General features: G+C 39.7%; 4 protein-coding genes across 4 annotated transcripts; 2 read left to right on the top strand and 2 right to left on the bottom strand.

Annotated features, from left to right (window-relative positions):
* Nucleotides 1-47,360: 47,360 nt before the first annotated feature.
* Nucleotides 47,361-89,921, top strand: KIAA0319 (KIAA0319 ortholog). Its single transcript, XM_041475415.1, has 20 exons — nucleotides 47,361-47,427; nucleotides 55,799-56,568; nucleotides 63,880-64,063; nucleotides 66,374-66,472; nucleotides 67,144-67,241; nucleotides 67,622-67,709; nucleotides 68,258-68,350; nucleotides 68,965-69,097; nucleotides 70,741-70,969; nucleotides 73,307-73,430; nucleotides 74,807-74,939; nucleotides 75,872-76,020; nucleotides 77,917-78,068; nucleotides 79,141-79,279; nucleotides 80,481-80,640; nucleotides 81,945-82,087; nucleotides 83,035-83,157; nucleotides 84,127-84,217; nucleotides 88,803-88,894; nucleotides 89,743-89,921. Exons 1-20 carry the CDS (start codon nucleotides 47,379-47,381, stop codon nucleotides 89,919-89,921), a joined length of 3,228 nt encoding a protein of 1,075 aa, XP_041331349.1. The 5' UTR covers nucleotides 47,361-47,378.
* A 6,480-nt stretch (nucleotides 89,922-96,401) lies between these two features.
* On the bottom strand, nucleotides 96,402-106,112 carry ALDH5A1 (aldehyde dehydrogenase 5 family member A1). The gene is made up of 10 exons (XM_041475423.1): nucleotides 105,852-106,112; nucleotides 105,635-105,718; nucleotides 104,314-104,484; nucleotides 104,063-104,179; nucleotides 103,509-103,652; nucleotides 102,505-102,648; nucleotides 101,661-101,819; nucleotides 100,173-100,342; nucleotides 99,370-99,428; nucleotides 96,402-99,217 (listed from the first exon to the last, which is right to left on the bottom strand). The coding sequence occupies exons 1-10, from the start codon at nucleotides 106,095-106,097 to the stop codon at nucleotides 99,012-99,014; spliced, it is 1,500 nt and encodes a 499-aa protein (XP_041331357.1). The 5' UTR covers nucleotides 106,098-106,112; the 3' UTR covers nucleotides 96,402-99,011.
* A 1,197-nt stretch (nucleotides 106,113-107,309) lies between these two features.
* GPLD1 (glycosylphosphatidylinositol specific phospholipase D1) lies at nucleotides 107,310-128,550 on the top strand. Its single transcript, XM_041475414.1, has 26 exons — nucleotides 107,310-107,406; nucleotides 110,093-110,167; nucleotides 110,269-110,324; nucleotides 110,813-110,891; nucleotides 113,459-113,556; nucleotides 114,371-114,481; nucleotides 114,739-114,787; nucleotides 115,269-115,323; nucleotides 115,954-116,061; nucleotides 116,747-116,774; nucleotides 116,855-116,994; nucleotides 117,958-118,023; nucleotides 118,266-118,389; nucleotides 118,897-119,033; nucleotides 120,052-120,238; nucleotides 121,209-121,319; nucleotides 122,309-122,383; nucleotides 122,842-122,998; nucleotides 124,704-124,845; nucleotides 125,395-125,494; nucleotides 125,601-125,694; nucleotides 126,278-126,454; nucleotides 126,748-126,908; nucleotides 127,156-127,182; nucleotides 127,272-127,322; nucleotides 128,473-128,550. The coding sequence occupies exons 1-26, from the start codon at nucleotides 107,310-107,312 to the stop codon at nucleotides 128,548-128,550; spliced, it is 2,583 nt and encodes an 860-aa protein (XP_041331348.1).
* A 609-nt stretch (nucleotides 128,551-129,159) lies between these two features.
* Nucleotides 129,160-143,216, bottom strand: MRS2 (magnesium transporter MRS2). Its single transcript, XM_041475352.1, has 12 exons — nucleotides 142,877-143,216; nucleotides 142,241-142,510; nucleotides 141,913-141,986; nucleotides 140,369-140,405; nucleotides 139,663-139,775; nucleotides 139,077-139,250; nucleotides 138,293-138,423; nucleotides 137,499-137,615; nucleotides 134,709-134,861; nucleotides 133,515-133,632; nucleotides 132,626-132,739; nucleotides 129,160-131,676 (listed from the first exon to the last, which is right to left on the bottom strand). The coding sequence occupies exons 1-12, from the start codon at nucleotides 143,214-143,216 to the stop codon at nucleotides 131,566-131,568; spliced, it is 1,752 nt and encodes a 583-aa protein (XP_041331286.1). The 3' UTR covers nucleotides 129,160-131,565.
* Nucleotides 143,217-144,179: the final 963 nt, after the last annotated feature.

The following is a 144,179-nucleotide window of genomic DNA, read 5'->3' as shown; positions in this document are numbered from 1 at the left end:
AGGAGCCACTAAAGACAGATAATTATGGCTCTTCACTACCATAATAAAACCTCTGTACTCTGTTTATTGAAAAAAAGATTGAAAAGCCTTTGAAAATACCAGTAAACCCTCAGAAAGTAGAAACAACTAGAATATAACCTCAGCTATGAACTCATGCCCCAGTATTTCAGACTGGGCTTTGCACGTCTGTCTTTTGTTCAAAGAGTTCTTTCTGAGATACCATGGAGAGAGTAAAGAAGTGACTCTTGAAAATCAGGAAGCACTCTCAAAATGTTTTACTCACTTTGTCATGTACCCCACTTATTTTAATGTCTTTAAACATGCTGTGAAATACAGTCTGTCACATGTCACGTTTAAGTCTCAGACAAAATCCAACACCCCTGTTTGTCCAGTGCCCCAGAACAACAACCCAGCCCTCAGTACCAGGGTTACAGAAATAACAAAAACCTTTTAAAATATCACTCTTCCTCCAGGTCCAGAGTATCCTTCAACTTCTCAAGCTACACATTTCCACAACCAGCATGTCCTGCAGCTATTACTTTGGTATTCTTTTATGTCATCACCATTTTAAAGTATTCTTGAGTAATGCAGCAGTTTTTAAGACGCATATGTCATTTCAATGGTTTGTGGCAAGGGAGTCAGGAACCACTGTAAGTCCTGGGAAAAATGATATGGATATTCCTCTCCACTGTCTTCCATCGCACATACATTCTGTCCCACCCCCTAGACCCTTCAGCCACCACCCCAGGCACAGAGCAGACTGGCTGGATCTCACCAGGGAAACTGTCTGGGCCACTGTGGCAAGAGTAGACCCTGCAGTTCACTCTTCCCTGCTGGCTACGGATACCAGTCCTCTTCTAGTGGTAGGGATGGCTGTATCCATACAACACCTTCTGGGAAAAATAAACCAAAAGCCTGGTTTACAGAGCATTAAACACCAGCAAAGGTTCCCTGCATTTCCTCAGCAGCAAAGAAGGGTGGGCCACTGGCCACACAACACTCAGACAAGAAATTTTCATGAGGGTTTATGCATCTGTGATCAAAAAGCACCATAAAACTGGTGCATGGGGTAACCAAAATGTTACCAGTGAAATAATCAGACTTAGATGTTTAGGCAGTCTGCGATTTTGTAAGTTACCAGTAAGGGGCTTGTCCTGCTTCTGCAGCACTTGCAGTGACAGGAAGTTCCTCTGCAGTCCTTAATGGTCCAATACTTGGGTGATAGAACATGTTTCATAACTGCAGAGATCTTCTGACCTACCCTGAGGCTGTTTTTCAGGAATAGGTCATTTGTGACTACATGAGTTGGCATTGGCCATCTGTTATTGCTGTGCATGATTCTAGGTCTTTTCTTTAAACACAGTATCAATTTGTTAACTGAGAAGAAACTTTGTGAGAGGAGGACATCTAGTGATGTGATATATATTTACATGCTTAGCTGTTCTCATGCACAGATGAGCCGGAGCACCAGTGAGTTATAGAGGGTGATAGGAGTTTTAAGTGTGCAAGTGTGCAGCTGACAGTGCTAGAAAATAGTAGACCTGGGGATTTAACAGGACAGAATCCAAAACAACCAAACATCCAAAATAATAGCGACAGAAATTCTACCACATAATTCTGAAATCAACCTTTGTGAAATTAAATGTTGCAAAGACTTAGTGATATTGCCATATTTCTCACCATTAATGATCTCATCTCCAAATTTGGATTTATACGGGCAATAATCACAACAGACTCATGCAGAATGACCCTAAAAATAATGATACTCTTAGCAACAAAGGTTTCCCATTGCACTTCAAAGATGCTCAGCAGCAACTCTGAAATATAATGATTCTTTTCAATTCTTTTCTTAAACACTTTTTTAAATTCTCCCAAAAGCAATAACGTCTCAAACTGATAAAAATCAAAGCTGTTATTCTGCATTGTAACTCGCTTCAACTATGTTTCATCAGTAAAGCACAAGAAATTCAAAACTATAGACAAACAAATACAGTAGCAATCATAATAGTCACCACTAGTATCTGCTATTAAATTTAATATTACGTGGGGAAAACATGCTGTATATCATCAATACAAAACAAGTATCTGTATCAAATGCATGCAACACCATTCACATCTGCATTTATACAATTTCCAAACACAATACCAAAATATCCTTTTTCACATTTTTCAGAATAAAACAAAGCCATTATGGTAAAATAATAGAAAATGAAGTAAAAGAGACAGGTAAAGATTTTCAAGGAAAAATATGTTATCAAATATGTTTGTTAAATAAGGACCAGTATCTCTTTAAAGCCATAGAAAAACTTGAGAAGGAAAAATGTTTGCTTTTTTTTGTTGTTGTTGTTTGTTGTTGTCTTGTTTTTTCAGACCTAAAACTAGTTGCACCAGTAAATTTACAGATACATATTGAACAGGCTGGTTTTCCTACTGTACTGTAATGGTATGACTAGCATGTCCCATAAAATTCTCTTTGATACAGAAGGATACAGAAAGATTCCTTTTGAAAGATATTGCCAAAAATGAACTTGCATTTTAAAGAAAAACAGAGTTGTTCATGGAGATTGTTCCCTTCAGTGAGATGTATAACAAAGAAAACACCCACAGATGAGATGGCTTCTGGTTTCAGTTTTTATACATATATACATGGAAAAATTCCTCCATAATTCATATTGTGAGAATTCCAGAAATAAATTATGTCACAGGGTACATCCAGAAGGATTAAAACATTTGTGCAAATTATATTAATTAATCATATCCCTTTGGACTGTAATCCAACAGTTTGTACTGGTATTTGAAATTAGTTTTTTTGTAAGAATAGTTTACATTGGCAAGTCCTATGCAGTACAAACACTGTAAAACAAGATATTGATGGAATTTATCATAAGTAATAAAAAGTGGCACCAAGACAAGAATTTACCTGCTATTTACTTTGATAGTTAGCTGACTATTGCTATAGCTACAGACATCCATGAAAGATAATTCTCAGTATTTCAGTGCCAACTTAACCCTACTGAGAAGTAAGACATGCTGGGAGCACTGCTTCAGTCCTCTTCATAAGAACCATAAGCTAGGGGAATATTCCTCAGGTTTTTTCCAACATCTTAGAAAATTTGAGTATTAATCACAGTACTGAAATTACTGTGTTTTTATATAAAAATAATAATTCTATATTGCCTGATGGAGCTACGGAAAGTTCTTTTATTTATCAAACTAGGAAAAAAACCCCAAACACACAAACAAACTGTCTTGGTTTAGGGCAAGTTTGGGAGATAACCCCCAACAAACTTTATTAATTTCATTTATTTGTCTTGCTTCCTCTATTTCAATTATTTACACAATTCAGACATCTTTCTTTAAGGATCTGAAGGTGCTGACTCAGAACTGAGAGTAGAGGATTTGAGGGAAGGCAAGTTCTAGCAGAGCTGAGCTGGTTGGGTCGAGCAGGGCAGGACACAGAAGAGCACAAACCTGATGCTGAACAGGATTGTCAGTAGTGCTGTTGATTATGACAATATGGTAGTGCTCATGACTGAATTTCTGTATCAGCTTGTATTGCAATAGAGTGAATAAATACAAAGCTGTTCACGTTTCAACATACTGTTTATCAAATTTTTGTTGTTTTTAATTACTGTTTTTATATTCAGAGTGTCTGCTACTTACAATAGCAAAAATTTAACTGGAAGATAAATGTTTTTTATACTTTATTTCAAGTCATACACTGAAAGAATAAGAAAACTTATATTCAGTAGAAATTAGGTCAGGAAAAAAAATCAAACACCACCTTCTTTTATCACATTGCAGAGCCCAAATAATGTATTTTTCTATATTTATGCTACTGGAATTTATAAACCTGGAGACTGTCTGAAGACATTCTTTAGGAAATCAATTGAATTCTCTACTATTGTCTATTGTTGCATTTCCCCAGTAATTAACATGGGAATACAAAGTATATAACGGTTTCATATAGAGAGAAAATTCCTCTAAATTTAATCTAAACAACTAAAATTCTTTCATTTCAGCTGCTATAGTCCACTGGAGTTGTCAGCATCCAGAATACTGAGCAACTTTTTAAGGAAAAGTAACGCTAGGTGCCTTGCAGTCTTGTTACCATAAATTACTCTTATACTCCATTGATTATTAAAATAACACCCCGTTTCCCTTAAACATTGACAACTTCTTTCAGGAAGAAGGAAAGTTTCTCTGTCATGCAGAAAATTTTCATTCCAAAGTTTTCTAAACAAAATTGGCATTGACATTGCTGTGATTATTACAGTCAAGCTTCTGATTTTTTAATATTTTCAACCTGACAGATTTATTTCTTCTCAAATAAAAAAAAAATCCTTCTTAGAATAAAAATATATAGCTTCCTTATATTTTCTGATTCTGAAAATTACCAGATGCCAAGCTGTGAACATAAGGAAATTGAAGACCCTTGAGGGTGACCTTAAGAACCACAAAGGTGGGGAATTGTGATATAGTGGTTTAGGCAATTTCATTGCAGCTGCTTGGTGCTTGAAAAATGAGAAATGGGTTTTCTATTACTAAATATAATGAATTCCCTTTCTGTCCTGTCACAAATTGTCAAACTTCATTAATGAGAAGAAAAATGTGGCACATACATATATAAAAAGTAATATGAATATACATATTTAAAATGGAGAAATGCTGCATAGTGCTGCAGGAGGATTCTAACTCTGCATCAGATATTGCATAAATCTTTGTAAATAAGACATTTCAAAATTAGCCAACATTGCAATATAATGTCACTTCAATACCTTCAGAGCAATTTGCTATTATTTGCAAAAGAAATGCCTACATGCTTTTCAGGTGCATAGATGCAGCTCAGTGGCTGTATTTCAGATAATACTTAAATCACATTTACCTTTAAAGCTGTGAATATCCAATGGAACAAGGCACCTGGTTTTATATATTGTTTTAAATATTTTACGGAATGGGGGTGTAAAATATACCATCATTTAATAAAATTATTGGCACTTTTGTCTTTTCCACTGCATTCAATTCATTGTGGCTCATTTTGATTTTGAGGACAGCAGTACTGTCCTTTGAGAACAGTAATAGCTGACTTTTATTCTCCTACGCTATATATGAGTGAATGTACTCTCAATAGGAAATGCTCAGATTTTGTTTGATAATCACTGTAAAATACTTGCCATTTAATTTGGAGTTACAGCAATAATAAAACTGAAGGAATCCACTTCATGCAAATTTCCATTTAACCCCAGCCTTAAGCCTAGCCTTTGGTAGTTAGACTGCTCTGGGAATGAAGGGGATGACTGGAATCATGCAGGGTCCCTACATCTGCTTACAGATCAATGAACCCAGCAGATACCCTCAAGGACAAAACGAGATCGCTTATTTTACAGGTAGGATGAGTTACCCTGTGACCCACAACCCTTTCTGGCACAGGTCTAAACTTATATTTCTCCACTCTACTGAGAACTAATTAGATCTAAAGTTTCCAGAACGTAGAAATAGTATTTTGGCAATTAGTAGTAGGAAGATTTCTACAACTACAGAAATTAAATGTGTCATATATTTCTATGATCCCTGTTGACACGTAAAACACAGCAGATTTCCTCTATATAAAACTGTACCCAAAAAAAAAAGAAAAAAAAAAAGATGCTGAGAGTCATTGAGTAACTTGGATGTATCTAATTTCATAGCAGAAAAAAATGCTGCACAGTAATTCAAAATATCCTGCTGATAGGAAACCTGAAACTGCAAGCTCTGAACGAGAGGCAGCAGAGAAGTCTGACCATCTGTAAAAGAGTTTTCTCTTTGCTGGAGTAGACTAATACAGCTTATTTGCAGTATGTGCTCCAAAACCCTGCAGTCTCAGGTCTTGTGTCACCGTATTCCGGTCACGTCCTCTACTCCGATAGACCCTGCTCACAGAGCACCAGCTCTTGAGGCTCGCTGAAAGTATCTGAAAGCGAGGACTTGTTTCTTTCCAAGCTGTTCTGCAATCACAGACTCCACAGGAGGTTGTGTCCCTGTATCTAACCTCTTTACTCACTACCCAAATCCTCCACAACATTAATTAGATTGATGCTGTATTAGAAAGGATTTTTCTTCTTGCCTTCTCTGCAGTTGCCTCAGAAGTGTCAAATCTATATCAAACCTGATCACTGGATGTGCTCCATGGCCTCCCTCAGGGCTCCTGAGGTCCATCTGTCCTCAGCCTACACATCCAACCTTCCTTCCAGTGGAAACCAAGGCAGAACAGGCACAGCAGGGAGTTGTTCAAATGCACCCAGCTGTTAGTTGTGTGCAAAGTCAGCGCAGCAGCCTTACCATTTAAACATAGCCAAAGGGTCTTTGCAAATTACTTATCCCTGAGAAATTTTGCTCTAGTACTTCTCCCTCTGTTATATGCTTAGAGTATTACTCTGTCCTATTTATGCAGGGCATGCTCTTTTCTGCTGCTTACTTAGCAAGCCTGAATTTGAGACAGTTTAGAAAATCTGGTAAAGTTGTCATTTCTGGAAATTAAAACTGAAACAGAATATTTGCATGTAGTAATAAACGGGAAATCCAAATTTCAGTTCTGAAGAAAAAGATTATTCCATCTTCCTAAAGTATGCAGCAGTCTACTGCCCATACTCAACCTTACAATGCTCATTTAAACAAAGCAGGCTTTATCTAAATAAATGTAAATTTTGGTGGTGCGTTTACTGTTAGTTATTTTTCACAGATGGCTAGCCATATTGGAGACGTCACACAAATGACTGCAATTACAGAGATCTGAGAAAGGAAGAACCAGTAAATCCAGGTCAAGTCACCAGTAACTCTGCTAAAATTAACAGAATTAAAAAGTAGTGATTTTGGGATCTATTAAGAGTAAAGGATTTTTTCTTAGGGTGAATATCCTTATGAAACCAAAGAGGACTCACTATTAATTTTTAAAACTCTCTATTATTTGGTCCTTCTGGTTTTCTTGTACTTATGAAACTGGAATCAGTCCTTTTAACTGAAGACACCAGCTGAGAGCCTCACCTGGTGCAATATCACAGAAGACAATCAGTCAAACGCTATCACCTAACAATACTGGGGGAATCGGATCTACTTACATTATGACTATAAAGTGTCTGTACAGCGTCTGTCTTGCGAGCAGTTGTCTGCACAGAAACAGCGACATCAGCAGCCCTGTCCGTGGCAAAGAGATTTTCAGGTTTCTCAGCGTTATCTGCAGAGACCTCTAGTGGGAAAGAGCAGCAAGGTTTCCCTTTCTTCCCAGACCACAAAATCCCACTTCGTTTTTCTACCTATCCTGCTAATCCATCTGCGCCCTGAACTAACCTCTGTTTTTGGCATATCGAATTCAAATACGAGTGAAAAAGAAGCACCAGGCGATGAGCAGAAGCCGAGGCTTACTTACCAGGATGGAGATGACCTGGTGGTACACAGGTGGATCTCCCCAGCTGGGACTCTCCCAGTAACCCAGCCCACCGTGTTCTCACCTTCAGAGTCACCCACAGACCCAAACCATTTCAGCTACTCCCTGTCTGGTCACGCTTGCCCTGCGGTAATGCACACACATTTATTTACACACCTGGTGCTCAGTCCAGCCACTGGCACCAGGGTCACACATCCCTGTGGCCCATGGTCCTATTCCAGGGGCTGGCACTGATTCTCAGTCACTCTGGTACCTCCAGTGCCTGGCACAAAGACACAGGGGAAATCCTGACCCATGATGTGACTCCAGTCACTGCCATCCAGACCCTCCCAAGCCCCACTCTCTCATACCAGATGGAGAATCCCTCATGCAGGAAAAGGGTTAGAAAGGCTTTTAGTAAGAAGACAGACTGACAAGGAGCAGGTCATGGCCAGAAAAGTGCACATACAACCAGACCTCTTATTCCCTCCTGCTTTCCCCACTCTCATTTCTCCGAAAATCATCTAAATCTCTCTTTTCTCACCTTTGGTTTCTCCCCTAAGCATCCCATAATAAATAAGTCCTGTGCAGTCCCAAAATGCACTGACTTGTTTCCCATAATATGCCCTGTTTTCCTAGACAATAGCTCAAAAGGTGCACCAGAACCAACTCATCACAACGTGTGTCATCCTAGCACAGTGGGGTTGAGGCCAGGCAGGGTGTCCCCTACTCTGAACCCACAGTTTGGAATCCTGTCTGCCTTTGAGTATCTGTGTGCTCCTCTGGGCTTGTGGAGACCGGCCCTTGATGGGCTGATGGCTCCTGTGACGGCCTGGGAGCAAGCTGGCAGGGTAATTTTTGGAATCCCCTCCACCCACCTCTTTCTGCTCCTTTGTGGGTAAGCACAAGGAGTTTCTATCACATAACCTAAAGAACAATACATTTGAAATGTGATTATATTTATAATGATTTCTAAATTGTTATGCACTACACTCCCATGCACTACACTCCCATGAACAGCTCAAAGGTCCTCTCTAAATGATTTTATACTCTACATCTTCCACTTGGCAGCCAAAGTACAGTGAGAAATAACATCACTTTACTGTAAAGAGAAGAGAACATGTTGAGACAGCCTGAAGCAATAAATTCCCTTGCTCTACATAAAAAACAATGGTGCCAACAAAGTTATAACTGGTAAAAACATTAGCAAAAACATTGACATGAGAATGTATAGAGTAGTTTTGCATAAGATTCAAAGATAATAAGTCAATAAAAAAATAAATTACACTGCCGTACTTATTTAAATTGTATTTCATGTTTCCTACAGGCATGGACATAGCTTGGGTAACACTGGCTAACAGAAGACAGGTTGTCTCCCTAGAATTAGGAAAACAATCTTCTACAAAATACTGTTTACTACAGAAAAAGTAATGCTTGAGCTAAAAGCTGATGGTCACTTTTTCTTTTTGTCAAATTTCTCAGGTTTAAAAATCCCAGTCAAATACAGCTAAAAATAAAGCAAGTAGTGCAAATGCAGAATTATAAATATGAAATATTTTTTTTATTAGGTAGTATGCTAAAAGGAAAGTACAGAAGACTGACCCTGTTTTCTGCAGATTTCCATGGCAATAAAAGAAAAAAATAAGCTATTTTTGTCAAAGTACAACATAGGCTTGGGGTATCATGAATAAGAGTTCTATAAAATATAAACTGCACCGTATAACCAATAAACTATCTCAGAACTACCAGGCTGTATTTTAGCTGTTATGATAAGGAGATATGTAGGCACACAGTTGGTGGTGATTGGGAGTGGGGCCGCAGCCGAGCGCTAATCTGCATTAGGCCCCATCCCTAATGGGCTGCAGCTGTGCAGGACAGGTGACCAGCATTGAAGGCAATGAGACATGGAGTGCCCAGGTGCACTGACCAATCACAAAGGGGTACAGAGGGCACACAGGGGTAAGGCATGTCAGATGAAGGGTATAAAAGGTTGTACTGAAGAACTATAGAGTGCTGATGCTTGAAGCTTTCTGTTGTGTCAGTTGTACCTTCACCTCTGTCATCTGGTGACCCTGATGTCATCCTGAGGTGATTTCAGTTGATGACCGTGGACATAAGAGCAGTAAGATGGTGGGACACAGCAGAACTGAGCCAGGCAAGAGCCTGAGGAACTGAGTGGGCAACGTTCAAGGAAGTGCATCTCCCCCAGGTGAGCAGCTGGGAGCTTAGAAATGGGGGTTCATCTATCGGCAGAGGCAGAGTCCATCTTGGACATCCTGCTGCAAATTTTACAGAGGAAAGGAAAAAAGTGTAAGCAACTGTGCATTTTGTTTATTTGGTGTGGGTGAAATGGTGTAAGTATAAATGTACAGGCTGCCTGTTTTGTTGAAACATGGGCAGAAGCAGGGCATGCACTGTGGGACACAGCTACATTGGGGGATGAGACAGCTGCAGAGTGGCTTACAATGTGGTGTGTAGTTTTGGATACCCTGTTACAAATACAGGATGATAAAAAAAGTGGTAGTTGCTGCTGTTGCTCCCCCAGCTCCCGTCACAGCTGATGCTCCAGCAGCTGACTCCTCTGCTGCAGCCATGTCCCCTTTGTCTTTTCCTCTCTAAAGAACTGCTCCTTCTGTGAAGGGTCCTATCCTGACATTATCACCTGAGAATTGCCCTCTTCCCCCAGACACCGATGATTTAATTCCAAGGTCTCGGGACGCAGCTCCAGCCCAGCCATGGTGAAGCTGCTGTGATGGTGGCAGCCACAGAGGTTTGGGGTGGCAGCCAGGAGCTTGTGTGGGCCTTTCAGAAAGGGCTGCCGTGGCTCCCCTTGGCAAACAGGCACCTCTGCCACCACACGGACAGTGCGGAGATAACCAAGAGCCGCTTTTGTGCGCTGCTGCCGCAGACAGACAGCATTGACACTCTGCATTTCTGACATTTTTGGTGGACCTATTTTTTCTAATAAATCCCAATCCCCCACTTCAGCTGCCTTCTTTTCAACATGCTCCCAAAATTGCAAAGGGTGTCGGGCAGTTATAGTCACTTGATAGGGGGGTAAAGTCCAGGGAGCAGCAGTCTTAAATCTATTATGGGGTTTGCAACAGACAGATTCATGCACCGGTTCAACTTTCCTTGTCATTGGCATTTCATCATCCTCACTATCAGGTAAAGGAGGATATGGTGTTGATGTATCATTTGTTAGTGCAGGTTGGGGGAAGGCGGAGGGGCAGACAGTTCAGTTTGCTGCTCTTTTAAAGTCATTCCAGCTAACCGCTCTGCAGGAGTAGCATATTTTGACTTAGCACTTAAGTCAGCTAACTTTTGTGCAGGGGAGGGATGCACAGGCTTAACATTGTTTTATTTTCACTCCAACTCTCCTCCCCACTCCCTGCTCTCTCCTGTCCTGCTCCATTCTCCACTCTTTCCAAGTCTCATAGAGCAGTCTCCAGGTGGTAGCCAGCTCAGCAGCTGTCTTGTTCCCCTCTGACACCACATTCCACAGTCTGTCCCCAGCTTCTTTCTACACTCTCACACTAAAAGCCATGCTTATATCAGTTTCAAAATCTTGAGACCTGGTCCACAGTAGTATACCATGAAGAGCATAATCAGTAGTCTCAATATCTTTTCTCTTCAACAAAGCCTTCCAAATAGACAAAACAGTCTGTTCTTCAAAGGTAGGTGAAGAATATAGGGAACAGGTTATTCCCCATAATGTCCCCAGCGGCTCACCTGTATCCCAGGTGTTAAAATCAGTCTGGTCTGGACTAACAGCATCCCTGCTGCTGCTCTCAAAGCTATGCTGGGCCCTGTCTCCTGCTGTGGACCCCACAGCTCAATTGCATTTATGTCAGGATCACCAGATGTCACTGTTGAGATGGTCATGACACACAGAAGAACACCATGCATTTCAGAAGGCTTCTCTGTTTATTTTAACAACATGCTGTCTTTTATACCTTTCCAGAAAGTTTATACTTACTCATTGGTCACAAAAAATCAACACAGTGCTCATTGGCACAGAGCAGTCTCCACCACTGTTTTCAGCTAAAGTCCAACTGCAGGCCCTCTCGTTTATCTTTTCTTCTTCTTGGTTTCCATGTCAATGACCTTGGTAGAATTTCTTTCAGGGATAAACACAACTCTTATCCTCTTGTCCAACCAACTCTTCCGAGCTTACAGACCATCTGTCAGCCCCTTCCACACAGTACCTCTGAGTCTTGTTAATCCTGGTGGGTAGGTAGGTACAATCTGTCCTTATGCAACCTCAGTACCATTAGATTTGAGGGGATATGATTGTTTGACTCCATGGTGTACAGCAACATGCTCCCTGGAAGTCTTTGGGAATGGAAATCTGAAACCAAAGTGTTGAACTGCAGATGGTGACTATTCTGCATTTTTTACAAACATTGACTGACTTGCAAAAATTGCTAAGTACAATTAATTGGATCAGGCCATTATGGGAATTACTGGATGTGCTGTCGGCACCACATTTTGATGTATTAAAGGTGATGCCTCCTTATTATCTTCCAGGAGCTTATCCCCAGGAGCGCTTGATGCTTTAGAGCAGGTAGAATTAGCAATGCAAGGTAGACAGCAGAAACATGTGGGTGATGGGAACATATAAACTCTATCTTATCTTTGCATGTTACTTTATGAAGTTGTATGTGATTAAAATTGTGTAGCTATTGATAGAACTATATAGCTGTTGATTTTTTTTATTATCCTGATATATGGCCTTTAGCTTATTCTTGTGTGTTTTTTTATAAAGTTGTACAGTAATTAACCTTGTCAATATTCTATAAGTATAGAGATTTTGATAGTGGGTGGGAGAAAGTAACAGCTTTCCTCAGCTGTCCCACCTCAGCATAGGGGACTTCTTCAAGACCTGGGTTATTTCAGCTGACCCAACAGGTAGATACACTTGTCTGCACCAAGAGCACAATTTCATTTCTACAAGTTAGAGGCAATGAGAGGGCAGAAGTAGTTTCTTATAGGAATAGTCAGGCACTGGAGAAACAAGACTGATGGCAAGTATTAAAAGTGAAGATAAACCCAAGGCAAGGTGCCAAGCATTACACAATTTGCATTTGGTAGCCCTGTTCCAAAGGCCATCCCAGTTCCCATATATCCTGCTGTGCTGTGGCTAGTCAGATGGCAGTTTTTCTCTTACCACACACACACAGTAGGTAGAGTTTTGACCAGGCAATATTTTGTTTGTTTGCATGTGTTGTTAAAAAAAAAAACCCCAAGAGGCAAATCAAAACTTTTGATTGTAAAGCATCCAACCTGAAGCACAGATAAAAAAAAAACAAAAAAAAAAAAAAAAAAAAAAAAAAAAAAAAAAAAAAAAAAACTAAGAAACTGGCAAAGCTGATGAAAACATTCCAGGTTTATCTATGTCTCAGGCTAATGTTTAAGAAAGTGGGCACAAGTGTTGATGCACTTCAAGACCAGGTATATGCATTAAACATCTTATTCTAGTAGGTGGCTGTGCAGGACCTTTAGGTGATGCAAGATATGTAGTTTGCTTTTAAAAGTGAGTTTTATGCCTTCTAAGGAGAACTAAGGGTTCTTATTGTATTTATTTTTTGAGGTCCTGAAATATTACCTGTCCCTAATAACCCTGGTGCTACGCAACATCTTTATACTTGCCTCCTGATAGTGAATCATGCTCACCTGAGGAGACAAAAAAGAATTCTTTGTTGTTGTTCATAACAATCAGTCATACTTTTCTTGCTGGTTATCAAATTCATATGTTCTCTCTTCGCAACTAATTTACAGGATAAACCAGGATTCCTGCACACGGAATGCACAGCAAGGATAAAAGAAAATGAGCAAATGAATCATCCTGTCGTTCTATTTGGAGCCCTTCACAAAGCAGAAAAAGGCTGAAGTGTGCAATAAAGCTATTACAACATGCATCACACACACATCTACTTAATTATATGTTTGCATTATCATAGTCCTTCAGTAAAGCCTAGCCATGAACCATAAGAAGCACTTCAATCAGAGTGATGTAAATGAAAAAAAAAATTACTCTTCTCCAAGGCAATTACTCTGAGAAATATCTCAGATGTAGAGTGCAACAAGTGCTTACAAGCAGCTTCCCCACAGTTCAAATTACAGGAGCACAATTTTGCTGTATTTACAGAATGATGTTAACACACTGTTTAGAAGTCAATTATGTGAATGGTGGGGAATTGGATTATGGTATTGACAGAAAGCCATGTGCCACTGAGCCAACCCTCAATAATTTCTGATCATTCTATATCTAAAAAGCTAAGTCTCTTCTGGTCTTACAAGTTAAATTGTTTGTGTAGAAGTGGAATGTCTTTGTCTCATATCCCAGAAGATGGCAGCAGTCCCACAGTATTTTATTTATTTAGAGATGCAGTTGCTCCCAAGACTTTCTTACAGTTTTCTCTATTTAACCACTAAAGAAGTAAATATTACTAATCATCATTTTGCTGTTAATGTGGAGTTTGTACCTTGCATTTTACCACCTATTCCTGGCAGGGGCTTAAAAATTATTTTAAATGAGACTAAAATGAAACTAAACTCACTTGTATTAAAACACTTATTTACAAGCTTCTACAAAGACATGTGTAAGGGCTTAAAGAACACATTGCCTGCCTCAAGCACTGTTAAGGCCACAGAAAGACTTTGCCAGGAGATAAGTGACTGTAGGGCACTAACCCCAGTCCTGGCAGACGTGAGATCTGGCTAATGCATCCAGGCAGAAATTCCCACTGCAGACAGGTATATAAAGAAGTGCTCATATGCATATCAGCAGTAAAAAAATTATCTGTAGCATAGATGGCATCCGTGAGCTCTGAAGCCCCTCCCCAAATTTGCCTTTGTGGATACCTGGAACTTGGTCTGAAGTTAAGCCACCATGATGGGATAAGAGATCTTTGAGATAAGATAAAGGTGGTCCAGGTGTCATCTCAGACCTATGGGGGGTTAACAAAGCTGGGGGAGAGAAACAAAGCTGGGGAAGCAGAATGTATCACTGAAAATGGATGCAGACATTACAGAACTTATGGGCCACAAGAAAAGGCTACCCAGAAACTGTGCTGAAATCAGCTCAAACTGGGTAAAATGCAATTCTGGCAGAGAGAGATTACAAGCACTGACTCACAACCCATCAACTCAAAAAGTCAAAAGAAAAGACTGCACATGGGACTAATCAGCATTAGAAGTGAGCAACTTATTTAACCAATACAATAAGAGAACTGTGTAGTCAATGAGCATTAAATCCTTTGTTAGCTAAAATGTGTAAGTAGTAAAAAGCTTTTAACAACTTGGGGACCCCCCGAGAAGACAAGGGTGAGAAAGGACCAATGGGATGCAGTTCGGCCCATGGGTGTTGACTATCTTCTGCTTCTTTTTCTCTCTCTCCCCTTCCTGTCTTTTCTATTTCTTTCTATCTCACTATCTCACACTTACTTTTAAATAAAATATGTATTATTGGCTTGGACACATGGCCTTGTCTGAACCTTAATTCAGGCAGATACATTTCTCACTAATTGGATCATAACAACATACAACACTATTTATTTAGTGTTTAGTGAAACTGAGGAGATATTAATAATCCTAAAAATTCTGTGCTTATCTTCAGTATTACAGTCTGTTACTCCAGCTCTTCCATACAGGTTTAACAAAAGCCTGAAAGAATTTTGAACAGTTAATCTAAAATACACACAACAAATAAACCTATAATATATTTTCTCAGATTTGCAGTGAAGGTTCATCAATTCATTCAACAAAGCTGGTTGTTTATTTTTGTTTAAAAAGGAGCAATTTAGCCAATAGCTATACCGAAGCACTTTTCATCAATTCAATTAATGCTTCTCATTGCCTGAAAGAAAGAAAAAAGGTGTTCATACCATATATAACCTGTAACTAATTATGACACTGAATTTCATCAGTGCTAAATGACACATACTCAATGCTACAGAAGGAAAGTGAGATCTCAAGACAGTCTTGAGTACTGAAATATCTTGCTAACAGGCCACACTGGCAACAGAATCTGATGAAGCCCAGGACTACAAATGAATTTAATGTTAGAGACTAGAACTGCAATTGCTAACTTTATAGTATTTTCATGAAATTTAGACCTATATTTTAGGATCTCTTTGAGAATCGCTTTCTTTTGAGAATCTTTTGTAAGGAATCCTCAGAACACCTTGGAATTTTCAAGGCACAAATACTAGACTGAGGAAGACTCCTAGCCTACTCTGAAAATTATCTGCAAGAACTGAATATAACTGACAAAATGAAGATAAAGGTGGAAACTGATAACTTAAATGACTGAAAACTCAGTCCTTACAAACTACCAACTATTGAAAAGTTAGATAGTAATACTTGCCATTCTAAGTGCGCAAAAATGTTGTCTTGCAATGTTTCCCTTATGGAAACCAAATATTTTGGCGCTTAGATTTACAGGTTTCAAATATATTTCAATTATTTAAGGAAACTCCTGGTCTAAATAAGGGTAGAGAAATGTTTGGAAAATACGTGCCAAACAGAGTTTTAAAAAATGATCCAAGACAATCTTTGTAATGTTCTGGCATGACAGAATTTTTAGGCCACTTGTTACATTGGATACTCACTGGCAGTTTTGAAAAGCTCCAACTTGGCAATGAACTAAGCAACCTGACTTCTTTTTTAGGACTGAATCCAGAACTATGAGTTTTATGGTATTTATCTCAGTCTTCCTTGACTTTTCTTCATTTTGAGAACTTGAAGTGACTGCAAAACAACCAATCAGAATCTAACGCACCGTAATGTTTGCTTCCAGTTTCTCCCTTTATTTCACAACTTCCCATAAGACTTTCTAGCATGCCTTTTGGAATCCCGGTTCCTAAAATCTTACTTTTAATTTTTTTTAATGCATTTCATATTAACTTTAGGAATTTTCCTTTCACCCCTAATCACTGCTGAGTTACTAAGGCAAATGCAAAAGATGAGTGAGAAGAAGAAAAGGAGATCATCTCCTATTAATTGCTGAGATGGGTACAACTGTGTTAATAGAAGTTATTAATGTTTATTGGCAAAATACATGACAGCTATCTTCAAGTTATTTCATGTACAATATATAAATATTTTGATACTTTGCAATCAAACAGAAAATTTTCTGAAACTCCCTGTGAAATCATCTAGCATTAGAGAAATATTATTCTCAACACAGAGAAATATTTGGCAGTCAGACCATAACAATCTTCCTCATCCCTTAGAAATGTTGACATCCTGTTACATTAAAGTTTTACTTCACTATTCAGGATGATTAAAATATCATAATAAGGAGGCTTAATATGAAATATCTCTATGAGCTAAATTAACCATGCATTATCAAACTAAAAGTCACACAAAAGGACTTATTCTGTCCTAATTACACTAATTCTATAATAAAGGCACCTTGCTCTCGGGATGTCCTCTGGTCAAGATGACCCTGAGATATATTAAAAGTCTTCTTTTCCCAACCCAGCTGTCGAAGTAGGAGTCAGAAGTCTTCGCCTGTAGATCTCAAGGTTGTTTATTATTTCTTATCTAAAACATTTTCTGTCTGGCCTGCCGAGATCTGTTCTGCAGGTCAGTCTGAGGCACGCTGCCTGCCCATGGGCTAGTGTTGTCTTTTATACTGTAAACTACATATTCGATATTTACAGTTATGTTCCAATACCTATCACCTATGTTAGACAGTGACTTTCTACTCTACACCAATCCCAAAGCGCCACCATCACAAAGAAGATGGAGGCTAGGAAGAAGAAGGAAGACAAACAGGACAAGGCCCAAATTCCTCCATCTTGCCTCCTAGACCCCTATAGTAAAAATCTTCAAAATTCCACTTTTCACCCTATAACTACTACTATTATGCTATCTAAACTTTTGTGACCTTTAATTCTTTGTACAAAGGTGGTAATTTGTTCCATGGGTCGAACTCAAAGCTGCAGGGGTCTTTGGCTGCATGCCAGGGTCTCCGACCCACCTGCCAGGGCTTCAAAGCCCCCTGGCTGGGGCACGGATCATCCAGGACCATCAGAGAGGTGTCCTGAGCTCAACACCTTGCAAGTGATTTATCTACAAGATAATAGGGTAATGCTTCTATTTTGAATCATAAGGACATGATAGGGACGAAGATCAATTTTAATAGTTAAAATATTAATTTTAACACATGAAGGTCATTATATTATAAACAATCACAGGTGTTATGAGACTAATGGGCAGAATATGTTTAAAATTATGAAATACATAGAACTGTGTTTTTATAATGTTACCCTTGGTAGCAAAGCCAGCATATGCAGTTCCTTCTTCTCAGTCCTCTCAGCCCTGTCTCTTCTGACTCCTTCATAAATTCTATTTACCAGATGTGCTGGTACAACATTTATGGAGCACTTCATCATCACAAAGATCTCCATTAAAATAGTCAGTTCTCACAAGCAAAAGTGTTACTTTAAGCTGATAAATTTAATTGGTCTTTTATATTAAAAAACAGGAAGACTGGTGCAAGTGAGGGAGAGCAAGAGACAGCAAACAAGTAGGTAACACAGGAAAATTTTTAGAGGTGACTCTAAAAAATGGCTATACTGCAAAGAAAAGCATGCCATGTGGCTCAATCTAATAGGTCATATTACCTTAGCAGTGAGAAACAAAAACAGCTTTCATCATCTGTTTTCTCAGGGAATAGCTCCAATGAAGCCAACATAGTTGAACTGCTATGAACATGGAGCTATTTAAAAATCACGTAATAATAACTGTACACAGGCAAAACCTGGTCCTCTGAGAGATGTACAAGGAAATTCTGGCCCTGTGTGCCTGTGGGTCAACAGGACAGGTTCTGCCACCCACTGATGCCACCTGGAACAGCTGCACGGCTGCAAACAGGGGAGCAGTTGTGATGGTTCTCCAAGAAGTAGGTTTCTAGATACTGAAGACACCTCTATACCTTGCTAGCGTCCCGTGAAGAACTGGGTTGGCAGATACCTCTGTAGTGTCCTATTCCGCTCACACTCCAGACTGAATGCATGATCGTGACTTTGCTTTCAAGTGCAAGTCAAGTTAGTACTGCATGCATCTATTCCAGCCTTTACTCCCACAAGTAAATAAAAAATTTTAAACCATCCTGAATTGATTGGCAGAGAACAACCCACTGCCCCTCTTTATTTTAGTTGTTGATAGGCTGCATTCCATGGCACATGCAGAAATAGAGAACTGTTCTGAATACATGGTCTCTTCATAACCTAAATATCCCAAAATTAAACAGTCCATATTTCAGCATAACTGCAAAGTTCACCACTTATGTTAGACTTTTTTCCCAAACACTGATAACACTGAAAACCATTAAGCAGCAGAAGTCAACAGAACTGATATCTGCAGGGTGTCGTGAGAAACACACTCACTCAGTAATTTCTTATTTATAATTACTATTGGGAATTGTCACTTTATCAGCCCTAAATTCATTAGTGCCAAGTTGATTATCATGCTGGATAATCTATCAAGATGCCATACAGCACTAAGTTAAATGCCTCACAAGAAAAAGTCTGCTACATCAAAAATATTACCTTTATCAACCAAACTTGCAGCCTCATCAAGAAGTAGCTCCACAAGCATCTATTCTATCATTTTGCCAGGATCAATATCATAGCTGATGGATCAATCACTTTTTTTATTATCTTATTCACTCTTATTGACTCTGGTGCAGTGCTAGCTCCCTGCCAGCTCAGGTTGCTTCTTGGCCAGCTGGTGGATGAAGCTCTTCTGGACTGCTGGCTTAAACTCTGTCTTTATTCATCTCCCTGTTCTGAACAGTAGCTGAGTTACAACATGTTTACTTGTCATTCTTCAAAAGAAATACATCTTCTTTTTGCTTTTTCCTAACTGCAGAACATAAACATAAACCAATGGAAAATCCAAACTTTTGACTTGTTCCTGTAAACACAATACCTACCTAAAAATGAGCCAATACTACTGGTACATCACACTCTTCTTTATCCTTAAACATTTCTGTGCATTGTCTGTAGTACTTCTGAAATGTGTTTTTTGCTTATTGGTGCATTTTGAAGCAAGGGGAACTGTTACTCAGTCTGCACTCCAATTTGCCATGAAGGTTTGTGCCACACAAATGCCAAACATGGTGGCAGTGCCTGGAGATGAACCAAGGGTACACCACGGCTGTGCCAGTATAGAAAAGCAGCTGAATGTCTGCTCTGCTCCCACCAGGTACACAATACTTTATGTGTGTGCATACAACCAATACACACGTGCCTCAGGGCTGAACTGTCCTGGCTTCTGTGCATTGAATTTTAGATAACTTTGTTCTGGAAACTGTATGTATTTGCAGAAATGAGCACTGAAATTCTGACCCCAGGACAGCATTTCTCCAGACTGTTGTACCCTGTACCAGCTGTTACTAATCTCACTGTTTCTGCCCCTGAATTTAATTGCTTATTTACATCAATGGTTTTAGTGTTGATTTAATCTATACTGAATTTTAAATAATTCCTTCATTTGCCCCTCCTCCTCCCCAATTTTTTAAGTCAAAGCACTAAAGAAAGTTCTAAAAGGCTAAGAAGAAATGTTTTATTACTGGCAGCACTATTTTTTATGAGAACATGTGAATCTGCTTGCAGAATGTGTTTCAGGCAAGCAAAACCCTCCTCCATGGGGGCTCTTGAGAAAAATGGCAAGTTGTCAGTGATGACTGAGGAGCAGAGCTCAGACACAAAATCTAGAATTGTTAGTGTATATATTCATTCATGCACATGAAGTGCCCCACCCAAACTGGGACAGCCCAAGTCTGGACTGACCCAGGTTTCTGATAGTTTCTTTACAGTCTTATTGAATTATTCAGGTGTAACACAATTTGAGTCATCAATAATTCCCCTATTATGAATCACCGGTTGCAGAAAAACTTTGCAAAGCAACAGCATTTCTGCAGCATTCTTGCTGCCTGTTGATCCAGATGCTCCTGGAGTCAGTCTTGAGACAGACAGGTCCTTATGATGCCAGATGACACTAGGAGGGTTTCAGAGATGTGCTAGAGGAGCTAGGACGCTGGCATGTCTTTTCTCATTCACGGACAGCTCTAAGCTTCTAGGCCAAGTCCTTCTTTCCAGGACTGCCCTTTAGCTTTACTTCAGCATAAAAAATATTAAACTCTCATGTAAAATTCCATTACCTTTTTCCATTACAAAGTACAATGTTACCTAATGAATATGACTAGCAGCAAGGAGGTTTTCAAAAAAGCAAATTTTTTTTTACTACTAATGAAATGTTTGCCATTTTGCTTCAGATGATTGAAAATACTCATCTAATGAATACTGCCCAAGAGCTGTAAACACAAAGTTCTGTTGTACTCCTTGCATGGCAGACACTCTTTTCAACAGTAATAAACATACAACAAGCTACAAGGAAAAATTATTGAATAATCTGTGTAGTTATCCAAATAGTTTTCTATATTAGTAATGTTGACATACGTCTTAAAATTCAACTGACCTTCTCTTGAACTTATTAAAACTTTTGGCCCCACTATATCCCTGACTATATTTCACAATGTAAAATTACTTCCTTAAAATAAAATAGAATAAAGAAGAATGGGTGGAAGAAATGGGGATAAAGAATCTGTTCCCCTGCCAGTGTTCTCAGCTGCTCACCCATTTTTCCTTGGAACTCAGTTTTTTAGTTTATCTGCCTTAGTCCGTCCTCTTCAGCTTTGTTCATCAGAAGTTTGTAGTTTCCTACATTAGTAGGTAAATTTATATCTTTTATTTCATAGAGCTTTGCTAGTCTTTAAATAGTCTTTGAATTATAGAAATAATTAAAATATTGTAACAAATGTATTTGCTTAATAATTTTGGCATCTAACTATGGAAATATTATTCATCAGATATTTACCCTTTTTAAAATAAAAATTAAAATTATTGCTCAGTAAAAAATAGATGAAAGTCACACCATAGAGTAGACTTATAAAACCTCTCCCTCTGATTCTTTTCCAAGCTTCCCAAATCAATCACATAGCACTGCCTTTCATTCCATCTGGTTTGCCAAGCACTCTGTGAATGATAATACAGACTTTAGTAATTACATATTAAGAAAGGCTTTTTTCTCCACTTCTACCTGAAAGTAAAAAAAGATGTTTCAATACTCTTTGAGGAAGTAAACACTTTTCAAAAGAGTATTAAAAGAAAGCTGCAACAAACTCATGTAAACACAGCTAATAAATGAGCACAGCACGTACAATCACTTACAAGTGGGTGGTGACCAAAGACAGACCAAAGATTGGACTTGATGACCTTGGAGATTTTTTCAACCTTAATGCTTCCATGATTCTATGATATCATGGCCAAAGAAAATATGTAAAGTGTACAAATAAACAGGCAAGTAGTGTTCAGGTTGCATTTAAGGAATCTGGAGGTGTAACACAGGGTCCTTCTCATCCCAGAGGCAACTTTACTGCTGGCAATAAAAAGGAGGTTTAGCTAGCATGTACTTTTGCTGCCTTTTTTTCTCCCAGTACCTACATGTGAACTAGAAGAAAAGGAAAGCACAGAGAATTTATTTCACTAACACCAACACAGCTAAAATAAGCCTGCCATTTCATTCTCAAATTAGAGCATTTACAGGAATTCCTTTGCACCCCAGAAAGGAGGTAAACTTCCCATTACAATTAAACATTAATTCACAAGTTCAGAAATCTCAGGGGTAGCATTTTGCTACTTTGCACATAAAAAATGCTTTTGACACAGTCTTCTCAATTCTTATAAATACAGGGAACTTCCCTATGCAGCAATAGAAGAGTCATTCTTGGTTGAAAAGAGAAGCACAGCAGTTTGTATCAGTTGACAGTGACAACTGATGGATCAGAGGATCTGAGTAGGGATTCCCACTTTGTTACAGGCTTGTTTTGCACTGGAAGCATGAGAAATTCCCTAAGTATTACATTGAAATTCCCTCAGTATTACATTAAGTAGTCTTGGGCAAGTATTAAATTTGTCAGCATCACAATTCCTTGATCATAAAATTGAAAAAGATGAAGCAATGTTTGGGTAAATCAAAGAAAAATTACAGATTTCATTTAGAATGAGGTAATTAATATTCAATGTTCATTTAGTTATTAAATAGTGTATTGATCCTGATTTTCAAATAAATTACTAGTTTGCACACAGTGCTCTAATAATTTGGACTAGTTATTGCATTCTGTGTACTATATAAATTATTTGTTTCAATTATTTGCTGAAAGCAAAGGAGTCCTTTCAGATTTTTTGAAAGGGAAAGAAAAATTAAAATCTAGTTGTTATTAGAGATTTTTGCTTTTCTGGAAGATAATATTTAGCTATTATACTATATCTATGCACTTTTAAGTTCTTAGTGCCATGAAGTACTAAATCAGAAAATCTCTCAAACCACCTCTAATGAAATAGTAATGTTGGATGTTTCACAAAACAACCATTGGTGCAATTTATTATCATGCCTAAATTAATAAAGTCTCCAAGGAGAGATTAAATAGCTTATATTTTTTACAATTACAAGGTCACATACAAACCATTATTCCAGAGCAGCCATTTATAATCACACTTTTCCAAGAGTAGTCTGGGTATCTGCCATAGTCTTACCACATTAGCTTCAGTAAATATCTCCTAAATGGCTTAGAAGTTCAGTTTTCAATCTTTGATGTAGTAATTCTTTTATACACCCATCCTAGCACTATTTTTTTTTGTTCCTTCTGCTAACATGAATTGTTTCTCCAGCCAGTTTCTCCAGACTCTCATTTTCAGGAGCAATCCTTTTGTATGGCTGTGCTTTGGGAGTTTTCAAATGTCCATGTAAGTTCCTAGTAAGAAAGGGTATCCAAAAAACCCCTTCACCTTCAGCCTAGGAATAATAAACCTGTTATTTCTCTGTTGTTAGGCAAAGTAATCATATTTCTCTGCTGAGGTGCATATCCCCCCCCCCCCCCCGCCCCCCAACTCCTCGGGCTGCTTTACAATTTCACGAATGCTTGCTAGGTCCAAGCCTTGATTAATGCCTCTTATGCAGTTAAGTTCCCTTTGAGATCATTGGAAACACTATCTGCTCCCAGGAGTTTCTGTTGTCTAATGAGGTTCTGTTTCCCAACAAAGAGTATCCCTGGTCTTCATGTAAACCATTCTAGACTGATTCTAACCTGATTTTACTTTGTGAACCTTATCACCAAGCTTTGTGCTTTTGCAAACTTATATTAAACCTGCTTTTGTCAACATTTTGGTCAGTGTTTCTCTATGCGACTTAGACCACTCATTCACAACGCTCTCTCTTACCTTTCACTTTTCAGACATTTCTTTCAACTTGCTAATGACCTTCATTTTTGCTTTCCCATTGTCACCTATTTAATTGAAAGTCTTTTTTAGCAGTTAATTTTGCTTTAGATATCTCAGTATCTGATTTCTTGTCATAAAAGTCCCTGAATGTAATTACCTTTCTGTCCTTTGATTAAAGCAGCTTTCATACCCTAAATCAGTGCTGGTGACTTTTCCTGCAATAAGCTCAACGACATCATGTATAATGGTCGTTTACTACAACACCTCCTCCTTTCCCTGCAATTACATTCCAAGGTTCTCTTACTGAGTATCTTCTTCTGTTGGCATCTTTCCTTTTCCCTGATTTAGATACATTCTCTGGGCTGCTTCCTAACAGCCTGAGATGAGCCTGGAGCAGTAAGTTAGCATGAATACATCTTCTACTGCTCTTATGCTTCCCTTTTGAATGCAGTAGCAGGCCACTATGAGGCAAAAACAGTTTCATAGATATAAAACTTCAGCTGCAAGGGTAATAATCTCACTGAAGTACCCTCACTGCCCTCTACTTTGACCCTGCAATGTTCTTCCACCAGGCTCAGCAGTAAGGACTCCAGACCCACACAAAAGATGCAGCATGAGAATTCAAGGGGAAAAAATAAAGGATCAAGCCTCCTGCACCGAGTCTTAGATCTCCTCTCCTCCATGCCAGTTTCTTCTCAAAGGATGCTGTGCTGTTCCTAGATAAAGTACGCTGTAAAAACTCTTTTATTTAGCAGGGCTTACACTGACTTGCTTCTTACAGCAGTTCTCTGAATACAGCTGAAGCCAGTTACAGTTTTCTATTGCAGCTCTAGAGAGCAGTCAAGACCAGACAGATCAGTCTTTTCACAGTCCTTTCAAACTGTCTTTCCCCATTTCTCAGTCTTGATCTGAACATCTTACTCAAAACTGCAACACAGATAGTTTTTCATTATGGAAGTCCATTGCATGATTTGACACTTTTTTCTTGAATGACACAGGAGAATAAATATTTTATATCAAAGACAAATCAAGGTTAGATCAGAATTCAGTAACTCCCTGTATGACATCTATAACAATTACTGACTAAACAATGTCCTCACAGCGCAAAGGTATTTTACTTGACCTAGGTGTGATCAGAAAGGAAAAGACTACAAAGAGGTGATCTAATTTTCTTTATCATATGTTTTGCATGTAGCTTTTTGCTTCATGTGTTGGAAACATAGAATCATAGAATAGCTTGGATTGGTGAGACCTTAAAGAACTAGTTTCAACTCCCAATGATAATGATTACAATGATAAAACATATAATGATAAAAATTACAGTGATTATTATGAGAAGACAGAACTCATTCCAAATGATTAATTTCAGGCCAGTGTCTCCAGGTATTAAATATCAATTGTTTCTTATTTTGTGTAGGTAGGTGGGTTAGATTAGGCAATTACCCATAAACATTGTTTTGGTTTCCATGGTTACTCAGGTGATTCTGGCGCCTTTCTTCCACTCCATTGGTTGCCACGGATACAAGTCATAAAATACAGCAGCTATAAGTCAAGATTGCAGGGGTATAGTCCTCCTGCATGCTGCACATATATGCAATATATCTTGCTTGACACAGCATTTGAATCCTGAGGGCATAATCAGTGGAGTTCCTTGAGTTAGCCAAGTTAATAAATTTGTTATAAAAGGAGAGGATGCGCACCAAACATAAAATGGACATGACATGGCTATGTTGTCTGAAATAAAGGACTTGAGTACCTTCTGGCAAAATATAGGAATATCCTGATCCTAACTGTATTATAAAATTCCAACCCAGACCAACAGAAACTGAATCAGAGCAGAGTGCTGTCTACAGTTAAGGTCAATATTATCTTATGAACAGTGAAAATCTTCTGCACTGTACAGTAGGTACTTATGTAAAAAAAATCCACAGTATTTGCAAATGTCTGCTGCAACATGTAAATGGACAAAATGAGACCAAACAGCCTATAAATGTAAGAAAGAAATAGAATAGGAAGTGCACCAAACTAGGTTTAAGTTTTTCTGCTCACAAAATTTCAAGAAGAGGTTTATGTGGGCATTGGTATGTCTAAGTGTCTAAACTACACGGAAATACACCGTAGACACAATTAACCTGTATTCAGAAACTAAGCCTTTAATAACCTCCATCAGATAGCATGTAAAAAATAGATGCTCTTTGTAATTTTGCAGTGCACATATACTAAAAAAATAAACCCCTGTATTTTCATTAGAACACAGTCCACTAAGATATAAGATTTTAAGTTCTTTCAAATGGCAAAAATTTAAAAAAATATATAACAAACAGTTTCTATTTGCTGATATATTAATATATATATATATATAAAATATATATTTGCTGAGAATTAATAACTTCTGATCTTGTAAAAACTCAAAATTTGTTACAGGGTGCTATAGCACAATATGCCATCCTAGTTGCAATAATATTTAGTTTTTGAAAGACATTTTAACGTATAATTTAGAAACCATTCTGAATATTATTGCTGTCTGAAACAACAGATCATGTTTCTGAAGTAGAATGTGACTGAATAAAAAATGCCTTTCCCCCCATGAAAGAGAAAGCTTTAATTTTTTAATGGATGTTCATTCTGTGCTGCAACTTCTAGAAATCCTGAGAATTAAGTGTCTAAATAAAAGCTTGAATTGTTTTTCTTCTGGATTGACATTTTTGGGGATCTTTCCTTGTAAATGGATATCTCTCTATTTCCTTGTCTAAGATACTATGTTTAATTTATAGAATTGTTTTTTAAATCCATACAGGAAATTCATAGTACTTTTTCTCTAGTGTTAACTGTGTATTATTGACAGTAACTTTTTAAATGTACAAACTGTGGGCAAAAAATAGAAATGGCTTTCATTTCTGAAGCATACACTATCCTTCTAAAGTTGGATAAAGCTAATGGACCGTCTCATAATCTGCTTAAGGAACATAAGAATAAATTCTAGAGACCGAGAGTCTGCTGTTTAAAACATTACATTGCAATTTTAGATGTTTGACCATTCTTATACTAAGATATTACAGAGTCTGTGGCAAGAGTCTGATTAGTTGCAGAAGAAGAAAGCCTGTTTGGTTTTTTTTTAATATAACTAGTAATTCTTTTCCTTCCATCAAATTGCCTCCTTTCCTCTCTTTTAAACAGATTTTCACAACTTACATCGAAATTGGAGTTTTGAGTTTGCTAGCTGATTAAGAACGCTAGTAGTCAGCTGAGTAAACATCTCCATGAAGAGATTTGCAAATTCATAATCATACTTCATTTAGGACCAAATTAAATGATATTAACTGTAATTGAGGAATGACTTCTAAAGTTACCAGCATTACAAACCAAAGACATTAAAATTACATGCAGAATTCATTAGGATGCTGCAAGTTTATGTGAAAGCTGGTCCTCAAAACACTGTTAATCAAGCAGAAAAGATTCTAGTAACACTCTCAAAAGTGTTGATGCAAAATATGGAGCTAAATCTTTAGGCTTGACCTGAAGACAAAAATTAAATTGGGATATTTAGCTCAAACATTAGCAAGCTTTTGAGTCCAGGATTTTCATGTGACTTGAAAGAACTGGCCAAAATCACTTTTCTAGAAGAGCTGCATTCTTAGCCATAGAACATGCTTCTGTGTGTTGGAAAATAGTTGCATGGAAACAGAAAAAATATACTCAGAATTTCAGCAATACTGAAAAAAAAATGTGTAAAGCAAGAATACGATGCACAGTGCCTGTCTGGGGTGGGTTCAGGTTATCAGACTTTTCTGATGCCTGTTCTGAGTCACTTATTTGACAATTCAACCTCCCTATGCCTTGTTTGAGTTTGTTTGAGGATACCAAGGTGTAGATATTTGAAGCCTTAGAGCTCTGTAACTTCTTGCCAACACATAGTATGAAAACTAAGAGCTAACACAGGGTCAAAGGGAACTTGGATGTTCATGGACTAGAAATACACAGGAATACCACAATCAGCTCACAAAGACAAAACCAGCTGGATACTGGGCAAATATAAAAGTTACCATGTATATTTTTCCCTAGCTGCCTGATTTTGGCAACAATATGGCAAAAACCCTGGCAAACAGGTTACTGCACTGAGTGAACATTTGGGTTGACTGTGCTTATGTTAAGAAACCCTTGACATGTAATTTTATCAATCAGCTCTCCAACATAAAAGACAGTAAGTATGAGTGTTACATGAAAGATTCTGCTCAAGATAAAACTACACTGTGAGGTACAAAAACACTTGAAGCTCAGCCTGGATAATTGGAAATAGCCTGGATTTTCTGTTCTGAGTCCTACACATCTCCCCGTAACTATAAACAGTACACTATAACAGTGATATGGTTATAAAAATGGGCCATGATGACACCATTTCTTTTTTCAAAAGCCTCTATTGTAGGAATGCGCCCCCTAATGACAGAGTGGCAAAACTAACCTTTGTCCCCCAAAAAAGGAAAGAAGCCCAGAAGCTTCTCTCAACTGTTAGGTGGAAAGCCACCTTATAGGGCCTCAGGGACTTCACCAAACACCAGAGAACATCTAATTGGATAGAAGCCAAAAAGTCCCGCCTGATCAATCAAGTAGAAAAGAACAGAACAAAAGAGAAGAGGGGCTTTTGTGTGAAGTGTTTCTACCAGGGGCAGACCTCTGTACCTGGCTCGAGTTTTTCTATTTGTTATTTTGCCTTTATTAAACCTTTTTTGTTTCTAACACCACAGCAGAAGCCATCCTGCTTATTTTATGCCCCCAAAGCTGTAGCTGAGCTATCCTTGGGTGTATTAAGTGTTTTTCTAGGGCTTATGAGAACTGGCCCGGGACAAACAACTTAATACTCTATCTGCTTTTATTTCCCTGTTCCAGTCAGCTATTTCTTTTAGGAAGGCTGGTATCACAGTACAATTTCTGGTTGAGTACCTTTGTCACCATGGGCCAAAAAGGCCAGTCATTTTATTCTAATTTGACATGTGCAACCTATGCCAGTGTGTTTACTTTTTCTGTTTTCTACAGCTCACTTGATTATAAGGACTAGTTAATGCCACAGGAACCAGCTACTGCAGGCAACAGTAATAAATTCTCAAAACACCAGGGGAAGACAGCTGCAGGGATCAGAGGGGTAAGAGCTCCCATCTCACCTCCTGTTTCACCACATACCCTTTCCTCCCCTTTCACCACCCTGGGACCTGAGGACCCTCCCTGGGGGCTGCTGGCCTGGCCTTGCTGGGCACTGCACCGTGCCCTCAGCTGGGGCAGGGGGCTCATCCTGCTCATGCATGAGGGTGCTCATGCCCTACAGCCATGATCATGGGTGTGCCTTTCCACTGCAGGAGGTCATGGCATGACATGAAATCACCAAGGACATTCAAATTGAGGAGAGGCATAGACAGTAAGAAGTAGCCCTTCCTCTACACTCAGGAGCGCTGGTCTCCTCCTGGCCCCAATGAGCTTCCCAGGTGTAAAGGAAAGTTACATCTAGACACAGCTTTTCATTATTTTTGGCTACATGAAGGGAAACCATGACATGACAACTGAAATAAAATTTTAAAGGATCTATTCTTCACACACCCAGAAAGCTTCTCAGGAGTAACTTGGCTTAGAACCATCATTATAAAGTCTCACAACAGCTAAGGCAGAAAACTCAGTATTTGATTTATTCATTTATGTTCCCAGATAACTAAAAGCTCACACAATCCTCAGGTGCATGCCAATTTTTATGGAACAGCTCTCAAATATACCAGCAATAGAGAGCATTTGTGGTTTTTTGGTTTTTTTTCTTTCATTTTGAAAAGATTTTTGTTTGCTTAGACTTTCAAGGAAATGGTGATGATAGAGAAAAGTGTGGTATAACCTTGTTTGTGGTTTCCCTCATTGCTAAACCATTTTTTATATTTGCCTTTTATACACCTTTAACCTATGTGGGTTTTTTTACAAGGAATGAATCTGATGTGAATTTAAATTTCTCCCTCCATCTTAAGTGACTGGGAGCATTTGAGTGCTAAGAACTGGGACTGTAATTTAAGTGATAACAGTGGTATGGATATTCGGAAGTCTAATTGTTAGAGTCATACGATGCAGAAAAAGGCAGTCTAGTTAAGACTCACAACCTCAGTTCATATTCACTGGAATTTTTAAGGAATTTCTTTTGTACCAGTTGTCCCTTTACATCTGTAACTTTGACAAAGCAAGTGCTGTTCCCTGTTCTCCTACATCTGGTTGTGAGTGACAATGCCAGCACAAGCAAACAGTGCTCACAACTTTTGATGTGCTTTACAAATTCTCTTCTTCCTCGCTAAGGGGAAAGAAAAACCATGAGGTTTGCTTTCATTACTTACATCTCCTATCCCTCCTGGGAGTTGCAGCCAAAGGACTCATGGGGAGGGTGAAGACAGGGGGTGGGAATTTAACATTCCTAAGGATCCCTGAGAAAGGAAGAGCACCATAAACTCATGCTTTGTCAAAGAAGCACCATTTTACACACCCTTCTACATTACGACTATTTTTGTTTCTCTAGACACAGCTAGTTTCTCTGTGTACCTTCAGAACTATTTTGAAAGAAAGGAAAATGCTATTAATGGCTGATGTTGTAGGACAGGTTTTAATTTGGAGAAGAAAGAAAAGAAAAAAGAGGTTTCAGAACTTTGAGTGACTTAGCATCATGCCTAAGCTGCAGATTCATCTCTAGAGCTGGCTAACTGCTTCCTCCTTTGATCAGTAGTGTTTCTTCATCTTTGAAAGAGTGAGTGAGTGGGGATGTAATATTTTTGCTAGGTACAAGCAAAGTCATAACACTTTGTAAGAGACAATTCATTTTCTTAATTGCAAAGACAGGCAAGAAGAAAATTATATTTGGTGCAATTAAGTGGTTAGTCACTCTTCCAGAATGAGAAAATCTTGCATACAGCTTTTAAAAATCCTTTTGAACCACAATAAAGCAATCATATTTTTTTAAAAAAATCAACAAAAAACATTAATGCTAAATGTTTTACTGACTATTTAATATTAAGCAAGCACAACATCTTTAATTAAATACATTTTAAGTCACTATATACGTACCAATATCGCTAACAGTCAAGTGACAGAGCCCTTGTATCAATTTACCTCTTACATTGATGTAAAAGGCAAAATAACTGCTGAATATGGCAACTCAAACTGGTAAGAAAACACCATAAATATTTAAGGTTATAAAAACAAAAAATGCAAAACCTAACAAAATATTTATTAGGCTACAACTTACAATTTGAATTCTCTTCCTGAATCAGTGGTATGATGTTACGGAAACTATCCATCACAAAGGATTTACATGAACATGGAATATAAGAAAATGCAGTGATTATCTCCTTTTGATAATCAGAAACAACAATGGACCTTGATAAAACTCCGTAAGAACAGAAGCATTATTTTATTAATACTTTTATTTACGCATCAAGAAAAGCAACTTCTTCTGAGAATTCAGGCAAAGCTTTAAACATTTTACATGAAAATAGCCTGAAATTACTAAAACTGAAGAGATATAACAAAATAAGGAAATGTTAAACAACTGTGAGGTAAATAATAATTAGATGGATTTAAAAAAAAATGGGGGGAGAAGTAAAACCACAGTAATAGCAGGAAATAATTTTATCATGACTAAAAATATACATCTAAAGAACATTTATGCTCTTAGCTATTGAATATAATCTGATCTTAACTATAGAAAATAATCTGAAACTGTAAGTAACAAAAAATTGTTTACAAAGCGGCTGTCATTTCAGTAAGGCTGAGAAAATGGGAGGCTTAAATGGAAGATACAGTAGGCAGGCATGTTGTTACATTACAATTGAAATGAAAATAATATTGCATCTGCAACAACCCATGGTAAGATCATTACTCTGTCATTATCTATGGATTCCTGCATACTTGACAATTAACGGACTTAAAAACATAAAGAAATGTTGTAAAACTACAGTTTTGATTAAGGAACAGGGAAAAAGTATAGACTGCCTCAATGAAACATAACATACTTCAACAACAGAAAGAAGGAAAGGATTATACCGTGTCACTCTAACTTTTTGTACTTTTATTAGATTTCCTGATACTGTCACTGGTGGGACAGAGAAGCCAATAAAAACCCACTCAGACACAATTGGTCAAGGCAGAAGCTTTACCTGGGCTGGCAGTAGAAATGACGTGTAAGAACAACTGGACAAATGTGGCCAAAGTGAATTCACCTCATTCCAGCTTTCAAAAACTTTTATAATTACTGGTGAATAAAATAAAAAAAAACCTGTCTCAGGTGCCTTGAAGGTGAATACTACCCTCTTTTTCTGTGTTGGTAGACACTTCCTTGAACTAAAACAGATGAAGCTATTTTACCTATTTAAGTGGGAGGTGGGAAAAGGTTATTTTCAGAAAAGTGCAACACAATCTAATAAGGATTAAGTAACGTGACCTAAGTGGCATATGCCCCAAACCTCTTTCTTTTGAAACAGATGTCACAGGGAAAACTTTCGAGCAGCTGGTTTAGCAATCCAGTTGAAAAGGGGAAGGAGAGTAGGGTGCAGGGTGACTGGAAGGGCTGTGCCAGTCCCCTGTGGTGGGAGGGACCTCCTGTATATCACCATAATGTTGTGTTATGTCGCAGGTCAGGGCTTCCCTGACAAGGCAAGAAGCTGCTCATAAAGTCCACTTGGCAGTGACGGGAGGTGTATGTCAGAGACAGGCTCTAAAATGAACCTGGATATCTGGGACTGAGTTAATTGTCCTGGGTGATGACACCTTCACAAGACTTGTCTGATCAAATGAAAGCACTTATTGTGGGAAGGCAGTTGGAGGTAAGCAGATCAACGTTTACCTAGAAGGCTATATTTGGAAGTTTTAATGATTTTGAGACAGCATTATAGCATGCTAAGACTATTATTTCAGGAGGGTTAAGCCTATTAATTTATCAATTATATGAAAGGCAAGAAAGGCTCAGCAAGAAAATACCTTCTTAGCCTCACCCATCTGCAACAAACCTGTCTTCACAATCTGTTTAGCCATTTCATAGCATTTCTGGAGTTTGCAGACTGGCAGCAGAACAGGCACCAGGTGCTGCTGCTGGGTTTCTCGAACAGGAGCTGTTTGATCCGATTCCTTTGCTTTTGCGTAGGAGTAGCTGCATCTTGATCATTCAGTGGAGAAGACAATCTGGAAAGTCAAGGACACTGGATCAGCTACCTCTGTGCAGAGAAAGCAAACAGGGACAGTTACTGCTTTCATCCTTTTCACCCTGTTTTAATTAAAACAGTGGGAAGAACCTCCTGACGGGACATGCAGAAGACATGTGTCCCTAAGCTTGCGCAATGCTAAGGAGCCTTTTGCATACCTACACAGATCCTTTAAAAAGTGCTAATATTGAGTGAATAGTCCTTCCTGAAGAGAAAATGATTTTTTAAAAAAATGTGCCACTGTATCTTGTGGCAGTCAGAAAAATTAGGATCACACAACCATATGAAGTATTGGAGGTCAATTTTCTTCTCCCACTGGGTGAGTAAATCAAATCCCAGTGCTGGCAGGAAGGCTTCAAGGCATGAGAAATGGGGCTGCCACAAAGGAAATATATCCAGGCTTCCTCTCTCTGCACATCACATCCTCTTCCAAGTCAAGTAGACTTGGTCAACAACGGAAATAATAAGTGTTCTCTTCTTTTTGTGTTGTTATTAGAACATGTTTTAGGAATTCACAGTATACTTTTTTATTTGAAATGAGTAGACTCGGTCTCCCTAAGCTGGCCAAAACAGCCAACATGCAGAAATCACAGAAACTGTGGAATCAAAATTGGCAAAAGAACAGCAAAAAAAATTTTTTTAAATGTCAACAGACTGCTCCTTTAGGCTCCTTCATATATATCCAAAAGCAATCCACTATTACAGTTCTGAGATATCATTCCTTACTTTAAAGAGCAAGCACATAAGTCACGACCTTCCCATACTGAGGAAGACATTAAGTAGCTTCAGGAAATATCATAACAGCCCATTGCTGAATACAGTTGTTAAGGTGGGAATCAGACAAGGAGGTAAAAACTGTTGTTCACTCAAGAGATGACATTTTTGCATCTTTAAAACACTTTATTTTTTTCATCATCCTGTAGTACCTGCAAATCATTTTTTACCCCGAGTCAAGCAGTGGCAATTCATTAAAGACTGAGCGGAACTTGGCAATACAGTAGCATCACTAACAGGTGGAACAGAGGATCTGAGACCTTAATAGGCTGGTGCAAAACAGAATGAAACCTTTGCAACTCTGAAATTCACTGCTCCTTTTTGCTTTATTTCACTTAAAAATGAAATTGCTTGTTCTAAAATGTTGCTGAGGTGGATATACTTAAATCACTTCTCTATGCCACGTGGACTTTGGTGTTGAGTAGAAAAATGCCTCTTTCCAAATCGAATTGGTCTATTATTTTGGAGTAGAGCTGTAAAAATCAAAGAAGCAATCAAACCATTTCTGCATGCCCTGACTGCAAACAGAAAATGGCAATGTGGCAAGAATAGAGCAAAATCAAAGACAGAGAAATGCTGAATATTTTGTTGAAAAGCTGTTCTGAATAAGCTATGGGTTCTCTTGCAGAGGCTCCCAACAGAGATACTTGCCATTAGGAGGTGGGACTTTGCCAGACGAGCAGCACTGGCTCCCCAGCCCAATGTTCATCAGACAATTGGAAAGGTAAGGATCAGAAGGAAGGTAGAATGAGGATGTGTGATCTGGGGAGCATGCCCCAATGCAGCCCATGCCTGACAGGTGCTGGCCTCCTGCTGCAGTCACCGTGCAGCCAGTCACCGTGGGAAATCCCTACCAGCACTAACAGTGTCCCCAAAACACAGCACGTGGAAACAGAGCAGAGGAAAGCTCCGCAGGCAGCAAAGTAGGGAGACCTGCACGCAGGGATTGTGTGTGGGATCCCACCTTCGAGGCCCCTTGGCAGACCAACAGCAGTACCGTGGTCGCCTTTCGGACGCTGGCACCAAAGCGGCGTGAGGCAGAGAGCTCGGCTGCCTTCCCGCTACACCTTGTTGGCTCAACGCCTTCAGACCTCTGCTCAAGGTCTTCAGACCTGGGAGACCTCTCGCTGCTCTATCTCCAGGTCCCGTCCATGGAACAGTAAAAGCCCTCCCAGTGCAATACCGTGGAAGGTGCCACGGTCCCGCCGGGCGGGGAGGACAGCAGCGGCAGCGGGACCCCGTGCCGAGGGGGCTGCGCCTCCCGTTCGCCCCCTCCTCAAGATGGAGACAAGGCACCTCCTCGCCTTGCTGCCGGCAGGAACCACCCCTTCCCCCCCTACACTCCCTCTTGGGATGGAGCTGGACCGACCCCACCTCCCCGCCCGGGGGCCACCTCCCACCCTCCCCTGCCGTGCCCAGGGCGGCTGCCCACAGGTGAGGCCCGCTCCCGCAGCGGCGGGCGCTGCGTGCCCGCGGGGGTCTGTGGGCAGCGATCCTGCGCGGAACGCGGCGGCCGCCCCTCGGCAGCGCCGTGGAGGGACGGCGCCTGCTCCTGAGTCAGCAGCGGCGAGGAGGAGGTGGCGGCACCTCCCGCCCTGCCCAGTCCGGCCCGGCCCCGGCTCCGGCTCCGGCTCCGGCCCCACGCCCGCTCCCGGCTCCCGGCGCCCAGCACCCGCGGAAGGGAGCGAGGAGGGGCGGCGGGGCTGCGCCGGCTCCTGCCCTCCGCTAGGTAGGATCGCCACGAGATGGGATCGCCGCCGCGGCCTGGGCGAGGGTGGGGAAGGGGCGGAAAACGGAGCCGGTGCTCCGGGTGAGGCGCTCCCCGAGCCGGGCGCTGGGCAGCCGGGATGGAAGGAGCTGGGAACGCCGGGATGGATGGCTGCGGGACAGCGGTGGCAGTGAGCCACCCGGTCTTCCAGGGAGTTCTCCTTCACTCCTTGACTCCCCCGTCTCCGTGAAGCAAAGCGTGTGTCCTGTGCGACCTGTTAGGCCGGGAGCGTGGGGAGACACAACAGTGGGCTGCTTTGGGGAAACTGTGTGTGCGTGTTGGCCGACAGATGTATTTATTTATGTACGTGTAGAAAAATAGGCGAAGGATCAATTTTGATAGACTGTTTCCGAGGTGTTCATGTGCATTTAGCTATGTTTAATTCGAGATCAGAAATCATAGCTTTATACTGTTCTCTGTGTGTGTGTGTATGTATTGATATTTATATATCCAAGGAATGTAAGAATATTACTCTCGCCAAGCTGTCCTCCAGTGTTCTGTCAAAGTGTGGTTTTATTACAGCCCAAACATGTATTTATGTGCCTGCTGAGAATGGTGCTAATGTGTAGTATGTGAAATGCTTTGTTAGATTGCATTCTGAGCAGTAGAACAGAGCCTAAACATGAGAGAGTGCCATGAGTGATTTTTATATCACTTCAGTTTTGGGTGTTATCTGCATTATGGTTGCTATACAGAAACATTTCCATCCTTCTCCTGACCCCCTTCAGGCACCTATTGCAGAATAGTCAGATAGTTGAGATAGTTGAGGGAACAAAATTAAATGCAAACTGTTTTGCCCTCTGTTCCTCCCTTATCTGTTTATACTGTAGGAACACTCTCATGTTCCTCACACTGACTGCATGACAAGATAGTGGAGTTGATATATTAAACTCTTTGGGGTAGGTTCTCTATCTGTTTTTGCCTTTGCAATATCTCGTAGTTGGAGACTGATCCTCAGCCACACAATTTGAGAGATGTTTGTTTCATGTATCATGTAAGTATCATGTAAGTATCCTTGTGTTTTACAAGATTTGACTGTTGCAGTTGATGTTTCACAGTTAGACATTGCATTGAGCTGAATCTGAATCTCTAAAAACCTGGCATAATACAGAGTTAATAGGAGATACTGTCTATACTCATTTTAGTAGCTTAGATGATGGGAGGTGAGCTGCTCAGCATGTTGTGGGTGTGAATGGTGCAGGTAAGGTGACAGTGATGTGTACAAGCTTCTTGGGCTGATGCTTTCCCTAAGCACAAGGCAGTGGAGAATGCAGTATAGCCTGGATTTTACATTATTCAAGATAAGTGGAATCGTTATCATGGTGGTCTGTCAATGATGCTGTGCACAGGGATTGCTTGCCCAGTTTAGTCTTTTCCCCACCATTTCCTTTGAGGAATACTGTGGTGGAGGGCTGGAGGAGTGCTTCTGTAACACTTCTGAAACTTCAGGTTCCGCAGAGAACACATGCAACTATCAATCTGCTTCATCTTCACTAGCTGTGTATCAGTGAGCTGTAATTCTGTTGATTTTAACAAACGGCATGAAGTGATGAAGTTTTGGTGATCTGGACATGCTGTAGTTTGTTTCAGCTTTGCATAGAGTTGACCTTTCACCACTTAGGTTTTGGATGCTGTCTGAGCAGGCTGCTAATTTCAGTGGCATGGAGATGGAGGAGTTACCGTGGACAGGTTTCTGCTACTGAAATCTCCATCAGGATTGTTTTAAAACCAGTTTATTCTCTCTCCTACCCATGTGCAAAGACACGATATCTGCTTCAGGTGGAGTCCTTCTGACCCTTTCCAGCTGTACCTTCTGTAGTGTTGGAGAGGGCTTTCTGTGGGCTACCACACGTATCAGTGGTACGGACTTTGCTTACAAATCTTTCCTTTAAGGAAGTACGTGGGAAAGGTTTATGTATGCTAGTCTTGGTATGTTAGTATGCCAGGTACTAAATATATATCCTTAATGGAAATGTGATTAAAGGTAGAACTGTGAGCAAGTGCTGCGTATCCAGCAGTCTCCAATTTCAGGACAGTGGAGAAGGCAAAAACCATTGTAATGGATATTGTACCCATAGGGAGAAATCCTTCCTACTGTCAGGCAGTTAGCTTTCAATTTCTGTCACAAGGTATCTTTCTGTACAAATTTATAATCTCATTTAACAGCAGATATAGTTGCTTTTCCATTTAAGCATCTAATCTCTTCCTGAATGATGCCAGGGTATGACCACTGTGTATTTTTCAGGATGATGTGTCTTTGTACTGAGCAGATTGGAATTGAGTCAGTCCAGTTGGTGATAATATGAATGTTGTTAGGCTAATGCCAGTTTTCAGGCTAGTTAACCTTGATGAAGAGGCAGTTCAAACGTTGTTTCCTATCCTGATGCATTTTCTTTGATAAGTCTGTCCTCTGTACAGTTTGTTAATTGTTTTGCGTGTTGCAAGGAGTTCTCTTAGTAAAATACAGATGGATTTTAGAGAAGTAAAATGTACTCAGTTACCTGAGATTGGGTTCCCGAAGTTTGCATCTTAGGGGAGTCCGTGTGTACACATGTGCTTTAGCTGTTTATTAGAAGCAAGTGATTTCCTGAACAGCAGAGTTAATTAAAATTTCTGTAAGGTTGTGTCTTGAGGTCAAAAACTGGTTTTTTTCATTTTCTTTCCCTGTACCTCTGCATTTTTTGCCATGTAGCTTCCTCTTTCCACAGACTGGACTGATTTCACGACACATGGGCTGCCATTTTCAGTTATGGAAACTGGATGGCACATTGAATGAGGTTTGACCCAAAGATGTTCAAATTGCAGTTTTTGCCTTCTCTGGCCCAGCTAATTTTACAAAAGTCATGAGAACTTAATTGCCTTCTGGTAATCGGTTCTTCTCTTGTTGAAATCAATGAATGGCTTAAAGGGTAGATAAGTGAAAAAAAAATCTTTCAGGCAAGATTTTTCTATACTGGACAGCAGACTAGCAACAGGCATGAAAACTTGCCATTGTCATGTGGGTCAAAAGACTTCCCCATGTCTAGAAATGGATTTGCAGAATCCAGCTTCTCTAAAGCTCTTTCCTTGAAGGTGAAAAAATAGCAAGACAAATTGAGAGAATGTTTGTGTACTTCATCTGGAAGATCTGGGCTTTTCTGCCTATCTGCTGTTGTACCCATGCCCCTTATGCAAGCTTTTTTTCCTGCAGTGTGTGTTATTGTATCTCAGGCAGTCACTGGGTGTTCAATACTCTAATCTCAGAAATGGTCAATTGACTTCGTTGGCATTAATACTTATATTTCTTGATCCAGTCTCTGCCAATCAATCTGTAAAGTGCTTTGAAAGCTTTCATAAATTAGATGCACCTCTAAGTCTGGTTTTATCACACCATACCATGATACAAAAAACATTACCTAACATCCTAGTGCATCCATTTGACTTCAAGTGTCAGACTGTTATTCCTTCTACTGTATGGTGCTTTGTTCGTTAATGAAGGTAGTATTTATCACCTGAAGGCCATAAATCAGAAAGCTTGCATCTTGTGTAAGAGAAGTGGGTTCAGAGAACTTCTACAGTAAAACTTAAATTTTAATGTAGTAGTTTTGCATTGTCTTTCTCCACAGTGTTTGCCTCGTGAGTGCTATTAGTGCTAGAGTGTCAAAGTAAAATGTAGTTGTTAATTTAAGTGCAGCAAATTGCACTGGACAATAACATAGACATTTTTGCAACTCTTTTTGTAGCTAGTGTTGCTTTGTCTGAGGTTACAAACTTGGGGGTTTTTTGAGACAACCTCATGTTTTATGTGACAGCTGGCCTCTACATTTCGAAGATAGAAAGTGTCAGCCATTTCCTTTGAAGTGTGATCATCTCTGTATTCAGCACTTCTGAGACCAGTGTCTGGGGTTCCTGCATAGTATGTTTGAAAATTTGGTCTCCAGTCTGCAAATACTAGCTTTGATGCTTATGTAGAGATCATATTACAAGAAGAGTAATTTTTTTTTTTAAGTATTAGATACTAAGTAGTAGTATTAACAATTGCAACAGTTCAAGTTGTCAAAAAAGAGATCTACTAAATCCTAGCACTGACTTAAATGTGGTTGGTCATGACTTTGTCCCATGAAGTTTTTCTTTTTTAAAAAAAAAGGGCAGTATTTAAAGTCTTGACCAATCTATAAAAACTATGAATCTTGTGGGTTTAAATTGTGCAATTTTTCTCTTCAGTAGAGAGATATTTTTTTCCCTACTGAAGATTGAGACTTTTTCAATAATTACTGTAGTTCAGGAAATGGCACTTTAAGAAAATTTGTCAAAATCCTAAGAACTGCAATCCAATAATGGTGTTTTGAATCAATTACATTTTCCTTTTAATTTGAGGATGTGGAATATAAGTGGAAAAAAATTGCTCTTAGTTGCAGCTCAGTGCTATAGCAAAGCTTTTTGTAGTTACAGTGTAGTCATTTTTGACCTTGAGCAAGTGCAAAATACATTCTTGTGTTCTTTGCAATTATGCGATCCAGATTAAACTATCCTTGTGAGAATCTTTCTTCCACCTGTCCTTTTAATTTCCTCAAGTTTCTCCAGAAGCATCAGCCTGCACTTGCAAATTGTCCCTGAGCTGCACAGGGATGCCTCAGTACCTGGAGGCTGGAGGCTGGAGCCGGCTGTGCAGTGCAGCCTGCTGTGTGTAATTGCTTTCTACCAGAATGGCACTTGAAGGAACCAGGCAGTCAACTGAGACCACACGACTTTGTCACACAGGCCTTCAGTCAGCAGTTGGGCAGTAGCAAATTTGGATTCTGCAAACTGAAGAAGATTTTTACCACCTTCTCTGTAGTTGTATGTGTCTTTTTTTCAGGCAGTTTGCTAAATGTTGTTTTGCTTTTTACATCCAAAGCTCAAAACTGATGTTATGTACACCCACTGGATAGTTTTCTTCTGTCACCTGTTTTCCTTTTGGGAAAAAAAGTATTTAAATACTAAAAGATGGCTAGATAGATAGATAGATGGACAGATGGATGGATAGATAAATGGATGGATAGATGGGTAGATAGATTGATTCTGAACTACCCTTCATGGAAGGCTAATGACAGGCTAGATGAAAATCCAGAGGATTATGCAAGGTTGCTTTGTCTTGCCTCTGCTGTGGAAGGCACAAGATATCACCTTGCTCCTTTAAGCCCTCCCTTTATGGGTCTCACTTAATTTTCATTGTGAAGAATGTATTTGAAGATTGCCTCACTTATCAGTTCTCTATCGCCTTTATGTCTTTGTGAAAGTAGAAAACAAATGGAAACTGAGTATAATGGTTTAGAGGAGCTGTCCAACAGTTTTGACTGCCTTCTGAAGAGAGGTGTTTTGATGTGTCTGGCTTGTTGTGGGGAGAGAAGGGCTCTCAGGTGTCCACTGATCTCACTCTGTGCTATTAATTTTCCTAAAGGTTAGTTTTTGATTAGCCTTCCCTCCTTGCTGGGCTGTCTGACCTCAGGGCTATGCAAATGTCTGTATTGAAAATTAAGTAGTAACAAACGTGAAACATGTAAATCCTGACACTAATTATGGTGTTTTTATGCCTTAGCTGAGTAGTTCCACCATTCATTGGTGGGTTCAAAATCTTTCCTTCCTTGTCAATAGCTCTTCACCCCATATATCCCTGCTAACTCTCTCAGCTTTAGGATTTCCAGTATTGTTTGTACTCTCCACCACAGTTGTAATGAAGACTGCTGAAATCCTGTAGAATAAAATGGCCCTTTCTGTCCAGCACTGCTCTTTTCTCTTTATCTGGCTGTTTGGTGTCGCTCAGCAGTTGACAGAGCTGTGGTTACCAGTGGAGCTAGCTGAGCACGTATCCAATCCTGCTTAACATGGCAGAACATATTCAGCTATTCAGTTTGTTGTTTTATCACCATTACCTTGCTGTTTGTGCCCTGGACCTGACTGAGGAAATTGATACAGAGCTGAGATGTAATACCAATCTAATGTCAGCCTTGACTAAGACCTGCAGAAGGCCCTCTTAATAAAGCAGGGAGACATTTGCGATTATGGCTATATCTTGCCGCTGCAATAACATTCCATCAGAAGTCATAGTTTTGTTCTCAAGTATAGGTGCCTATTGTTAGCAAATTGTGTGAGAGGAAGGTGACTTTGCACAGGTCATAAGCATTGATGAGTCTGCAATATCTTCCACATCTGCTGAAGGGCTTGAAAATTATTTAGATGCCTAACTTGTGGCAGTTTTGATGATGTATGTTCAGACAACACATGTTATTGTTAAAAGTCCTAGTGGCTGCATGTGTCCTGAGTTTTTCTCTCTGTTACTAGGGACAAATGCTACTGGCATGAAGTTTAATTTTCTTTCCTTCTGTAGTATTTATGCAATGTTAATGCTCAGTTATTAAGTAACTGTCTCAGGTACTAATGCAGGTACCATAACTGATAAAATAACCAATTTGAATTTTTCATGAGAGGTGGATTTCCTGAAGGATTGTTTTGTACTACATTTCATAGAAATGCTGACAAATATGTGTGTGTGTGTGTTTATGTGTATAGACACTTTCATTAGATGTGGTTATATGTTCATTTACTCAGCCAGCCTGCTTTATAAAGGAAATGGTGTCAGTTCAAAAATAGGGATTTGCTTTACTGTGGGTTGAGTTTCAGGTGCCATTTCAGTATTTCTTTTGGCATGTTCCCTAGCTGTGCTAGTGACCAGAAGGGCAAGTAGGCAAGGACCTCCTACCTTCCTTTCTCACTGATGCCATTGTGGCTGGGCCCAGTGTTCAGGGCCCTCATTCTCCTGGAGGTTTCTGCTGCCAGGCAGTGCTCTTCATGACACCATTTGTCCCTGTCTCTGATTTTGTTGGCATGCAGGGATTCTGCTGCACCTTCTGTGGAGCACCAGCGTACTGCCTTATGCTTTATATGCAGTTTCACAGCTGGAGGATTTAAATGTATTCCCAGACACAGGTAATTCAGTCTGTACATGTTCTTACTGTTAATGGCCCTGGCCTAATTATGTGTAGGAAATGGCACTATAGTTCTGCTTGGCTGACCCCTTTCTCTCTCTATGGGAGAAAATTACTTGAGTCTGCATTAAAGTTAAGGTGAACCAAAATGCAGAGTGAGATTTTGTGTGGAGGAGAAGAGGAATATGAAGGTAATTCCTTTCCTTGGAAATCTGTTTTAGTTCATGTGTTATCTATGAAAAGATCAGTAACTTGCTATGTTTAAAAGGCCATGAAGTCAAAATGTTTGTATAGAGGAATTAGTTCAGACTTTTCCTTTATCCTGTTGGCTAGAGCACTGCCAAAAGCTGCCAGCTGGAACGGAAAGCCATAATTTTCAGAGTAAGGCAATATATGTATAATACATACCTGTTTCGACCATACCTGCTGCTCAAGGCTGCCATCCCTCTTCTAGCTAAGAGTGCAAGTCAGACTTGAACTTTTAAGAGCCAAGAACTGCCAAAGTAATTACCAGCAATGCTGTCTGCTTGTGTTGTTATAAAAATAAGAGGCTTTGTGTAATATGTGAAGGATAGAGATTCAGCTAGCTAATTAATCTTGTGGCCTTAGTTATTTTTAACTGCTGGGATCTCAGGGCTGGCCACCTTAAATTTTAATGTGTCTTGTGGTTGTGTGATGAAACTTGGACTTGTGTGGAACAGAAAAGTATCATGGGGAAGATAAGAGAAGCATTGCATGCGCACGCTGCAGCACTGTTTACTGTTTTAACAGTTTAAGAAGGCACACAGTGTCTGGTAGCTTTGTTCTCATCTGTGGGTCAGAAGCTGTGCACTGAATTGTGACTGGGTGTGCTTTGTGTCTGAGCTTGATCCTAATATCAGGCAGCACAAGCTAGTGTTGCAGTGAATGCGAGCTCTTTTATTATGTGGAAATTAAACATCGATAGATGTGGAGCCACAAAGGAGCATGGGAGGACACAGTGCTGCTTTTGTGCATTCACTGTATCTTCACATGGTGTGTCCCATCAGGATTCAATGAAGATTGTGCATGTGGTCCAAAGTCTAGCATTTTGCAGCTTTGTTAAGTCGTGTTTTCTTAATATAAATTAAAAAAACAAACAAACAAAACAAAACAAAACCAAAACCAAAAAACCGAAACAAACCCAAAAAAAGCCCCCAAAACTTAAAAAAAAATATAAACAAACAGCAACAACATAAACCAAACCAAACAAAAATACAAACAAACAAAACCCCAAAACAAAACAAACAACCAAATCTACGACCGTTTGCTTCAGGAATTTTTGTTTCTGAATCCAGGACAAGTAACATTGAAAAAGTCTGGATGATTTGCACCATCTATAAGTGATTTTCTTAGTGTTGCTAAAAGTTATCATGTGGACTCCTCAGGAAACTGTTCTATGGTAAAAAGAAGCTGCTACTTGTCTCTTTTTAGTGACAGTGAGATTGTAAAATTGGCCTTGCAGAGGAAAAGGCCTATAAAATAAATAAAATGTTTTTCCTTCTCTGGTTGTGGTTAATTTTTTACCTCGTGATGTTCTGATACCAAGCCTGGATACATTTTTCCTTACGCTAAAGAACTAAAAGTCTCTCTTAGGCATCTGGTCTATTTGGCTGTTTCTGGGTATGGGTGAAGGTTGCAGCAAATGCACAATATCTCAGAAACCTTTATCTGCAGCAGTAAGTTCTGCAAATCGTGGGGTTTTTTTGTTTTGTTTTGTTTTTTTGTTTTTTGTTTTTTTGTGGCTAACAACTTTTCCAAGTCTAGAAGGATTTCCATAGAAACAAGAAAAAGGCTGTATGTGAAATTGTGATCTTACCATAATAATCTCTTCTATCCCTCAAGGATGAAGTATTTGGGGTTTGTGCTAATAAGATGGGAATATTTAGTAGGGACATAGCATACTTCTGCTACTCTGTTTTTTTCTCAAAATCCACAGGAATGTTTCAAAAACCATTGAAAGATGAAGCCTGTAAAAACTGTATGCTCTGTACATCTCTCTGGTTTAGTTTGAATGTCTGAAATAAAGCACCAAATAAAAATAATCACTTTGGGTAATGTGTTAGAATAAATGTACATGGGCAAGTATATGCTGCTGGATTCAGCTTAAGGAAAGGTTTAAGAAGCCACCTCTTTTCAGCTGGAGGTCCCTGTCTGCATAATGAGATCCAGATAAATAGACTTTCTCATGGTGAGGGAGACCATGTACTGGCAGATTGTCCAGGAAGTTTGTGGAGTCTCCATCCTTGGAGATACTGGATCTGTCTGGACATGGTCCTTGGGAGCCAGCTCCAGGCTGCCCCACTTGAGCTGAGAGGTAGATGAGGTGACTTACAGAAGTCCCTTCTAACCTCAACCATTCTGTGGATGGGTTGTGTTAATCTCCATAGTTCATTTCAGTGTGAAATGAAACAATTCGGTTCGATTCACCTTTACAGTGAAATCGAAAGACAAGGCTCCATGTTGTGGCGCCCTCAGGACTGACTACCTCTTGTGCAAAAGTGCTCAATTCTCTTCAGTTGCCAATCATCCTCCACCCTGACCCTGCTCAGTGGCTATTTCAGTGGCTGCACAAGTAGCATTTAGAATTACTTGGCTTAAAGAAAATAAGAACTTTTGGTCTTTTTGTCCACTCCAAAACTAAGATTATAGTATATGGGATATATTACAGTATATGAATAAGGTTATAGTTGATGGAAGAACAGAAGAGCAATTAGGTAATGCAAGACAGCAAAAAATGGCCCTGTTGCTGAAAATTTTGCAGTACCTGGAAGCATCCAGACAATATTTTGCTCTTTCTCAGGTCAAGCCTTACTAAATCTGCTACAGAGGAGCACGGCTTCTCTGACAGGAATGCTTCCTGAGAGAACATCTAACTACAGATATTAAAATAGCATCATCTTAGAAGCAGGAAGTAATGTTGTGTGTTTGATTTTTTTTTTCCTGGATTTTTTAATGGGTTTTTTTGTTTGGTTTTGTTTTGGGGTTTTTTTGTGATCAGAGATAATTTTTCTAATTGTGCAGCATAGGAATAGATTGGGAGACCAGCTTACTCTTCACTAAGGCAGGTGCCTTAGGAAGGAGGTTTTGTTTTATGTTGGATAGAACAAAGGTCACAGAAGTATCAGGCTTTTGGAAAGTTAGTAATAGTCTCTCCTAGTTTTACAGGGAGCTTTCCCAAAGCCTTATCTTTTTGTGCTTGGGGCAGTCCTTGCTCTAGTCATGTTCTGTAGTCATTTTGTTTGTGTTTTGTGCAGAGTTGGTGCTTGTACTACAGGCTTGAGGAGAAATGGTCAGAGTCCAGTATTCTTTGCCCCAGCTCATTTAGATATTTCATGTATAGAGCATGCAATGTCTAATATCAGATTTAATTATTTGGAGATACTTACTGTGACACAGGATTTCTGATTTAGTGAAGCAGTACAAAGTATGCTGAAATCACAATGCAGATATCCGTTATACTTAGCAAAATGTAGCAGTGGCAATATGCAGTTCTATCTGAATACCAGTATGATTCCCATCACTGGTTTCTGTAATGCCAGCATCACAACACTGGGCATCTTCTGTCACTGGAATGGAACATGTGGGTTGAGGCTAGCTCAGACCCATTGCTGTCTTTTAAATTCTTTTGTTAATTGTTTAGTTTTTATACTCTGTATCAGGTTAAACCACCTGTTCACTTGGCTCATGCTGGTCTGGCTTCCTCAGGGAGGCAGCCACACTCTTTAATGAACTAACTGGGGGAAATATTTATTCCATCAGTTGATCCACTCAGCTTTTGATAGATCTCCTAACATCTAAAACAAGCATCTGGTCCCTTTAGTCTTGAGAGAAATACATGTCTTGCTTTGGAAAAGCTGTGGTCAGTCACAGAAGTGCAAGTTGCAGATCAGGGTCCAGTTGTTCATGTGACTTAGACATGCCACCTATAAAGGATCCCTTTTTAGAGAGCAAAAGTCCGACTGCTCAGCTGCTAAGGTTTCTACTCTAGCTCAGTCCGCCCTGGCTTGTCTAAGTAACTTACTTTTCCTTTTGCAAGGGAAAAACCTAGGCAGTTTTTCATCATATAAAATTGTGTGGCAAGGAACCTGCCAAGAGCAGCCACTTAAGCAGCATTTCTATCATATGTAAATATAGGCAGATGAAATATGAAAGTCATGTGATGAAAATGTGTGATACTATGCCTTGAGAAGGGCTGTTCACTGAAGAAACCACTACCTGTGTTTTCATTTACAGAAGTGTTGCTTGGTCAAGCATCCATTTAGGATCCTTTTTGTGGGGGTAGTTTGGCTAAACTGGTTTTTTCATTGCATGAGTCTTGCATGAGTAATGTTGCTTTGAACTATTCATTCCTTACATCTATTTGTTGCTCAGGATACCTTACTTGGAGAATTTAGTGTCCTGACAAGGAATGTCTCCCTAGAAATTCTGGAGGAGTGTCTGCTTGCTTGATAGCTGGGAAAGAATAGTTTGAGCATCTGCCTCAAAAGCTGACTTAACGCTGCATGGATTTTAGCATGGAGAATGCTGTCTGTGATTCCTCAGATAAAACCTGCTAGTTTAAAGTCACAGCTAAGCCAGGGTCTGGATAACTGCAGACAGAGTATTTGTAGGGTTTGAGGTACTGGAGGCCAAGAGTGCAGATATTTCTGGGGTGTTTCTCTATCTCTAGAGAAGGAGATTTCCAGGTGGGTAATTTGTTCTGTATCTTTATCATGCCTGATCTACTATGTCATCCATCAAGAAGTCAGGAAGTAATGATAAAGCCTCCATGTCACCTGTCTATTGTTTTTTACTGTGACATTCTAATTAATGCTCACGTCTGACCTATTTTTTCCTGTGCTGTCTGTTTCAGTGCTTGATGGCCACAGCAGGGCACTAAACAATATTAGAAAAAAACCCCAGGATTAAGACCTATAATTCTCACACGACTGGCTGGAAAAGTGGTTGTCACCGCCTTCCTGGTGCAGCATGGCATTTGGACCTGGTGTACTCTGCCTGTTCCTGTGGACAATAACAGGTAGGAGTACTTCTCCTGTGTTTGAATCATCCAGACAGAAAAGTGAATTGAATACTCCTGCAGCGTGTATACAGTTGTGAAATAAATACGAATAAGGCAAAAGCTGGGAAATCTTGTGAATCCTCAGTGCAAAAAGCTTTGGTAAGTTACAGCTTCATAAGTTGCAATGGAGGAAGGCAGTTGTGAGTAGATGTTTGAAGCCAATTTCAGCAGGCTGTTTTTGGGGAGATGCATAGGGCAAGAGTGGGTGGTGGGAGAGTCAAAAGAGTTTTCCCTCTTTTTCACTTGCAGGAGAGCAATTGAAGAATAATGTGTTGCTTGCATTGTGAGCTACATTTTTGTTCTGAATTATTATAAGGCAGTTTATATATGAGTGGTGTGAGAGCACTAGTTCACATCTCTCACCTCATCATACTCTCTACAAACATATCTATCCTTTCAAAAAACACAGGAAAGTCCTGTATGTTTCTGCTTCAGCCACAGGAATAGGTAATTTATTTCCATAAGCAGGCAGATGAAGAATGATATTTAATACTGCCTCTGTCAGAGAGAGACTTAATCTGGCGCAGGTAGTTTTGATATGGTAACTGAAGAAAAATATATTAAGAAGTGGGGTTTATTTCCTTAAAAAAATATTGTTTGAATTGTATCTGTGGTGGTACTGGTCGTATCCATATTAGCAGAAACTGAGGAAATAACACACCACTGTCTGACTCTCACTTCTTGTAGTGTAAACAGCATGAGCTGTTTCATGGGGGAGAGACTTGCTTAATGTGCTAAACCTTAAATTGACTGCTGAATTTGGAAAAGTTGGATGAAAGGGGATGGATATTAGCCTGCAGCTGAAAGGGACAGTCATTAACTATGTCTGAGCTTGTAGGTGGTGTTTGAGGTAGTCATCAAGATCACCGTGAGGATCTCATAGTGCCCAGCTTTTTGAAGAGAACATGGAGCTGAGCTTTTTGTTGCTGTAGTGAAGAACTGTGCCTTTTGTAAATAAAATCTTCTCCTCTGAGATACTGAGTACCTGCTGTGGGGTCTATGCTAGCATCTTTAGGAAAAAAAAACAAAACCACAGTAGCTTCAGCAGAAGACAGTAACGTGCAGTAAATACTGAAATTTGCCTTTAGAGAATGTCACAGTTTCATGCTTTTGATAATACTGTTAATTGTTGGCAGATTAGAACATCTTCCACATGCATATAGGAAATTATCTGTTTTTAGTTGCAAATTTGCTATGCTCTCTTGGATTATCTGAGAACAAGACCATTGCTCTCAAAATGCTGGCTGTATTTCAAGCCTCTACCTGTATCTCAACTACCAGTTCACAGTATTTGGAAGATAATATAATCTAATAGCTCATATTATTTTAGTAAAAATGTTAGTATTTATTTCCATCTCATTAATTTGCAGTATTTTTAATACAATTAATATTAAATTAAACTGGGAGGTTCCTGCTAATTTCCAGGATGTGTTTGCTGCAATGTATCAGTAAATGCTTACCTCTTCTAAGTCAAAAGGACTTTTCTGCGCAGGCTTTAAGGTGAATTGACTGAGACTCAGGAATTTGTTAGATGTTCATTCTGCAGGTTTTTTTCTGCACGTGAGCTTGTGCTACCTTTTCTTAAAAAAACTCCCAAATTATCTCAATACTTGTTTTATTTTAAGATAATGAGAAGACTGACTTAATATAGGAAAGAAAGGCTTGATACTCCATCATTGAGAGAAGAGAGAAACAGCCTCACTGATGAATAATGTTGGAAGGATATTGAAAAATATGCTCTGGATCATTAAAAGAAATTTAGGTGGGCTATTCTGTCCTGTTTAGGTGATGTTTATTTAGTTTTATTTTGTGCATGATAGTTTTTGACTAATAGTGTTTTACTGCTTTTAATGAATGTGTGGGTTGACCTTTGCTGACTGCCAGGTGCACAGCAAGTCACTCTATCAATTCCCTTTCTCAGCAAGATAGTAGAGAAAAATAAGATTAAAAACTCCATGGACTCAGATTGAGACAGGTGATGTCTCGTTCATGTACCAGTTAGAGTCAAGAGCTGACAAAACTTGACTTTGTGGAGTTTATTTAATTTATTGTTGATTAAGCAGAGCAGGATAATGAGAGTAAGAACTACTGTAAAAACACCTTGCCCTCACTTCTCCCATCTTTCTGTATTCAACTTTACTCTCAGTTATTCTTTCTTCTTTCCATGAGCAGCTCAGAGAGTCAGGGAATGAAGGTTGCAATTAGTTCATAATGCTTCCTCTCTGTTGTTCCTTTTTCCTCACATCCTTTTCCTACTCCAGTATGTGATCTTTCCCATAGGCTCAAATTCTTCAAGAGTATACAGGATGGCTTTTCTCACATTTTCTTACTCCTCTCTCCTGCCTGCTGCACTTGTGCCAGACTTTTTGCCTCTTTCTAAAACCTTATCACAAAGGAGCTGCCACCATCTCTGTTTGACTCAAACTTGGCCAGCTGTGAGTCAATCTTGTAACCGGTTCTGTCCTGACATGGGGCATTTTCTGGTGTCCTCTCACAAAGACATCCAGGCAGTCCATTTCCCCCCGCCCCCAACTACCAAGATGTGCCGCACTGACTAATGTTCATGCCTGTCAGGAGGCTTGAGCTGAGTGTAGGAACAGGTGTGAGTGGGTACCATGCCTCTGTCACTCAACATCTTAGGCATTTTGGGTGATTGATTTCCAAAATCTCTGTATGCAGCTCCTAACTTATCCATATACATATTCCTTAGTGTGCTTATAATCTTCATCCATTCATTGATGAAAGCAGCATATATTGAAACACATTTCAATTATTCTGGCCATTAATTAATGTTTTTTTGCTAATGTATCAATTTCTTTTTTCTCTATGAGAGAGAAGAGACATTGTTTTCCAGCACAGAAACGTGAGTCTACTTTGCAACTGGGAGTTCAGTATCTTGGAAGCAGTTAAGTCTAGCTCTCATCTTGAGCAGCCATATTCTATTTTGGCATTTGAAGCAGACCTTGCAAATACTGCTGTTAAAATACATTTCTGCAAATATTATGAATAGCATTCTCGTGGCTGACTCTTGGTTTTGTCATATTTTGTGTGTGTGTGTGTGTTGTGTGCTTTGTTTTGAGATTAGCCACTCCAGCAAAATTATAAACAGCAATTACCAGGTAATTGCAGTTATAGGCGTTGCGTCATCTAGTCTCCTGTTTTCAAGTCCATGTAGCCCAGTTGTGACCTCCCAGATTCCTTGATAGCCTTCACCAATGTCCTTTTCTTTACTCTAGCTGAAGGTGTTTCTAAATATATTACAAGCCCTCAATTTTCAACACATTTCACTACTGCTGGTCTTGGACTTTGAAAAAGGTTAATACCCTATTCTTCCTACATGTCTAACATGTAAAGCCCAGGCCAGGAGTGTCAAGGAACACTTTAAGATGTGGGTGTGCCTTTGAAATGACAGTGGAACCTCTGCCTTGGGGTCGTGGTGCATTCTTTGTTACTTATACTACCATGCCTAGATGTTCTAGTGTCCTGGTTCACTCAGGTCTTTCCAGAGATACGAGATGGTGTACTGTGTGATTACAATCTCTGAGATCAGAGTGAGTTCCGCCATATACCAGGTTAGTTCACATTGTCCATACCTCCATTGGAAGTGATCTGGTATTTCCTTGTGGAGGGATGCAATAGTTGCACCCATGCATCTACCCTTCTTTTTTCTTATTCTTTTTTCCCCCTTCTATTTAAATAGCACTTAGTTGGTTTATCATTGACAAACAGGGATGATGACAATTCATGGACTGAAAACAATACTTGGAAAGGATCATCAGACCCACTGAAGTAATTATGATGCCTTGACAGATTCTGGACAAAAGAAGTGTGAAGACTGCTGTAATGACCATAAAGGCTTTGTAGATCATTATTTGCAGATGTTTACTAGATGTTTACGGTTGATAGCCTTTGTTATCGCATATGTATCTGCGTTTCTACACCTGAGAGACAACCCCAGGGCAGCCTGAAGTAAAAGAATGAAAATGCTTTCATGGTGTGCAGAGATGTTAGCTGCTGCTAGAGGAGCCAATGCAGTGACATTTCAGACGTTGAAATGTTCAGATGTCAGTGATACTGCTTTTTGGTTTCAAGGACAGTACCCTCTGTAGGGCATTACCAAAGCTGATGGAGTATAAGCCTTTTTCATCATTTATGGTATGAAGTGTGCTTTGCAGGGGTTTATAGCTCTGCTGTGGAAATTATCTCTAGGTTGAAAATTAGAATTTTAATTTCTCCTCTTAGATGACTGTAACTAAAATCAAAAACTTACTTTAATTTTGCTTCCAGAAACTTATCAAAATTGTTTCAGTGTTATAATGGTAGTAGGAAAAAACAAAACTTATTTTTTACTGATGCAATGTCTTTCATCTCAAAATTCACCAAATGAGGTAAAAGTTACTTGAATAGATTTTAAAAAAGATCACTAAGCCTAAAAACAGAATAGAACTAGTTTACTGCTAAAAGACAGTAGATGGAGCATATGGCAAGAAAACAGGGACAATCCTACTCTTCCTGTAGCAAACTGCTATAGGATCCTCCATGCTTGGGTAGTTCAGAGACTTTCAGGCTGTGAGAATAATGTGCTATGTGGGCTCTCAATATTGTGCTGCCAGCAAAAAGGTAATGGGATTCTGGTCAAATGTGATGTTTCTTGGTGGAAGGTCTGAATCTGAGCTTTTCTTTATTCCTGTACATTTCCTCTTGCCACTTCTTTCTGCTTCTTCTTACAGAGCTTGCTGCTAGGGAAGACAAACAGAGTGGATAGTTCTGCCCTTGCAGGGTTTCCTGCTGGGGTGATGAGCTGTGATGACCTCAGTGTTAGTACACAGTCACAATTTTTTACTGACTGACTAAAGAATACTTGCCACTAAATCTTTCAAGTGCTCATGGCTTTGTGAGCATGCAGGAGAGAAACTTATGTTTCCACGTCCACTTTAGGAAAGATCTCCGACCAACTGCAACAGGGTAACAGCTGTGTTCCCCATGGGCTCTTGACATCAGTGGACTCATGCTTCAAGATGTGAAGGAGCAGAAGTGTGAAGCTCAAATAAAGGTGTGGATGTTTCCTCATTAAAGGAGGAATCTCTTTAAAATGAAACTGTATTCCACACTGTGACTCTCTTAGGATTTTAGTAGGGGATATAGGTTGGGGTTTTTTTTATGGTAACCATCTTGCCTGACTAGGTCTCTGGATTATGTCAGTGTTGTCCTACTGTAGATGTAACAGGGTGCAGCTAAGAGGAAGGGAAACACTTTGCTTGCAGAAATTTTAGGCTATTGACTCATGTTCCAGAGGTTTTTTGGGGCTTTTAATAAAGGGAATCAGTCTTCCTCTTGATAACTTGAATGAGTTCTTCTGAAACAGAGAGTTGCATGGTGCTGGTTTTTGCCATTACTGGTCAGAGTAGAATAGAGGTTTAATTCCTGAGATCAGTTAACTAAAATAAAATAGCTGTGCTATGACCTCAGACAGTGGGTAGTACTGTAGCACATACAAATATTACTAAGTGACCTTTCATATTGCACACCTTCAGTAAATTTTCTGTAAATAAGAGACCTCGCTATCTGTGTTTGAGCACACTGCAGACTGGAGATGAGATGTAAGAGAATATGAAATTAGAGATCAGATCAAGTTCACTCTAAGTATATCTTACATATTTTTCACGTGAAGTGGATACGCGTGTATGAGGCCAAAATAGCTTGTTAAAGTTATCCTTTCTTGCACATCTACTGCTACAATTCAACTCAGGTGTAACGCTAGATAAAGCAAGAGATGAAACTTCCATTACTTTGAGATTTTTTTCTGTTGCTTGCTGGGATGTCAGAACCATGGGCTTCTGACATTTGCAAAACCAGGTAGCCAAGATTTGTGGCTAGGTTGTATACTTGGGAGATCTAAGTTCAAAGTAACGTATCGTCTTAGGAATGTGCTGGACTTGTTTCTCTCTATGGCTGAAGAACCACCATGAATTTTGAGGGATGTTGACTCTGCAGTGTGATAACTTATGTGCCAAACTGAAAGTGGTGGAGTGAGATTTGAAGCTGATTGAGGACTTGAAGTCTGACCTCAGGTTAGAGCTGTGGAGTGTTCCAGTTGTGTAGGCCTGTCTCTAAAGCAAGAACTGTGGGCCATTCTGTTCTGAACAAATAAACAGTGAAATCTTCAGTTTTATTTTTTTTAACACACTCTTCACTTTCTGTTTCAGGAATAAGTTAAAGAAGGGGGATGATGAAAACAGCCATTAAAGGAGCTTTTTGGCCCACATTAATAGTGCTGTTCCTAAAGTATTCATTGTAATGATTTGTTACTGACCTGATCTTACACATTCACACAGATCATGTTTCTGTTTTCCCTTTTTAAAGACCTGTTACTCATCTCTCTACTGATTTATGGGATTAACTAAATGCATTTGATTTGTAAAAAGACAGAATGGTTGGATGGGATGTCTGACTCTTATACTTCATTTTAACCCACGGTTTTTCAGGCTCCCCTGTTCTAAGTTGTGCAGACAACTTAAAGATGACAATTGATGACAATTCTGAGTCTGCCATGGTCTTATGCTCTTGGAGGTAAAAGAGAATGTAGAGGAAATGTTTATATGCAATGTAAAAGAAAAAAAATGCAAAAATCTTGAGCATCTTCTGGGTACAGATAAGGATCCTTCATGTTTGGGCTGTATAAGAACAGGATAGGTTGTTTTAAGTGCATGTTTCCCTGGATAGATTTTTTTCACTGAAAGTGTAAAGTGGAACAGTTGACAGCATCCTAGCTCTGTGTGAAGGAGCAGCTGCAGTCACAGAAATGGTACTTGAAGCTCTTTATCCTTTTTGTCAGATTCCTATTCAGCTATACTTACTTGTGTAACATCAATCTTCTTTAAAATGTTTTGTTTAATGTTTTTCCTTCCCCCATGCAGCCAGCTCTGCAAAACCATCATACCATCTTGCCCACTCTATCCCTCAGTATACGGTGCAATTTCTTTTTGTTTGTTTGATTTGTAGTTTGTTTTTTTGGGGGTTTTTTTTTGTGTTTTTTTTTGTTTTTTTCCATTGAACTAACCTACTTTGCAAGCTTTACATTCTTCCCAGGCAGCTTGATTCTGCACATATATTTTGATAGCTATATTCAGACCATGTATTGTGAAGGAGTGTGCTGCAGTTCAGCCCAGATGAGGTGGTAGGAACTGTAATGTGGTGCTGGAGAATCTCTGCATCTCATATTCAGACCTAACCCCTGTTGCCAGCCTATTTCTACTCCTTGATTTCATTTTTCCTATTGTGAATAATGAGGTACAAAGCAAGCAAAGTCAGCTTTGTCTTCCATTCCTGTGTTAGCTCCACAGTGGGGGCATGTTGGTTTTCATTCACTGAGATTGCAAGTCCAGTTGAAAACCAAAGAGAATAATTTTCTGGTTTTACTCAACTTTCTTAAAACATAATCAAATTTTAGGGAGAAGAATTATGAAGAGCAGTTGTAAGCAGGGGAAAAACACCTAGAAAAGATGTTAAAAACTGGCTGGAATATATAATATGTTGATTCATTCTTTTTTTGACCATTTCACACTGTCTGTAATGTGCTATGAAAATAATTCTGATGTCATGTTAAAAAATTTCAGCTTTACTGGAAATGAAGGAAGGAGCTCCATATTGGGGCAAGCTCTTTGGTTTTCTCATGAACTTGTGGGTAAAGCAGCAGAAGTTTGAGAAATTGATCCAGGTTTTATATTAAGACCAGTAAGTATGTTGGAGTGAGGAACTTTTCATGACATTCAGATGAGATGGCAAATCTTTCTGCTATTTAGAGTTTTGCTCCCTTCTCCCTCAAGTGGAACAATGACATGCTAGAGCATCTTATTTGAGTTTTGTTTTAAAACATGTTTCTAAAGATCCCAGTAGAAACATGCTGCGTAAGTAATGGTGATAGGTACCACATGGTTTTGGATTTCTTTTTGGTTTGTTTGGGGTTTTTTTATTGTTGTTGTTTTGGTGTTTTTAGTTTTTTTTTTTTTTTTTTTTTTTTAATTCTCCGCTCTTTTCTTGTTTTTAAGTGTTGGCAACTTGCTTTCATCTCTATGTATTTGAATTTGTAGCACAGGAGTAAAAGGTACTTCTGCAAAATATGTCAAGGTCCTACACTGGAAAATCCTCCAAAGTACAAATATTACTGCAAAGGGACATGCTTAAAAAAGGTAGTGGTGATGTTAGTGAAAGGAAATGAGCTTTTTTAAACAGGATACCACATGTCTCTATCTTGAAAGCTATTTATGGTCATAGTAAACTATATTATGACTTGGATGTAGTGCTGTGCCTTATGTTGGTGTTGTTGCAGGTTCCATTTGTCAGCAGTGCAGAGAAGGAGCCACATACTCAGGTGCAGTAATATCTCCCAACTTAGAAACCACTAAAATCATGCGAGTTCCTCACGCTTTGTCAGTGTCCGACTGCATCGCAGCGTGTTGTGACCTCTCTGGTTGTGACTTGTCCTGGATGTTTGAACGGCGCTGTTACATCGTGAACTGCCAACACAAGGACAATTGTGAACCTAAAAAAATTGAAACTGTCAAGTCTTACCTCACTTTTGTGCTGAGGTCTTCTCAGAGGCCAGCTTCACTGCTAGGGTTTGGGCAAGTGATCCCAAGCATGGTCCACTCTGTAGGACTCCAGAATGAACCATCAGAGGAAGTGAGTAGCCTGAAGAAGCTGTCTCTGCTTGGCAAAGATCCCAGCCTTGAGGAGATACCTGAATACATTGATGACTATAAAGAGTTGGAGCAGGACCCCTTTCAGGTGGGCATCAAACACGAGCAGAAGGACAGTATGGATTATGCTGACTGGGGCCTGATAGTGGCAGGTGAAAATGGCTTCAACGCTTCCACGGGTGATAATGGAGATAACCAGGAAGATTTTGCTGAAGAGAAAGGGGAGGCTGGGAAGGTGGAAAGCTTTCTGAATAAAAACAGCTCTGAACTGACTTCCGTCAATGAACACTCCACAGAGAGGTCATCCCTTCTGGAGATTACACCACTCCCTGGGAAGACATTTGAAAGGGAAGCAGCTGTTCCACTCCTTGCGCAACCTGAGGATGCTTTGCAAAAAGAGGTATGTTTGCCCCTAAGGAAGCAGGCAGGGTATCGTGAGGCTACTTGGCAATTATTTTAGTTTTCAAATCTTTGAAAATCTTAGGTTATTGCTTTATAATATTACAACTCTCAAATGACTTACAGTTGTGTTACTGTATAGAAGAGTAGAAGAGGCTGAAGAGGATAGAATTGTCTTAAGAGGGACGTGAATCACTAAAGGACTTTTGTTTTTTTCATCAGGATAAGGAGTAAAGTTCCTTTTAGGGCACTGTGAGTTTTCCTTGAAAGTGTACAATGAGTGAACCTGGACCTGGTGTTAGAGTGTTAGAGTGGTCTTCACTTCTGACCCCTGGTGACTCACTGGAAGAAGTTAGCAGAGCAGTACTAGTAGACCCTCTGGTATCCAAAGGCCAGGATCAGGGAACATAAGCTCATCCATCAATTAAATTAGGCCTGCTTCCTGAGTTTCATGCTACCAATGCACAGTGGTATTACAGGTGTAAGTGCTGAGTTAATTTTTATAATGCTTTTAAAACATGAGAGGGGCATAGAACTTAAGGAGGAATTATAGCAGTTTTGGACCATGATGTGCAGCAGGATAAAGTGGATGAGGTGTTTCTGTTCTCAGAATCCTTGAGTCTGATAATTAGAAAAATAAGTTAATTACCTAAAATCAAATACGTAAGTCAGTATAAGTAAGGTGCACCTGTTCCCTATTTGTGTAAGGTGCACCTGTTCTCTATTTATGCCAACTAGTTTGATCAGTTGAGACTAAAGGGGCCTTGATTTCTTAAGAACAGGGTGGGTTCAGTTGGAAAGTTTAAACAGGTTGTAAATTCAGTATTCCCTGGATTTGATTCCCCTTGCCAGGGGAAAGAGGAAATTTATCAGTTTTAGCTGACTTGCTCTAAATACCACAAGATTTTGTAACTAGCAAGTATCTGTTGCTGTAAAAATGGTAATTTGTTGTTGTTACTGTAGGGAAGTAAAATGCAAGCAAATAAGAAAGTTGCGTGAAGTCTGTGACAACTGCAGTTCTGGGAGGGGATGACTGATGTGTGGAGAGCAGCAAGCCATAAGAAACAGATAAAAACAGATAAACAGATAAAGACTTCAGGTAACTGGAAGGTGCCTCTGGTCTTCATGGTGGATTTAAGACATCCCAATACCTACTGGGAGGGCAAGAGAGCAGGGCAAAAGCTGTGCAGAAAGTTTCTGAAGGTTGTTGATAACTTCAAGATGCTTTGAATTGCTTCCAAGAGTTGATAAGGAGAGACTCTGCTGGACCTCACCCTTGCAGGAAAAAAGGATTGGTTAGGGATGCAGGCATGAGGTAGAAGCTCCTAAGAGGGGCAGGAATAAGTGAGGAAGCAGGGTCACTACCATGGGCTGCAGTACAGCAGTCTTTGGCCTGTTGTGGGATCTGCTTGGAAGAATTGCAAGGGAGATTGCCCTGGAGTTGAGCGGGGGCCATGAGAGCAGGCTGCTTTTTGAGGACCACCTCCTGTAGAGTCAAGGTAGCCTGTGACTTCTGTGACTGACTAGGTTGGTCTGGAGTGTATTGGCACAAGTGAGAAGAGATTAGAACTAGTCTTCATGTGTATGGAAGAGCACTTGACAACAGAACGAGTGCTGTGGCAAGCTGAAAATTAGGTACTGCTTCTGCAAGCAGAGTTGATGATGGGAGACTTGTTTTTAAAAGATCCTACCATGGACACTTTGAAATGAGCATAAGTAACGTGGGGGTTTAGGTGAGAAGAGTAGATATTGGTTATTTTTTTTCTCAGTATGCAAAAAGTATGTATATATGTACATATGAAGAGTATGATACCAAAGTAGACTGTCACTGCTAATAAAATTTAGAGTGACATTCTGTCAAGCACTAGCAGTACAGTTAGCTCTAACACAGGGCAATAGCTGAGCTAAAATGTAAAGGACATCCAACCACTGCTATACTAAACTCATCTCCTATATTTCCTTCCATCTACAAGGGGAAACTTGCAAGTGTCTTTTAGTTGCTGCCTGTGTAGTGTGATGGAAATCAAGCCACACCAAGAATTTGCAATAGCTCTGTGCTTCACCATATTTGTGCACTTTAGGTGTGCAGTAAGACTTGAAACTTGTTTCCATTGCATTTTGCTGTCTAATGGAAGACCCATTTGCATGGTGCTAATCTTTAGCCAATTGTCAGGGTCCCTGCTGAATGAACTGCCTATATCTTGTGCCTTAGAGGAGTCATAAAATTTCGAGTTCACCTAAACTATGTGTCAGAGTTGAGCAAGTTTGTTCCCTGTCTCAAAGGGATCCTTTGAATACTATTTTATGGAAGTTTGAGATTTCACATCCTGCAGCAGTGATAAATATATATGGCCAAGCCTACTTCGTAGATCTCTGCTTTGATTTTCCCACCCTGGCCAGAATATAAAGATTTAACTTTATCTTTTTACACTGACTGTAGATGAGAATTTATTGTAAAGTGAAATTGAGAGAAATCTCCTTCTCACTGGGACACAGCATCATTTTTGTGTGATCTTTATATTATGCTAACATTATGCTAGCACTGCCACTGAAATTCCAATAAAAAGGCTGAGGAATGAGATTGCTGCTTTCTGTGCAGAAGGGATGAAATGCCAAACCTGGGTCAATCTTTAGCCGCAGCTGATAATGATGCTGAAGAACTGGTAAGACAAGTGTAGTGATTGGGACGTGCTCTGTGAGCAGAGCTGTAGAAAGCATGTTAATGGGATAACATCAAAAGCTGTTCATGACATGTATTGAGAAATGGCTCTAAAGGCTCTCTATTAATATAAAGAAAGAATCTAGGGAAGCAGAAGGCTTTCAGAAACTGCCAAAGTTGAAGTGACCTTTGTTTCCTAGGTGGGAATTCCTTTGAATTTAGACTTATATGAAGAAATTGAGATGATGAGTGGTTTTAGCAGTTTTCCCTGACCTTCCCAAGAATCAGCTTCAGTCCAGACACATCTCCTCTCCCCTTCCTGGTCTCCACTCCCCTTCCTTTCACTGCAGATTATGCTGGGTCTCTTTGGTGAGGAAATAGGTTGCACAGGAGGTTGGGGTTAGTGCATGGCAGTCTCCTTTCTACTTGTAATTTCTTTCTCTTTCCTGCCACTGTTCCTTCCTTTCTGTTTCATCTGCACTGGTGTGGGCTTCTCTGTGGGCCTCATTTCCCTGGGAGGTGGCATGGGGTGCATGTTTCCACGAGGGTGTCTCCAGCCCTGTGCGCAATAATGTTTGCTTCCAGATGTTTCCTCTCATGCCTCCTGTTGTACATCCCCCCACATCCCCCCATATCCCCTGTCCACAGTGGCTATTGCCCTTTTTTGACTGGGTTTGAGAGGTTACGGTGTTGATGCATGGTGGCTTGATTCCATCCACTGCCAGACTGACTGGGACCACCAGGGTGGCCCCTGCAGCTGGTCCTCTGCTACCTAAGCCCTGCCAGCTATGCCCAACACAAATTTTCAGCTTGGCTTCAAGTTTTTCTGGTTTGGGAACTTGACTTGTGACCCTAGTGAAATAGAAGCTGCCTGTGGTGTATTGTGGTGATAGGATTTCCTTCTTATGTGTGTCTTTCTCCAGCAAGCAGGCATTTTCATCAAATCTCATATGGATTGTTTAGCACATGTTTGTGTTTCCTTCTGAAAAAAGTTGGTTTTTGAAAACCAAATTTTGTTATGAAGGAAATCTTAAATTTTTACCCTGGATTAAAAATGCTGAGAGGTCTCCACATAGTTTTTGCATTGGTATATAATCCAAACAACCTCTCAAACTGTGGTGGTTTTGTATAGGTTATGAAAATGTGAAGGTCTTAAAATCATGCTTGCTACGAAGTTTAATGAATTGCTCTGTTTATTGCACGTTATACATTTTCCTATCATCCTCTCAATTCTGCCACAGCAATTCTAGGTCTCTGTTCCTGGATCTGTGCTAACGCACTCCCTTCTGCAGCTTCCAGACAAAGCTGTTTTGACAATCCAGACAGAGAAAGGTGGCAAAAATGTGATTCCCTGATTCCCTCCCTTCACAGTCGTCAGCAGGATGTGGTGTCAGGTGCTGTGTTCTTGGAGCAAGGACCTGCACAGAGATTTTAAACTAAGAAACCCACCAAATACATACCTCTGGAGTATGTGCCCTTGGAGCATCCTTGTCATAAATGCAGTCAAATGCAGAGAGTTTCTGTATGTGATTTGGGAGAGAGAATATGGGGTTTGTCACTTAAATGAGTCACCTGACTTCTGGGTTTACATCAGAGTTCAGAGGGGTCTTATGGACTGTCAGTCTCTGGCAGCTCAATAACATGAGTACCTTCAGAAATCTGTACAGAGTATGTGCTGTGCAGCTGCCGAGATCAGAAACGTGCAGTGCTGCCCATCCTTGAAGTGAGATATCTGCAAAGAATTAATTTTCTTTTCAAAATTTCTACTTAAGATTTCTTTTTAAAATTTCCAGTTAATTTCCAGTTGATCTGCTAAGCCAAGTAAGGTTTTTAAGGTCTTAGCCAGAGTCTAGCTGCTTCTATGTTGATGCTGCAATGTTCCAAACATTTGCTCAATAGATAAGGCCTGACTTAATTCTTGTGCTTATTGTATTTGCAGGGATAATGGTGCATAAATGCAAAAAGTCAAAATGCATAAATCTCTACCTAAGAAGCCTTAAAATGGCTGACAGACTCTGTGTGATGGTGAGCCTTTTAGTGTCTGATTGGCTTTCCTTCGTAATTCATATTTAAGACTTAGAATGCAGTTGAATAACATAGATGTTCATCTCATGTTTTGGCTTTGTTTCACTTTTGATGCCTGCAGAAGCTGAGCAGTTCTGTCTGGTTAAAAATACATTGACTTGATCCATAGAGGATGTGTGAAACTCCTGAAAGATCTTTTGATATTTAGATTTACTTTTATTTTGAAGTCTCTACTTCATGTTATATGGCTGTTCTTATTTTCTGTTGGAATTCTCAAGAGATTTGCACTCAAGTCAAACCCAGGAAAATGAAGGATGTGGGCCCTCACCATTGGTGTGTTTGTATCGAGCAATAGTGGCTCTAAAAATGGGTAAAAGCAAACAACCCACAAAGTTCCTACCGTCAGAACTGCCTATCGGACTCACTCCCAGAAAGAATTCTTTTCTTTCCTTTAATTTTCACTTCCCAAGCTGGAATTTAGGTTAATCTTGCCCTCCACATCTCTCTCAGCAAATCTCTCAGTAACAGTTTCTGTCTGAGAGCTTAATTTCTGATACTGTCCCTGCTCCAGTTGTCTGCTGTCTGCTAACATTTTTAGTTTGTCTTTTTGGCTGTGACACTGCTTCAGACGTGACAGTGCCACAGGGCACCTTTTTGGACTGCAGTGTCTTGCCTAGGCTTACTGACTGAAGTGATGTTTGGTGCCACTGCAGAAAAGGCATCCTGGAAAGGTACGTTTGAGGTGACTTTGTCTCCATCTGTCCTACAAAGCCATGATGGCTGCTTTTCAGCTGCTAGATTAGCAAAGAATGAGGAGATGAGAGGAGAGAAACCAGAGAAAGCTCAGGAAAGTAGACTTCCCTCAAATTCAGGAGGCAAAAGAACACTGTGCTTTGCCCAAGTGTGGGAAGAAAATCTTTTATAAAGAGGAGGGGTAGACTGAGTGTGTAACAGAGGCCTATCTGGAGGAAAGACCTTTTGTCAAGATACAAAGCAGGATGGGCTTGAGGTTCTCCCTGTGCATGATGCTGTCAAGGGGGAGATTCCTGAAGGCACTACTTTAAGAGAGCTGCAGTCCCTGATCCTGCACTCAGTGTCCAGCTGCTCAGAGAGTACTGTCTCCATATGGAGCAGAGCTGGAGGTGTGACCACAAAGGTGCTTGTCTTGTCTGTGTTATAGACTGACCCAAAAGTGCAGCTTTTGGTGTTGTCCTCAGCATCCTCAATGATGGGCAGCCACAATCCCTGACACTGCGCAGGGATTTGTTCTCTGTGTCCATTGTTGAAGGTTGAGATGGAGTTGCAGATGACTTCCGTGCTCTGTTTTCTTGTAGGCTGGGAAGGAACAGTTCCTGGCATTGCTTTCACATTCCTAGCTCCACAAGGAGCTTTTTCTCCTGTCCAGAAGGCAGGGCTGCTCTTGTTTCCTAGGGAGGCAAACTGCACAGGGAAAGTAGAGCACCTAAAATGTAAGAGTAGAGAGTTGGGACTATTCAGCCTTGAGCAGAGAGGGTTCAGGGGATTTTACAGATGTGTGTAAATAACTCTTATGGGTGTGAAGAGGATGGAGCCAGGCTCTTCCCAGTGCTGTTCTGTGGCAGGACAAGATACAATGGACACAAAATGAAACACAGGGAATTTTATTTAAACACTAAACCCCATTTTTTTTTTTCTGTGAGGATGTCCAAACATTGGAGGTTTACCATAGAGGTGGATTCCCTGTCCTTGGAGATACTCATAACCTGACTGAATTTGGTCCTGAGCAGTCTGCTGTAGCTGACCCTGCTTTGGGAGCAGGGGCTGAGCTGTGCTATCTCCAGGGGTCCCTTTCCACCTCAGCTGTTTGTGATGTTAGTTGTACACTTTGCCAACCTTTGTAATCCTATTCTTCAGTTAATAGACAATGTACAAATAATAGTATTTTGCTGTATTGTATCCCAAACACAGTAGCCATAATTGGAAAAATGCTTTTCTCATATCATTAGATCAAAAATAAGTCTTAAGAATATTAAGGAAAACCTGCTGGCTCATTGAGGGTGTCATTGAAAGGCAAGATTAACCCAGTGCTGAGTTATTTGTGCCACACTTGCCATGTCCTTTGCGGCAGTTCTGATTTACTAACAGGGTGAGGCAGTGCTGCTTGATGCATGAAGTAGAGACATGTAGGGTGTTATATCACTGTTGAGGGAGATAAAAAGGCATGAGCAAGTTGTGTACTGAGCAGATGTAGTAAGAAACAAGAACTCTCTTATGTTTGGGTATAGCACAAAGACAATAATACCACACTGACTTTCTGACATTGGCTTTTAAATGTTTATGACTGTATTTAGACCTGTCATACTGATTTTTTTTTAATATTTTGGTAACTGGTAGCATTAGTTGTGTTCCAGGTTACCTCATCACTGCTCTACATCTGAAACTTTGAAAATCATTAGCAATTGTTACAAAGCCTGATTGGAAAAAAAAAACCCCAGTCCTTGTTTGATGGGTATTCTGTACATGAATAAAATCTCCTAGTAACATAAATCACTAGGGTCATCCTATATGCTATTAAAAAAACAACATACCTCTAAATCTAGAAATGTGAAAAATATCTCACAACTCTTTCCCTATAATTCCTTTTTTCAGGTTGCTACACCTTCCTCTTCTTCAGATAAACCAGATTTCTCCCCAGGTGTGTCAGAGAAAACCCAGACTCCCACAGTGGCCCCAGAGAATGCCACTGAAGGTGGGATCATGCTGCTTCCCACTAATACTGCATCATCTGAGCCCATGCAGCTGTTCACACCACCTGCTACTGCTGCTAAAGCAGGTAATGTTTTCAACAGAGCTGGCAATCTGAGGGGTACCTGCAGGTTGGACAGAGGGTGGGGGTGGCTTTTCTACTGTCAGGTTTCCAACCTGTTGTCAGTAAGAGCTCATTCTTTATCCAAATGTTACATAATCCCACTTTAAACCTGTAGACCAAGTGTAACAGTGCAAACCCCAGATCCTGTAGTCACTTAATTCTGAGGCAAAACCATGACCAAGTCCACCATTAGTGGGAAATGACAACTCAAGGACATACATCAAAGTAAAAAGCAGAAGTAAGACCTGTTTTAAAGGTTTTTGGGGTTTTTTTGTTTAGTTTTTTTTTTTCTGTTGTTGTTGTTTGTTTTGTTTTGGGTTTGTTTTTTTTGGGGGGGTTGGGGTTTTTTTTGGGGGGGTGGTTTTTTTTTGGTTTGGTTTTTTTTGGTTGGTTTGTTTTTTTGTTTTTTTTTTCACTTTGTAAGCAATACCTGAAGCTTTCTGGGGTTTCAGAATAGTCTCTTCTAGCCATGTTGTTGTTTTTGGTGTGACTCTTCAGACCATTGCTCCCTCTTAGAAACTCTGCAGTGGAAGCCTATCCATAGTTGCCTGATACCATGCAGCAACATAGGTGGAACCTGAGGAAGCTCAGCCCTTAACAGTGGAGAACATAGCCTCCAAATCCTGGGGAAACAAAATTTTGTTCTAATTTCAAAACTGTGAGAAAGCTTATCACACTTACAGCTGCAGAACAAATGGTTTTATTTTGAAAAGAACTTTCAACCACTGTGTCCTCTGTAGTCGTGCTACATTCAGTGTGTATGTTCATGTATCTCCTTTCTCCTGCTGAGTTTCCTGCCTCCCTGTGCATACTGACAAAGAGTTAGGAGCGCCACAAGAAGCAGAGAAGCACAGATGTGTGTTTTTCTGCACTCCTAATGTACTGAGGGATGTGGAGAGCTAAGCCCTTTTCTTCCTGGTAGAGAAAGTCTGGTTTGGGACATGCCTGACACCCTCTACCAAAATGCAACCTGCCAACCAGCTTAGCAATAGAAGGTAAGAGGAAGGGATAAGCTACAAGAGATTCCTCTCCAAGACAGTGGATCATCATTACCATTGACTGTTGACTAGGCAGCTCTTCCTTCTCCTCCTGTGAAGGAGGAGGTTGAAGAGGACCCAAAAAGGAGTTTGGAAGAAGAAGCTGAAGAGAAGGTTGTGATGAATCTCACAGTAGGTGCTGCTTTATACAAGGATGCTTTATACTGCTTTTGCCTGAATTTCATATGTTCTCAGACAGACTGTCTGGAAAGTCTCAATGACAGTCCCTCCTGTCATTTGGCCATCACCCTCTTCTAGCCATTCTATTATCATCACATGTGAAGGTTCAAGTGCAAACCTTTGCTCCACAGGTGTGTAGGGCAACTTCCACAATCAGTTGTGAAGCCTTGGGTGAATTTAAGTAGCAGTGACAGAAAGTGTGTTGTCAGTGTCTTCATTTCATCATTTTTAGACCCATCAGCTGCCACTGCTGAGTAGCTTCTTTGGCATCTCTTCTGAGTTTGTAAGTTGGGCATTTAGACATTAGTGAATGCTGCCTTCTGAGAACTTTTGTTCTGTGGCTTCCCAATATTAAAAGGAAGATATTTGAAACATTTGAAATACAGGACTAAGAGAACATTCCCTAAGTTGTGCTTTGGTATATTTCTTCTGGGGAGTGTTTTTGTGTACTTTGGCATTTTTTGAAAGAGAAATATTTTCACAGACTAGGACTGGATAGCAGGTGGATTGAATGGGCAGTTCAGATAAGAAATAACCATTTGCCCTGCTATGCAAGTAGATTTTTTAAAAGGAACACAAGGTGGACATTGGAACCTGCCTTACAAGTGCCACATGAACATGGAAGTAGTACTTCTTGGTGAAGAAAAGTGTGACATTGGAGTTCTACTATGATTTTTTGTCTTCTCTAACTGTGTTTTTTTAATTCTTGCACTTCCAATTACTGAAAAAAATACATAACTCTTTATGCAGAGCATTGTTACCTCTGATATGAAGGAAGAATGAGAATGCTTTTCTCTGAAACAGAAGTAGAGAAAATGAAACGTCATAGCTGGAGAAGAAAAAAAACTTTTGTTTGGTACAAGGTGAAGGAATCACAGTCATGATTAAATAGATCATTATTTTATAATGCATTAAGGATTTTTTTCATTGTTGCAGCCTGTTCTCTGTAGAGTACTTGTCAAATTTTACTTAATGCATTGCAAATAATATTTGAAGGTAGTAAATTTGTATCAGTTCCATCTGTTATAACAATGTACTCATCCTGTCTTATATGCAGTTAAAGAACTTTCTGTGTCTGCTGGAGATAACATACAAGTGATGTTACCTAAAAATGAAGTTGAACTGAATGCCTTTGCTGTCCCACCACCATCTACAGGTGAGTTGAATGCGTTGGTATACAAGGAGATGCATACACTACCAACTTATAAATGCAGACAAGTTCTGAGTTATGTGAACATCCACCACTTGGGATATAACAATTCTTCTCATTTCTAACACTGCCTGTTTTGTGGCTATAACTGCAGAGAGGACTTCTTCAGTTGGATTTTAAAGAGGAATTGTTTTTTAAGTGGCTTTTCCTTTCAGAACCTGAACTCATTAGCCAGATGGTTCAATAAAAAGCCTGTAATTTCTACCAAAAGATGATGTGGCCTAGTTTTTAGCAGCTTGCTGTAAAGCTCAGGGGAGGTGGGAAAATAGGTTTTGAATGCAACATTTGCGTTAAAACTGCCAGCTTCTGCACTGCAGGAGCAAGTATAAGATGTTTCATAAGTACCTATGTAAAATATGTTGGCTTCACATATTCTGGTTTTTGTGAAGAAGTCGATTATTTGTGAAGTCCATTACATCCTTGCTGCTTTACCAAGCTGGAACACACTGGGAGTTTAACATGTGGTCATACTGCTTCATTTTACAGGCTTAAGCAGTAGCAGTCATGATTTCATACTGTAGCATTTCATCTGATGAGTGGCAAACTTGATTTCTTTGTTTTCTGGGCTTGTCTTGAACACAAAACTGATTGTTCTTATGCTGTGTTATTGCTCTTAGAAACAGCCTACACCTATGAGTGGAGCTTAATCAGTCACCCTGCTGACTATAGTGGGGAAATGGAGCGCAGGCACAGCCAGACTTTGAAGCTCTCTCATGTAAGTGAGCTGTAAGCTCAGGCTCAGTATGTTTGTGTGGTCCTTTCACAGAATTGTAACCTGTGGGGAAGGGCACCTTGATTCAAGGAGTTCAAATGGCTTCAAGCCATCCTGAGTCTCTTCACTTGTTTGTGTCACCAAATTTATGCCAGTATCCTAGAGTGCTATAATAATTTTCTAAGATAAAGCAAAAACTTCTCAGTGTTTGCTTCATATTCCCCACCTCCATGCAGTGGCTAGTGGCCTGTTATGTATTCGTTTATAAAAGTAGTTTGAGGATTCAGACATCCAGATTTACTCTTTTGTGATATGATTGTCAGATGTAAGCATACTTTTGTATAATTCAACATGTAACCCTATTTGTTCTGTATTTGTTTCAGTTATCAGTGGGACTTTATGCCTTCAAAGTGACAGTTTCTGGTGAAAATGCCTTTGGTGAAGGTTTTGTAAATGTCACAGTCAAACCAGGTAAATCAGCTGACTGATATAATAAATTTCTTCTTCTTCACAAGTACAGCATAGTTATCGAACAGTCTCTCAGCTACTGTTTGTCAAGGACATCTGGCAGTCCAGTCATGCTGATGTGTTTCATATCTTGATGTCTATAAGGGGTATTTAAGAAAGTAGAGCTAAGGGTCCTGCTCACTGTGTTTAAGTGCTCTCTAGTCTTTCCCCCTCAGGCAAAGCCTGAGATACCATCATGCCACCTTTCCTGGTCCTGTTGTCCAGCTAGGGACAGGAATCATGTGCTCTAGCTGCAGGTTACAATGCACGGCTCTGATCTCAATTACACCATGTAGGAGCACTGCAGTGGAACATTGCTGTGTCAGCACGCTGCTCATCAGTAACCTCTTCTTTGCCTTGTCCAAAAAGGACAACAGATGCTGCAAAGCTGTGTGTCCTAGATTTAATCACTGGGGACTATTGATCTGTACACTTAACATTAGTTTTTCCAGGGCATTCACTAATATTTTTTTTCTTCCCCTTTTTTTCTTCCCCCCCTATCTTTCTCACAGCAGTCAGAATTAACCAGCCACCTGTTGCTGTTGCTTCACCCAAAGTGCAAGAAGTTTCCTTGCCTACAAGTTCTACCTTCATCGATGGCAGTCGTATGTACTGGACCACCCTGTGCTTATATCCTATATTTTTAATATACAGTTACATTATTGTTTGTCAATTTCAAGTGAAATTTCTTATTCTCATTCTTCTCAGAAGTTCCCTGAATAATGATTTATTTTTGGAATATGTGTCCAGTTATAAATTATTTCAATAAATTAAAAAATTATGAAACGCAACCTTGCACGTGGAGATTGAGATGCAGTGTGTCAGAGACTGCTGCATCCAGACAGCAGCTACTCTTACAACTTCTTCCTGTCCTGCCCAGAGAGCCTCTGTGCCAGTACAGCTGGGGCCATAGGAGAGAGCTGTCAGATAGGGTGTGATGAGGTGTTGTAACTACATCCATAATTACTGAGTGCAGACAAGTCAGAATGTGTAGAGTCTGAGACTGATTTTTTTTTTTTTAATTCATGTGTGTGAATAATTGTTTAGATAAATCATACCAAAGGTAACTTGATATGACTCTGTGGTTAATGAAGCTTGTTCAATTATACTTGTAGAGACAATTGTAGAAAACCAGTTAGGGATGAATGTATGAATGACTTAAATATTCATTCCGGCAATTGCTACAAGAAACTGATGTGTTTTTCTTTAATGAACGTAGAAAGCATAGATGATGTGAAGATAGTGAGTTACCACTGGGAGGAAATTAAAGGTCCCCTGCGAGAGCAGAAGGCATCTGCTGACACACCTGTCTTGCACTTGTCTAACCTTGTTCCTGGAAACTATACCTTCAGGTACCTGCATGATTATTTTCTTGGGGGCTTATCTGTGATGTCAGCTAAATTTTATTTTTTTTTCTGTGCTCACATGTATCTCCTCAAAGAACTTAATTTTTCTTCTGCATACTGTTACTCTTCATTTTGCAGTGTGAAGAAATATACAGAGTGGTTTTATCAAAAAACGCTTGCAGTGATCCTTTATAACTCAAAATTACAGAAAGGAAGGTATCATAAATTAATTATGTCCCCACTTCCAGCAATAAGAACTGTGACAGACTAATATTTTTTTTTTTCCTAGCCTAGAAGTTGACTAGTGCCCTGAATGAAACTATGAGTCAGGCTGTGAAAGTCATCCTCTCAAGGGTGGTGGCAGACAGAATAATATTGGCAGACTGGTCCTCACAAGACATTGTTATGCACTGATTTTACTAAGAGTCATTCTGTTCTTTATAAAAGCATTTTCCTTGCTACTGGTTTTCTCCATTTATGCATTGTTGAAGCTGAGGGCTGCCCAGACAGTGGAAGCAATGTTTGTGGTTCAAGGTGCTTTAGTAAAAATCAGTCCTTTTTCTGAACTGTTTAACTTAAAGCCCAGTCTGTACAGAGGCAGACTTCCCACTGACCCAGCTTGGGTTCTTTGGCTGTCAGTGGGATGCCTGTCATCAGTAGATTGTTGAAGCCAGCATACATATACATTATGCTTCACATAAGTTGCACGCAAAGTTTTACAGCTTCTACTTCTTAATTCTGTATTTTTTACTGGAATTGTTCCGTATTAGACAGTAGCAGAAATGAGTGTTAATTTTTTTTCCATGTTAAAAAGGGCAGAGTCTGGCTTACAAGCAATGCTTCTAAGTGTGTTCCTAGGGAATTAAGAAGTCAATTGTTGCATCTCTGCACCTTTGAGGGAGGCTGACTTACCTGAACAAAAAGTCCAGTGCCCTTTATACACATGGATGCATGCCCATTGCAAAATGTACGTATTCCCTAATGTCTGAGGTAATGAGCACTAGTTTTGTTCCTGTTCAGGTTCCCTTCCATGTGGTCAACTGTATGCAGTTTTCATAGCAGAGGTGGATTACAGATTAATTGGTCATGTTTGAAGTGCCTGCAGTAGTCTCATTTTAAGATTATTTTGTGCTTCTGAGAGGCAGTAATGTCTGAGGTTTTTTAAACCCTGTAAATTTTTAGTTTTGTAACTTGACATTGATATTAAGCTCCATTAAAATTAGTAATGATGTGCCACAAAGAAATAAGAAGTGAGGATCTGCTGCTGTTCTATAAGCAGAGCTTCTGAACATCCAGAGTAGTTTTAGATATTTCTCTGTATTGTTTCACTATAGGTGATGAATAAAATCCCTGTTTTTTACTGAGAACATTTCTAAAAGAGTTGGTGAAGTTGCCATTGACTGCAGGTAAAGGCATTCAGAATATCTAGGCTTTTTTTTTTTTGTTAAGGTTGAAAGTTGTCTTTGTAAAGTTTTCTGAATTTCTTTCCTACCTTAGTTGAGGGATATGTGTCGGAAGCAGAAGTTCATATCATATAATCAGTGGCTTTTGTTTAGGTGGTGTTTGAAAAAGTGCCAGAAAAAGATTAATATTTCAATTTAGAAGTTGGCAGAAGTTCATCTTAACAGATACTGTTTTTCCTGTTGTAGACTCACAGTGATTGATTCAGATGGAGCAGCCAACTCCACCATTGCATCTCTGACTGTCAACAAGCCAGTGGATTACCCACCTATTGCTAATGCAGGACCGAATCAGGCAGTCACTTTGCCCCAGAACTTCATCACACTGAATGGAAACCAGAGCAGTGATGACCATGAAATTGTCAGCTATGAGTGGTCACTTAGTCCCAAAAGCAAAGGCAAGGTTGTAGCAATGCAGGTATGTGTATTTCTCCTTTCATAGAACTGAAAAGCTCTTTTATCTTTGCCTCTAACATGAGCAAGCATATACCTAAGTAACTGCTCAGAAGCACTGAAATACCTAGAGTTATGGTATTATTTTTTGTTTTTCTCTCACATGTATTCAGCTCTTATTTTAGATACTACTTTTAATTCCTTTTCATATATATATATATATATATTAATTATTTGGGGCCAAACAAACTTGCTTGTTCCCTGGTGGTTTGGAAAGACTTCAAGATCACATTGACTGTCCTTGAACCCAAGAAGCTGTTTCACAGACTGCTATCTTTTGAGGCTCTGGGCAGGCTGAAAACTGGTTATAGGAGAATGTGAGGATAGTCAGAGTTTTCTTGAAACACTTTTTCCTGGAGAGAGTAGAACTCAAATAGAAACTTCATTTTCTGAGTGAAAGATGACAAGACCTTTTGGCAGTGTTTATGCAGCCATACTTTGTGATGGATTTTTATCCTCACTAAAACATGGGTTTCCAGTGAGGGCTTACAGAATTTATTCTCTTATTTTCATGACTGTTTCTGTTGTTGTTGTTGTTTTGGGTTTTTTTTAATCTGAGAAGTTAATAAATATTTTCATTGGACTTGCATTTGTTAAGTTGGAGATTCTTATAGCTCTGTAGGCAGTTGAGATAATTAATGTAATGAATCCAGCTGAAACTCAGGAGCCATTTTTTATGAGACTTGATTTCTGCCATCTTGGCAAATGCTTTAGATCTTCAGAACTGAAAAGAGATCACTGTAGATCTGTTTAGAAAAGAAGTAATATTATTAATGCAAGACTACCGTGTGGAGGAAATAAAAAATTATGGAAGGACTTACAACATGATGACTTTTTCTGATAATTCACCAAGACAAAAGCTTTCCAAGAGCACCCAAGCAAACTGAAATTGTAGTTTTTGAGAGCTGTTCAATCTTAAAGCAACCTTTCTGAAGGAGGGGATGACTGCTCGAGATATCCAATGGATTCACTGGGTATTTAATGTGGAAATGCAAGTACATGTTACAGTTTCTTTTTGACTAGTAATCTTTTTAATGTGCCTGAAGCTGAGGATCACAGAATCATAGAATGGTTTGGGTTGGAAGAGGCATGGAAGATCACTTTGTTCCAACACCTTGCCATGGACAGGGATGTCACTCACTAGACCAGATTGTTCAGGGCCCCATCCAGTTTGGCCTTAAATAGTTTCAGTGATCAAGTATCCACAGCTTCTCTGGGCAACCTGTGCCAGTGCTTCACCACCTTGTGAGTAAATAATTTCTTCTAATATCTAATCTAAGCCTGCCCTCTTTCACTTTGAAACTATTCCCTCTTGTCACTATCTGCCCATATAAAAAGTCCCTCTCCCTCCTTTTATAAGCCCCCTTTAGGTACTGGAAGACTGCAATGAGGTTTCTCCAGAGCCTTCTTTTCTCCTGACTGAACAACCCAAACTTTCTCAGCCTTTTTTTGGAGAGGTGCTCCAGCCCTCTGACCCATCTTCATGGCTCTTCTTTCAACCACTCCAGAGGATGTTGGTCTGTGGTGTATTATATGATATCCACTGTTAGAGTGCAATGTAACAAGTACCTCTGCTGGTTAGTTAATAATTTATCAAGTCTCTGTTCTTATTGTCATCTTTATCCAAAAGAAAAAAGGAAAACCAAACCTATTTGCATTATGATTTGGTGTTCCTCATATGAGAGATGCCACAAATGTTCATTTTATTAGCAAAAGGACCTATAGCTGGGCCCAGTCATTTTATGACTTCTATAGGTATCAGCAAATGCTGCTGGAAGAGTAAACTCGGAACAGAGTTGTCTTGTTTAATACGGGGTTTTTTTCCATAACCCTATTTGTCTGGCTTCAAGTCAAGTTTGGTTTTGCATTTAACAGTTTTTATAAGTACTAAAGGAGGTCAATATATTTGTTTTTAAAATAACCCTAAGGAAATGGAATGAGCTGTAGGAATTTTCATCAGTGTTTAATTTCCTAATTGAGAATGGTAGTGTTCCATGTGTTTCATAATTATTGTTGTGGAGGTATCGTGTATGCAGTGGTTATACCAACAGAAGAAAGTAGGATTTATTGCCTACAGATATTTCTCTGGGTTGGTAGGAAGAGATGGAACTGTGAACACATTACCTCTGTGCACCAAGTTTTAAGCCTCCTCTTTATCTGCAAGGTGCATAACCTCCTTTCTCAAACACTGTCTTTATGACTTAGAGCATTTCTTTTTCCTTACATTTGCCCTGCAAGACCTTTCATTACCCACAACCATTTCTGTTCAATCTCATGCTCTGTCCTTGCCAATGCTGTGAAGGGAGTGCGGACGCCGTACCTGCAGCTCTCTGCAATGCAGGAAGGAGATTACACATTCCAGCTGACTGTGACAGACTCCGCGCGGCAGCGCTCCACAGCCGAGGTGACACTGATTGTGCAGCCTGGTAAGTCAGTGCAGGCATGTCTGGCTCCCTCAGGGCTGGCCCAGCCTGGTGCCTTGGCACTGTTCTCCAACACCTCCTCTCCCCACATTGTACCACTGATATGGCAGCCCCAGTGCCTGGTACCCCTGGATCAAGGACTAGTCCACCTCCATTTTCTGTCAAAGCAGGCAGTTAAGTGTAGAATCAAATGCAGAATCAAACAAAAATCCAGGTGGTGATCCTGAGGGCTCACACCAGTCTGGTTATGTAAGGCAACAGAGGTCTGTTTGAATCTGCTTCTAAAACCCAAATTGTAGCTCTTGAGTTTTAATGCCCTACAGAGTCTGTTTTGGAAGCTGCTCAGAGTATCAATCAGTGCTTCACTCAGTTTTCTTATTGTTTTACAATTCTCCTGCAAGCGTCCTTCTGTGATTTGAATTCACTTAAACAAATTGTGTTTCCCAGGAAGAAGTGTCAACCAAGGACTTTTCAAAAGCTGCATCTTTCACATGTTTATTGAGGTTTGGGAGACAAATGATGAATAAGCCGAAATGATCTGGGCCTCATGATTTTTTAATGCCTTTTGTTTTTCACAGTATGTTTGCCTTTTACATCCACAGTAGCCTTTTCTGCCCCTGCACAGATCTCACATTCCACCATGAGGAAATGTTTTATCTTCCTGTTGCTGCTTAATATACACCTTTTGTAGATGAACCCTTCTGGGGCAACTTTACGGCAGTCATTCACTGCAGAAACAAGAACATGAATTGGAAGTGTGGTGGTGCCTTTTAGAACGCGTTATAGTGTGGAGTTAGATGCTATTGCTGAAGTCAGGTTCATGGGTAAATGAATACACAGGAAAATGGTAGCGTTGCCAGTTTTACCATGTCACAAAAGCAGAGGCTGAAAGCAGAGTAACAGGTTATGTTTCTTCACTAAATTCTCAAAGGCTCTCAATTGACATTAACTTAGTGACCTTGAGCAGCAGACAGAAGGGGTCAGTATCTTCTCTGAGAGCAAAGAATTGTATTTGTCTGGGAGGTTTTTAAAGGGGTGGACTGGTAGAACCAGGAGAATACCCCACCACTCACATTTTGTGACATTTCATATAATGCATTGAGCATGCAGCAAGATTTTTGGGAGTGTGACTGTGCCTTCAGATAGGACTATGAAAAAGGGAAGTATTTGCTGTGGGATTTGGGATCCCACTTGCTGTTGGATTTGGCTTGCAGCAGAGCAGACCTCCCACCTGCTGGCTTCTGCATGTCATACTTGTGATTTGTACCTTTTGAGGCAATATATCACAATTTTATTAAAATGCCCTATGTAAAATCTGATTGGCAAGCCTTGCCAGTGACTGCCTTGAAAATGTCATATACTAAATATTAATTTTGCAGAAAATAACAGTCCTCCAGTAGCAGTGGCTGGCCCTGACAAGGAGTTGACCTTCCCAGTAGAAAGTACTACACTGGATGGAAGCAAAAGCCAAGATGACCAAGGCATTGTCTTCTATCACTGGGAAAATATCAGGTATCGAAAGATTTTACTAATCCTCAGTAAAATAGAGAACAAAGTGAAAAGGATTGAGCCTGGAGCCTCTTATCCAATCATGTTGAATGATGAATCATGAATTATGTTTGAAAATTGTTTTCAGGACAATCTCACTTGGGTAAGTAATAGTGTAAGAAAGAGCAATTTTAAGTTGAACTTGAAAAGCTCAGATAGTCTCTGCCTATGTTTTGCAATGTTTCATTTTGAGGCCTACTTTTATAAAATTAAGAGAAAATTACAGAAACCTCTGTGTCTTCTGTTAAAAAGCAAGTAGCAGGCTTGGGTTGCATCCTGTAACATACAAAGTTTTTCCATTTGTGGTTAGAACTACGGTTTCTTAGTCACTTGTTTATTGAACAGTAAAGAATCAATCACTTTGCCCTGAACTTCCAGTAATGGGTGACTAAATCACTCTTGAATGATAATTGACAATATTTTATAAAAGCTTATAACTGTATGTTTATGTGCAAACCTCACTGATCCTTAATAAAAGGGCAGGGTATTTTAGCTCATGCAGCTGTTGTACGTGGTACAGGAAGAGGTCTGCTGGCAGCCAGTATGGGTTGTGAGTGGCTGTTAGAGCAATATAATTTGCATGAAATAATGAGCTATTAGTTATAGTTCTGTTTTCATGCTCTCATGAAATAGAACCATGGTGAGGTTGAACTTCTGGGGGGTATTTTCTACTCTTCTGATAGGTGGGGAAGTGTGCTTGAGTGCTTTGAATGTCTTGAAAAAAGGCATTAATGAATTCTCTAAACTAAACTCATGTCTCGAATAGTTCTTTAGCCATCAGTGCTTACAGCAGTAGTAGAACTATAACACACAAAATCAAAAGGCCTGAGCAATGCTGCTGAACTCACAGTTTGGCTGGCTGGGCACAATTATTTTTGTGAGATGTTTTGTTTCAGTGGGCCAAGCTCTGTACAGATGGAAAACACTGACAAGGCAATAGCAACTGTGACTGGTCTCCAGGTTGGTACCTATCACTTCAGGCTGACTGTGAAAGACCAGCAGGGCTTGAGCAGTGCATCCGTGCTCTCCGTCACTGTGAAGGAAGGTAAGCCTGGCTGCTGCTTCTTAGGGCATAGTGGGCAACTGGATATTTCATTCAGTAACTGATGGAATGTGAAGGAAATAGAACAGAAAGGTGTAACATATTTGTTGTTGTATTTCAGATTTGTTTAAGAAAACTGCTCTTTTGTAGTGAAGTAGTATTGTGAGTCACTGGCAGAATTAATTTCCTTTGATGCAAGCTGTTGCAATGTTCAGTATATGCAAAATTAGTTGTAATAAGCATGCTCAAAAATAATAGTTTTTGACAATTGTAGGTCTACATCATTAAAAAGATATGTTTTTATTTTATCTTTGAAATTAACCTTTGAACAGAAAAGCAGTTTTACTGTGGATTTTAAAGTAACATCCAAGAAGTGACATCTCAGTGAACCAATTTTCACTTAAAAATTTAATATTAAAAGACTTGGGTTGTTTGTTTTGTTGGGGTTTTTTTGGTGGTGTGTTCTTGTGGTGGGTTTGTTTTTGTTTGGGTTGGGGTTTTTTTTGGTTTTTTGGGTTTTTTTTTAATTGTACAAAGAAACAGTTGCTGTAGTGTGGGGTATTTTACATTTTGTGGGTTTTTTTTTCCCAACATGCATGCTGTAGAAGAGGCTTTAGGATAATCACAGTATCACAGAATGGTTTGGGTTTGGAGGGACCTTGAAAATTATCTTGTTCCAAACTTCCTGCCATAGGGTAGGACAGTAGACCAGGTAGCTCAAAGCCCTATCTAGTCTGGCCTTGGACACTTCCAGGGATGTGTTGACTTCAGCAAGCCCAGGATGCACTTGGCTTTCTGGACTGCAAGTGCACATCGCTGGGTCATGCTGAGCTTCTTGTCAGTCAACACCCCAAGTCCTTCTCTTCAAGGCTTAGAGGCATTATGCTGACCACTCCCAATATGGTCTCTGCCCAACTTATACTTGGGATTGGCATTGCTGTGACCCATGTGCATCTTGGAGAAGAAGCTGGACTTTGTTTTACTCATGTGCACCATTGCTTGAACTGTTTCAGAGTTTCAGTTAGTGTTCAGTTAGAAGTATGTGGCAACAGCTCTGCCCAAATGTGTCCATGGTCTTGTTTGTGCTGTGAAGTGTAGCCACATTCAGTTCTGTCTACCGGCACGGGTTTGATATTAAAAATACACAGTTTTCCAATAACCAAGTTTAGTCAACTGATTTTACTTGGAAGAGGCACAACCCTATGCTGTTGATAGACAACACCCTTAAGATCTGCCCAAGGTTGAATTATTTATGTCCAACTATTTGTGTACAGTGAGGTATTTCACTCAGCCCCACAGCTTCCTTGGGCCCTAGCTTGCTAGTTGTGTTCTGAAAAAAATCAGTGATGTCTAGTTTCTGAAAAGAGAGCACGTTCATCTTTCTTTTGCTTTTTTTTTCACCATATGCCCAATGCATACCTTAGTTTCACTGCTAGTGGTGAGCAAAAAACATTTGGGAATTAGACTTACTCTTAAGTTCCCTGATTGCATTTTGCCTAAATACAGGCATTTTGAAGATTCAAGATCTTGCACAAGCTTCTGTTGGGTAATAAGTCATTTTCCGGATGAAAAGGTCCCAGCATGGTGATCTCCTGCTGTGCTGTGTTTCTAAGTAGGCAGAAAATCTTGTTGCTTGACTGAGAAAATCTGGTACTTAAGTTATTGTGAAACTATAAATAGAATATCCCACAATGCTTTTTGAAAAAGATCTTTCTCCTCAACTGCAATATGCTCAGAGCCAGATTTTGTATGCCCACTCATCCTTTCCCTGTAGCTTTGATATGAGGTTCTGTTGTTATTGTCTGTAATCGTCAGGTAAAGAATTGCAGTGTGGGTGTATTGGCAATGGCATGTCACATGTTTTGAAAGCAAATCCTTCTCCACTATTTTTATGGCTAGAAAACAACAGTCCTCCCCGGGCACATGCTGGTGGGAAGCACGTTCTAGTGCTTCCAAACAACTCTGTCACCTTGGATGGCTCAGGGTCTGCTGATGACCAGGGGATTGTGTCATATTTGTGGATTCGGGATGGACAAAGCCCAGCAGCTGGGGTAAGTTTCATGAAGATTGTAATGTAATTTGGCTTTTGTTATGCACATGGCTGCAGCAGGGAGAGAAGGTATGACCCATAAGATGCTGTCAGGTATGGTGCCTGTTTCTGGTTTGTCTCTCCTGCTCTCTGTAATGCTGTGGTTCAAGAGGCAGGTGATATTTTCAGTACAGGTAGAGAATATAGTAACTAAGGAATGCAGCAATGCAGAGTAATTGGTGATAGTGTGAAGCTAATGTGTTTGAGAGAAAAATAAATCTGAAATCCAGATATTCCAAAGGAGGAAGGGTCTGAGAGAGCAAGTACCAATAAAGATTAAGGAATCCTGCCTGGTAGCATATGAGATAAAGTTTAAGGTAAAAATGGTGTTTGGCATTACATGTGTAGGCATCTTCCCTGGCAGACAATTAGCCTGGGGGATTAGGGCAGGGGATGCTCTCTGAGTGGGGCAGACAGCAGAAATACCTGAGAATAAACTTCAGTTATGTGTCAGCTAATAAAACTGGGATAATTTTTTCCCCTTTTGCAAAGAGTTTTGTGGACTGCTCTTTGATCTTAGAAGGAAGATAAGCAAGATCAGTAAATCAAGTACTGGGAGAGGAGAAGTAGCAAAGTCATAAAAAAAACTTCTAGAAGCAATTCACATGAGGCTGTAAGAATTGAAGAGGTTTAGCTTAAATATAACTGGCAGAGTTGATAGTTGAAAATGCATGAACTCCAAGGAGAAGAAATTAGGAGTTAAGGAAGCAGAACTAAAGATACCGGAATAAAATTGAGAAATAATAATGTAACTAAATAATAATGTCTTGGATTTTCAAGAAGATGAGTTCTTCAGATTGTCAGCTGTTCTCTCTTTGGGTAGTTTTAATGAAAATATCCATAGTGTGCAGACATCCTTATTAACTGTTGCTTCTAAATTTTATTACTCTGCTATAAACTGTGGGTAGGTCACATTCATCCCAAAAGTCAAAGCAAGAACACACAGCATCATACAAGATAGCTGACTTGGTAATGAAACCTGCAAATGAAATCTTTCTCTGAGGGTGTAACTATTCCGGACCTTGTTTTTGCAGGATGTGATCCATGGCTCAGACCACGAGGCAGTACTGCAGCTAACTAATCTTGTGGAAGGAACCTATATTTTCCACTTGAAAGTGACAGATGCTAAGGGAGACTCAGATGTTGATTCAGCAACTGTTGAAGTGCGGCCTGGTATGACAATTAAAAGGTCATCGACATGTTGTGAATGCCACATCTTTGTTCTTCTCTTCACTTATTTATTCAGATGTTGATGAGAATCTCTCAAGTTAAAACAGAGCAAACAGGTCTCTCTCTTTGTGCCTTCTTACTGTTCTGTGACTAGGCCCAAGTGTGTTAAAAGGTGGCATAAGGATTCTTAACTACTACAGTTGCTACAGTTAGGACCATAAATGAATAAAAATTATACTTACTAGTTAATATTTTCATTAGGCTTTTGTTGCTTCTCATTAATTGTAGGTTTTATGTTTCTTTTTCTGATTGTTAATTAGTTTGGCCAATAGAAGGAGATGGGAGCTGACCATTGAATTTAAGTACAAATGCTGCTGTTTGATGGTTGAAAGTGTGGCTTTGTTTGTTTTTCTTCTTTTATCCTGAAAGACCAAAAAATTCCTCAAAGAATTTCAGGGGGTTGGAAATGCATGTGAAATAGCTAAATGATGGAAGTTGAAGTCTCAAGAAAAGAATCTGAAATCTTTGGTCTGTCAGAGATACCTTGTTTATCTGGCTTCAGGGCAACTATTTTATTTTTGTTCCTCAGTTTACTATTGAATGTAGTCATAGTAATTGGATTATGACTCTCATGCAATATCTGTGAAGTTTGTTTTGTTTGCAAGGCACTCTAGAAGTTCAAGCACCATATAACAGAAACCTCAGTTTGTAAGGGTAGACAGGGTAAACATACCTGATATTTCTCAGATTTACCATCCTGATTTAGACTTGTTCACTGTCTTGCATGCTAAAATACAGGTCCATCTTTGGCTCCCTTTTCCTCAGTTGTCAGCAGTAGATTACTATCAGGGAACTTGGTAATTTGACTCATCTAGTGCTTACCTCTGACTTTAAGGTGGCAGCATTTAGGAGAGCAGAAGTTGCTCTTCTGCACGGAAATGTGTAAATGCTGAAAGTGCATCCCAATGTACTTTATTTCTATTGATAGGATGGGTTACTATCTTAGGACTCACTAGGTTTGTTTCATAGATGATATGACAAAATAAGCTGAGTACTTCTCTAAGAACACAAAAGAGCTGGCTTATCAGTGATATGGGTCTTATGCAGAAAACTCTAGTGTTAATAAATGCTTTAAGTACTGCATGTGCTTGGTACTGAAATACTTGCCAGGCTCTGAAGGAATAGCATGTTCTTCTTCTGTCAGATCCCAAAAGGAGTGGTCTGGTGGAGCTGATCCTGCAGGTTGGAGTGGGACAGCTAAGTGAGCAGCAGAAGGACACTCTGGTGAGACAGTTGGCTGTACTGCTGAATGTTTTGGATTCAGATATCAAAGTTCAGAAGATACAAGCCTACTCAGATATAAGGTACAAAGATGTCCTATTGTGCCAGAAAGACTTGTGATATACTTTGCCTCTCTCACTGCTCATAATTAGTTGCAAAATAATCTTTCCTAAGATGACAAAAAATGCTATACTTCTCAACAGAATATACTTAAAAAGGTAAATTTGTTCTGTGGCAGAAAATTGATGAAGTAAACTCTGTAGAGACTCAGAAATTATGTGTTTTGTTTTTAAAAAATCCCATTTCTTCTGTACAATTTTTTTTTTTACTTTAAAGAAAGTGCATGCATATAAATTTCAGTGTCTTTGTTCCATACAGTGCTGCTATTTTTTCCAAATGTTGGATGGAGTGAGATAAAGAGACTTTCTCACAGTGAAGCATGTATTGTATTTCAAAATAAGGTTCCAGCTCTGTTTAATCAAACCTATTTTATTTCCCCTTTTTTTTCTGCTTCTTCTCCATGGTTTTGATATCCTTAAATATTTTAAGGATAAAAATATATTTTATAAACATTTTCCCAAGTAACTGGTGATGAAAATCCATTTTTTGCACAGCAAATTCCACAGTGGATTCTCTTAAATGTTGTATTTTACCGTGAAGAAGAAATACTCCCTCCACTTGGTGTAGAATGCTAGAGATGGCTGTGTGTACCCTGAGGAACTTCTCAGCATGATTGGTAGAACCAGTTTTCATGAGTTAGCTTTAAATTACTTGTTGTCAATCACTTTGTAATTTAAAACTTGTTTAGCTTTTGGGGAGCTTCTTAAAATTTAAAAACACAGTGTGGAAAGTCTACCATTTATAGCCATGATATTTTTAATCACAGCTTTTCAAATTAAAATGTTCCCTGAAGTGTCTGATATAGGGTGAGAACAACACCACCCAACTTAAAAGTTGTGGATAACAGGGCAGGAGGGCTTCCGCATGAAGTTCTCTGGATTCCTTGCTTCTGAGTTTTTTCTCCTATTAAATTCAGTATCCTAAATTTACTGAAATTGCTTCAGAGTGTTTTGTGACAGGCTCTGTATGACAGTGGAGAAAGCAAATGTATACATACTTAAAGCAAAAGTCAGGAAGACCATGGAGGGAATTATATTTGATGTTATCTTCCTCTGTCTTCTGTGAAACTGAAAATCCCAAGAACTGCTGGTATTTCCAGCTCAGAATGAAGATCATTTGAGTGCTCCACTGAGTTCCCTAATCTTTATCAGTGGTGATGTTGGCTTTCCAGAAGCAAAAAAGACTAAACACTGTATGCCTTTATTGCTGAATGCCTGACAAAAGCGGTCTGTGACAGCAGTCCTAACCTTAGCTGTTCTTTCTGCAGCACCGCAGTTGTGTTTTACGTGCAGAACGGGCATCCTTCCACGGTGATCAAGGCATCAGATGTCTCACGGACTCTGCATGTGCAGCTTTTGAAACAGAAGGCTGACTTCTTGCTTTTTAAAGTCCTGCGAGTTGACACAGCTGGTATGTTTTGGACTGTGCTTGCCTATCTCAGAGCTTTGCAGACATTTGGCTAACACAGCACCTGGAAACACCACGTGAAGTCTTTCTGTCTGCCATCTGGTGTCTGGGCTTGGTGGGTGTAGCTTTACAAAAGATGATGTTGAGGACAATACTTAAAATGCTTCATGATTTGTGGTAGGTAGACTGGTGTCAGTCACTCTTAAAAGACATCATCTGTATCAGCAGGCGAAAGCACATCTTAATCTGGTCTGCATCAGGAAGGCCTGTGGAATGAGGATAAAGATACCTTTTCTTAGAAGATGTGCAAAACTTAATATAGCCATAAAGTAGATATGTTTCATGTCTATACTTCCTTCAGGGCTTTTAGTGTTCAGTAAATAGGCTTGTCGTCTAACTTGTTTTTGTCTGCCTATATCAGGCAAAATGGGTGATAGCTGTGTTACCATCTAGTCTTCTAATCTTTGCAATATACACAGGCCACTGGGGTTTCCTATAATGAACTCTTTATTTTGCCCAAAAAGATGCTTGAACTTCTAAGCTTATTTTAAGCTTCATAAGTAATGTCAACCCTTTATGATCCTTAGGTATTATAGACATAACTTCTGCATAATTTAAAATCAGGACACAGCAATTCAAATACAAACAAAGTAAGCAAGCTCTGCTGATAAAATAGTCACTGATTGTTTAGTAAATTCTGTGTTGATTTTCTGACTGAAAAGGCTGTTGTTCTGTTATAAATATGCTCTGATTACATTCTTTCTCTACACAGCCAGCAGTCTGCTAGACTATAGATCTATTTGACACATAACCCCAAAGGAAAGGGAGTTTCAAAACATATCACAGTGTTATGAGCCAGATGTTTTGCTACCAATCTAGTCTAACAATAAGAGGATGTATGACAAGTTGTCCATTTACACAATGGACCCTTTGTTTGGTTCTGTTCTCAGCCTGTCTTTTGAAATGCTCTGGACATGGGCACTGTGACCCCATAACAAAGCGCTGCATTTGCTACCAGCTGTGGATGGAAAACTTGATTCATCGTTATCTAAATGATGGAGAGAGTAATTGTGGTGAGTTTTGGTGTTGCGGGATGCCTTTCAAGAGTAACTTGCTGTCATGTGAGGCTGTCAATTATTTGTTCTCAGAATGGGGAATACTTAAGAGGTAGATGCTGAAGGAAGACTAAAACAGTCTGTGTTTTCCAGCCCAACAATACCTTTCTATAGAAAGATATTTGAAAAATTTCTTGAAATGATATCTTGACAGTAGTAGCCTAAATTTTGAAGAGAATCACTATTTGATGAAATAATTTGAAAAACTTGGTAATTGGAGGGAGATTTTGCAACAATTTGGGGCCGGTTGGAGGATTTGTTGAATAACATGGGCATTGCAAAGCTTTTGAGTAGGGCTGTTGCAAAGCTGCAAAAAGAGCCAGCAATTTCAATTTCTCTGAGTGGGTGGTTGATGCATCTGTGCCAGAATATGATCTGATCTAAGCAAAGAAGACACCAGTCTTCCAGACTGACCAATACTGACCTTTAGAACCTGATAACACTGACAACTGTGAGTACACACATGTTGGAGTTCAAATGATTGCACATCTCTCTGTATCCTTTCCTGTTTTCCTGGATTTATAAATATAAATGTGCAGCTAGAAGGATCTATGTCTAATCAGTTCCTCTTCTGAAGCACTACTAAAGTGCCAGACCCAGAGCACCACTTTTTATTTCAGTTAGGGAATGATAACTGAGGTGATAACCATGACCCTTTGCAGGACTGCCAGTTCACATAGAATTCAGATATCTTGGGATTGTAAAAGGTATTTGAGAGTATCTAATATCCAATAGTATAGCTAATGTGCACTTCTAATCTTAAAGCTTGAAGATTTTTAGGAATTCATCTGAATATGTTGGTGCCGAGTTTTCCCACATTCCTGTTGTCACTCCCCATTCCTCAGGATTGGTTATTTTAATGGAGTTGTATTAGAAGTTATTCTATTTGTATGACCTTACAAAGCACTGTTGTGTTTCTTTTTTCAGAGTGGAGTATACTCTATGTGACTGTATCTGTTTTTATTTTGATTGTGGTCCTGGTAGGGTTTGCCTGGTTCTGCATCTGCTGCTGTAAAAGGTACATGATTTGTGTTTCTTTTTGATGGGGTGTACACAAAAATTGCACACAACTGCCATGTTTTAGTCCAGTCCATAGCACAAAACCATGGAGCTCATTTTGGACATGTGAGGAGCTTTCTGTAGCTGATTCCGTAGACACACACTTCTTTTCAAAAAAAGGAGTATCTATTTGTGTGTCTATGCTCTTCTGCATTATGAAAACCAAAAAGTTAATGTTGCATTATCCTTCATATTAAGTGATAATCAATGTTAAAGTGCTGAGAGTATACTGCAGATCGTCAGTCTCCTGCTGAGTCCTGCAGGTACTCCATGCTAAAAAAGCAAAAGGCACACCCTGAAGGTCACTGATGTAGGCATGTTCTAGGCCATGGGAAAGGATCTGCTCCCAGTCTGTTTTATCCTTTGGACAAGAAGGATGAGTGCCCAGGCTACATGTGGCTTACAGGCAAGGAGTACTCTAGTGATCTCAGTCATGCAGACTTCTTGCTTTCTCTTTCCTTAAACAGGAGCATTCATACTACTGAATGTTGTTTCCCTCCCTGCCTCCCCTCCAGTCTTTCTTAGTGAGCTGATAAGAAATTCTTTTTCAAGTGACAAGCCCTTTCAAGTTCTGTCACTAGAGCAAGTGTTTTTGCTGCAGCTCAAACAGCTCAGCAAATAGATAGCTTGTTCAGGTGTTAGCAAAAATAAAATGCCATCAAAATCTTTCTGGATTTTCATCTTTTTCTAGTGTGTCTTTGCAGTATGTAAAGGATGTGTAGGAGTGATACCAATTTTATTTTTATGGTTGAAGGAACAGCGCTGTTAATAGAAAACTTTAATAGTAAAATGTGTCCCATTCCACTCCCACAGTGTGGAGTGGAGCCTCACAGGCTTGTGTATTGGATGATTATTTGAGGGATTTTTTTCTAAGTTCACCTGCTTCTGTCCTTTGTCCTCATATGGCTTATGCCTGAGAGTGAGGGCTGGTTGATACAGATCCATGTGAAAGAGAAGGGAATTACAGCACAGGACAGAATGTCAAGAGATTCCCTTTGCCTTGCAGAAGGAAAAAGACAGTGTAGACTCAAGATGTGGCTGGAGATTTGGAGTTTTTAAAAACTTTGAGTTGCCATATGAATTCTACAGAAGATCATGGAGGGGAGGCCAAGGCTAGCTGTTGCTCTAATGCTGGCTGAGCAGTAAGGTAGCTTCTCCATTGTGAACTGTGGAGGTACATGAATATTCATCTACCATGTTTGTAGTTACTATGCTGAAATTGAACAAGCTGTGGCTTAGGAGAGCAAGTCAATCTACCTTGCTTTCTTCATCTTTTTATATCGATGAAAATTAGCTCTACTGTCTTGTCCATATTGTACAACTGCCTTATTCAGGTATAAACTAGCAATATTTTTAAGTGGAGGTGAGAAAGTACACTGGGGTTTCCTATAATGAACTCTTTATTTTGCCCAAAAAGATGCTTGAACTTTTAAGCTTATTTTAAGCTTCATAAGTAATGTCAACCCTTTATGATCCTTAGGTATTATAGACATAACTTCTGCATAATTTAAAATCAGGACACAGCAATTCAAATACAAACAAAGTAAGCAAGCTCTGCTGATAAAATAGTCACTGATTGTTTAGTAAATTCTGTGTTGATTTTCTGACTGAAAAGGCTGTTGTTCTGTTATAAATATGCTCTGATAACATTCTTTCTCTACACAGCCAGCAGTCTGCTAGACTATAGATCTATTTGACACATAACCCCAAAGGAAAGGGAGTTTCAAAACATATCACAGTGTTATGAGCCAGATGTTTTGCTACCAATCTAGTCTAACAATAAGAGGATGTATGACAAGTTGTCCATTTACACAATGGACCCTTTGTTTGGTTCTGTTCTCAGCCTGTCTTTTGAAATGCTCTGGACATGGGCACTGTGACCCCATAACAAAGCGCTGCATTTGCTACCAGCTGTGGATGGAAAACTTGATTCATCGTTATCTAAATGATGGAGAGAGTAATTGTGGTGAGTTTTGGTGTTGCGGGATGCCTTTCAAGAGTAACTTGCTGTCATGTGAGGCTGTCAATTATTTGTTCTCAGAATGGGGAATACTTAAGAGGTAGATGCTGAAGGAAGACTAAAACAGTCTGTGTTTTCCAGCCCAACAATACCTTTCTATAGAAAGATATTTGAAAAATTTCTTGAAATGATATCTTGACAGTAGTAGCCTAAATTTTGAAGAGAATCACTATTTGATGAAATAATTTGAAAAACTTGGTAATTGGAGGGAGATTTTGCAACAATTTGGGGCCGGTTGGAGGATTTGTTGAATAACATGGGCATTGCAAAGCTTTTGAGTAGGGCTGTTGCAAAGCTGCAAAAAGAGCCAGCAATTTCAATTTCTCTGAGTGGGTGGTTGATGCATCTGTGCCAGAATATGATCTGATCTAAGCAAAGAAGACACCAGTCTTCCAGACTGACCAATACTGACCTTTAGAACCTGATAACACTGACAACTGTGAGTACACACATGTTGGAGTTCAAATGATTGCACATCTCTCTGTATCCTTTCCTGTTTTCCTGGATTTATAAATATAAATGTGCAGCTAGAAGGATCTATGTCTAATCAGTTCCTCTTCTGAAGCACTACTAAAGTGCCAGACCCAGAGCACCACTTTTTATTTCAGTTAGGGAATGATAACTGAGGTGATAACCATGACCCTTTGCAGGACTGCCAGTTCACATAGAATTCAGATATCTTGGGATTGTAAAAGGTATTTGAGAGTATCTAATATCCAATAGTATAGCTAATGTGCACTTCTAATCTTAAAGTTTGAAGATTTTTAGGAATTCATCTGAATATGTTGGTGCCGAGTTTTCCCACATTCCTGTTGTCACTCCCCATTCCTCAGGATTGGTTATTTTAATGGAGTTGTATTAGAAGTTATTCTATTTGTATGACCTTACAAAGCACTGTTGTGTTTCTTTTTTCAGAGTGGAGTATACTCTATGTGACTGTATCTGTTTTTATTTTGATTGTGGTCCTGGTAGGGTTTGCCTGGTTCTGCATCTGCTGCTGTAAAAGGTACATGATTTGTGTTTCTTTTTGATGGGGTGTACACAAAAATTGCACACAACTGCCATGTTTTAGTCCAGTCCATACCACAAAACCATGGAGCTCATTTTGGACATGTGAGGAGCTTTCTGTAGCTGATTCCGTAGACACACACTTCTTTTCAAAAAAAGGAGTATCTATTTGTGTGTCTATGCTCTTCTGCATTATGAAAACCAAAAAGTTAATGTTGCATTATCCTTCATATTAAGTGATAATCAATGTTAAAGTGCTGAGAGTATACTGCAGATCGTCAGTCTCCTGCTGAGTCCTGCAGGTACTCCATGCTAAAAAAGCAAAAGGCACACCCTGAAGGTCACTGATGTAGGCATGTTCTAGGCCATGGGAAAGGATCTGCTCCCAGTCTGTTTTATCCTTTGGACAAGAAGGATGAGTGCCCAGGCTACATGTGGCTTACAGGCAAGGAGTACTCTAGTGATCTCAGTCATGCAGACTTCTTGCTTTCTCTTTCCTTAAACAGGAGCATTCATACTACTGAATGTTGTTTCCCTCCCTGCCTCCCCTCCAGTCTTTCTTAGTGAGCTGATAAATTCTTTTTCAAGTGACAAGCCCTTGCAAGTTCTGTCACTAGAGCAAGTGTTTTTGCTGCAGCTCAAACAGCTCAGCAAATAGATAGCTTGTTCAGGTGTTAGCAAAAATAAAATGCCATCAAAATCTTTCTGGATTTTCATCTTTTTCTAGTGTGTCTTTGCAGTATGTAAAGGATGTGTAGGAGTGATACCAATTTTATTTTTATGGTTGAAGGAACAGCGCTGTTAATAGAAAACTTTAATAGTAAAATGTGTCCCATTCCACTCCCACAGTGTGGAGTGGAGCCTCACAGGCTTGTGTATTGGATGATTATTTGAGGGATTTTTTTCTAAGTTCACCTGCTTCTGTCCTTTGTCCTCATATGGCTTATGCCTGAGAGTGAGGGCTGGTTGATACAGATCCATGTGAAAGAGAAGGGAATTACAGCACAGGACAGAATGTCAAGAGATTCCCTTTGCCTTGCAGAAGGAAAAAGACAGTGTAGACTCAAGATGTGGCTGGAGATTTGGAGTTTTTAAAAACTTTGAGTTGCCATATGAATTCTACAGAAGATCATGGAGGGGAGGCCAAGGCTAGCTGTTGCTCTAATGCTGGCTGAGCAGTAAGGTAGCTTCTCCATTGTGAACTGTGGAGGTACATGAATATTCATCTACCATGTTTGTAGTTACTATGCTGAAATTGAACAAGCTGTGGCTTAGGAGAGCAAGTCAATCTACCTTGCTTTCTTCATCTTTTTATATCGATGAAAATTAGCTCTACTGTCTTGTCCATATTGTACAACTGCCTTATTCAGGTATAAACTAGCAATATTTTTAAGTGGAGGTGAGAAAGTACAATGACATTCTGTATTTTGGGGTATGTATATGAAAAGGAAGGGGGGGATGCGGATTTATATGTGTATATGAGAATTTAATGTCTTTTTGGTTGCTATATTTTTAGCAGGAAGAGGACAAAGATAAGAAAGAAAACAAAATACACCATCTTAGATAACATAGACGAACAGGAGAGAATGGAGCTACGGCCCAAATATGGTACGTGATGTATGGCAGCCTGGGAGCTCACCCACCAAGTGTGCAGCCAGTGTGTCTGAATTGATACTGTAGGCAGGAGGAGCCCAGAAGCAGGCCTGCAAATTTGGGAATGGCAGAGACAGACAGCGAAGTGGTTGGGGGAGAATCAGTTAATTTCTTTAATAAAGCCTTGGGCTCAGCCTGTGCTCTGAGCTTCAGAGTTCATCTTAATTTGAACATTCAAGTGCTCCACAGACTTTCTCCATGTAAGCCTTCCTTCTCTGCACATGCTTTAATTTGGAGCTGGTTTTGCGGCTGCACAGCAGTTCCCTACTGACCCATCAGTGCCCTGTTAGACTTCAGTAGATGTCAGCTGCTGATTACATGTATTTTAATTTACCTGACTTTCAGTTTTTAGTAAGGGAAATTTTGGAATCCAAGGAAACAAAATCATTCTGAGAATTTGCTGTCCTAGAAAGACAGAGATAATATTTCTGTAGAAATCATGACCTTTCATTGCCACTCATGTTAATAAGGTCATTGAGTGGACAGACTGATTCCAGATTCAAGACATTAAAAATATATTGGGTATGTACTAAGATAATCTAGTTGTTTAACTACATTTAAATTTAAATACATATATTCACATTTCAGAGTCGTAAACTGATGGGCCTGCAATGAAGTCATAAGAGTATCTGAAATGGTATATGATACTTCTAAAGTCAGTTTTTGTATTGATGTATGCTGTTGCATTGCACTTCAGAGAATGTTTTCACTTGCCATTCATATCACAGCAGGGAAGAAGATGGTAGTAGGCTACTAAAAATCCAAGCCTTTCTAATGAGTTTGTTTTGCTTTTTTATTGTCAGGTATAAAACACAGAAGTACAGAACACAACTCCAGTCTGATGGTCTCTGAGTCAGAGTTTGACAGTGATCAGGACACTATCTTCAGCAGAGAAAAGATTGAAAGAGAGAATTCTAGAACACTTATAAATGGGTCCATCAGAAATGGAGTTTCCTTCAACTACAGCTCCAAAGACAGATAACTGAATGAGAGTAAAAGCACAGAACACACTGCTGTGACACATCTGAAACATGCTGGCCCACTTCTGTTTTTCCAGAACAAAAATCTTCCTAAAATATCAACTAATTGCAGATTAAAGGGTAAATTTTTAGCACAGGTAGGGAAAGGCAGAAGGAGGGAGAAAGGATTAGATGGTCAGCTAATTCCTCTTGTCACCATTATAGGAACAAGAAAAAGCACATCTTATTTCTTGCATGTTCTGTGCTGAATGTTTGAACTTCAAAAGGCCTTTTTTCTATATCACTGCTACAAAACTAGCCAGGGCTGTTCTGCTACAAACTATGGTAACTAACAATGACATACAGATTCATATGTGTCCTAATGCTCTCTTTGAGAAGTGGTGTGGTTTACAACAGCAAAAGGCAATAGAGATGAAGTTCCTTACAATTATAGAGAGCATTATGTGGCCACAGGCTCCATCTTAATTTTTAATTTAGGATGGAAACACAAAGGGCATTTTTAGTGCATTGTCTTTATCCATCTGTACTTTGGGACTTCCTTTTCTAGGGTAGTGTTCACTGGGTGAAAACATTCTTGTTTTCAGAGAAAGTTAACAACTGGAGCAGTTGCACTGGATCAGCTGTAATGTAACATAGTATATCTGTGTCCTGTAGGATGCAACATTCCTTGTATGCACATAGGAGGTGTGATATCTGCAGGGAAATCCAGACTTAGGTTGCTTCTGTAATGATCCAATTGCTTTGGCTCTGCCATGTCCATCCAGGAAACTGTAGCAGGAAGGACTTGGTGCAATGCACCTTGAGCATCCCAAACAACCTTTTTAGATCACTTCGAGAAGCTCTGGACCTTTTAAAATTAAATGCTCAGCTGAAGTGTTTTCATCTGTCAGCATCAAGTGCTCAATTAAAGGATGTGCTGGGCGCTTGTGCAGTGAAATGTTTGTGGCAAATACCCTGTGTGGAGCAGGAGGTTCATTGTACTTTCATTGTTGTGGTAATTGGTATTGAGCAATGTTTTAGCTTGAACATGAGATTGTTTGACTTTTTCCTCTCTGGCTATTGAGTGACTGGATGTATTGGCCTAAAGAGATCCTTTTTGGTCTTTGGCAAGGGTAGGTGTATTGCAGTTCTGACATTCTTGTTCACAGTCTGGGTAATTTTTTCACAGTCTGCTTGTTAGGCTTTGAAATCATGTCCCCAGTACTGCTTTTGAAATCCGTAACTGAAGACCTGACTTTTATACTCAGGCCTCACTTGTGGGAGTATCTGTATCAGTGCTATTGTTTAGCCATGACATCAGCTTTTCCTGGGGGTACTCTATGGATGTACTGAAGTCTAGGGCTGAGATGGAGGAAAATGTGTTTGATGGAGAAAGCATTCCTCTGGGAGCATTTTTGAAGAGGTTGTTTTGGTTTTGGTTTTTTTTAATGTTTTGGAAGTTTGTATTGTTTTGGGTATTTTTTAATACAGTGGTAGAGAACCAGTTATCAGAGGATGGAGCAGTATAGAGATCATGGGGGACAGTTAGAAGGGTCAGGGAGGTACATAGCCCATTTCCATCATGAGGAATAATGTAGTTGAGGATTTCGGGCTTTCTCCATCCTTTCTTTGAAGAATGACACAACAGAGTAGCTAGGTTGAACACTGTGGCTTCTGTGCTTCTCTTGTTAATGGACTTGAGCAACAGACAGAATTATCTAGGCTGGAAGAAATCAGTAGTCAAAAGTTGCAGCAACATAGCATGCTCATAACTTGTTTCATACTTTTGATTATCAAGAGCAGTCAGCAACAGTCCCTAAGGCAACTAATTCAGCACTGAGGAGTATTTACCCTGTGTCCAGCCCTGCATTTTTCTGGAGATCTTTGTGTGGCTGCAGGAGTCATTGTGGTGGGAGAGGCTGTGAAGAGCTAAAAAGGGCTAATACAGGTGTTGTCTATGTTTTTCCCATAAGAAGTGCAGTATGAATGGTATGATTTGCTTTATTCAGAAACCAAGTTTCAACTCTGTGTATGGGGGGATTAGGCTATTTCTTGAAACAAATCTGCTTTATCACACTCTTCTTCTTGAGAGTGTGAGTGTGTATGTGTATATATATATTTTTAAATATCTTGGTCAACAAAAGCAAGGTCAGCTCCTGATGTCTTTCAGTTCCTGCTCCAGATGTGTTAACATATAAAAGCAGTGTTCACTTTAAAGCATTTCTGAAAAAACTTAAAGCCCACTCAAAATAGTAATTTATTTCTTTCCTGTGAAATCCAAATGTTGGACTTAATCCATTATGAACAACTAGACAGAATGTTCTAGCAGGAATTATTCTCTTGAAAACATGCATTTTTAAACAAGGAAATAAGTTGCCTAAAGAATTTCAAGTTTGTACATGCTGTGCTGCCATTGATGCTTCTGCTAAATACTGTCTCCAGTGTCCCTTTATCTATAGCTTACCTTCTAGGACATGTCAGTGCAGTCTGCAGCATCTGTCAGTTTTGTGAAATTAGTGACTTATGTCTTTTGGGTTTATTTTATGTTTTTAAAGCCAGTGCTGAAACCTAAGATGTTCTTCTTTGGAGGTATTGAAATATCTTTTTTTTAAAAAAACAAACAAACATACAAACCCCATTAAAATAAAGAATTGTTTCTCTAGTAAAAACAACTTTAGGAATCATAAACCAGTATTCCTTAATGCTGCAGAATTTCCAGGACTATTCCCCTGCTCACAGACGCACACTGGTGGGCCCAGATCTTTGGATCTCTTCTAAGTTCATGGGCCATGAGAACATATGCATGATTTGGCTAAGTGTTTCTCACTCTAACAAATAAATACTAGACCAATCTCTCACTGTATAAGGCCCTTGCAAGTGGAAGTTGCTTGGTAAATTCAGTTCTCTGATGATACTTTAACATCTTCGTTGCTAACAGTATTTTAGCTGTGTTTTCAAAGTTGAATATCGTTTAAATTTTTCAGCTGCTTCTGATTCTTGTTTGATTATTCTACCTGCTTGGAAGGAGAGTTATTCCTCTTATCATAAGAACAGGCTTGCTTTTAATATGTGGCACTTGCACAGAAGCTGAAAGCAATAATTTCTGGCTCTGTGAATTTGTGGTATCATGTTCATGTCACTTAGCCAAGCATGTTTGTCAGGAATTTAGGAGGGACTGTAGCAAGCCTTGTATCTTGATTCAGAATAATTGCTACTTCTAGAACTACTACTTTCTTGCAGAATGTTAGTTCATACCTTGAATGAAAGGGCCAGAAAACTGGCTGTAATGGTGCAAACACAATGGCAGAATTTGGATTCTAATCCTTTCGTTCAGGTTATTGTAGATTCCAAGCAGGTTCTCAGTCCTCACATTTACTGCTGCACACTGTTTTTCCTTCACATACAGAAAGAGTACTAGCACCTGATTTGTAAATTCCCAAAGGACTCATCTGTACTGAAAAGCAGAAGAGACCAGATAGAGCTTGTCCTGTGTGGCTCAGAGTCTACTGAAAATAAATAATTTAGTTTGGCACTGCTAAGATACTGCCTCTTGCTGAAGGCAGGCAGTGTGGTGATGCTTGCAGTACCTCATTGCCTTGAAGTGTAAGCACTGGATTTTCATTTGCATCTTGATTTTACATGCACAAGGGATTATCCAGCTATGTAAAAGAACTATCTTTGCATTTTAAGGAAGAAGTGTATTTTGGAAAAAAACTTCCTAAGTATTAAACAGGTTCACTATCCAATTGTAGCATTCAATGCAGTATACACAGCACGAAACTGCCATGGCTGCGAACAGGTAATTGTCTTGTGGATTTTATTTTCCTAACTAGAATCATACTACAGTATGGAAGAAAGTTTACCTTGGCAAATCTGTTGAGATCCACATCCAAATTCTCTGTCCTGTGGTTCAACCTGTCATATTAAGTAGAAAAAACAAAGCAAAATGCAGTATGTCTAATTACAGACAATTGTGTATTTGTATAGGCAAAAAATAGTTATTCTTGTTTTGTAAGAATAGATTATCAACTCCGTCCTTTTAGTAAACAGTCTTACTCTCCCTCTGTCAGATGCATCAGATAAAAGTACTGTTCAAGTATCTGTTTTGTGCTGTCAGCTGTTTGCTTATATGATGTCGATTTTTCTTTGCTTTATCTCCTTTGGGCAATCAGAAGTTCACACACATGCAAGGAACTTAACAGTGAGACAGTGAGTGCATGCATGTGTTCTCTGTGTTGGTGCAAACTTTCCTCAGAAACTCTGATGTTCTGGAAATAATTGAGTTCCTAGGCAAATGTTCTAGTCCTGTTTTTATTCCTGATCTATTCCTGCTCACCTCAAGTGAAACTAATTTTGCTCCCCAGTATACCGGTAATGGGCAGTAGTCAGGTGGAGCTTTAGGGTGGTAGTAATAAAAGAACAGTAAGTCTAGTCTTCTGACAGTTAGGTGAGATTTGAGAGAGGAAAACGTTCCTCCAGGAGAAGGGAAATGGGATACAGATGAATTAGTTTCTTAATGTCAGTTATTGCTTATCAGGGATCCCTAACTTGAATACTAATCCTACACTTCTGCAGCAAAGAAAAATCCATTTCATGTACCTTTTATATCCTTAACTCCCCAAAGCAAAGGATGGAAATATAAAATTTAGAAATAAAATTTTAAGGAGGCAACAAAGGCAAATGATTTTTGTACAGGCTATGAATCAGGTGCAGATGAGCTGCACATCTGTATTTTGTCTCTGTATGAAAGCACTTCTCCCTGTGGGTGGATGGGTGAACTATTACAGAATTTGTATTAGGAATCTGTTTCTAGAAAATGTTATTTATTGCAAATGCTATTGTATTGTAACTGGAACCATTTCTGAGCTGAAATTACTACATTTATGTAACTATTAATAAAGTTTTGTCTTTCCTTTTAGAAACTTGTCAGGTACTCTTTTAAGCATGGTATTCTGTATTGGATCCAACAGTCAGGCCAAGTTCATAGACATACGTCGTCTTCCATAGCTTGTCCATACTCAAGCAAAAAAGCAATGCAGTAGCTGATTTCTTCCCTCCCTACTGGCAGAAGCGTCTTTACTAGAGAGGTGACATAATTGAGTAGATCAGAGAGCAGGAAAAAAATGATTTACTGCACTTCACAATAAATTTTAATGTGGTGCTTGTCCTTCCTTGGTTTAATTGGCTGTGTGTAAGTATCACCAGCTGTCATGCCAAGTGTGATGGTTTCATGGGTGTTGTGGCTTACTCTGTAACAGATTCCATACTTGAGTCAGCTGCTTAGCAGTAATCAGAGATACAGGTGTGCAATATAACCCAAAATATGCTGTTAGAGAGGGGTAGCTTATGCTGCTTGTTTCTGAACTGGAAAAGAAAAATCCTTCCATCATTGTGTATTAAGTTTGTGCCGAATAGTGATAATAAAAGGTGCTACGAGATACAAGTGTCTTTCTGTAAGGAGAAAAATCACCATGAAAAGCAACTTTTTTAAGTCTGTTTGAATACACGGTGCCACAGTCTAGGTGGTACCTCAAAACTGCCACTGGACTGCAAGGAAATCCTGGCAGCTGAATGAACTGATGAGATATATGTGTCCTTTGTTGAAGGATGGAATCTGCCCCTTTGTTATTGCACTGAACATTTGGTAATAGCAGTAGCCTTCCCTCATCCCTATGAGTAAGTGGTGCAGCAGAGGATAATTGGCATGATTCCAAAACAACTTCAGACACTTTTGCTAAGCAGCTTTGGCACTCACTGATGAAGTGACTAAACCACCAACTTCTCACAGTTCTTCTGAAGGACCTAAGCAGGAAGTTTTGAACTAGAAACCCTTTAAACAAGTGGTAAAACATAACTTAGAGCTTCTGAACACCATACTTAAATCTTTAAGATAGCTAAGTTGTTAATATCTAGTAGAACAGGTAAACATAGTTTCGTGAGAGCTTATTACACAGAGAAGACAGGCAGTGGGCGTGTGGGGGGTGTGTGTATGTTTGTGAAACAGCTGTTTAAAGAGTAACTTAAGAAAATAAAATTAAACTTGGCCATGACTGTGTCAAGTTGGAAATTTAAACAGTTTCTCAGGCTTCAAGACTGTATTAAATAAATAGAAGTAAAAGAGCTCCCAAAACTCTATTTTAAATCTTAATGAATGAAATAAAGAATAATGCAAGTAATCACATTACAAAAGAAGGGAATACACTCTGATCTGTTTTGTGATTAAAATGTTTGATTCAGCATAAAAGACTGGCATACAAAATGACTGATGGCATATTACTATGCCCAAGTAGTCTCACCTATCTGATTTAGATTCAAGGGACTGTAATTGCGGGTACCAAAATCTCACACTATATGAACATGTGGATGCAAAGAAGTGGTGTCTTTTCCAGTGATAAAGCTGTCAGAAGAAAGTCTTCTGTGCAAATCTGAGAGATTGAACGTAATGTGGCTGCTGTCAATTTGTCAATTCAGCACTGAATAACATAATAAACCACAAAATCTGATGCTTTCACAGAAGTTATTTATTAACTGAAAACATTTTTTTAATCTCAGTTTTAATATCCAGGAATTGCTAAACTATCACAAGTGCAATCAACACAACTCAGGTGTGAGAATTCAAGTTAAGTCTTTTGTTGAATCACAGCGTTTGCTATGAAGACAACTTTGATTATTCGGTGCTTAACTGATGTAGACTTTACTGACATGAGGACAGTATGCTGGAATCCAACCACAATCCAATCTAGACAAAAGTATTTCTTAAGTTTCTTACAAACATTATCTTTAATTATTGTTTGTGCTTGTTATCAGGCATTGTAAAAGGTATTATTTATTATCAGAAAAGCACATTAAAAAACATTAAGATTTTAAATGTACCAATGCATCATCAGTAACTTGTAGTGAAGAGAGCAAGGGTTAAATAATTTATCCTCCAACTGCACACTGTCCCAAGAAATACATTCACATTAAATACTACACTGTCATACAGCTGTGAGATGGTTTTAATTTTGACCTTGTACTGTTCACAGGCAGATAAAACTGAATTTCAGTGGCAGATATTCTACCTGTGTACAATACCTGTAACTATGCCTGCATCACTGTGTTGTGGAAACTTGGAACCTAGGCATGACCTTCTTTTACCCATCTGTTTTTTTTCCAATTAATACTAAACACATCGGTAGCCAAGGCTGGCAAACAGCTTTCTCCCACATTGTATTCCCCAAATTCAGGCAGCCTGTGTGTTTAACTTAGAAGTTGAGTATAGGAAAATTTCTTGCAACTAGTGTAGAAAGAGGCCATCCTTTTTGTGTTTTTGACAAGCGCAGATAACAGTACTAGTAAGTCCTCACTACCACAAATATGTGGGTTTGGTGCATGGGGAATTACTGGAGGGTCAGTAAATACCCGTTAACTGCCCTTCAGTTGGCATGATGCACACAGTACTGAAAGATAATGTGCTCCAGACCCACGTGGTCTCAACTGCTACACAAATACAACCATAAAAAAATAATTAAAAATAAGGAGTAACAGTCAATGCTACTTTATGTGCGCTTTAAATAAAAACCCTGTGAAACTACATTCCAGCTTGCTCTCCCTCCCTCTTCAAGTCTTGTGTTACCTGGTACCTCTTTGCCTGATGGGATAAAATATTTTAAAATATTTCATTTCAAAGGGTACATTCATTACTTTATAGGAAGAAGGATTCTGTTGCCTTCTTTATTTATTTTTCATAATGAACACCAAAACCAAAATTTATTCCACTTAACTTCTGCTGTGCTGATTTATTCACCAAATTAACATTACACATTTAAAGTGCTTTGTTTGACTGCCATTAAAATGTTTTTAACAACATTGTTTATTTCATACTAAGGAAGCCTTACATCATCTTTTGAAGATGACAGAATAGTGAGGTCAAGCCAAAGGTCAAAGCCTCGCCTCTAACCACTACTATTTAAATCTATATTAGGTCACAAATAAGCCATGTTCAAAGGTTTTTAAACTTTCCTCTCTAACAGACCTTCACCTGTGTAACCACAAATCCAATTCAAGAACAAAGCTCACAGGGATGTGGGCTCCTGTTCTTTGAAGGGAGTTATGTTCCTTTAGACACTGTGCAATATTTACATTAGGGACTGTACTCCTACCCAAGGAAAGTCATGGTCTTTTTATGGAAGAGAGGGAGTTTATCTGGATCATCATGTCACCACTTGTGCTTTCTTCACACAGCCCTTACAGTCTCCCCAACAACTAATTCTGCAAGTTGTTCCTGTGAGTATCTTCTCTTCCTCCTGCTTCTCACTAAGCCAGCAATTCTTTGTCCTGGACTGTCCTGTTCTCAGGACTGCTGGGGCTAACAGGCATCAAACAAGGGCTATATTTCATCCTAGACATGCAAGCTGTTAAGCCCAAAGTACACCTCTTTGCTCAAAAACCTAAAGCAGCCCTGCAGTCAGCATTAACAGTGCTGAAAAAGCTGTCTGAGAGCTTACATGGATGCCTAGATATAGCTCAAAACAATTCTTCACCTGTTGTAATGTAAGCAGCAGATTTCTCCCACAATTAAAAAAAAAAAAAACCCAAAGAACAAAAAACAAACAACAACAACAAAAAAAAAACTAACAAAAACAAACCTCCCCCCAAAAAAAAATCCCACACACTTGCTTCTAAAGAAGGTCAAATAACCACATTAGAAAGTGTGAGTATTTACACAAAATTCTAAAGGGAGACTGCCATCCCAAAGCCTCCCTTATCCACACTGAACTACTAAAGGTAGTAAAAAATGGTGGTCTAGTTTCCCTTGCTATAGGTCACAATCTCTTTTCATTATGCACAAGCCTCAAAGTTCTCCTAGTTACACAGGGACAAGAAACCCCTACTCTTTACTAAAAATAATGGACATTGTGATCACATTGCTGAAAAACTGGATGTATAAACAAAGACTATGTAAAAACATTTGGCAGCACAGAATACTATAGATATCTCTATGCACACACAGGACAGGGCTGATTATTTCTAATGAAGGTAGAAGTTGCATTCATACATATTTCTGGCTCAAAAAAAAATAAAAACAACAGCACTCTTTCCCAAGTTGTGGGGATTGTGCTGTTTGAAGGCTTTCATAATCCTCCAAAGCAGACATATTTTATTTCTAAGTATTCATCAATGCCATATTTTGAACCTTCTCGCCCTAAGCCAGACTCCTTTACCCCACCAAAAGGACATTCCACTGACGAGATTATGCCTTCATTAACACCAACCATTCCAACTTCTAGCTGTTCTGCAACTCTCCAGATCTGAGCTGGATCTTGGGAGTAGAAATATCCTGTTGTGCAGACACAGAGATACAGGAGTGAAAATCAGTAAGAACAATTGCAGAAGACTGAAAAAGAGACTTAATGACATTCAAAATCATCACCCCACAGCACTAAAGCTCACAAAACTGCAGAAATACACTTATCTGACAGAGAAACATACCTGCTAAACCCACGTTAGCTGCATTTGCTATAGCAACAGCTTCTGCTTCAGTCTCAAATCTGTCAACAGAAAAAGAAAAAATAAAAATAAGGCCTGCAGTTCACCTCCTGTCTTGCTGACTTACTGACAAGAAGCAGTGTTATTGGGAATTAAAATGTCATTTTAGTTTTCCCAAAAGTGTACATTAAAAAGCTAATTTAACTTTCATTTTGAAACACTGAAGTGTCTACCTCTTCTGTTAATTTAAACTGCAGTTAAGTATTTAAGACTGCCTTTATAACCCTGAGGTAGCTGGACAGTACTGAGATATTTACTCCACATGGGTTAACGCCTACCTATTTCCCCAACTACACAGCACTCTCAAGTCTGAGAGACTAATATACGTTCTTCCATCACATCCAATTGCTCTGCACAAAGGCAGGGAAGGTTTTAAGGAGAACAGACAGCTCCAACTCTCCCTCTGTCAGAAAAGCTTAGGACTAGCAAATCACATGACAAAAGTCCTGTCTCCTATTTCATGCCACAGATCATGAAGCCGATGAAGGTTTTGCTGCTATCTAGCCTTGCTTAGCCACTGAGATACTTTAATTTTCAAAAAGTTGCAGAGATGCTAAGATCAGGTCAAGAAAAAGAAACAAACAGGCCACATATCCAAAGTACATTTTCACATGTACATTTCACATGTCTTTTTACAAGACTTGTGTGATCACACAAAAATACTTTTTTGTCTTTCAAATTTTGTTTATTCAAAATAGTATTTCATTGGTTTTTTAATTGTTAATCTGTGGAATTAATAATCTCACCTGATAACTGGTGCTAAAGGGCCAAATGTCTCCTCTTGGGTGCAAAGCATTTTTGTTGTAACGTTAGTTAGTAATGTTGGCTCAAAGAAATTCTTCCCCAAGCTGTGTCGTTTCCCTCCAGTCACAACAGATGCTCCTTGAGAAACTGCATCCTTAATGTGTTTCTCTACCTGAGGTATGCACAATAAAAATCTTCAAGTCAGCTTTTAAGAATGAGCAATAATACATTTCCCAATGAAGAAATAATACTCTACCAATATTTAAGAGAAAAATTTGAAGAGAAAAATTTGCAGAGCATCATTTTCAATATTATCTAATTTCTCTTCATTTCTTGTTTCTCTCAGTCTAACACAATTTCAGAGGGAAAAATTATGAATGTGGCCCCAGCCCACTTCTCTGTAGAAATCAAAAGCCTACACCTAATGTGAGAAAAAGTCTTTGCAGGACTAAAAACTGAATCTTATATCAGTGATCAAGTACTATGGAAATGAAGTGTATGACTTGCCATGGAAAGAGAAACAACTCTCAAGATGAAACTGGCAAGAACATTTTGCTACATCTATGAGTCGACCTACCCCCCTATATTTACAATTCATCTAAAGACAACAAAGTAATAAGAAAACTAAAGTAGCAATCCCCACCTAGAATACTGTCCTTTGAGATTACAGAAATTACAGAAAGTAACAATATACAGTGTTTGTTTATTTGTATATACAGTTGTACCTGATACACTTTTGTGATGCAAGAAGGGAAAACGCGAAGGAAAGAAATTCAAGGACTATATCCTTTGTCTCTCAAATAACTGAATATTTTCCCATTCTTTTATAAAGAGAATCTGGCAGCATTCATGTATAATGGATTCAAACCAAGCCTGCATACAACTGTGCTATCTTATGCAGTATGGGCCACTTGACTCAATAATCTTTAACCTTAGGAAGAGTGAAACATTATAAAATATGCAACTTAGTAGGATTTTTTTAAAAATAAATATTCCTGGAGTTGCAGGTCACCCAAAACAGAAGACCCAAACCATGCACATGAAGTTTCAAGTGATTACAACATCCAGAGTTCTGGTATTTTTAACCCCGATAAATGATTCTGCCTAGCTTTTGCCAAAAAGAAACACTGCTCCTCAAAAGAAATTGTCAACCACAGTGCTTCAGAACTGCAGGATCACTGTACAGCTCTCACAATGTATCCAATTCAGTGAACGGACATGAGAACAGCTAGGGAGTAATGAGGAGGACTCAGTTCATCCTAAAGGAGGCCTCTCCCTTAAAGGAAACAGAGGGATGATACATGAATGATACATGTCCACATCTGTTTGTCTATAAGTACACATGGACTTGGGGGACAGAACACACTTCCAGCCACACTGCAAATATGCTCTAATAAAACAAGGGGAAAAAGATGAAACATAAATGTAAAGTTATTTTATGGATCATAAAAAGAAAATTAGAATGTTAAAAATTAAATATTTACTTATACCTTCTCCACTGCTTTTTCATTTATTAGTGGTCCTTGGGTAGTTTTTGCATCAAATCCATTTCCAACATGTAGTTCTTTGTCTATAGCTTTAGCAAACTTTTCCACAAATTCATCATGAATTCCCTTTTGCACCAGGAAACGGTTTGTACAAACACAAGTCTGAAAACAAACAAGATAAGGCAAAACCCTGTTCGTTTATACTGCATTTAATCCATCTATTAATTCATTCTGGCCTTCACGTCACAGAATTAGGTTACTACACTGATGTTCCCTGCCTCTCCTCCCTCATCCTAAGCTGTTACCCAGCTATGCCATTTCTTTCACCACCCCTTTTCACTTCAGAAATACAACTTCAACAAGCTGGGTGTGTGAAGTATGTCACACTGCTTAAGTTGCTGTGAAAATGTTTTGTGAGTTTTGTGGACTCAGGCACATGGATCAACGAAGATGCAGACGCTGCATGAAATACCTTCTAATTAGACTGCAGAATGCTGGACTGAGCATCAAAAACTCAAGTCACACTTAGTGGTCAGGGGTCTTTTTTTCTAACTCCTTAATTATCTGAGTTTGAGTTTGCTTTCTTCCTGAAAGTTGTTTCTAAGTGCTTTCAACAGCCTATTTATTTGTGCTACCCCTTTGCTCTGATAAAAATATATGGGATTTCAGTGTTGCTATTTAGACTTGCTGGTAACTGGCTTTAGTGCCCAGAGCCATTTGTGAGTGCAGCACCTTTCTCTTCACAATGAAGTGTTCTATGCTTTCCTTTTACATAAAATAGCTTATTTACAGCTTAAACTTTATGTACAGCTCTTTACTGTCTAGAAACAAGGACAAAATTTCTCACCTGTCCTGAGTTTCTATACTTAGAAGCCAGGGCTCCTGTGACAGCCCGGTCCACATTGGCACTGTCAAACACAATAAAAGGAGCATGTCCTCCAAGCTCCATGGAAACTCTCTTCACAGTACCAGCTGCGTGTTTCAGCAAGATCTGTAGGCAAAAGAAGAGACACACACATCTGTACCTCTAAGAGATGTGAACAGTGGAATCATGGATGCAATGGAGTGAAAAATTAACTCCAGCAAGGAAATAATCTGCATCTTCTCAGTGTTAGACCATCTCCTAAAACAAAAGCAACTTTCATCCATTAAAATCTTTAAAGATGAAATTCTGGCCAAGGCCTAATGCAGAGAAAAATTTTTATGAACTTCAGGTCAGGTTAAGCTTTTATACACTAATATTGTCAACTTTTTTTTGTTTGTTCTATTTTTTGTGGTAATAAAATCTTGGCTACTCTTATGAAAGTTTTCCAGGATCTGACAGAATGTGGTATTATGATTTGCCTTGATATCAGACTTTTGCTGCATTCTGCATACAGCCATCCTAGAGAACTGTCATTTTGTAGCCACACTGCAGTTTTAGTGATTCAATTAGAAATGGTGACAAGATTGCTTATTGACTACGGCTGATAGCAGAGATTCCAGGGCCTCACTCCTCTAATACTTTCTCTCAACTGCTGAAGCCATTCTTGACTGGCACCTTTCAAACTCAGTTTCAGTGTTCTTATTAGTGTGTTGTCACCTTATGACATAGACCAAGAACATAGTGTACAGGACTGTTCACATTATAGTTTAATAAAGGGCAGTTATCAAGAATTACAGATAGGCATCATTCTGTGAAGTACTGATGCTAAAACATATAAGCAGTATCTCAAGAGTTACACAATTATTTGGACAATCTGTCTACAGCAGCCAGGAAAGAAGGCTCTCTATAAAGGCACACACTTTCCCCCTACCTTTCTAGTATAATCACAGTAACAATCTTCAAGGATATTCTGTCCACGTATGTACCTTTCCTGTTGCTGTAGAGCCAGTAAAAGATATTTTGGATACCAATGGATCAGTGCATAGAACTTCCCCTACAGCTGCTGTCTGTTGTCTGGAACAAGGGACAACATTATACACTCCTGCTGGGATTCCAGCCTGGTTTGCAAGCTGTAACAAAAGAAAAACAGAATTTGCATAATTAGTGCATTTTGTAAGAGGAATAGTCAGTTAATGATTGTTCATTGTTTTGAAGAAAACAGTCTGTAAGCCAGTGGAAGCCAAAAGGACTCAGCACAACCAGGAACAGGTGCTTGAGAGAGCAGCTTTGCTCTGTCTGTGTTCAAAAGAACCAAATTAAAGACATAAGGATATTTTGAGTATCATCCACTTTGAGGCTCAAGACCATATTAGAGGCAATTTGCAAAGATTCTCACTAAACTAAAACACCTGCCTGCATCAAATCACTTTGTCCTTTCTTTACATATGAAGCTGGTCAGAGCTAACTTCTAAGCTCATCTGGATTCCCTGTTTACAGTATCAGTCCATTGTTGAGGTAAATCTTAGTACTGAAAGCTCACCTCCCCAAGAGCTAATGCTGATAAAGGTGTGTCCTCTGCAGGTTTCACCACTACTGTACAGCCAGCTGCCAGAGCTGCACCAACCTTCCGGGTAATCATAGCGCTGGGAAAATTCCACTAGGAAGAGAGAAAATAGTACAATCAAAGTTGGGAAAATTTTGCCTCCTGTTTCTGCAGAAGTAAGTGACATTTTGAACGGGGGGCTGAGCTGAAAGCCTTCACGTGACTCAGAAGAGTTCAGATATGCTTACTGGGGTTATAATGGCTGCCACTCCTACTGGCTGCTTCAGCACCAGGACTCTTCTGTCCTTTGCAGATGCTGGAATAACATCACCATAAATCCGCCGAGCCTCCTCCGCAAACCACTCCAGAAACGAGGCTGAATATGTGATTTCACCCTGTGCTTCTTTCAGAGGCTTCCCCTTTGATTAAATCAGATTGAAGATACATTGTAAGCAGCAAACGGAAGCAATACAAAGAAATTCAAGCAATTTTGGAGTTTCTCTTATTTTCAGAGTACTTTATGATCCCCTCCCTCTGACATACACTGTGATTTCCAGCAAGGATTATATGATTGCAGCAGCAATAGTTGTGTGGATTCAATATACCATCATTGTATAGTCAATAATCTGTATGCTGTGCCTGGATTCACACCTGCCCAAGACAAGGGTGGCCATGGCGGCGCTCCGGCGACAGGCGGCGGGGCCCGGCACAGCCCCGGCACGGCCCGCCCGCGCCGCCCCGGAGGAGGAGCTGCCGAGGGGCTGGGCCAGAAGCGGCGTCTCGCCGGGGCACGGCGGCGGGTGGCAGCTGGCCAGGGGCGCCCAGTCTGCCCGGGCGAGGGTGGGAATGTAGCGGGGGGTCTGGGGGCGGGAGGGGGCTTCTGCTTCCCGGAGCCTCGTGTCCCGCGCCCATCGACCCAAGACAAGGAGGAGAAATAGCAAATGTAGAATGCATTTATTTACAAACTCTAATTTAGCTGCTATTACCACTCTGAAGAAAGACACAAATCATGTCAAAACAGTTACAAGTTTATGTCAGATTTATGCCAGGTTATCCTTCCCAACAGAGGATCTGCTGAAGTATCTTCCAGCAAGGTTTTGTCCAAAAGGTCACCAGTTTGTGAGCTCCCAGACTACTCAGTGATACTGTAATCTACTCAGTGAGACTGTATGAATCCAACTTGGAGACTTGCTTGATTTTTCCCAGTCACAAACATTTCTGCCACGGGGACCATGGCACAGGTGGATGTACGCTTTTGCATGCCATGAAGCACAATATGGGTCTGGTTCCTTCTGATTAGGTACTACTCTTATCAAACCAATACACTTTATGTATGTCCGGAGGAGGAATGTTTGAAACGTCACCCACTGATGTAGCACAGCAATGGGAGTGCACAATATGCCCAAAATTATTAAAAAGGACATGATGGCTAACTGGTGAAGCACGCAGGGAGAGGTTTGACGGCTGTAACTTTTACTTGGTGTCCCTGTTCGCCTGCCTGTGTTGGGTTTCCCAGCGCGAGTGCCAGCACGGGGCAGTGCCCGTGCCCACCCCCGCCGCCCCACTCACGTTCTCGGCTGTGATGATCCGCGCCAGCTCCTCCTTGTTCTCCATCATCAGCTCGTACCATCTGCGGAGGCGCGCGCTCCTCTCCTGGGAGGAGGGAGAGACAAGGCTGCCGCGGCCGCCGCACGCAGGGACGGGGAAGCGAGGCCCCGGGAGACCCGACCGGGGCGGACCGGACGGCCCCGGGGCCCCCTCGCCGCCACCTCCCGCGGCCGCTCACCTTGGCGGGGAGGCGGCCCCAGGCGGCGCCGGCTTCGTGCGCGGCCCGCACAGCCGCCCGCGCCTCGGCCGCCCCGCAGTCGGACACCCGGCCCAGCTCCTCGCCGCTGGCCGGGTCCTGCACGGGGAAAGCGGCGGCCGTCTCCACCCATCGGCCGCCCACCAGGCCGCCCCGGCGCACCAGGGCGGCGGACAGGGCCCGGCTGGCGGCCCGCGCCGGCCCCGGGGCGAGAGGCGCGGGGCGCATCAGGAAGCGGCGGCGGGCTGCTTCCCGGAGCCTCGTGTCCCGCGCCCATCGAGACCCCCGCTTCGTAGGGAGAGGGGAGGCCTAGAGTCACAGAGTATCCTGTGTGGGAACGAACGCACAGGGATCATCGAAGTCCAACTCCTGGCCCTGCACAGCGCACGCCGGGTGTCACATCAGGTGGCTGAGGGCGTTGTCCAAATGCTTCTTGAACTCTGTCAGTCGTGGTGGTCTGACCACTTCCTTGGGGAGCCTGTTCCAGTGCCAAAGCCCCCTCTGGGTGAGGAACCTTCCCCCAATACCCAACTGAAACCACTGTTGATACAGCTTCATGCCATTCCCTTGTGCCCTGTCACTGATCGCCGCAGAGAAGAGATCAGTATCTGCCCCTCCTCTTCCCTTGGTGAGGAAGTTGCAGGTTGTGATAAGGTCTCAGGGCTCTCAGTCTTCTCCAGGCTAACTTGTGCTTAGCTGCAGGAGCAGTGGCCCATGGGAGCCTGTGGGCCACTGGGTCCCATGACAGCTGGTCAGTCTGTGGCACAAGGGCCATGCGAAGCCCCTGCCCAGTGCCACCATCTCGCTGGGGACTAGTGTGGTTGGGAAACACAGGGTGTCCAGCCTCTGCAGCCAGAAGTTCGTAGCAGTACAGCTGGCAAGAGTACTTCCATGAGTCTCCCACATATCAGCTGGGCTTTCAATACTGACCATAAGACCCAGACTTAAGTGTGCAATATCCTATCAGCTCACCAAAAGTCATGAATTTGGATCATCTGCAACTCAGGAGCTAGTGTTTTTCTATTAATACTGGTTTGGCAATTGGCTTTAATTTCTTTTGTGAAATGGGATGCAGTAGCTGTAAGGCAAGCACACCATGAGCTGGACAAATTATGAGAGGATACTCTCTGCCATGCCGTTGGATTTAACAGAAATCTCACTGCTGCTGTGCAGTGATGCACTGATTACACTGCTCAAATCCCAGAGATGTTACAGAATTCAAGTGGGGAGAATGCCCACAGTTTATTTCTTTCTTTATATAAATCACTTTATTTGCAGTAAAAGAAAGCACTGGTATAAAATAGCCTTTCAAATCTGGCAGTCGTCTGCTTGCTGTGTCAGCAATATGTGTGAAAGAAAAGGCATGCTCCGTAACCTACATTTCAAAGGTCACAGTGCTACTGCTCCAGGCTTCTGAAAACCACAGTTGGAGCCAGCATCATGGTTGGTCTGAAGAATTGGTCTGTCTCGCTGGTTATACTCTACCAGTTCTGTCAGAGATGTATCCCATGTGGAATTTCAACACATGTTGAAATAGGTAAGACGTTCAAAATGGATTTTCTTGTGTTTTGAATTTCTTGTGAAGAGAGATAAATCCAGATTCAGCTGGAAAGCAGAGGGAGGAAATAATGTTAAAGTAACAAGCAGTCTACATAATTTTAAAAATGTGAATAACAGATAGGATAAATGAGCAGTTTGATTTTGGAGTCTGAAATTTTACTGGTTTTGTAAGTAAAATGCTTGAATTTACTTGTGTTGCGTATTTTTCTGTCTCCTAAGACACAGGCATTATGTAACTGGAATGTTTTTGTCTGTGAGTCGTACGCAGACAGAGTTTTGGTTTGGAGAAGGAAAAGGAATGCTTTAGGAAATTTGTGGGATTGTTATATTTAAATTAAAGAATAACACAAGTTCTTTGTGGTAACTCTGTTTTTAAATCACTCTGTACTAATTATGCCATACCTGCGCAAGTAGATAAAATTCTGTAATGTGTTTCTGTCTGTAACTAACAGCATAAACATTTTGTTCTGTGTCTCTTTCTGATAGGTTGCTCTCTGTAGGCAGAACAGCCTAGATTTGTAGAGAACGAAGGAGACAACTGAGTGCACATCAAAATGGAGAAATATTCCTGTTTTGAATTTCTTGTTTGCCTGTGCTATTTTTAAAATCTGGTTTCTTCCGCAGTTTTGCGAGCACAAAGATGAGCAGTGTGAGGTTTTTCTGAGTACTCATAATAATTGACAGTTCAAGTTGTTTGTTCTTCTGGTTTTGTTTCTAAATCCATTGCTCAAACAGATGGTGAAATGTAGGATGTTGCCTTTATTCAGGTAATTTTCTCAGGCTTTAAGTACTGAATACAATACATAAAACTTTGAACAATTTAAAGACTGGGATTATTCATGGTGTTTGAGACTGGAGTGTGTTCCCTTACTGAGTGTTGTATCCATGGTCAGCATCCTGGAACAATTTGCTTTTCCTAACAATGTGTCAAGAAACCCATAATAATCTGTAGGAGAAGTCACGCTGCCTGAGGTTAGGCAAGTGCACACAACTTTGCAAGCTCCGGGCTCTAATTACCAAGTATGAGCTTCTGAGGACTTGAAATAACAGATTAGGCAGAATAGAGTGTGTTTGGGAAAAAAAAAAAAAAATCTACAAAGAGAAGCTTACAGATCTGTCCCAAAACAGTATTTTTTTTCCTTTTTCTAATCAAGGGAGCATGTTGCAGAAAACTTGTATATATAATATAACGATCTTGGTTGTCTGAGGAGTTGTGCATACACTGAATCATTGGGTTATAGTTTACAATGAGTTTTGTCCATGTGTCAGAAAATTACATTAAACTGTGATCAGCTCTGATGCGGCTGAAATGAGTGCTCTTATTGTTGCTCACATAAAAGTCTATGATGATAAGATGAAAATATTTGCAAAATATTTGCAAAATATTTCCAAATTCAAACACTGAGTACTCCAGGCAAACAAAAACAAGCAAACAAACAAAAACAAAAAAGCAAAAACAAACAAAAAACCCAAACAAACCATAGAAAGTAATTCGTCTTGCTCAAAGCCAGCACCAAAGAAATCCTGGATAGAATTAAAATGGTGAAATGGTGAAAAGCGCTGCCTGTTCAGAATGTTGATCGCATTCAGTGTGCTTGGCAGAGCTGTGCTGTGTCCTACTTGCATGGCCGTGCCTGGAGGCAGGTCCGAGTGGGGAAGCTCTTCGCCCTAGGGGTTCCTGTCAGACTTGTGAGGCTCTGTGGGACTGTGGGGATCTGGCATAAAATTCCTTGTGGAGTTGTAGAACCTGGTCCCACTTGAGTAGTGAGAGAAGTGCGGAGGAGGTGTGAGGCAGAAAAAGCAAACTGCCAAACTGAGGCTCTCCCACACTGGAATCAGAGATGTGTGTAGAAATGTCTGAGCCTTGAAATTTTAGGGTATTACTTACTATTTTGTTGCTGTTTCTCTTCTGGTGCAAGGCTGATCTTTAAGGTATCTTACTTGCATAAGGATGATTTAGATTATTGGGTAAAATTCAAAGTGAAAGATCATTCAAACCCCCACAGTTTTGTCTAGATCTTATTCCAGAATAGTAACAGATTGTTTGGGATTTGTTAGGGGGAGTTTTCTGTTTGTTTATTTTGTTGTTTGGTTTTTTGGGCTTTTTTGTGATATGATTTATTTGGTAAGGAACTAATTAATCTTTGAAATTTGCTTTAGAGGAAATGTTGGGTATTTTTAGAATAGTGTCAATAGATTTTTCCTGGGATCTAATATTAATTAGGTGACTTCATTAAAGAAAAGGATGCAATTTCATTTCATTCCCTTGTTTTGCCAGCTAAATAAAGATTTTGGCAGTAAAAATATCTGCCAATTCAGTGAATAAGTAGTGTTATTTACCTTGCTGATTTACCTTTAGATTTTTGTTACTTTTCATGCATGTTAAAAATTAATCAAATTGTTAAACACCCACATTGATTCCCAATATACCTTTTTCACTGTTAAGGGCAAAAGTGAAGCTTGAGTACAGTACAGTTAAAACTTTATGATCCATGCTTTACATGTGCTGTGTGTGGTCCTGTCAGTTCACTGCTGTAGCTCATTTCTGGATTTGGGGAGTTCTTTTCCCTGTGATTTCAGCTTGGTTGGTCAGCTTGGGAGCTAGGGATTAGAGAGATTGAAAGACGTGCCACAGAAAGAGCACTTTCTTATTAACTCCCTAGGTGAGAAAACACACCTTCTCACCAGTATGCAGTTCTGTGAGAAATGGTGTTTCATGTGCTTGGTGCTTGGTTTGGGTATGAAAATGTAGGGTCTTCTGGTTCTGCTACTGCTTCTACCAAAATGTGGGCCTGGACACAGTACCTGTAAATTAACACTTCAATATATTGTTTTTCAGCACATAGAGCTCTGCAATTTTTCCATAAGCATGAAGGGAGTGTTAATTATAGACAGGTAGGAAGCATATTATTTCTTAATTTTGTACTCCTTTTTTCTGAATGCTTTTCTTTCTGTCTTCTTGCCTTTCTTTGTTATTCTCAGTAATGTGTTTATCAATATTGTGCCCAGACTGTATGTTTTATCTTTTTTATTCAAAATAATTTGATTCCTTCTGAATATTATTACAGAAATATAGCAATTATACCAATGTGTATATATACACACTTTGTGTGGTTGCTTGCATGTTTTCCTATCTTCTTTAGTTATATTCTATGTGAGTAGTTGTATTACAAGAATCAGTAGAGGACTTTAGGAAAGCAGATTTAATAAACCTAAGGACAACAAAATGACAGCAAGGTTTTGTGCACTACATGGTGTATTTTACCAAGATACTAGTTGTATTTTGCTGGCTATTTAGAATGTATCTTTGATGTTGGCAGTAAAATGTGGTTTTGTGCTGTGCAATAGCATTCTGATTCCTTTCCTCCCCGTCCTTTCCCCAGTTACTACTAAATCACCAAGATGCTTTTCAGGCTGGAAGCATTTATCCTGATGCCTTTTATCCTCCAATCTGCAAACGTGGTAAGAGAAGCTTTATAAGTCCAATATTATAACAATTACATTTTTATGTGGAAATCTTACAGAATTTAGTGGGTTGGAAATGGCTACATTGTAAGAAATGAAGTGTGGCCAAAAATGCTTTCCTGCAAAAACTAGCCAACATTTTTGGATTGTTTTGGATAGCCTTTTTGTAGAAATTTATAATGAAATAACACATTTGAAAATGTTTTAGAAAGTAACTCTTGGGTAAATTTAACTATTTAATGGGTAGGACAATTTGATAGAGGATGCTGTTTGACTAAATTAGGTCAGATTACTGAGTACAGAGAGAACAAAATTACGACTTTTTTATAAATCTTAGGGAAGACCTGAATCTATTTCTGTGTTAAAAATGATTTGTTTCTATTATAGCAGTAAGAAAGAGGATAGGACAATCTAAAAATCCCACAGCAACAAAATAGTGTAGGACTTGCTGGGGGTGGGTGAGCAAGTGTTAATAACATCCCAGTTTAAAGCCTTTTTTTTTCCAGAGTGCAGTCTTTTGCCTTTCACTTTTCTTGTTGGAAGTGAATATCAGTCTTAATTTTGCTGCTTGTAGATCAAAAGACTGCAGTACAAAATTAGCACCCTCTTGCAATAGCTGTAAAAAGTATGTCTTGACTTGCAAGTGGTCCCCTGATTTTTCAGCTCTGAAAGGTCAGCTCTTGATCATAATCAGCTTCTTCAGCAACATTAGGGCTATAAAACAGCCAGCTAGGCCTTGCTGTAGGATATTTGCTACTGAAAGGGTAAATCTGCATAATGAGCAGTTAGGAAATGGGATAAAGAGCCTATCCTCCAGGTACAAGCTATTAGGATGTTTAGGCAGATACCAGAGACAGGGCAGTGGTAAGTACTTTGTCTGAGGATATCTGGCCTTACTGGCTTCAATATTGTGGAGATATAGTGGAAGTTTAAAGTACTGGAAGTAGCTTATTTTAGTGGGCTATGCAAATTCCATGAAATTTGAGGAGTAGTTAGGATCTTTGTTTGGTTTAGAGCCAAATCACACAGTTGCAGCCAAAGTTCTCATTTTTCTCAGACAGAGATTGTTGATGCTGCCTGTTGGTTATGCCAACTCCAGGCTGCTTGGTTCATATCCTGATGTGCTCATCACATCCAAATCACCTCTCTGTTCTGGCATTTAATACTGGTTTTGTCTTCTATCACTCATTGGGTCACTCATCTCTGTTTTCTGTCTGGCTCTGCCAACTTCTTGTCCCAAACTTCAGTCTTGCTTTCCTTCTTTGTAAAATACAACACTTATTTTCATGACTGATGTTCTCCTGGGATTTTTTTTCAGTTCCTACTTCAGCTTGCTTATATCTATCTACCTTATCTTTCCCTTCTAACATTTTGACCTGTCTTATACTAGGTCAGAGCTTCTCTATCTGCAGTATCCAATCTTCATTCCTTCACTAACCTTGGAGTCCATCTTGCCATGTTAGAGTTGCACCACTTGTCAGCAGTTTCCTTAGTCAATATGGAAGAAATAGCTACCTCTTCAGACCTGAGCTGTTTTAACTGAGCATGACAAGATCAAGAACAAAGCCATCCAGACTGCCTCTGGGCAGGAGACAAGCTTAGATGTAGAAGGCTACTCTGATTTTGCTAAGCAAGAACCATCCTTCTTTTATCTAGTTTAGCTGCACTGTAATATGTCAAGAGGCCAAAAGGTAAGTGAATTGCCCCCGAAGGTCTGCTCTCTCATTGTTTAATCTACCCTAGCATTGTGCAGTTTCACATTGCTGTGTCAACAAACACGCACACTTCCTCCAAGAGTACTGATGGTCTGAACAATCTCCCACCTACCTTCTTCCCCCCTCAGAGAATTTAACAGTGTGGTGCTTGATGTCTATGTCAACATCCCTTTACATTTAGCTTTATGTAGGTACACAGACATTTTTAGGCAAGGTCGCTGTTAGGTCCTACACAATCTTTCTGCCTAAATTCAGGTGAGAGTAGTAAATGATTCTTCTAAATGAAACCTATTTTTTCCTGCTTTCCTCCTTTTTTCCCTCCTACACTGACTCTATCTTGGCTAGTTTGCCTTTCTCTGGAAAATTATTGTGGTGATAATGATGACATGGCCTGCCTCTGCCCTGTGGAAACTGATTCCTGCCAGACAACATGACATTTTGAGTTGGCTGCCATTCCCTATAGCTTTTCTGCCATCCAAATGGATGCATTTAGTCAGCAGGTTCTCTGTCAGCTCTCTTTGTCCTCTCTGCTTGGGAGGCAGCTTTTCATTGTACTGTACCTACTCACAGGCACAGAGAAAAGGAGCAGGCACCAAATTTTCAGATGCTTCAAACCAAAATCATAGAAGGTACGTCTAGTATCTTTTTTGTTAGTATAAATCAGATAAAAGTAAGTCTCTTTTGGCACTTTTAATGAGCTGGAGTGCAAAATGTATAATCTGTCTGACATTAAATTGAACAAACGTCTGTGGTTTTTTTAATGGAGAAAAACCCCTTTCTTTTTCTTTTATTCTGTTTCATTTATCCCCAAAGAATAAATTAAATACTGATACAATTTTATTGCAATAGGAGTGTTCCATGATGTGTCTGAAGAAACTCACTGGTCGCCATTTCTCAAAGCAAGTATTGACTACATCAGAAGGAATTATCCTCAGCCATGGGAAGAGGTAAAGAAAATTGATTAACTTTTGCTTGATTGACTTTGTTTTCAACTGTTTTGTTCACCTTCACTAGTTGTAATTTCATCATTTGTGAGATGTAGAAAAAACCCAACATTTTTATATTAAAGTCTCTACTTATACAATAACCCTTGAAATCCTGTTTTAATCTTTACCATACAAAAAACTTACAGTTTCCTTATAAAGTCTGTCAATTATTTCCACTGTGGTCTGGTGCTTATGATACATTTCATAGGTCCAAACTTTTAAATATAATTTGTGGTCTTGCATTCCTGTGAGATCTGGTTCAGGGTTTGCCATTTGAAAACCGGACACCTTTTAGATTTCTTACTTATGAAATCTTGAACTTAGTCTGGATTTGCTCTTGTTAATGGTCTGTAAGCTATGTAGGAGGAAATGAAAAACAATTTGTCAAAAGTGAGCGTGCAGAGGAATGTATTTCTCTCCTCCATCTGCCTACACAACAACCATGGTGGCAGAGGGAGTTCAGTCTTTGGTAGTGGAATTGTTTATCCTTGGTCCAGAAAAACAGTTTGGTACACATTTAACTTGAAGTATGCAAATTACCCTCACATCAACCATGTAATTCTATGGCCTTGGACTGTATAAACTGCTTAAAGCTTCTCAAGTTACAAAAGTTGACCACAGCATCAAGCAATGAGCTGTCAGCAGTTTGTCCTGATAAACTCTTGGACTATAAGAGCTTCTCACCTGTATCCTTGTTTAATGCATATACAGAAAGTGCTAACATTTTCTTAAAGACAGGAATAAAATGACGGACAAATGGATTGTTGTTGTGTAGGCTACAGAGAAGCTGGTGGCTTTCCTGTTTGGAATTGCTTCACATATGGTGGCAGATGTTAGCTGGCATAGCCTGGGCATCGATCAAGGATTTCTAAAGGCCATGGGAGAAGTAAGCCTGTGTTATTTTATTTATTCATACAACTGGATTTATTGGAATGGATAGCTTTGCTTTGGACTGTGGTGGGGAGGAAAAAGAAAAGCTGGAGCCCTGTTTCAGGAAGATTTTTGGAAAGACACAATGTCACAAAATTCATTAAGAGTGAAGTTGGTCAGGTTTGGGACCAGTAACCATTAGTGTTGCTGGAGAGTTTGTTTCTGCTCATATGAGAAGAAACAGGCAGTTCTCTTGTTTTTCTCTTTCTCCAGATTGATTTTCATGGTTCATACTCAGAAGCTCACAGTGCTGGAGATTTTGGTAATGTTTCTGTTTGCCAATCATAGATCCTTGTGTTGCAATAAGCCCTCTTCAAAACCTGGTGGTTGATTCTGGCTCTTGTCCTGTGCAATGCAGGAGTTAAGGATGGCATATGGACACTGTATTCTTGCCCTCCCCCATGGCTTGCAAAGCCCTGCTGTACCTGTCCTCAGGTTTCAGGAGATGTGATAAGGCATATGGACATTGGGATTAAAGCCAAAATGCAGACCAAAGGATGCTAAGATATGGATGGAGTCACTACTGTGATTTTAAATTATACATTATTCTCCGGAGGTATAAAATGTGCAGCATACTTTCAGGTGAACCATTTGTGTATTCTAAATACATAGCTAGAAGATCTGCCGTATAAATGCATATAGAAGAGCCATATATAGCTTCACGCACACTGTAACCATGACAGAAAGCTAACAGGTTTTGTTTCTTGGGCTATGTGGGTTTTTTTTCATTCTTTCATCCTCAGGAGGAGACGTAGTGAGTCAGTTTGAGCTAGACTTCAGTTACCTGGCATCGAGTTGGTAAGATAATGAGGTTGCCTTCTTTCATATTTAATGGGTTTTTTTTGTATAGTCATATTCAATAAAATTACACATAGTATAATTCTGTTTTAATCTGTTTAAAAAAAAATGCTTTCCTTTATTTTTCTTTTAAAAAAACCCCTTGCAACACTTTTAAATATTGTGAGTTTGGTATTCCTTATATGCATATTTAGTGTTCTCTGACATAAAAACTGGAAGGACAGAAGAGAGTTTTATGTGTAGGAACACAGCAAAAAAGATTAAATTATTTGTGTCTTAAGTTATAAGTAGTTATATGTAAAATAACTAGTGAAGACCTTTTGCTGGAATGTCCTAGCAGCTAGTTAAATAACTTAGTTAAGTGACAAGCTCAGTGAGATATATTTAAAGTTTGAGAAGTTGAGGATGTTTAATTCAGTTTTAAAAGCATAAAAAGGAGCAGAAGACTTAGATAGCCACTTTTTTTTCCTCACAGTTGCCTGTGCAATCCTGTATTTTCCTATCTTCATGACCTTATGTAGTCTTTTGAAATTTTGAATATTTTATAGGCTGTTGTTATTACAAGAACTGCAATATTTTATCAGGTGATGTGGACCATCTATTGTTGTAATACATTCTTTTTGTTTTTAGGTATGTACCTGTCAAAGACCTAGCTGCTATCTATAAGGAATTTTATGGAAAAGAGATCATAACAGAAAGCACAATTGCTGAATGTACTTATCTGCTGTTTTTTGAACTGTAAGTTGAATATCTCTGCCTGAACATTTGTAAGTGAAACATATGTAGGAAAAATATGATAATCATATTTGAAACACCTTACACATTAATGTCAGCAATGAAAAATCCCTCCTAGATCCCAAAAATCACATCTGAATTTTTTTAATGACTAGGATTCAAATTTGGACTACATAATGACTGCTAAATTATTATGCCACTGATGGTGAATCTTGGCTATTTAATGCATTTGTACCTTTAACATATTTATGCCTATTTATTTGAGAACAGCTGTGTCTTCAAGTACCATTGCACTGTGGTGAGTGAGCAGTATAATTATCATGCACTGAAGGAGTCTCTAGATACATGCCTCATCTACACTTTATGTAGATCCCTTCAAGTCAAAGAATAATTCATAAAGGACTTTGGATATCTGGCAGTGTCTGCTTTTGAATATCCTGAATAGTTTAGCTGTTTCCTGTAGTTCAGTTAATTACCAAAAGTCACACAACACTTACAAAAACTGAATCCTTCAAAATTAAGGGCAATAAAGTTGATATTGTTTTACATTACAACTTTAAAAATATATTAACAATCAACACGGAAATGTAATGACTTGCATGGTATTTACCATGTAGGACTTTTGAAAAGAACTATTTAAACTATTAAGTATTAAATTAAGCAAGTTTTATTTCTGATTTTTTTTCAGGCATGGAGAAAGGCTTCTTGTTGGCAAGGTTGGTTTTCTGTTTTCTTTATAAAAATGAGCATGGAGACGATGTGATTCATCTTACTGAGTATGTTGCCTATCCCTTAGCTTTTTCCAACATTTGCTAGTAAATCTCCATTTCTGGTGGAGAAGTTCCACGAATATTTCCTTGGCGGAGTGGATGACATGGCATTCTGGACCAACAACATTTTTGAGCTGATGAGCCATATGCTAGAGAATGGAACCAGGTATAGTGTGTGTCCTAAACTATGAAATGCAGTAGTCAAGTGCTGACACCCACTTAACTCTTCTTCTTAAGGCAGGATCTTTCCTAGAATAGGTTCTGAGTTTTAGATCCTCACTTGGACAAGGGGATCTCCATGTCTGCCTTTCACCTGGGTGCACAGGGTTACGCAGGCCTTGCATTTGTATTTTTTATGTGTTCATGCTCCTTTGCTCTAGCATGCCTCTGGCATGCCCAGGTGACAACTTACCAGAGAAAATTTGGGGCATTCTTTAAGACATACTCAAGGGCTTGCTTAAATGTTGCATAGCCATGCCCTGAGGTTCTGCCTGGACTGGCAATCTGAGTCTGCACCTTTTAACTGCTGCCATCACTCAGCAAAGATGTCCCTTTTGAGGAGAGATCAGATATTACCTTCAGATTCTGAAGGCAAATAGGATTAGAAAGAGTGGGAGTATATATTCTAGTGTTTAAGCTCAGGCTTCTACTCACAATTTCATATTGTTTCAAAAGTTTAACCTTATACAGCTCTCTTACAAATACAACCTTTTTTCTTTAGAAGACCAACAGTGGCAATTAATCTATCCATTTATATGGAAAATATCTCTGTTGCTATTTTGGGAAATTATGCTTAAAATACAGAATGGCACAATCTGTTATGTTCTTTGTAACACTTTGATTAAAAGCACTTTAGATTCATATGCATGCATGTTACAATAAGTTTCCTTCAAGAGCTCCATAAATATTCATACAGAATCTAATCGTGATATTCATACAGAATCTAATCAAAGTCACCAAATAAACATCATAGGGGTTTCTAAGGATTATGATGATGCTCTGATTTTGATTTTCTTGAGAAAACTGATGACTCCTGACAGAGAAATCAGTAAGGATAAAAGTTATGTTTTTAGTTTCATTTCCATTTTGATAAAAATCTTTAAATTGCATCCTCTGTATTTTTCTTTAGTGACTGCTACCTGCCTGAAAACCCTCTGTTCGTAAACTGCACAAAGGAGCACAAGGACAGCCACATGTAAGTAGAGCTCTGATGGTTCAAAGCTTCAGTGATGAAAGGAGAGTCTTCTGCTAATGTGGACAGTGAGCTACTGAAAATTAGAGATATTTTGGGTAATCTTTTTGTGTATAAGTTTGAGATTTTCTTAGCATGAATAACTAAGTTTTGTATAAAGGAACTGTGCAGAACCTAAGAGCGGCTTTTACCTTGAGTCTTTATTTCAGTTATATTAATTCTTATCACTGCCTTCTTTATTTTAGCAGAAACAAACAATCAAAACATGAACATCAAAAGAATACAACTTCTTTGCTTCCAGAAACACTTGAGAAGAATATAAACTATACAGAGAGAGGAGTTCAATTTGACATACAGCCTTGGGCAACAGTAAGTGAGAAGTAACAGATGTGTCGGGTAAAAGTCATCTTTATATAATATTCTTTTTGTTTCTGTCTGAAATGCTGCACGAAGGAGCAGGATCTCTGGTTGGTCTTTGACTTCATGGACATTCCAGTACCATTGTTAATGTATATATGTACGTCATAAATACTCAATTTTTAAACTTTGCTCATTGTGTAGTGAAGTTAGAACACATCCTGCAATGCCAAAAATGACAAAATATATATTTAGCATTTACATTTTACAGACATATTACGGCTTTTTTTGGTTAAGAACTCCAGCAAAGCATAGCAGTGAACGATTAGTAGTGCTCTCTGTAGAGCATACTGATTTTTGTCTTTTTAAAATGGCGCCTATGATGTGAGTCAGACTCCTCTTAAATCCATGTGCTGATTTCCATTGTTGGTGACTTGATTTTTGAGGTGTCCCAAAACATGCTGGAGTTTCAGCCTGTGTTTTAACCACTGTTGTGTCCCTTTATTATTTTTATTTCAGAAATCCCTCCGCTTGATAAACCATGCTTTTAAAACCAATGTCTGGAGAGCATTAGGAGCTACACATCAGAAATCTAAGCACATCTCCAAGCCAGCAGCTTCATATTTTCTGACTTCACCCTATGCTAGGCTTGGATGGTTGGTAATTTTTTCATCCCACTTTCCTCTTAATTTCTGAAAATTTTAAGTATCTACCAAAATATTATTGTTGGTCCTTTGGATACTATTCAGAGGTAACACTGCACATCAATTAGTGGTACAAATCTGAGGGAATGTCTTATATTGTATGACCAGAGCAGCAAGTAAACGTATAAGATATTTCTTTCAGATGTTGATCAAGCTTAGAATGTAAGGAATCAACATTAGAACTACCATTGTCTCTAGTTCTGAACTGCAAAGAATTGTTGCTACCCTTTTTTGGTTTTTGAATTATGTTTGTGCAAAATTAATCATCTGTCATGTGCTGATAACTTATGATGTCTAGTGAGACCTCTTGGAAATACTCTAAACTAGTAGGGAGGTCAGAGGCAGATTCAGGACAGAGAGAGGCATGTTCTCTTGCATTGCCAATGAGGTTCTATCTTGACCTGCAACAAGGAAGAGTAATAAAACAAATTTGCATTGATGCTTATCTGTCTTCCCTTATGCTGTCTCAAAATTTGGATTTAATTCTTGAGATTACTTCACACTGGCTAAATTAACAGTAGTTAGTTCTTTCCCTAAACTGTTCCCTCTCTAAACTCCAGCATGTTACTGAGACCTAGGATCATTTTGCTTATCTCCTGTTAAGTCCATTGATTAAATCAGATGTTCAGTTTAAAAGATATTTAATTTCTTTTTTTTTTTTTTTTTAATATTCTTTGTCATGTGCAAACAGCCTTTTTAATGCTCCTTGATCTGATTGCTCTCAGGTGCCTAATGTCAGTAAAAAGCAGTTCCTAAAGATCTCAGATGCATTGATGGAAGATGATTCTTCTGGTTTTACTTGATTCAAGAAAACACAAATAAATATATAATATTTAAAATCTGTATAGATATTTACAAAACAATATGGGGAAACACATGTCCTGGTTTATCTGAATTATGGGGTTTTTTCCACTAATGTTGTGGTGGTCTGGAAACAAATGCTGATTTTGTTGACTCCCTTGCTGTACAGGGCACTGATCTCAACTGACCTAAACCAGGATGGATTTGAAGATCTGGTGGCTGGAGCACCAGGGTACAGCACCATGGGCCATGTTCAGATAGGAAGGGTGTATGTGGTCTATGGCAACCAGTCAGGTCTGCCACCAGAGGACATGGATCTAGATAGCAAAGCTGACCAAGTACTACAGGGTCATCAGGTAAGGGGTCAAGGCAAAAATTTATCACTTAAATTTTTTTTGCCTGAAAATTGGTGAATTTTGAATGAGCAATAGTATCATTAATGTGTATGAGTATTGTTCCTGAAACACTCTTCCTGATGTCATATACTTTTCAAGAAAAATAATCATTATTAAAGTCCCAGGAACACTTGAAGTGATGGTGATCTGTAGGTTCACTTCCATTACTGTACCAGATAAGTGAGTATTAGACCATTAAGTGCCCTTAAATAAAATTCAGGTTGTGTCTCTGTAAGTCACAATATAGCTAATTCTGGTCACTGCATTTAAGAAAATATTGTGTTTCCTGTCCTTTTTAATCTAAAACTATTAATTTTATATATTTTAATTCCTTTGAAGCTAAATTTGTTCATTAATTGATAACTTCTCTCCAAATAATTTTGTCTGTAGTAAGAGTATTAAAAAAAAAAAAAAAGGTAAAACTCTGATTAGACATGATGGTGGTTGGTTTGTAACCAAGAAGTAAGAGCAAATGACCCTTTTGGGTGTTAAATATGATCCTCTGTAGAAAATACCTTTATTCATAAAGAAGATAATATGGAGAAATGAGATACATTTCCTTTTCATTTGTTTCTGTGATTATAAACTGTGGAGTAACAGCTTCTGTCTTCATACAGAGTGTTTTAGTGGTTCCCAGTCATAATGCTGTCAACAGGAAAGACCATAAACTTGACATCAATGGTGCACTGGACTCAGAAGAGGAAATAGCAAAGCAGTACCATATTACATTCAGTAGTCCTTAATGTTAAGTTGTCCTTAATTTTAACACAGTTGACTTAGAATTAAGTATGTTGTCATGGGGGTTATTACTTAGAAGAAAAAGAATTGTTCGATAGACTTTTGTCATCTGTTTCCAGTTATTCTCTGCAAATGTACATTTGGTTTTCATGGTTTTGACTGGAAAACATGAGAGCAACCCCTTGTCTTTTAGCCTTCAGGAAGATTTGGTTCTGCCTTGGCAGTCCTGGACTTCAATGAGGATGGAGTGCCAGATCTGGCAATTGGAGCACCTTCTGTGGGATCTCAGTTTCTTACTTACAAAGTAAGCTACAAACATGGGTTTGTTGTTTTTTTTTTAAATTCTCCAAAGTGAATGTTTTTACTTATACATAATTTTTAAACATTGAAATGAAAAAGAGAATTTCTGTTGTTGCTCAAAGTGACATTGTAATTTAAACAGATGTTTATAACCTTTCTGGGTACTTTGACTACAGCAATGACAGCTACCTGTAGTTCTCTTTCAGTGGCCTTTTTGCACATTAGAAATCTAAACCAGAGTGCAACTTTGCAGCACTGACATGCTGGAAATGTAAGGGGCCATTCATGAAATACAAACATACCCTTTTTGTTTAGGAACAGAGAGTATGGAATGGACCTCATGGGTCAATGAATTTTGTCATATGCTGTCACAAGGCCAACAAATGATATCTAAAATGTGATATGAACACAGACACACTTGCTAAAATAATCAAGTTACAGAGGCTTAATGACTTGCAGCTTACCAGATAATCCTGTATAATGGTCTCTGAATATTTTTAGGCCATGCAAACTGAGAGGCAAGGATGTTTTGATTTAAACTATATCCATTAAGCTTAAAACTCTTCAGAATTTTAGATACTAATTTAGCTGTCTAAATAAGAATTTAAGTTGCTTTTATTTAGACTCACCACTTGGAAAATTGTGTGCATCTGTTATGCCTGGTACTGTTTGCCATTGCATTAAATAATAATTGTCAAAATTTGAGCCATCTGAACATGTGTATTATGAGTATAAATATACTGTACTGCCCTTGTTCCTTACACATAGTATAAGGACGTGTACTTCTCTACTTTGTTGCTTGGTTAGAGCAGTACCAATTACTCATGGATATTTTTGGGTTTGGGGCGGGAAAGAAAGTATTATGGGAGAGCTCTGAGAGGGAAAATATAGCCCTTGCAGAGCTGTTCCATTCTTTGTGATTGACCTTGCATTTCATACTTGATACTGACATGCAGGTGCTCTCATGCCTTATTTTCTTTTTCTGCTGTTCAGGGTGCTGTGTATGTCTACTTTGGAATTGAGGGAAGAGGCTTGGCTCCTCAGCCAAACGTTACTATAACTTGTCAGGTATATTGATAATGTAATGTCCTGTTTATGCTACCCTGTTAGCCAGGCTAACACAGGGCTACACAGGCAGGAGGTGAGATAAAAGGAAAAAGAGCTTACAGGCTTGAAAAAAGAATGTTAAAATTCAACTTATCATTGCAAGGAAATTTAGACTGATGGGGATGGAGCAAGCAAGTGCTTGGTTAGATTGGTTGTATTTGGGAAAGACATTTATACCCCAGTGCAGGAAGGCAGCAGGATGACTAGAAAGGTGCATAGCCCTCAAAACCAAAAGAAGCCACCCAAGAACCTTGACCCAAACCAAACAAAAAAACCTAAGAAAACAAAATTGAAGCCAGGGAGTGGGAAGGTAATTTGGTCAAAAGTAAATTTAGGTCTTTAGAATTAAGTTGCTCTATTTTGCTACAGAATTGATGGTTTCAGTTCTATTTCAGGCTTAAACTAACTGTTTATTGCAGTATTCCTACTGTAATCTTGGTTGGTCCCTCCTGGCAGCTGATGTTGATGGGAATGGAAATGCTGATCTGGTTGTGGGCTCTCCATATGCACCCGGTGGTGGGAAGCAGAGAGGACTTGTGGTTGCATTTTACTCTCATCTCAACAGGAGTCACCAAGGTAATATTAGTTGAGTAAATTAACCCTCCCATAGTTTATGTGACTGGTTATTTGTTCCTTATTAATCCTATAATTCAGGTTTGAAGTGATCTGAGGGTGTCCCTCCTACTCAAGCTGTGAAGCCAGACCAAATTGCTCAGGGCTTTGTCCAGCTGCATCTTAAAAACCTCCACTGGTAGAAATTGCAGAGACACTTCAGGCAGTTGTTCTACTTCTTGGTAGTCCTCATGGGGAAAAAAAACTCTTGTTACAGCCAGTATGAACCTTTCTTGTTTCAGTTTATGTTCATTGTCTATTGTCCTCCCACCATGCATAGTGACCTCACAGGCACAGAAAGCATGGAACATCCCTAGTAAACTTGCTCCAGTTTGTCAACATCTTTTCTGTTATGGAACAACGTATTATAGGTCTGATCTAGGGAACAATCACTTCTCTCAGTCTCTTTGCCATGCTCCTGCTTACATAGTCTGAGGCACAGTTGGCTGTCTGCTGTCAGAGCCTCACACTCAACTCTCTGCTCACCAGGATCTCCAGGGCCTTTTCCACACAGCAGCTCCTCAGCCAGTCTGTCCCCAGCTGTATCAGTGCAAGGGCATCTCCTTTCCCAGGGTCAGGCTTTGCATTTGTCCTCACTGAATTTTGTGAGGCTCCTGTGAGCCTGTTACTCCAGCCTGCCTGGGTGCCTCTGAATGAAACCACCCCCCTGCAATCTCCTGTTATCTCCCAGCTTCAAAAAAGGGCATCTTGTTATAAAAATGTTTTATAATAAAGTGACCAACAGGATGAGTCAAAAAATTGATCCCTGAAGGCACTCCACTTGTTGCAGGCATTCAGAGAACAACACATGGTTTTCTGCTCTTGTCAGAGGGATAATCTCTACCAAGTTTTTCCCATCTGGTTTTCTGTCCATCTGGACTGCAATGTCCCAGCTTGGATGCAAGAACAATTGTGGGAAACTGTGTTGAGAACTTTACTAAAGCAATGGATTCAACCATCTATTGTGAGTCCAGGGTAGGCTCACTGCTCTTTCTTGGAAAATTGCAAATTAACCTCAACAAATGAATATTTATCATTCTGTATGCTCCTTCATGTGGCTAAAGAGGAATGCTACAAGTGAATACAGTTCATGAGGACAGGTGATGAGGTTTCTAGTGAATGAGGGAGGAAATGTCATATCTGGAACTAAATAATAAAGCTTGGGCAGCTTTGTCAGAATCATGTAATTGAGATTTACAATAATGCTTAATTTTTGCAGCTTGTTCTAATTCATGTAAAATTAGAAACCACTAGAACATGGGTTCAAAACACTGCTAAGTGACATTTTTGTAAAATCAAAGCATAGAATTAGTTATTTAAATTATAGCCAGAATGGTCTGAAGCTCACCCACCCAGAACCCTTGAAGAATTACAAGTTCTGATAAACAATAAGTAGTTTAGGGGAGGCTTGAGTGGTAGCTTTCATGTACTTCATGTAGGCTATTGGAAGGATTGAGAAACAGACTGTGTCAAATGAAAGCTTTCACCAGCCAGTAGAGCTGCACGGTGAGCAAGCAAAGTCAACAACTACTGATGCCATGTCATGAACAGTGTAACTTTGCACAACTTGAGAAACATGTCATAGGATGAATCAGTGGAGGATTGAAAATGGGTTTTTCAATGCCAGGGCACACCAAGATTTAATTCATATTTTTTTCTGGTCTCTCAGGACTTCTGTCAGTACAGGATGCCAACTGGATGGTGCAGGGGGAAGAAAACTATGCTTGGTTTGGATTTTCACTTGCCAGCTGCCAGCTGGAGAACGTGACATTACTACTGATTGGTAGCCCTACATGGAAGACTTGTTCTAGGTGTGTTGCATGTGACAGCTTGCTGCCTTCTCCACTCTGCTCTACTTCTGCAAGGTTTAAGGTTTGCAATAGATTAGACTTCCAGCTTTTTAGGAAGTTTCCTTTTTGTTCTGCTTAGAATATTTTTATTAAATTAATAGTTTTGTGTCTTCATCCTTCTTTATGAAGACAAGGATTTTAGACCCTCTCTAGAGCAGGTATTTGTTATTTAAAGACACCTAAGAATTTCTTGTGTTTCCTAGAGGAGGGAAGAGAGGGGTCACAAAAATGCTGATGGGTAAATGTGCTTTTAATAACCATATGAATAGCACTTACTTTGAGATAGCATTTTTAAAAGCAAATTAAACATAAAGATGTATTGGATGATAAAAAAGTGGATAGACAGACCAAGTCTACACTCTAAGTATTGTGTAATTAATTAGAACGAGTATGGGAATTACTAAAGTAGATTTCTAGAATTTGTCAGGCATTATTATTCCAAAGTAAAAAGGGAGAACGTGTATAATAATATGTTGTTACATACAAATTTATTTTGCATTGTAATTCCAGCTGCAGTCCCCTCTTGCCGGATGTCAGACAGAGTGTTGGGAAGGTGTACGGGTTTAACCCACCAAGTACGGAGCGCTGGTTTGAGATAACTGGAGACAAGGTAGGGCTGCTTCTTTAGTATGGGAATAATTTGTGAATATTTGTGAATAATTTGAAGTGAAGTGACTTTCTGTAGAAATTACATAGGTGTTTTAAAAATCTAACAGGAGATGGGCAGAATGGGTTTGTCTCTGGCCAGTGGTGTGCTGTCTGTGGCTGGGAACACAAGGAAAGTTTTGGTGGTGGGTGCACCTACTGCAGGTATGTCCTGAAAATTGGAGATCATTTCTGCTTCAGGATGTTTGTTTCTGCATGACTTGAGTGGAGATACAATGTTTAAGGGAAAAGGGACTTTTAAATTTCCATGTAATTAAAAAAAAAATAATTAGAAATCACTGTAATCACCTGTATATGCCTTATATATAGAGTCCTCTTTACTGTGCCTCAACTTCAGTGGGTCTTCTTCCTTCCTTAAAATGGGCTTAACAGCATTACAATTTTGCATTATTTATGTAACAGTGATTTTCTAGTAGACTGCATATTTCTTGGAATTGAAACAACACAGTATTTTGTCCTCACTGTGGCAGTAGACAGAAAGGAATTGAGGATATCAAACTGCAGAAGTCTAACTTGAGTGCATTTCTCCCCTGGTACTATGACTAAAAGATTTTTTTCCTATGCTAATTAATGTTAATCCTATATAATTGTTCCTGTTATTTAATACATTATATTAATTTTATCCATTTTATATAATGCCAGTATTACCTATAATTTTAAGTATTAAATCTGAGTTCCTATGTCTGATGCTCAACATCTGTTTTTTGGTGTTTTTTTTTTTTTCCAGACAGCCTGTCTAGGATTTTATTTATGTCCTCAGTGCTGCATCAAGCTGGACTGGCTCTAGTATATGACCTGTCAAACAGCACCAAGCCTTCTCTGCTCAGCGCATTCAGTGGGGACAGGAGGTTTTCTCGTTTTGGAGGAGACATATACTTAAGTGATCTGGATAGCGATGGGCTAGGTAAAGCTTGATGCATCTAGACCAGAAGTGAAGTGTTTGACTTTTGGCAACAGGAAAATTGGTCACCTACATATTCATAAAAGTGCTCATTTAAATTGTACCAGTATTCCATTGTGCCTTACAGGGAGGCCTTTCTAAAATCCCAAGCAACTCAATCAGAAATTGAAACATTTTAGTTTCCATCATTAATAGGAATTGTGGCATCTAGAGGCATGTAAATGCCAGCTCTCCTGTGTTTTGGTCTACCATTAATTCATTTCTGCTGTGCTATATCCTCTTTGTAATACGTGCAGATGAAATGATTGTGGCATCCCCACTGCGAACTAATGGTGTCACCTCGATCCTGTCTGGTGGGGCTGCTGGCCGTGTTTATATTTTCAATGGCAGACAGGCATCCTCAGGGAACGTGACAGGCCACTGCACATCATGGACATCTCCTTGTCCTGAGGACTGGGTAAGAATACATGAAAATGAATTCTGGACATAAGTTTAGAATGACAACTAATTAATTACATCCAGTACAAATACCAAGTGTGTTTTGCCTTCGTTCCAGGTTTTCTTAGGTTTCTGAATCTGTGCAAAACTCTCAGGCTCCTCCTGTTTGTTCTTAAATTACTTTGTTGTTTAGGAGCCAGGGGTTTCATACTGGTCTCCTACTCTCTTCCACTGACTTTTTATTTCCTCTTTTTTTTCTTCTTTAGGCACAGTATGTCCTCATTTCTCCTGAGGTAGGTAACCAGAAAAATTACTGAGAGAAACTAAAAAGTCCTGCTTAAAAAAACATAGCAGCATTATAACCAGCAATGTTATTTTACAGGAACGATCAAGATTTGGGAGTTCTGTTACCACTGTGAAATCTGAAAAAAAGGTGAGAAAAATTACTGTGGTTGGTTGTTTCACATCATCCTTCTACCTCACTTGCATATACTAGCTAATACCTCACATGTATCTTACACATTTTCAAGTCTTAAGTTCTTTACATAGTTAAGTTACTTTCTGAACCAATAATTAAACCCATTTTGTAGATTAATGAGCTATGGAGTTGCTAAAATTTTGGCACCTAAATTAAAAAAATTTAATCTCTTTAAAGCAGCCTGAATTCAAAACTGCTTAGGAGTATGCTGAAAGGTTCCATGGGAAATGCAGTAGGTGCCTCCCAGCTTCATGCCAACCTGCATGCAAAGTGGATGCTCAGCTGTGGAGCAAATCAGGCACCCAAAACCTCATTTAGTCTTTACATGCTTGCTGTCCTGGCTATCACCTGCAATGAATGCCATTCATACATCACGTTTCTAACCACAGAAGTCCAGTTCCTACCTGACTGGTTTAGGATGTGTTTGTGTACCTGTTTCTCTTTGCTTCCCTCAGGTGTCCTTTTTTTTTTTTACTAATTTTTACCATTTTTTGCTACATTTGTATGATGCACTGAGGAGCCTTTTTGTCATCTGGTAGGTTACTTAGTGCTTGTTTGGCCATGTTCCAATGTTCTACTCACTCTAACATTACCTTCATGAGGACTGGAGTTCTCTGTGTGAGTACAGAGGAAGCCTCAGTACCAGGCTGAGGAGGTCTTCAGCAAATGGTGTTTGACTTCTTGTGTTAAAATATGCGATGGAGAAACACCTGGAAATTCTCAGCTAGACTAGGGTGCATAATCCAACAACTCAAACACAGGCACTGCTAAGTGCAAGTGAGACCATTCTCCAAGCAGCTGCTTTCTCTTGCTACAGCACCCTTTAGTCCATGCTCTCCCTTCATCCCTATTGATCTTAGCCCTGAGAAGCAGTTTATATGGGCAAGAGACTAATTTCATTTGGTTCCAGCTTGCTCCACTTCCCCAAATGAAATAGTCTGTTTTGCCAAACTATCATCTTAACTGCTACTCCAGTGAGGTGGGCTGCTCTCTCATTTCACATCACATTTCTATATGACACTAATGAGATGGTCAAAATCCACAAGGGAAGCTTAAGGCAGCCATGCACCTGCATTTTGCTAACCTTTGCTCTTTATCCTTGCAGAAAGAAGTTGTAGTGGCAGCAGAGAGAAGTTCTGCGAAAGCTCGACTTGGTGGAAGGCTTTTTGTCTACTCGCTCTAGAAGTTTGCAGTAGCCTTAAAGACCAGGGCACACCTGGTCTTCTAGTGAAGAATCTCTGTAGTATTTGTGCTGCTTTCCTGAACCCACACAAACCAACATACCATGTCAGCAAGCTTTTGCTGAATTCTGTGGTGGGCAGCAGCATCGCTTATCTAAAACAAGCAAGCTGGTCTGAAAACCTTTGAGAGGTTGAAATGAGCAAGCAGCTGTATTTTTGGCAGTAGTATTTGGCTGTATAAAGAATGGTCAGTGGCCACCTTCTTTACTGGCCAGATTTGAGTATCTTCTTGACAAAACTGGGAAACTGCAGCACAGCATTTACAATTCTTACATACTGTGATAAGGATTCTAAGTTATGGAAAGTTACTGTCAAAATAATAAGCATGGAGCAGGGGCAGCTTTAAGACTGACAGAAAGGTGGGTGCTGATCAACAGGACTGTCTCTTCTCTCTCTCAAGTCTTGAGGCATGCATTGAGGGTGTAGTGCAGCTCAGATCTCCCAGGAAAAAAAGAACAAGCAAGACTGGTAAAGTTTGAGGAAATGCAATTTGGCTGATTACTCTTGACATCCTTTCTGCTTTTATATAAAATTCCATGACCATGGTAACATGGAGTTGTTAATGGCTTTTATTGTTAACAGTATTGTCTTTAACTAATTAACACTAATTTTGTATGATGCAGGTTTAACAGTGTACATCAATTATCTATTAAACAACTTGAGCAGCAGAATGTGTCGATACTATTATTACCAATGCTAGTCTGTAGACACATATGTGTGTTTTCTCTCTCTTCCCTCCTTCACAAAGGCAAGGTACTATTTTTATTTGAAATAAAATTGCACATAATTCCAAAGGTCATACTCCAAAATTAAACACCTCAACTTACCTTCCTAGGAATTCTCTCTCAAGGATGTTGTTCTAAACAAATCGAAAAAGGCAAGGTGAACATTAGCTTGATGTACAATGCATTCTGGTATCTATTTTGAGGAGTTACCCAAATAGCTGAACACTTTAAAAAAGAAGTTAAATCTGAACTTCATGAAAGAAGTAACTGGCTACTAGTAACTAGGATTGCAGTACTTATGTTACAGATCTGTTAACTGTGGTATGAGGCAAAACAAGCAGTGTACTTTCAAGGGCAGAATAAAGATTTTCTCTTCAAATCAAAACTGACAAAACCAGTATATTCTGTAGCAATTCCATTCTGAACATACACTCTCTACTGCTTTTTTCTATGTATGACCTCCACATAATTTTATTGCACTTGACTGCATTTTGATTACTTGAATTGTAAGAAAAACTTTAAACATTTGCATATGCCTACAGATAAAAAACAGTCTTGTAGAAGACACGTCATGTTTTTATTGTGCTCTGAGTCAGTTACGTACAGGTAAAGAGTCAAAAGGAGTTCACAGAAGCCTCCCTGCAAAAAAAGCTTATGAGAAAGCTTCCCTAACAGCTGCACCAACACGTATCAGTTCTGGCCTAAAGAAACTACAGCTCATTTGAAAATATCAGGATCTATCTCCCTTCACACATTGAGATTCCTGGAGTTTATCAGCCAAAGTATGTGGGTAATTGTTTTTTCCATTGGACTGCTCAGTTGGGTGATTTTTTACTACTTTACCTGCTAAGCTTAAAGGCTGCAAAAAAAAATCAGCTAAAAAACTCAAAAGCATAACAAGGCCCATTATCCTTCTCACCTTCTCATGCCATTAGTATCTGTACTTAAAGTCACGTACAGAAGAACTGTTGGAAAGGAACTACATACAACTGACTTTAACCAAACCAGAATCACAGGCCTGGACAACTTTAATTTATGAACCTTTTTATTTCCATCTTTGACTTAGTAGTCCTGAGAAGAATGTTCACAGCTACAGCTACTGTCTTTTCAACCCTGCCATACAGCGATTTACATGGTAGCACCTAAGGAGTCGCTGACTGTGTTACAGATAGATTAAAAAATACCAAAAAGGAAATTTGCGACAAAGTGTGACATGATTTCATGCTCCCTCTACAACCTGAGAGAAACCAGTGGAGAACCACACCATTAAAGAGAAGTCCTAAGAACAAACAAATAGTTGCCATAAGGCTTTTACTCCTTCCTTCAGCCTATCACAGGACATCAGGCTTCCACACCTTTAACCTGGCTACTTACTGTGGTGCAGGCTAGTCCATGCTTTGTCTTAGAGGGAAGAGAGAAAGCACAGCCCATCTTAAGAAAAACCAACAACCCATCTGATGATTTTTACCAGAATTTGAATTACAGCAACAGGAGGTGTTAAACTGCAGAGGTATCAATGTGTGTTGAAACAGTGTCAGATGGAAAACTCAAGTGGGCATTCTCCATATGCCTGCTTGTCCTGTTCCTAGAACTGCTGTTTGGAGCCTAAATTAATTGTTAAGGAATATACAAGATTAGCAGCTATATTTCAAAGCCTTTTATTGCTCCTTTTTTCTCACTGCTGCCAATCTACAAGTCATGCTTTACAAGAGATGCAGGTATGCTTTTTGCTTTAGAAAACCTGTTCTCTACAATTAAATAGGGCCTTAAAAATCCATTCAAGAAGTCAGTCTTGGGGTGGATTTTTCTTTGAAGTCAGATTCCTAAATCTGCAGTTCAGAACCAGAATTATTGATCAATCCTGACTGCTCCCTTCTTTAAGCCAAAAATTCTGTTCTCTTTAAGAAAGACCACTAAGCAAAGCAGTATTTGACAGAAACACTACAAATGAGAATGCCCAAAAAGTAAGTACATGTATGTGATACAGAAAACCAAAGGCACATACATGTGGCGGAGGTGAAACTACTGTAGAAAGCATTTTGCTATTTGCTCTCATGTTTCTCTCCTTATGTGCATAAGCATTAAAAATTTCGTTGTGGGTTTTTGGCACAAAATATGTATTAAATTAGCAAGTTTAGAAATTCTTGCAGTTTTCAGTAAGGAAGAACAAATACAAGGAAAGTGTCCAAAGTCCACCCTGTAACAATGAAAGTCTCTTCATTCCTGCTGTTCCTACTGGTTTGTTAATGTGCTTCTGCTCAGCCCAAATGTTTCTCCTTTAAGACTCGTCTTTATGTCCACTCTTCCAGCTGCTGGTTGGGATTTTTTCAAAGCTGCAGGAACCTAGGCAAGAAACAAAATAGCCTGATTACATGAGAAGCTGCTTTACATGTAGCAGAAGGAAGTAAGGCTCCACAGATGTTTGAACCCTGATTTTGCTCCCCTTATTTTCAGAACAGTGTCTTTAGCTTCTCCCTCCCTAATACCTCCCAATATCTTTCTCCAAGTCAGTCAGTATGTGATGGACTTGGTTTCGAGCTACACTTCAGGATATTCTAGTAAACTGTAGCCATAGTCAACAATCCACAACTACTGCCAGCTGATTCTTAGTAGCAAAAGAGGAGAAAGAAGGGGAGTTTATCTGAGCCTCCCTTTGTCACTTTTAGCAACTTAACTTTTGACTTTACTGATTGGTCTGCTATAAATATTACAATGCAGAGATGAGGTAGACAACACAGTTCCACAAGTCCTGGAAAGTGCAGTCAACAGGGAAAATGACCCATACATGCTAATCTGAGCATGGTCACTTTGGAAATCTTCCTACAGCTCGGTACCCTCAATGACAAAGGTAAGTGGTGCGTATATAAGAAACTTAGAAACTTCACACTGAGTCAGGACATCACAACCACGGCATTGTTCTCCAGAGAGATGTTACAGCTAGTGCTCGTCCTCATCATCCTTTTAGCTCTACTTACTCTTGTTCAAGTCAGGGACTATGGATCCAGAGTTAGTATGTGGGTAGCAGGACAAGGACTACTTCTACCATTAGCCCCCACTCTCCTTGGGCTTCCAGGTGAAAGTACTTCTCATGGAACAGCCTGCAGCTTCACTTCTGCCCAGTGCTGGGGCTCCCCATCTCCTTCAGTCCAGCTAGGGAGCACTTTCTCTGTCATGGAGCAGACCCTGAGCTGAATTTTGCCATGCTTTGTGGCCTACCCATCTAAGCCATCTTATTTTCTGCCTTAGGAATGGACTGTACATGCAGAGAGTGAGGCCAGCCAGCCATACGTACGTGAGGAGGTAGTGGAGGATCCAGGTGCCGCCCAAGGAAGGAAAGTAAGCGCCGCCAGATCAGACCACTTCCCAGAAACATAATCCCTGTCACCAACCAAAATATCCTGGGGTCCTACCAACAGAACACTCCCATTAGTCATCCAATTATCTCTCCAGAGAAGGGATTACGCAAAAATAATCTCTCACTCCCCACCAGTGTTTTCTTCCTTTATGAGAGGAAGCAGTAAACTCTTCACCATCAACAGCCAAGCCCTTACTTGGAAAAAGGGCTGTTTCACAGCAAAGCATTTTATTTAGGATCACTACTGTATTCAGTTACTGTTCCATGCAGTTTTCCTTCCTTCATTGGGAAGTTTGAAAATTCAACCCTTATATTTAACTGATTTGAAAAGGTATAAGTCTTTGCTTTGCTTTTTTGTTCTAAAGGTGGCATGTGCTGTTTTGAAGCTGTACCACCCACCCACGCCCCAGCCTGTACCCCTTTCTCCCCAGCTGAGGTATAAACAACTACTGACAGTAGAGTACTTCCTCTGATGTGCTGGAAATGCCCTGGCTGCTTGACAGATACACTTGTATCTGGAAGACAAAGCTGCTCTTGTCAGAATAGATGATCATTAAGGAAACTTTAATACTTCTTTATAATCAACTACTTATACAACCAAAAATTTGTCTTCCCATTTCTTTTCCATGGACATGACACAGAAGAAAGGCTGCAATACAATACTGTGCAGTCTGCCATGCAGTAATTTGGTTATAAAAGAAGTGACTGTATGAACACATCAATCACTGGATCTTTGTCCATAGAAAAAATGAAACTGTACCAAATATGAAGTAAACTGTAAGAGCGGGATCCACATTTTATGATAAATGCCGGACTTGTTCCTTACCTCTTCAAGGGATGACTCCAAGTTCATACCAAATGCAACTCCTATGAGTCCAAAGAGAGAGACAGAGAAAGTCCCCATGGTCAGCTGCAAGTTCAGCCTCATCATCACATTACGGTGGCTAAAGAAGGGAGAAACATCTGTAAGGGGAACCCAAAAATTTATTTGCTGCCTAAATTCTTAAGTTCCACATAAAATGCACTAAAAACAAATAGTGAAAGAGAGGAAGTCATGCTGAAATTAGGTAACCCAGTTGCAAAGATCATGAAACAACAATACAAAGAATGTTTTGACATTGCTACATCTGGACACATCTAAAGGTGCTTAACCATCATCAGACTCTCCAGTATTGCTTACTTCTCAGAGGTGCATATACAGAGTAACAGTAAATTTCTGCTGAAATTTGTGACCTCTCACCACCATCTGGCTGGAATTTCTATGTCTATATTCACAATGGACAAGAATTTATTGTTACCTTGCAAATTAATACATTTTACAAAAAAAATGGAGTTGCTAAATGCTACAGACTACAAACTTCAGTCATTTTGAGTGAATTCCACATTCAAGTCTTCCACAAAAAGATTTTTGTCGTTTCCTGATACAGCGTCCACTAAGTGGTTCTACAGTGTAGAGGAGAAAGAATACTAAACTCCACCCTCAGAGTGGCATGTTCTTGCAAATGCAAGCTACAACTCTTTTTCATAAAGAAATCTGACTAAAAGTGAAAAATGTAGCATACAGAGATAAAGAGAAAACTTGCTTCCAAGTTATTAATTTCTGTATCACTCTACAGAGTAATAATGTAACTTGTACTGGAAACCTGAGTAGCCTAGCCAGACTCTGGCTAGTAATCTTTTCTGAACAGAATTTTAATATGCTTCTCAATTTGCAGACATTTCCTGTACAGGACAGCTCTGCTGAAGGGTCTAGGAGAAGCTGGGTTTTGCTGCTAGGGAAGACTGGTGCCTAGCTATAGAGGTACATAACTACACACACTAATTAGGCTATCTTCCTGCTTTGCTTTATCCAGTTCACGACTAGAAAAGCGCAATACAGCTGCTGTGACTAAAAGTCCATTAAGACAGAAGACTCACTAAGACAGAATACTCCAACTTTCCTTGTAGTAAAATTTGAGAAAATTTTTGGCCAAGAAAGTCTAAATTCCAGATTTTGGTAATCTAACAGATGGTAGCTAACCTGTCCAGGTTGATAAAGATGATGCTTTCTGAGTCATCAATCAGTACTCTGAGTTCACGAGCTTCATTCAAAAGATCTTCTGCTTGTCTGTAATAATTCTCCAACAGCAGCTCCATTTCCTCTGCATGGTCAATCCCAGACGTACTCTCCTCACTGTGAGCAACAATTTATATTTTCCTGGTTATATATATATATATATATTTGTACATATATACATATTGTATGAAAGTGTATTACTGATGTGGTAAGGCACATAATAGTTGTGGGGGAAAAGAGTGCTGTTAGACACTACACCACAAAATCCAACCTATTGGTGAGGAACTTCCATCAGTTCCAACAGCACAAAATAAAATACTTTTGTATTTATCAGCACCTCAACATAGGCAATCAATTATTTTAAGTAGTGAAGTTAACATTTGATGTGCCCAAAGTATGCACACCACCACAAATCTTAAGTTTTTCAGATATTACAAAGTTAAAAAGTTGTAAAAAATTTATATTATATATTATTAAGTTATTATAAAATGCTAACTATTTTGACAGATTAACGTTTTGGTGCCCTCAAGTGGTGAGAGCCGGTAGCAGTGCAGTCAAAAACTCCAACAATGAACTAACCAAAAGTCAATACAGAAACAATTACACAGTGATGGAGATGGTTTAGGTTATATTAAAATGGTTTAGTAGTAAAGCATTTGAGCTATACACAGCAATTGCTGCAAAGCAGTCTTCAGTCCCACAGCAGCCAGGAGTGACCATCTTAATGAAAGATGCTCCTCTCTTAAGTGAAGTCTGAAAGACTTTCATCTTACTTCAGAGTGCTACTGCTGGAGCAGTAGCCTTCCTCTGAAATACGTGTTTCTGGCATTGTGTAGATAAAACCGAGGCACCTGAGATCCACAAGAGCTTGGAAACTAAGCAGCAAAGCCAGGAAGATTGTTCATATTTTTTTGTTTCGTAGTATGATCTCATTTCTCTAGAGAAACTAAAGTTTTTAATGAATCTCCTCCTGGCATTATTGACTGCTAAAGGAACATCCCTGAAATAGTTTTCCATGAAAATAAGTGGTATGTCTTACAAATCAATTCAAGTAAGCTCCCTGAGGACCTTTAACAGAGTACCTATTTTCTCTCTTTCTGGGGTAGAAACTGAGTTAGCCAACCTGATTTGAAAGCCCTCCAAACCTTTAGGTTTCCACTGCATGGAGATGAGAAAGTCTGAAAGTCTTAGAGCACTATCTGCAGTATTACAGATTCAGCTCAAGGTCCTACTTGATGAGCATCTTTACGTTTATATCAGCTCCTCTGGGGATATACAAAATAAAGACAGCCATAAAGACATTAAAATAACTGCCACTGGATCTGCTTTCATTAACTGTCTCATGACTCTTCCACATTCTGGTGTTCCTTCACACAAAGTTATGAGGTCTGCCTCATCTCTCTGAGCTAAGTTCACCATTCTGCTGCAAAAGATCTCTGACAGCACATATCTGCCTAACTGGGCTCCGCCACATCCTTTCAGGATGAACTCAAATTTGAATTCACCAAGTACCACCTATCTTGTATCAATCCTGGATCCAAAAAGAGCTGTTCACACATGGCCAATGTGCTTCCAAATGTGTTGCCATGGATTGTGTTTCCCAGTGTGCCTTGTGCACAGACTGCCTCACTGCATCCTGCAGCACAGCTCTTCACACAGCCCCCTACTACCTGTCCTACCCTTGTGCACTGGCGTCTGAAAGAAGGGATGCCTGTGGGTTTCTCTTGACACAAGCATAAAATGCCACTGGGATCTTTCCTAGATCCCCTACACACTGTCTACCGTGAGGCACCAAAGGCTTTGCCAGCAGACTGTATTAAATCTAAAGGAAGGCTGTGAGCAAAACCAGGAAAAAGACCAGCTGGAATTTAGAGCTACCTCTGATACTGCTCCAGAAGATACCTTAGAAATGCAAACTATGTCCAACTTCTAGAACACTGAGTTTCTGCTGCACATTTAGATTAAGCTCTGCAGGGCAAGACTTCAAACCTGCACACCGTGTGAACAGGATTAAAATGTACAGGCAATGCAGTCAGGCAAAAGTATCATTCAGGAACTTCACAAAGTACCCTAGAAGGTAACTTCTGTTGTCTGCTTATATATAAAACACATATTTATGCCTGAGAGCCCAAAACATATTTGGAAATTGTATACATTATCTTTCTGGTTTTCAGTTTTTATTAAACTGACCAGTGCTGCTCTTGCTGTGTGCTGTTCTTCACCAGAACCCCAGAGTGCAATACGATTGTTTCTGCACATACATCTCCTGGAATGCTGCTCTTCAGATGCCCCAGGTTCCTCCAAGGCCTCTTTCTTTCAGGTTCTGCTGGTGAGCAAAAAGCTAGGAGCAAGGCGTTCAGAACACTTCTAGTAAAGGAAGTGTGGAGTCTGACCTATTCAAGAAGCAAGCTTTAAAACCTGCCCTATTTTGGTGAAACTGAAGAAAATGCTCCCAGAAGGTGTTGATTTATATTGAAAAATAACATTTGCTTTTTCTGCCATCCTGCTCCTGTCCCATCACATACCACATGATCCAGCCTGTTATGTCAAGAACTATTTGTAACTGCAACAATGGAGTTCCTCTCCAAAATGGCAACTACAATAGTTTCTGAAGTAGCAAGCATTAGGATTAAAAAAAATTAGAAAGACTTTTTCTTTCTGGTTTTTAGCAGTAAACATCCAGTTTAGTGTTCAAGTTCTCCTCAAACAAAAAACACTGTTAAAAAAATTTATGTGGTTTCAAACTATACATACAATACTTGTGGATCAGTCCATTTAGACAGACAGAGTTCTTCTATTACTTCTTCTTCATCTAAGATCTCCAGAATCGTTTCTTTGAAAACTTTAAGATCTGTTTCCAGTTCTGACAAGCTGAAAGACAAACAGGCAAAAGGTCAAGTAATCCCCAGTGGCACCAGTGCCCAAAGGTAATCTCTACATGAGTTTGCCAGCCAGCACCCTCACCAGATGGAGTGGCCAGGGCCCTTCCTTGTAGGGTTGTAAGAGCTCATTCAAAACATGCTCTACAATCCACACACTTAGCTGTGGCAGTGATCTGTCTGGGGACCAGTGAGGTACAGACACACACTAAAAGGCATCCAGATGTGTTTCTGGATGTATTTGTAAGCCAAAAAAGGAAACACTCTTTGAGCGCATAGCAAGCGCATGTTTGCACTATCATATGAGAGAGGCCAACACATGAAGGCAGCACTGTACAAGTAACCTCAAAGCACAGATGTACACAGGTTTACAAAGGTTTACAGTAAGGGGAACATTTTCACACTGTTTGATTCTCTTAGGTATTATTTTGTTTTGTCAGATGCTACTTAAGAAGCATGACAGTATTTCTGGCTATTCAGGATTTCTTTCCCTTTTGCCCCTTATCACTAGGTAATTCATATACTGACTTTTACATTTCCAAATAAGATGCACAGTCCAGCATTACGGTAATCTAGGAAATTAATATCAGATACCATTTTTCTAAGACTTTAATGCATGCCATTTTCTATGGTCATCTTCTAGTGTCTTCACAGTTTATTCTTAGTTACCTCTTGCCATTTTGCAGAAGAATGTGTAGTTTACTCCTATCCACAGATAAAAGCTTGGGATCCACTAGGGCTTCCAGTGTCTCAAGGATCTGAGGCTGCAAAGTGTTAAGTCTTCCCTGCAGTTTGCTGATCTAGATAACAACATGATCCTTCATAAGAATTAAAATAATTCATTTAGAATGATTTGGGCAACTGACTCCTGTCTCTCAACACAGAGTTCACAGTAACAGGTATTTAATACAACATGCTTTACGGTGCCTGGGAAATACTTCCTATATGGATACCACATAAACACAAAGCCAGTGCACAATACAGTATTTCATAAAAAGTAAACTGAAACCCAGTGACAACCACACCAATAAGGCTTATAAAGCTAAAACACTATTGTCTATAAATGTTATATTAGAATTAGCAAGCACAGATTTCTAATGATAGCTAGAAATCTCATCCTGACTCCTCCTGCTCAAGAGGCCAAAACCTCACCACTTTTGTGTGATTTTCATTCCAGCTACAACATGTCTCTAGAAAGGAATTCTGACTTGTTTTTTAATTATCCAAATGGTAGTGAAGCCATCATATCCAAATAGCACTTTATTGGAAAGGGAATGAAAACACACATACACACAAAACCATAGGAACTAAGGGGTCAAAACAAAAAAAAGAGAAAGTGCAGAATACATTTAAAAATATGTATGTGTAAATATTAACACAAGTCTAAAGTCATACTGCTCTTTCTGTGTAGCAAGAACTTCCCAAACATTTAAAAAAAAATGAGACAGCTCACCCAGTACTGCAGAATTGCTTCTATGGCTCGGAATTCAAAGGGCAGGGAATATGTGACTAGTTGACCTTCCCCGGCCAGCTGAGATGCTAGCTCATTGAGGAGCCAGTGTTCCAGACTTAAATTACGATAATCTAGTATCAGAAGAAACTCTGGTGTTATGACAGCCTTCAAGAACTGAAAAAGACAGTACATGTAAGGAGTCTGAAAAAAAGCTCACTGAAGATTTCTCATAACACTGTAGCACATTTGATGATCTGAGCTTTGATAAAACCAATCTTCAAATGTCATTTCAGGTAGGAAAATAACAAAATCTCATGCTAACTGCAAAGAGGCTCAGACATAGCACTGTGCCAAGGATTGAGTAGAGGCTCTTCACCAATGTTAGTAACGTTTCTCCTGTGCTCAACAAGGAAAATGGTCACTAATGTGCACAGTTGAACTCACACTCTGGTTGCTAGGCAGAGCTCCAAAGAAACATTTACTGCTAGACTGCATGTCACAGAAAGCTGCTGTTTTTTTGCTGTGCAAGAAAATCAAAGCGCAAGGATGAGAGAGGGTTTACACTCAGCTATAGGGAAACCATTACCTCCATTCTCATGATGATCCTGTTGTTCCTGGTTGCAATGCTCATCACATGTTGAAATCTTAGATCTCGAGCTTGAAGACCTAACTCCTGGTACAATTCTGTTTTCTTCTTTTCTATCATGAAAGTATTTTTAGATGAAGACATTTAGAGGACAAGCACGTATGTTCCAAAATTACATCCTAGTGTGTTATCAAGTCCCACAATAAAACAACCCAGCTATTTTTAAAGGTTTTCCTCCTAATGACTCCCCAATCTAAGTTACTCTACAAAATTTAAAAGATTGTATCTTGAATGGAAAAATTCCAGATGTAAGTGAAAAAGTTGGCCACGACAATTAATTCCTCATCAGAAACAAGTGACTCCTTTGAGAAAGCACATATAATCCTACATGGACAGACAAAGCAGGAAAAGTAGCAGGGTGGTCAAAAAGAAAAAAGCAAAGCAAAAATCACCTTCCTGTGAGAGACGGTAATACATTATTTTCAAAATATTACTTAATGTACAAAAACTGTAACAACAGAGATGCTATGAAGGCCCAATGGAAGGCAGCAAAACAGAAGAAATGCTGCAACATCTCAAACATAAACACAGTGAAGTACCCAAAACATAATTTTTTTAGCCAAGTAGATTTCAATTGGGCTTTTCTGTATTGGACAAGGAAAAAACAACTCAAACAAACCCAAACAAAACTACAATGAAAACTTACCAAAATAGGTAGTATTTCCCTCTTTGTCAAACTTCATCTGGAGGAATGGGAAAAAAAAAATTTACAGAACCACTATAAAACAAGAAATCAATTTCTAAAATTATTTGCACTTCCATGGATGCCAAATGGAAAACACGTTATGAAGAGAAAGCAACTTTTATGCTCTCTATTCACAATTAAGCAAAATAATTGCATGAATTAACCACCTTTCACTGTGTTTGTGACCAGTGTCATCTGCATGACCATGTTCCTACACAAACCTTGTTAAAGTGATTTACAGAGGATCCGACTTAGAACAGACTATTTCTGTTGGAAGAGACCTAAAATGACCAGTCCATCTTGCTTGACCAGCTCAGGGATGACCAGGAGTTAAAGCCTGATATTAAGGATGCTGTCCAAATGCCTCAAATGCCGACAGGCTTGGGATATTGACCCCCTCTCCAGGAAGTCTGCTCCAGAGTCTGACTACCCTCTTGGTAAAGAACTGCTTCCTAATTTCCAGTCTAAACCTCCCCTGGCACAGCTTTGAGCTATTCCCATGCATCCTATCACTGAAACTCACAGAGAGGAGACCAGCAAGGCATCTTACATCTGGGATTGAAAATTCAGCTATTTGCTCTGTAACACTCTGAAAAATTTACAAATAAAACTTAAAAAGTAAAGATTACCACAGACTGTATGGTTAAGCTTTGTGCCCACATCAAGTACTGCAAAGACATACTATTTAGCTTGTAGCCTGCACCTAAATACTTCCTGTCTTAGCATCTGTCATTCATATTATTCACTTAATGCTTGTATTTCCTAGTAAAATTATTTTCTTGTCTAGATTAATAATGAAGTTTACTGTTTTTCCTCATAAATAGTGTAGCTTAATCCAACATTACTGACTTTTAAACTGACTTTCAGTGAATTAAGCCTAGCTAAGCATCATTCCAGTAGAGCTGCAGTGGAAGTTACATGGTACCTTGCTGAAAAGCAGAATGACTTCTTTTTGTTATCAAGGAGACCACATCTTCCTTCACTGGCACTAATAATGTGATTTTTCACCATATATATATTTAAAAGAAAAGCATAATGTGCAAATGCAGCAGCTTGGAAACAGCCTTCAGTCGCCTTTAAAAAGACAGCACAGAGAGAGCTTGTTTTTCACCAAATTCTATGTTTGCTTAGAGTTGCAGCTATCAAGACACTAATATTTCTAAAAGGTATTAGCAAGCCTTGATAAACTTAAGAAGAAACTTCTAACTGGAGCACTTAGAAGAGCTGACTTGCCTTCACAATTAGAGCCAGAGAACTCCCAGCAGATGCTGGGCCTTAGAAAAGCATTTTCATCAACACCATGTACTCTAACTGGTCCTCAAATCAGAGTAGCTCAAAGTAACAATTGAGAGCTTAGGGATGTTCTCCCAGACACAAATCCATCCGGCTTTATGACGCCTTAAGATTAAAAAACAATCAACAGGGAACCAAACAAACAACAGGGGAAAAGCACCATCATCTCGCATCGGCTGCCCTCGCTGGCGGAAATGCCTGCAGGTACTTACCACTGCAAAAACAGGAGACACGCTGGCTAGGGTGGCTTGGGAGGTCTCAGTGGGGGCATGTTGGTAAAATCTACCTGCGGGGAGAGAACACAGCTCTACTTCCAGCACACCGCCCTTGGCATTGAGCTGTGCGGCGCCCCGCTCTCAGGGCCCGGCACAGACGTCAGGAAGCGCCGGTCACAAGGCCCCGACGAACCCGAACCCGAACCCGAACCCGAGCCCGAGCCCGAGCCCGAGCCCGAGCCCGACTCGCTCAGCCCGGCCGCTCGCAGCGCAGCTGCCCCCGCCCGGGTGTCCCGACACGACGCAGCGCGGCCGTGCCGCTCACCGGCCCAGCGCAGCCCGCGGGCGATTCCGCGCAGCAGCAGCAGCCGCCGCCGCCCAGGGCGCGGGGGAGCAGCGCAGCCCCGCGCAGCATCGACCCCGCTCGGCCCCTCGGCCCAGCACCGCTCCCGGCGCGTCCGCGGCGGCGAGGGAGGAGCCCGGGCCGTGACGGAGAAGGAGGAGCCCGGCGGGGTGACGGCAGCCCCGGCGCGGCCTGCCAGGCGCGCGGCTACAGCGGCGCCGCCGCCGTGGGGGCGGGTTGGGGTGGCTGTGGCTGTTTAGTCGTGGGTCCTGCCGACCCGCTTCTGTGTTTCTAAACGCTCTGAGATAACTCAGTGGCGCCCTGGAAGTTCGTAGCCATTGTTGTGTATATGCACAGAGCCATGATCCTTCTCACCGCCTCACCCAGGCTGTGTTCAATCCCACTGAAATTAACAGGATTTTGTACATGATGATTTGTGAGAATGGGAAAGAAGGGAAAAAAAACATTTATAACACCCCATAAAGCTCACCTGAGCTCCTCTAATGAGGCAGGACCTAATTGAAAATCCAGTTCAATGGATAAGTGTTCCCAAAGACATAAGTGTTCTTAAAATCCCAGCTCCAGCACAACAGTGCTTATAATGTGAGCACACCTTACTGTGGCTGGGATTTTCCATGCTGTACTTGGCCACTTCCGGATGAGCTTCTAAAATACAGGGGGGGGTTTCCAAGTGAAGTACAGTTTTGTCTCCAGCAAATGTCTTGGAATTAAATTTCCTTACCCCACTTCTGTATCTAAGACAGAGACGACCTGGGTGGTTGAGATGTAAAAGTTTCATTAGCAGCACACCAGCTTCCACTGTTATATATCCTTTTGAAACTGCAGCTTTCATGTACAAAAGTGCAACACAGGTAGTAGGGGCCCTTTGGCTAGTCCTGCAGAAGTGTGTAAATCGTCCTGGAGGCAAAGTCTGCATCCAAACCCTGCAGCGGAACATGTTGTCAGAATGTACTTAGAATACTCGTTAATCCTCAGCAGGGAAGTAAAAAAGGAAGTGATTAATGAAATGATCCGTGCAGCATGGCTGCTCCAAGAGGAAGGCACAAATCTAAACACCGGTCAGAGTTTTGAAAACAAGGGTGCCACCAAACAGGACAAAAGAAACTTACCCAACACCAATTTGATGTGAATAAGCAGACACTTCTTTTTTTTGGTGCTGGGAATACACAGGATTTCTCCTCCAAATGTAAAATTACTCCTCCACTTAGTAAACAAAATTCATCCATTTTATATACTTTTTTTGCGAAGTCATCATTATATAAGTTGTTTTATGTACTATGCATAATACATCCGCTCCTAAATTTAACCTTTACAATAATTGGTTTTGCTAGTTATATAACTTCTTTAATATTCCTACTCTAAGACAATCATTGATCATCTCTGCTGAGCTCTATTGAAAGGAATCTTTGACATTCAAATCAAGATGGGAAGGGTAGGGGGTTTCCGAGCAGCGTAGCTGGTGTATGTGATGGTCTCCGTAGTTTCTTGAACAAAACATAAGAAATCCAGTGACTTCTTGGTGAAGTTTCTGTGGTTGCATATTTTAAACACAGCACTCCTACCATTGCTATATCTTATACTTTGCTATTTTCTACTTGTAATCATAACTAACTCTTTTATATGATTAAATCAATTATACTCTCAGAATATTTATAACAACTCCTTTTCTTTCCTGCAGCAGATGACCTATGCATTTGCATGTTTGTGTGTACATACATACATTAACATACATAGATAAGCCTTTGTTCCAAGTGGATTGACATGCACAGAATCAGAAGGATGGTTTACACGCACCTTGCCTAAAGGTGAATGACCTCACAAGGAAGTAATTCAATGAAAAAGTTCCTCAGTAGTCATGGGCAGCATGTATATGTAGACTGAAGGCATCAGATGTTTTCAG

The sequence above is a fragment of the Pyrgilauda ruficollis genome, unplaced genomic scaffold (assembly GCF_017590135.1).
Source record: "Pyrgilauda ruficollis isolate IOZ18807 unplaced genomic scaffold, ASM1759013v1 scaffold35, whole genome shotgun sequence".
In the NCBI taxonomy this organism is placed as follows: Eukaryota; Metazoa; Chordata; class Aves; order Passeriformes; family Passeridae; genus Pyrgilauda; species Pyrgilauda ruficollis.
The sequence above is the reverse complement of the archived record's forward strand: the minus strand, read 5'-3'. Positions and strand labels throughout refer to the sequence as shown.

What these genes read in the sequence shown, in the direction of transcription:
- KIAA0319 (XM_041475415.1), top strand. Translation starts at nt 47,379, where the DNA reads ATGGCATTTGGACCTGGTGTACTCTGCCTGTTCCTGTGGACAATAACA. An exon ending in TATCACTGGGAAAATATCAG is followed by an intron (nt 74,940 to 75,871) that starts GTATCGAAAGAT and finishes GTTTTGTTTCAG; the next exon opens with TGGGCCAAGCTCTGTACAGA. An exon ending in TGATGGAGAGAGTAATTGTG is followed by an intron (nt 83,158 to 84,126) that starts GTGAGTTTTGGT and finishes TTCTTTTTTCAG; the next exon opens with AGTGGAGTATACTCTATGTG.
- MRS2 (XM_041475352.1), bottom strand. Translation starts at nt 143,216, where the DNA reads ATGTTCCGCTGCAGGGTTTGGATGCAGACTTTGCCTCCAGGACGATTT. An exon ending in TGTCTCCTGTTTTTGCAGTG is followed by an intron (nt 140,406 to 141,912) that starts GTAAGTACCTGC and finishes CCATTCCTCCAG; the next exon opens with ATGAAGTTTGACAAAGAGGG. An exon ending in GGGAAATACTACCTATTTTG is followed by an intron (nt 139,776 to 140,368) that starts GTAAGTTTTCAT and finishes CTTTCATGATAG; the next exon opens with AAAAGAAGAAAACAGAATTG.
- ALDH5A1 (XM_041475423.1), bottom strand. Translation starts at nt 106,097, where the DNA reads ATGCGCCCCGCGCCTCTCGCCCCGGGGCCGGCGCGGGCCGCCAGCCGG. An exon ending in AGTATAGAAACTCAGGACAG is followed by an intron (nt 101,820 to 102,504) that starts GTGAGAAATTTT and finishes GTTTGTTTTCAG; the next exon opens with ACTTGTGTTTGTACAAACCG. An exon ending in ATGAAAAAGCAGTGGAGAAG is followed by an intron (nt 100,343 to 101,660) that starts GTATAAGTAAAT and finishes TGCATACCTCAG; the next exon opens with GTAGAGAAACACATTAAGGA.
- GPLD1 (XM_041475414.1), top strand. Translation starts at nt 107,310, where the DNA reads ATGGTTGGTCTGAAGAATTGGTCTGTCTCGCTGGTTATACTCTACCAG. An exon ending in GTGCTTGGTGCTTGGTTTGG is followed by an intron (nt 110,168 to 110,268) that starts GTATGAAAATGT and finishes ATTGTTTTTCAG; the next exon opens with CACATAGAGCTCTGCAATTT. An exon ending in TTCTAAAGGCCATGGGAGAA is followed by an intron (nt 114,482 to 114,738) that starts GTAAGCCTGTGT and finishes CTCTTTCTCCAG; the next exon opens with ATTGATTTTCATGGTTCATA.